Source organism: Lissotriton helveticus, chromosome 7 (genome assembly GCF_964261635.1).
Source record: "Lissotriton helveticus chromosome 7, aLisHel1.1, whole genome shotgun sequence".
NCBI classification, from domain to species: domain Eukaryota; kingdom Metazoa; phylum Chordata; class Amphibia; order Caudata; family Salamandridae; genus Lissotriton; species Lissotriton helveticus.
In genome coordinates, this window is record NC_136068.1 from 279,512,817 (window position 1) to 279,656,995 (window position 144,179).

Below are 144,179 nucleotides of genomic sequence, written 5' to 3' on the forward strand. Positions count from 1 at the left end.
TAGTATTCGTCATTCTTCAAACTAATCATAATGTTCTGAAAATATGCTTTCTCCAGTTTGCAGCCATGGGGCCCTGCATTCATGTACATCCAAACATCGCATAGCAGGGCCTGTGTGTGCAGTTTACTGCTACTTTGACTTGGCATTTAAAACTACTTGTCAAGCTTTAAGCAACCCTTTTATTATACATAAGTAGTGGTGGGCAGTGAACTCCACTCCGCCAGTGGAGTTTACAGAGTTTTGTCATTTCTGCTTGCATTCGTACTTTGGCGAACAGGATCGCAATGTTCAGCTGTCACTTTGGACGTGACCTACAAAAATGTAATGCGGGTGGATGGCGTCAGCATTTCAAGTAGGTTCTTTACTAGACCAGCAGGAAATCAACTTGCAATCCAGAGTTGATATTTTACCTGAATGTGTATTTTTTGTTTTGGCACAAAATACCCTTTTTTTCGAACAGGAAGTATTGGACTTGGCCCTCTCTGTACGGTCACCCCAAAACATTTTACCTTCACCTCTTTTCTGAATTTTGTTTCAGTTGGTGTTAAGACTGCTTACCAGTGCTAAAATGCTTGTGCCCTTTCCCTGAAACATGGTACAATTGGCCTACACCTGATCGGCTCAGTTAATTTACTTTTAAGTTCCTAGTAAAGGGCTACAACGTGTACCCAGGGCCTGCAAATTAAATGTTACTAGTGGGCGAAGTGCATTCATCGTGCCACCCACTAAAGACAAGTACCACTTTAAAACATGTCTGATGCCTTCCATTGCAGCCTGTTGTACAGTTTAAACTGACTTTTTGACCTGGCAAAAGCCTACCTCTCCCATAGGATAACATTGGATTACCTTATTTCATTTAATAACCTATGATATTTTTATTAGGAAGGAACAGGTAGGAATGTCTTGTTTGGTCTCAAATTAATTGTAATTTAAAATTCTCTTTAAGGGTAAAGCCAGTTTTTAAGTAACAATTCTGAAAATGCAATTTTTAGAGAGTTGGCATTTTTTGTCCTAACCATTTGGTGCCTGCAGCCTGTGTCCTGAGTCACATGACTGTGAATAATTTGGCAATTGACCTTTGTGTATTCCTCCCAGACAGAGAGACAAAGACGGACTCGTGTTGGCAGGCTCGGCCATCCTGCCTTGATGGTTGGGGTGGAGCTGTTCCCTGCCCCACTTCCATTTCAAAGGGCTGCCTGCAGCACACTCACTAAGCAACTTGACACCAGTCTACTGTCAGCCCAGACTACCTGGAGCATTGGCTTTCAAGAACCTGACAACGGAGTTAGCCAGGATGTCACACTCACTTCAAAGGCTGGCACCAGGTATAAATATTGGACCTCCTGAACCATCTCTTCAGTACACTCCTGGACCTGTGGTAGATTCAAATGGACTGCCTATTGCTCTACTGCCAGAAGGATGGTCCTGCAGCCCTGCTGACTGAAGGTGGACTGGACCTGCTTCCTACACCCAGGACCACTGGAGCGACTCCAAGGTTTAGTTTATTGGAATCCTGTGTGAGCTACAGAGACATAACAAGCTCCAGAGACCTTGAACCGTGCACCTGGCCTCTGCTGGAGTAAGTACTGCCCCTCCAAGTGGTTCTCAACCAGTCCTGGACCCTTGGTTGTGGTGCTGAAGGTACTGCTCCTGACTAACCCTAAAAGTAGGGACTTGGAAAAATGTTCACAAAAAATGGGCATGAGAACCGACAGGAGTCCACGACCTACCCGCCTGCCAGTCTGCCCACTACGGATTGTCAGAGAGTCTGTCTCTGTGTTAGATCCTGATAAATTCTTCTCTTCAGCAGCAAAATCTGTATAGTCATTCAGAGCAACGTTATCTGAACTTGTGAAGCCTTCTCAGCTACAGCCTGCAGCCTCGTCCCACTGGACATTTCCCACTTCCTAAAATTTGACAAAGTCTAAATGCAGAAATCTTCACTGCAACTCCATCCTGCAGCTCCCTGACAACAATGCCTAACCCTCATACTCCTCTGGCTGCCTTGCCCAGATAAACTTTACCTTCTCAGGAACTTTTCTTTGAAAATTCCTCTAAGTTCGAAGGTAAGCCGATACCGGGTCCAATCACCATGTGTAGCTGAACCACGCTCCAGCGATGTCAACCTCAATGTTTGACTTTGTTGCCGTCTTCTGGGGCCAAATACCCATGATTGGAGTTTTGATATTTTAGTCGCTATCTTACACTTAAAACTGTAAAATTGCATAACTCCAGTTCTACTGCTTGGAATCCAGACTGGAAAAAGTGCTATAAAGTCCGGGAAGCTACTGTGCATACAGTAGCAACTTCCTCTTCCTGCCTTGAGTCTTCACCCTGTTCTATGTCCAGCCCTTGATCACTTTGGATTTGGATTTTGAAGGGAAATCATCACACTCTTATTGTCTGCAATCCCTGCTGTATCCACAATGTTCAATGTAGCACTTTGCAAAATGTGTGTTGGTTTAGGGAGGGCATGCCCTAGCATTTTATGTCCCTTTTTTTTTTTTTGTATCTTTGCTGGTGGGTAGCCTAGAGTTTGGGTTGGGTTGGGGGGGTAGGATTTACCTTTTTAAGGGTAAATGCCTGCACATTATTTTATTTTTAGTAGAGGCAAAGGGTTAAGCATACTTCTTCATTTTCTTGAGTGGATTTGTCGAATGCTTTACTGATTTGTTTACCATTTTAATGTGATGTTGTTGTACCCTTTGGGGCCTAGACTGCCCTGCACTAGGTCTTTGGCATATTTGTGATATATTTTTCACATTTGTACTGCTGCTGTGCTATGTTTTAGGGTGTGTGTGTGTGTGAGAGAGAGAGACCAACCTCAGGGGGTAAGCAACTGTTTAGAAAATTAAATAATGTAAGGCAATACCTTTTTTTTCATTTTCACTCCCACACTTTGGACTGATGCTGGTGGTTTTCTACTCTGAAACTGTCATAAGTTAACTTACTTATAAGTCTCCAGTATATTCCTGCTTGGCTCCTTGCATCTACGCGACACTTTGAGGCGGCACCATCGATCGGCCCCTGGTTATCCGTTTTATTCAGTGCCTCATACAACACACACTCGTATTGATTATATCTTTGCCACTGCTGCGTAGTGTCGCTAAGTGGAGCTGGCAGATGTGCAACCTCGCACTCTATCTGACCATTCCCCACTCATTTTGCACCTGAATGTCCCGCATTCGGCTGGGTGGGAGCGGAGGTGGTCCTTTCCAGCCTCGGCTCGCCTAGACGTGGTGTTCCATTCCGAAGCTCAGGAGGCCATTACAGAATATTTCAACCCAAACACTGGTTCAGTGGCTCACTACTCCATTCTCTGGGACGCCTTTAAGAGGTTCATATGGGGTCTTGTCATCTCCTAACAGGCGGGGGTGCTATGCGCAGTGTGCAGTAGCCTTGCTAAAGTAGAGGCTGAGTTGGCCCAGCTAGACGACTCGTGCCCTGACCCACAAATAGATGTCAAGCGCAATGCACTTCTGTTGGACTTTAATGAGCATGCGGACAGGGAGGCGTCCCAGCTTGGCAAAGGTGACCGCCCCGGCCGGACGCTGGCTCGCCTGGTGAGCCCCCCGAAAGGGGCTGGGCATATCACATCCATTACACATTTGGACAGGACATGTGCCACATCTGACTCGGATATTGTGGCGGAGCTGGTGGCTTATTATCGTTCCATACATTCCACCATGCTTTCTGATACTTTTACACAGCATCTGTCCTACCTAGAGGAAGTGGCCATGGTCTAGCTCATGGAAGGCCAGGCTGAGTTTTTGGCGCACCCCTTCACTGTTGAGGAAATGTCACTGGCCATTGATGAACTCTCTGGTTCCAAAGCACCGGGCTTTGATGGTCTCACTGGAGTGTTCTATAAAGCCTACAAGGAAAGCCTGGCACCTCAACTCTTGGAAGTCTTAGCTGAGGCATGGGATTTGGGCGTTCTCCCTCATACTATGCGTGAAGCAGCCATCTCTCTTCTGCTAAAATTGGGTAAAGATCCCACGCATTGTTCATCATACCGTCCTATATCCCTCATCAACTTTGATATTAAAATTCTTGCCAAAACGCTCTCCTCGTGCCTTTCTTTATTAATGAATCAAATCCTGTCTCCTGTGCAATCTGGTTTTATACCTCACCAGTTCACCGCGCTCAATCTCCGCACGGTATTCTGGGTCATTAACCGCATCGAACCCACAGCGCCAGCTGCAGTTGTGCTATTAGGCAGCGGAGAAGGCCTTTGATTCTCTTGAGTGGCTCTTCCTTTTGGCGTCGCTCTAAGAGCTTGTCCTCCCTGCTAACTTTATAGCCCTGATTGCCCTTTTATACTCCCCTATGGCCCATCTCCGGCTGAATAGTTCCTTATCCCCTCCCATCCACATCAGCCGTGGCACGCGTCAGGGGTGCCCCTTGTCCCCGCTCCTATTTATTATAGCGCTGGACCCTTTGGTCCATCATCTTCAAGAAAAACACCTGTTCCACAGCCTGCAATTCCCTGTGGGCCCACTCTTAATGTCCCTCTATGCAGATGATATTCTGCTTTTCGTCCGCCATCCCCAAACCAATCTGCAACCGTTATTTTACGAAATCGAGCGGTTTGGCTCAATGTCGAGTCTTAAGAATAATTAGGGGAAGTCAATGCTATTCCCTATCACGGACACGGCGACGGATGAGGTGGAGTACCCCTTACAGGTAGCTCGGGAGACCACCAAGTATCTTGGGGTGCAGCTTCACAGGGACAAATGCCAGGTTATACAACTAAATTAGGGACCTGCTATTGATCATCTTACTTGCTCCGACTCCTTTGGTGTCATTGCTCCCAAAGGGAATCCCCTTGATGCACAAGACATTCAATCTTTGGCCACTACATACTGGGCCTGGCGAATTGAATCGGCTATATGGGTCTGATCCCCTTTATTCACCCTTTGCCAGAGCTTGACCTGTTGGGACTGGTTCATCGTATTAAATTGTGTTATAGGCGCTATGCAGCGATAGCGTTACTACTGGCAAAACGTGAGATTGCTGTTTTATGTGGGGCTAGGGCTAACCTGACTAGGTCTGCCTGGCTTTGAAGTCTGGTGTACTGTAGGGTGCAATCTGAAATCTATGCTACACTCCAACCCCCAACCTCCAGGCCCCGGAACCTTTGGTGTGTCTACTGTACACACTTGCAACATACACTTCTCACGGCACATGCCGCTCCCTTATCACCAGTCTCCTCGAATGCCGAAAAGACTATAGCCAGGCTCCTCTGCTAATATTTTTTAGACACTTGCTTCCCCCCTATACATACCTGTTGCCTGCTGAACTGCCACAGCACATTTATCCTAGATACAGCCCCTGACCCCATGTCGATGCCTTTCGCAATTCAAGTACTGGAACCCAAATGTCTATTCATTATTTCATCAATTCACTGGCTTTTCTGTTGTATGCATATGTGTCTTATTGTTTTGGTGAGTTTATGATGTATTTGTCCTTTTATGTTTTATTGAGGTTTTGTATTGCATTGATCTTTGGAGATTTTGAATTGTATGCCATTGACTGTCATTCCTTTTACTTTTATGTGTTTTGGTGTCTATGTATTGTTCGGTTCTAATTCCTCAATAAAAACCTTAACATTTTTTTAAGTCTCCAGTATATGGTACCAGAGGTACCCAGGGCCTGTAAGTTAAAGTGTACTCATTGTGCCACTACAAATGTGACAAAGCATAACTCCCAGCCCACTATTTCCAACTGGCAGAGCGGTTTTTAAATTACAATCTCTGCTTTGCAATTCAAACCAATGGCAAAGCCAAGACCTTCCTTATTAAAATGTGTGTCACCCCTAAGGCAGGCCTATTGAGCTCCAGAGCCAGGGTGCATTACATTAAAAAGAAGGACACATGTTTTATCAACTTAACATGTCCTGAGTAACAACGCCACATTGATGTTTTTACTGTGGCAAGGCTTGTAGCCCCATTGGTGAGTATGAGGTTACACACTGACAACTCAACACTGCTCTCTTCTGAATGGCATTATTAAATATTATAATTCAAAGCATCAAAATGATTATTGCATTAAACATGGCTTGTTGCTTAAGTCGAATTTAATGTTACAAATACACAAATGGCAACTTTAGAAATTTGCCTCTTTTTTGACCCAAAGTTCACAGTGGTTGTTTGCAGTTTCAAACAGGCTTTTGTCCTGGAGACATTTTTCTGTCCTCCACAAGAGAGGTGTGAATGACTCTCAGAGGGAGGAACAAAGGATCTGCTGAAAGTAGAAGTATGACTTGTTCCTGGCATGAAGGCCAGATTAGGTGTGAGCCCAAAATCTGAGCTTTGAAGGGGAAGCTGCCTATGAATGACAAAAGGTCATCACACTAAATAGGAGCTACTCTTTTGTTTTAGTCGACAGGCTAGCATCTCAGTTAGAGATGGATAAGCCATAGTCAAACCGTTTTTTCAGAGGGCGTGTAGCCCCCTGCTACCCACACCTCTGCGTTGGGCTAGGGGGCTTTACACGCCAAGAGAAGAGTTATGTCATGTTGGGAGTGGGCAGAATGGTGCATTCTGTGCTAGCTGGTTTTCACTTATTGAAGGAAGTCATCATTAGACAAGAGGGGACCTGGACGCCCAGTGGCCAGTTAGTCATCTCATGTCCGAGGCTTGTAGTGGGCTTAAAAGTAGCATCCCTGGCACTCATACTTCACATCACATCTGGACTGGGTCAGCACCAAACAAGGGCTGCCCTGTGGTTCCCAGGACCAAGCAAAGAGAGGCTGTATTAAAGGCTGGACTGCACCTTATGCATCTTGGGCTAACAATGAAACAATGATGCCTGAGGTGTCCTGCTTGAGGAACAGTCAGGCCAAGTTCTAGAACAGAGAAGTTGACTCCAAGAGTTGAATGCTACCTTCCTGCTACAGCCGGAAGGCCATAAAAGCTCAGAAACCTGCTCCTCTGCAAGCCAAGCACCAAGAAGTCTGACTGTTGCTAAATGCTGAGGTGCAGCCAGGGAGACCAAGTCCAGACCCTCAAAAGTTGCACCCATGCATGCTGAACCCCAGAGAGTTGTCTCTATTCCAAGGAGGGTCATCAGAGTGCAGTTTGGGTCACTCAGCATGTAAGTTACCAGTAAACCAGTGGCAACCGGTTTTGTGCTAAACTTCAACTGGATATCATAGGATCTGAAGCCTCATATCCAAAATCGCCCCTCTGTATTCATGACTGAGGGTTGACCACGGGAAGTCCCTGGACACCGGCTCAACATCCACAGCATCCTTGAGCATCTTCAGCATCCTGCATACCTTGGCGTCTATGACAGTTCGCTAGGTAACAGTTAAACTGGAACCTGACAGAGTTGTGTCCCACAAGACAGCCCTTACAGATGTTTTCAAGTTACTTGTTGTGGCTAACCCTAAACTGTGAGTAGCTGTAGATTTGATTGATTAATTGCATTACATTGAAAAGCTGTGAGTTATTGTTTCTTTACAAGTTTATATCTGCACAACCCTCTGTTGGATTTCTGTCATTGGCAACCTACTTTTTTCAATTGGTGTCAGATTTTTATTGCATTTTGTTTTCATTCAACTGTTTTGATACTTCACAGTACTTTATACTTTTTCCTTTCATAAAGTCAGACTTGTCCATGTCACAGCTACCCAGGACTGAGCTAAGGTTTTTCAAACAAACCTAATCAGATCTGATATGGAATTGTGTCATTAATATACAGTGAATTTGCACAGCTACACCATAACATAAACCACTGTCCTCACCTATATTATTAGCATATTAGTAAAGTATATACAAATCAAAAAACAAAATGTAAAACTGAAACTTTTAAAACTGTCACTGTGAGGGAATTTACAAAAATCATGTTGGTATTCTTACCTCTATTCCTGGGAGCAGCACAACAGCAAACATCAGTATTGAAAACTGATGGCTTCAACTGAAACACAATTTTGTGTAGCTTTATTGTCAACAAAATATAAATTACATGTATTGATTAATTGACTCGTAGATGTCAACCACCCCATTTGCAGAAGGTATGACCTGAAGGGACTTCCAAACCCTAATAATAGATTATTTACCGGCTGAGATCAGGAATTACAAACCCGTCCTTTCAAAGGCTAACACTTTCCCTCCTTTTGCATATGTTGAAGTGGGAATAGGATAGGTGAGCCCTCCAAAGTCAAACACTTTCCTTACTGTTGCTCAGACTGGTGTGGGAAAAGTAAATTTTACCCCTTGAAAGAACTACACTTTACCTACTGTTTCTTACGTTGAAGTGGGAACAGTAAACCTGTCCCCTCCAAAGTCCAACACTTTCTCTACTTTTGAATATGTTGGAGTGGTGATAGTAATTTGGCCCCCTGATGTTCAATAGTTTCACAGTAATTTGTTTTATTAATTAATTGTTTTAATTTAGTGATTTTGTTCCATATTTTTAAAGTATTTTAATATACAGTGTGTATAATTATAATTCATTTTTAGTATTTTTTACTTATGTTTTAATATTAATTTCATATTTTAATGTTTTGCTTTTTTGGGGATTTATTTAAATTATATTACTTTATTTTATATTGATAAGTTATATATGTATTTATATCAATTTTATATTCTAAGCATATTTTTTTAAAACGTGTAATATTATTTTGAAGCTTATATATGGTTTGAAGTTAATACAGTCTGTAATAGTTAGAAGTCATTATTCTCACCTATTTTCTGCCAATATTGTGGTCTTCTATATATATTGTTGATATTTTCTACTTCATGTTCCAGGTGTGTAAAGTCAATATTTCTGTTCTCAATATTTTTTCACAATATTGTTTTTGTCGATATTTACGCCTGCCAATCTGTTAATAGGTCTGTTATACTCCTAACCATTTACCAGTTGAGAAAACAAACAATATCATTTCAGCTCTTAGCATAAACACGTTGAGTGTGGTATATGCATAAACACTTTGATTTAATTTTATGAAAAACCAAGTTGACTGTATTTTGTGGCCGTGATACGTAAAGAAGCTCATATTGCTTTACTAAAAGTCACTCACTTTTGACACAAGAACTTGGGGGCATATTTACAAGGTGATTGCACCACAGGAACATCACTTTTACTGACGTTCCTGTGACACAATGTCCTACTCCATATTTACAAAGTGAAGTTAAGCCACTTTTTTGGGCTTGACGCCGCTTTGTAAATATGGTACTCTTTCATGCAGTTGTCTGGCGTGCAATGGGTGTTGCTGTGGGTGCTCCACTGCAAAACCCATTGCTTTTTGATACTGCCCCAGATTTACAAGTATCTGTAAATAAATCTGGGACAGTGCCAAAAACTAATGTCATGCAATAGCAGGCATTCAAAATGGCGCGACAAGAAGAAATAATTGTATTTATTTATTTATTTTGCTTTTTCTATATGTGCTGCATTCTGCAGCACCCATAGAAAGAGCAAAACACCATTAATGATTGTTTATGTGCAGGAAGGTATCCCTTCCTGCACATAAACAATCATAAAATAATGACGACTTGCTACTTCTATGTGTGCAGAACGCAGCACACATAGAAGTAGCAAATAGCCATTTCTAAATTGTTTATGTTCAGGAAGGGGCACCTTCCTACACATAAACTATAATTCACTACAATGCAGGTACCTTTGCACTATGGCACAAGGGTGTCTGTGTGGGCGCTAGGATGTAACTTTTAGCACCAGTGCTAGAGAAAAAACAGGAGTGCGCTGCAAAATTTGCCAGAGCTCCGCACTCCTTCATTTCCTTGCAAAAATTCCTCTTGGTTCTCACATCACCTGCATTAAAATGCTGAAATGACGATATTAGAATTAAGGTGTCTCTGCCGTTCTACAGTTGCAGCAATTGAGGTATCCAGCTCTAGGAAAACAAAATTCTTCTTCTTCTTCTTCTTCTTCTTCTTCTTATTATTATTATTATATTATTATTATTATTAATAGTATTATTAATATTAATATTGCTATGGTGAATTAGTAGAACTGTGGTTCGACTTTTAATAATGGAACAACACAAGTAGGTCCCCTAAGCTTTCAGACTTTTCTCACGTTCCTACAAACATGTAGAGAGACCAGGTGTAAGCCATTTGAATTAAATATTCAGAACTTCAAACAGATTGCAAAATAAGTTTTATTGAAACTAAAAACCAATACGAATGGCACTTGCTGCAAGCTGTATAAGACACATCAGTTAAGACTATGCAAGTTTATGTAAAGATATACTGAAAAAAAATTGAGGCAACACGTTCATTTTAAAAGCAACTATAAATGAAAGGTAAATGTTTACATACGCAACAACAGTGGGTTGGCAATGAGCGGATGATGATATGCTGCAATTTGAGTCTTCCATTTAATTCTTTATTGCATTTGCAATAGAGTGTCGACATGCTGAAACTTACATTTTCCCAAGAGCTACCTATTTGGCTGGTATAACAGTATATATGGGCTGAATGATGTCTATTGCTTTCCTACCAATTATTATTTTCTTAGTTACTTTTGCAGTTACAGGAATAGGACAGACAGGAAAGGTACATTTTCTGGTTGCCCTTCATGCATGTCCTCTTGGACTACTCCAAACGGCATCTCCCCAGTGACAATTGGCTAGTGAACATTGAAATCATGACTAGAAATTGATCACAGCAAAAACGAATAGCAAATGTGTATAGCACATTCATGAAATATCATAAAATGTGTGCATTCTGCGTTACTGAATGAGATGCTGTAGGTATCATGAATTCTGAGCCACATCAACATTCTGGAATCCCTTGACTTTCGAAAATTGATCACACACCAGGTTGGCCAGCAGTTGCCGGGTTCCCTTTGTGAATGGAGTGATTTCTACAGGAATCTTCATCATCTCATGTGGCTTCATATCTTTTACCCTGTGTTCAAGGAAGACAAACCAAAAGTATATTGATGAGACTGTATCTTAGTAAATGACTCTCTATTGTGGTGTAGTAGGTGGATATAACAGAGTGGAAATAGTTTGGTAGGAATAAGTTGTGGTCAAGTTCAAGTGATCAATCGCAGATGTTCATAATTTTATGTTTTAAAATACACAATTAAAACTCACACCTCCCAACTCATTGAGGAACCAGACACATTCCCATAGAAGAGAAGGCTCCAGGAAGAGTACCTGAATGGTAAAGCACCATTAAAATAAAAACAAATCAAAACAAAAACAGAATGATGACAACAAAAACCTAATCAAGGAGACAATTTTATGTGATATATGCACACTTCCATGCAGCGCCAAGGCCACAGCAAAAAACAGAAACACCCCCAGTCCTCATTTACACCATGTAATGATTTCTAGATGTCACCCGAGGACCAGCCACTACTACCAACTCAGTGGTTAATTTGTAAAAAAAAATAAGTGCCGGGGCTCTGGTCAGGAAGCAGCTTGCACTAGACCATTTTTCCTATTAGCACGGTCTTAAACAGAACTAACTACTAACCATTAAAGTGGGGAGAGAATGTAGCGTAATGGCCAAAACTGCCAACTTTGGAGCTGGGTAACCAGGTTTGAGTCTCAGCATCGGTTCAACATCCTGTGACTCTGGGCAAATCACTTCATCTCCCCGTGCCTACCATAAATGTCTCCTTCGCTGGTGCTCATGAAAAGGGCCGATGTTGATGATTAAGTGTTGGTGCTGAGCACCGGAAACCACCGGCTCAAATTAAGCACTGTACCAACTACCTCTGCTGTGTAGAGCATGGAATCCATACAGAGTACAACATAACAAGCATGGCAGCGTGCTTTACATACACCTTGTACTTTCTCCGAGTATAGGATGGTACAATGAGGTTAAATTTCAATGGTGTTGCACTTACATGTAGGTTCTAATGAACAAGCTAGTGCAGGATTTGGGTAGTTTGGGGTTATGTGGGGCTGTTTGTGAATTCCAGGGCGCAAGTCTTTCTGAAACCTACACACACAGAGAATACAGAATACACCACAAATGTGCATTGTGAACAAGTAAAAAAACAAATTGTCCAGTGGAGATGCAAAAGGAAAAAATACTTTTTTTCAGCCATAAAAATTTGTAAGTCGGTTGTTGAATAGCATGTATTGAAGCACAACTTCGGATATGAAATTTTAACTAACAGTCAAAAAGGCAAAAATAGCAAGCTTAAGGCAATCCAGAAACAGTTTGGTTATTATTAAAGTGTGCTATTTACACCTCCGCATTGCAGGCAGAGATTCTGGTTTTAAGGTGGCATTGGAAATTAGTGAAAAATATATTTAAATTATTTTCATTTTGATAGTGTGTACTTTTAAAAGATAATATACTGACAATTACTTTTCATGATAGAAGTAGAATTGTTCCCTCGCGCATACATTTCTTATCCGTTTTAATGAATTCTGTTGTAGAAGGCAAACTTTTCCAACTAGGCTACCATAAAGCATGCAACAAATTCTTAAAAAACGTGGCCATTGAGACAATGTACAAACCATTCAACAAAGGAATCCAAAGAAAGCTATAAAATCATCTAAAAAACACTCTGTAAATGCCTCATGTTGCATTACTGAGAGCAATTTAAGAAATACCACTTTTAAAACACATTTCAGAGGAGGCCAGTCATAAAGAGACAAGAAAGGAGTTTCGTATTTGAGAGGCTAATAAAAGGACTTCTCCTGACAACTCAATGTGTCAGTTAGGTAAGGTAGAAACCTCACAACCCAAGTCTTACAAACTCGGTAGCCTCACAACCCAAGTCTTACAAACTCAGTAGCCACATTTATATTGGTCTCGGGATTTGACGGAGAGCAAGCGTAAGGCTCTTAAATAGTAGCGATCCTATCAGAACTTTTAGTCACACTAGCTAGGTGAGGGGCAGAATCCTTTGATAGAAAATTTGGGGGAACAGTGTGCTCTTAGAGAGGACATGAAACATTTCTTCTGTTCACATTGAAGAAAAACAAGGCGTGTACAACCTGTCAGAGAGAAGGAGAAATTGGCCTATTTTAGTAGTAATAACTTATGTGGGCGCTTCAGGAAAGTTGAAAGTCCAGGACAAAGGCTATCACCTTATGTTAAGGCCGTACTTTTAGAGCGCACGGCTACCCAAAGGGGTGTCCCGGCGCTTTGGCAAAGAGACCTGAAACCTGCAAACACAGAGGCAGCAGCACCACAGTCGCAGTGATTACGCGGAAAAGAGCATGGTCTTCAGCTCTTTTCTAAAAGCCAGGAGACTCTCGGCTTTGCGTAGGGAGAGAGGGAGCTAGTTCCAACAGCGAGCTGCCACAAATTGAAAGGACCGTTCTCCCATCCGGACACGTTTGGCCGTGGGCACCTCCAATTTAGCCAAATCGGCAGATCGCAACACCCTCCGCGGCACATAGAAAGCGATCCGCTTTCTAATGTAATTAGGACCGATAGAGTGAAGGGCTTTGAAGGCCAGCATAAGAATTTTAAACCTGATTCTTTTAGAAATAGGCAACCAATGCAACCTATTCAGAAGCATTTGGGTGCTGGCTCTCCAAGGCAGGCCAAAGATGGCTCTGGCTGCCGAATTTTGGACAATTTGCAGTCTGGCTAGGAAATACCTAGGCAGACCCGCAAAAAGCGCATTAGCGTAATCTAACCTAGATCCCACTAGCGCCTGGACTACTGTCTTCCAGTATTGTAGGGAGAGCAAAGGAAGAAACTTCCTCAACATCTTGAGGATGCCAAAACATTTCCCGGATATCCCCATAATGTGGGGGCGGAAGGAGAGATCATCATCAAACACCACTCCCAGATTTTTCACTTGGGAAGATGATTTCTCAGGGGGGAACATATCCTGGGGCCACCAGGACTTCCAGCCCGGGTCAGGGGCACAGCCAAAGAAAAGCAGCTCAGACTTATCCGAGTTGCATTTCAGGCTGTGCCGCTGAAACCACGCAAAGACTGCACTCAGACAGTCTTTAATCCTGTCGCCGTCAAAAGCCTCTTCTTTGCTGCATGTGAACAGAAGCTGGGTGTCATCAGCGTATGAGATGACCCGGGCCCCATAAGCCTCCGCTACCACCGCCAGAGGGGCCATATAGATATTAAATATGGTGGGGCTCAGAATGGACCCTTGTGGAACCCCAACCTCTAGCGATGGCATTTCAGCGGAGAACGGAGGAGCCCAGATCACCTGTCGGCGGCCCGATAAAAAGGATTGAAACCAATCCAACACCGTCCCCCGCAAACCGATCTCCCTGAGTCTTAAAAGGAGACCCGCATGAGGGACGGTGTCGAAAGCCGCCGACAAGTCCAACAAGACTAACATAGCCTTACCCCCTAGATCGAGCGTCTCCCTGATGGCGTTGGTCACCTCCACGAGGGCCGTCTCCGTGCTATAGTTCGCACGGAAACCAGATTGAGAGTCATGGAGAATGTTGTTATTCTCAATAAAGGTGGTAAGTGTGTGTTGAACATGCTTCTCAACCACCTTCGCCAGAGCAGGGAGGAGGGAGATCGGTCTATAGTTAGCCAGCAGCAAAGGATCTAACTGAGGCTTTTTGATCAGCGGCAGAATAAGGGCGTGTTTCCAATCCCGAGGCACCACTCCGGAGCTCAGAGACAAATTAAGCAGGGGGTTCAGCAAGCTGTTTACTGCCGGAGCCACCCTGCCCAGACACCTTGCTGGACATACGTCCAGGGGTGAGCCGGATTGAAGCCGGGACAGTAGCTCCAGGGATGTTGCACAAGACAGCCGCGGGAAAACCGATAGTGTGGGCTCAAGTTCTGCCTCTAAGGATGGTACCTGCCCGTTGTCGGCGAGAACATCAGCTGCCCCTAAGGAGTCCACCGGAGGAAAGGAATCCTGAATAGTTTTAATCTTTGTGACAAAAAAGTCAGCAAGCTGTCTAATCCACCCTTCAGTGTGAGAGTGTGAGATAGCTCCTACAGCAGGATCCACAAACTCCTTGACAATTCTAAAGAGTTCCCTACTCGTATTATCCGCTCGGTCTATCCTATGCTCAAGGTATTCCTTTTTGGCTTCAGCAATATTTTTATGGTAATGTTTTATGGCATCACGATACTTTATTTTCTCCACTGGATCGTATTTGCGACGCCAGAGTCGTTCCGCTTTTTTGCAATCTCGGCGCATTATACGTAGAGTGGAAGTAAACCAAGGAGCAGAATCGTGACAGGGAGCGGTTCTCGCTAGCTTCACTGGGGCTAGCTCCACGAATCTAGTTTGCAGCCATTCCTGAACCAAACTCAGATCGGTATCTAAGTTCCCTGTCAGTTTGCATGGCTGTTGACAGAGAACAGCCGATAGCATATCTGCTGTCACTAAATGAAATGCTCTGGATTGACGAGTCACCTCCTTCTGTGTTCTTTGCCTGGGCCTAGTCACATGTGAAATAACAAACTTTATTAAAAAATGGTCAGACCAAAGGACTGGAAGCAACGAAGACACTTCAATCGGTGCCGTAGAAAAAATTAAATCTAGCGTGTGTCCTTTGACGTGGGTAGGGCTATCAATAAAAGGGGCAAGCCCCAGCAATGCAGTTATATCCCGCAGCTTTGACGCATTAGCGTCGGATACAGAGTCCATATGTAAGTTTAGGTCACCCAACAACATACAATGTGCAGAACGCATGCAGGGTACAGAGAGAGCTGCCTGCAAGTCTTCAATAAAAGTACCAATCGGACCAGGTGGTCTATATACAAGAATCCCTGTGCACGTCTGAGAAGACGAGAGACTGAGTGTAAAGCCTAACGCTTCACATCCTGCGATGTTCTCGACAGGAAAAGAGGAACAACCCAAGGCCTTGTCCACTATCAAGGCTACTCCTCCTCCTCTACCCCCTATCCTGTCTTTCCTTAGGATAGTATAATTAGACGGCAGGGCACAGGCAACATCTGGTTCGGAGCCTGCCCCCAACCATGTCTCAGTTAGGAATAGACATGATATATCGGAGTCTGCAAGCAGACTCCAGATATCCGTCGAATGACAAGCCAGGGACCTGGTGTTCAAAAGAGCACAATGATAGTTCTGGGTGGGCGGTGGCCGAACAGGAGTTGGCGAAGCCATAGGGCGCCAACCACAAGCGGGACATCCTTTCCCCAGAAGACGCCCTCCGGGGAATAAACATTTACAACCCAAGGGGAGAGCGCGCATAGATGTCAGCACATCCGCGCTATAAGACAACACCCCAGATGGTCGTGAGCAGCACATACCTTGAGCCAAGATAAGCCCCTGCTGTAAATGAGTCGTAGCCCAGAGTCCCGCCTCGCCCGCCTCCGACACGCTGACGAGCGCAGACGGGCAGGACTCTGGCACGACTCAGGTGCAGGGAGGGCGTGACCGCTGCGCGTCACCGCTGCGCTCTACAGGCGAGCTTTAAATAGCGTCGTCTCGGCGTCCCAGGTGACCTGGACGCTCCAAGATGGCGCTCGCGCTTCTATCCTTAGCCAAGATGGCGCTGACAACCACAACCTCCCAGTAACCCGGACCCGCCAAACAGCGGTGATGTTTCCTCAAATTACAGTGCAGGTAAGGGGCAGCCCACAGTTAAGACCAGGGGAGAAGGCAAAATTAAAATTTAAAGTAAATCCAAAAACGCGGATTATAAAAGTTGCACTTAAGCAGACACGCGCGTGACCAGCGCGACCAGCAGCAAGGCGCCGATGTAATTCTCGGCGTTAGGAGACTCCTTAGTGGGGGGAGTTAAGTCCTCAAAACACCTCCACAGGAACCTTCGCCCATCTCTTTCTTTGGTGAGTCTTAAACATCATTATTGCCAGAAATTCTTGAGGCCCCATTATTTCCTCCTTATTCCATGCATAAGCTACGCCAGTGAATACTATGGGCACTAGGGGGGCTAAGATGGGGACGCGGAAAATGCCAGATGGGGACAAGTAAATGGCACCTTAATCCTCACATGCTGGCATCATGCTTGATTCATTTCTGGCTAGAGTGGTAGGAGATATTGCAAAAGTAATTGGCTTGGTGAAGAGATCTTTGTAACAAGGTGTTTCTTCTCTTTGATCACTGTATGTCTCTAACTTTGAAGCCGCCAGTGACCCATCCAAAGTGTTTGCACTATCTACTGATCAGTCTGAAAGTACGGTCAAAGGCAGTTTCGATTATTGCCAAGTTCCACAAGAGCTCCCTAAGGCTTCTAATCCATCACTGGAAGGAGGCCCATCTGCCAAAAGGAAATTCCATATAAGGACTATTGGATGCTCCAAGGATGGGGCTACTGATAAAGAAAAGTAAAACCTAAAGCGAAAGTGGCTAAAGGAACTGTGGACCACCGTGCCTCATCTTTGCTACCTAGCTGTGCTTGTTTTGGTAATCCTGCAATGCAATATCGGGCCAACTGTTTTAAAAACTAATCTCATTCAAGCCAGTATCCCCCCTTAGCAAAAAAAATTGTGAGCCTAGAATCGCCTGTCTGAAAACTCTCCAGTGCAACCTCCAGATGTAAAACTGTGGCAGAGTCATCGACTAATTATAGCACAGCTGCCCCAGTCCTCACAATTCGAGGGAGCCTTAAAGACAATCAGCTTGCATGTACGTGATGGAAGCTCTGGGTCTACTCTGTCAACTGCCAAAAATGTTATTAATCAAAGCAGTGAAAATATGGATCATAGTGCAAGTAATATGCCACGTAGCTCATGTACTACGATTGCCAATGCCACATGCCTTACTCTCCCTCCCAAATGTAGTCCATATGTTGTGGTCCTGGCCAATAAAAAACGTCTGCTCCTAGCCAAGGTGGAAACTCAAATTAACCTGAAAAAGTTACATCTGCCATTGACTGAAAAAAAATGGACTTTGAATATTCAGAGTATAACAAGAGCTTGTTTGTCTGAAAGGTGGTTCACTCGGTCCCTCATACAAGCAAGTGACTGGGGTCTGGGTGGTTAATAACTTTAGGAACCCGGCTCTTGCTGAGCACCTAATTGTAATGTACTCACATCATGCAAATGGCTTCCTTAGGAACAACTGTATAACTGCTCTACAAATAGGTTAGTTTTATCATCACTTAGCTGAGTTTTGAACAGTGAGGAGTGGATTATCTTCCAGGCAGGGGGTCTCTGAGGTCAGAGCGCTGACTCCATATCTAACTACATCTAATAGATTCAGTGTCCTATCTGGTATGGAGGAACTGGATTGACTTGGGTCTGACGAAATGGAAATGGGGGTGGGGTTGAGGCTAATATTGGCCATGACTCGCCAGACAGAGAGTAACACTCTGTTGTCGTGGGTCCATCTCCTGTGCCTCAGAAGTCCATAGTTTCTTGGAATATGCTGGATTGAACTCTAAACTGGTAGATCCAAATTGGCTCAGCTTTAGTAACAAATATAACGTTGTAATTCTGCAGGAAACTTGGGCAACAGGGGAGTTTACCTGGGTTGGGTATGAATCCTTTATTGTCCCAGCTATCTGTTCTGTTTTAGGGAAATCGCGGCAGGGCTGGAGATCATGGTACAGATGACCAAGCTACTTGCGATTACTCCCCCCTAATATGTAACGATTCGGGGATTCAGATTCCTGTCAAGGGATTTGGCTACTTATGTAGCTGGGTGTGGGGGGTGGAACACCAGTGGTTATAGTGACCATTTGACACCGTTTCCCACCCCATCCTTCTGCGTCGTCTGGAGGAAGCGGGCGTTACCGGCCTTGCTCTCCAGTGGTTCCGTTCCTTCCTTGCCAACCGTTCCTTCAGTGTGGCCGTCCCGCCATACCAGTCCAAACTCCATCCTTTGGCTCTGGGGGTTCCCCAGGGCTCCTCGCTGAGCCCCACGTTATTCAATCTATACGTGAGACCGCTGGCTGAGGTAGTCAGGCAGTGGGGTATGACCATGGTGTCATACGCCGATGACACCCAGCTAGCGGTCACGATCAGCGGGGATGCGGATGCGGATGCCCCCAGATTCCAACAAGGACTTCGGGCGGTCGCAGGCTGGATGACGTCCAACTGTCTCCAGGTGAACGCTAGTAAGACCGAGGTTATGATCTTTGGCAAACAAACGGAACTCTGGGGAGACAGGTGGTGGCCAACGGATCTGGGCCCCACGCCAACCCCGGTCTCTGAGCTAAAAAACTTAGGGGTTTGGCTGGATCCAACTCTTGCCTTCGTCTGTCATACCAAACGCACAGCGGCCTGTTGTTTCGGCATCCTGCGTGGACTTCGTCCCGTGCTTAAGTTCTTTGATGCCACCACTAGGCAACTCGTGATCCAAGCTACAGTGATCTCCAGGCTGGATTACGCCAGTTCCCTTTTTGTGGGCCTGAATCAAGCGGAAATTAGCCGCCTTCAGCGCATTCAGAATGCCGCAGCGAGAGCGGTGGTGGGATTACCTAGATTTTGCTCCACTACTAACACCCTGCGTTCGCTGCACTGGCTTCCGATTGCACAAAGGATTTGGTTTAAGGCCCTCTGTGTTGCCTACAAGATCCTCACGGGATCTTCGGCTACAATCCTTTCCAAGCTCTTGTCTCGATATGTCCCGGTTCGGTCTTTAAGATCTTCAGACCTAGAACTTGCGGTCGTCCCCCGCTTTAAGCGTAGCAGGGCTGGTGGACGCTCTTTTCAAGTCCGCGCTGCAGTGCTATGGAATGCCCTTCCCCCGGCGATTCGCGCCCTTAGGGACCTGTTTTCTTTTCGCCGAGCTGTCAAATACTTTTTGTTCCCTTAGTACTCTGTCTCTTCCGTTTTGTGTTGTTTAGTTGTGTTGTGCTGCTACCTTGTCGGGCGCCGGGACGCTCCTTCGCTGGAGCATCTGTGCGCTTAATAAATACGCATAACATAACATAACAACATAACATAACCTTTAGAAGTGTTTTCAAACTACCCAGCAGGACATCAATCTGCCTTGTTGAAAGAAACTGTCAATTTGGCCAGTAAGTATAAGGGCCCTAGACTATGATGGAGGGGTGTAGATATCTCATCTTTATTAGCTGATGTCGTAAAAGCAAACCTGGGATTGATTATAGACCACCTGCAAACTGAATGTCACACACCACTGAAGGTAATCACCTCCTTCGAAACTTTAAACAATTATATTAAATCCCTTCTTACAACCATGACAAAACATACAGAAACCATGAATCCAGGATAGTTTGACAAGGATTGCAGGTATGCCAATAAAAACCTTAGGTATGCATTAAAGTTCAGGCCCAGAGATCAGAATGCTATAATTGAATCAAGACATTATTATAAGCTTGCCATAAAAAAGCGCAAGATGGTCCTCAAGGAGGAAGCATGGAATGAACTACTAGGCTTCTGTAAAGTGGACCCTCAACATTTTTGGGCTATTGTTAATGATCAGTGGCACTAACAAGTGTGATTGTATGGGCTCAACTATTAGTGACTAGAGCTGGGTTGAGTATATTTATTACTTTGAGGAACATTTTCCCCCAGAGTCTGGTGAGCCAGCTATTTCCTTCCCTCTAACCATTAGGTTTGAGCAAGATGTAATAAAAGCTATCCCCTCTAGTCCTTCAAATAAAGCTCCAGGACCAGATGGGTTTCCCATGGACCTATTTAAAGAAAACATCAACAAGTGGGCCTCTATCTTTCCTGGCACTTTGAATACTGCAGCATCCTGTCTGATTCCAGCTTCCTGGCTGCAGGCCATTATATAACCAATCTTCTAAAATGGTATCAGCCAGGGTCCCCACTGCAATAGGCCACTTTTGCTTCTGGACACTGTTAAGATTGCAGTTTGGGTGATCCTACATAGGATATAGGATTGGGTTAAGCAGAACTGGATTCTTAATAGGGCCCAATATGGATTCAGGGAAGGCTTGAGGGCATAGGAACAGTATGTTAACCTCAGTTTAATAGTGGGTAAACATACAATTGCCATTAAATGCCCGCTATACCTTGCCTTCATGGACCTGAGCAGTGCAATTGATAGAGTCAACCATTCAAAGTTATGGACTATTCTCCAACAGATCAGTATGCCACAGGATTTGGTGGATTTTCTGTGTGCACTCCACTGTGAGGTCTTGGCAAAGGTGAGGTTTGGCATACCTGGGGAATGCACTTCTCTTTTTCCCCTCAGGCGAGATGTTCGTCAAGTGCACGTTCTGGCACCGATTTTAATTTGATTGTAAATTAACAATCTAATCACTTTTCTTGTCACCATCTGTAATGATTTACCCAGGATAAATTGTAACCTATTGGTGGCCCTTTTATATGCTGATGATGTGGTTCTGCTCTCCCGCTCACCAAATGGCCTATGTGCCCTGGCTGATAAATTCATATCCTTTATGGCTAATTTGGATTTAGACACAAATATTGCAAAGTTGCATATTATGGAATGCAGGCTGCAGCGCAGTAAGGTCAGACCCAAATCCATTAAGGAGAGTAACATCACTAAGGTTGGGGAATTTTCCTATCTGGGAGTGACCTTTGATTAACTGTGTTTTGCCCTGTTTATCTGATCGCTGTTCACATTTTAATCGTGCAGTTGGGGCCCTGTTTAATGTATCCAACAAGGTGGGAAGTAAACCAATAGCATCCCTATTAGAAATGTATATACTAAAACGCTTACCTGTTCTTACTTATGGTGAGGGCATCGGGGGGTTTACAGATAGGAGTAGCCTTCAGAGGGGAGAAAACCGCAGTCAGTCCCCAGCATTTCAACATAAAGAATTAGGACTGGCCTATGTGACTGATTTGGTGGGTCTTTCCCTTCTTCTCCTTTGGATCCCTATATGGAGTAACCCTGAGCCACCTTTAAATCAGTAAGTAATTTAGGATCGCCTGTTTTATGATTATGGTCTAAGAATCCCCTGGCTGAAATATATGCAGAATACAGTGGCTACAATGGGTAGACCAGAGCTATTTGTTAAGACATGTGATATCATAAAGGGGTATTGGCAACAATAAAGATCTGTTCATGAGCAGGGTACTGTCCAACAGGGAAGGTAGAGAGGTCATGAGGCCTACTACAGGACTTTTAAATGGTCTGCAAACAACCAAATGCATTGAGCCATATCTCACATGTAATAATAATGTAAGAGAAAGGGCACTGTTGATGAAATTCCGACTAGGGAATATATAAGGTGCTACCTGAGTCACCCTCTTGGCCAATTTGACCTTACATCCATGCTGCTCTGCCCTTGTGATGAATCATCTCCCAGATTCTGAATCATTTCATATTATTCTGTAAATTGTATGAAAGACCTGGCGAAAAATGTTATTGCCAATTCTTAAAAAACAAAGTTTTTGCCAATATAGGCCTGCCCTCTATTTTCTTCGAATGCTCCCTAATCCTGATGTTTGTTATTCAACTGGAGCTTTTCTTAAAAAAGTACTTTATTGGCTGAATTTTATTGTATTCTTTAATATAATCTATTGCTCACCTTTGGATGTATTTTGATAACTGATTTTATTCTGTGTACTTTTATATTTGCTTGCTCTTTTATAATGATATATTTGTAATCAAATAAAGATATTTATTCAATCATTCATTCACTGAAAGGTCCAAATATGTGTCGTCCTGTGTGCATGTGGGACAGAATGAGGGCTAATGCCCAAGAGTTGGGGCAGACATTAAAAGTCAAGTGGTTCAGAGTCATCATGGGCCATTCCTTTTAACAAGAATGAGTAGGAGTTTATCTAGGTATACATGAGAAGTTAAGGCATAAGGGATTGAAGTGGGAGATTGAGGCGGTCTGTAAGAGAACCATATTCAAATATTCAAATAGTGAGAAGAAGGAGAAGACAGGCAGAGTAGAGTTCATATGTGGGACAAGTTTGTTAATTACTGTGGGTGAAATTATCAAAACCAACCTAGCTACTGTGTTTGTCCAGTGCAAGAGAGTTTGGGAAAGTGGCCTTGTTGGCTATCTTTTTTTTTTGGGATACTTGTAAAGCGCACTGTTACTCTACCCGAGTGTCCTGGCACTGTAGACCGCTGGGGAACCCGTCCTGGTTTTCCCTGTGAGATGGTTCCTTTCTGGGTATCTCCAGGGTAAAACCAGGCATCCCCGGCGTCTGTGGGGGGCCGTTGTAGAGATGAGGCAAGCTTAATGCCCAGAGTTACCGAGTGTGTTCCCTGGTTAGAGTAGGCACTGAGGCGAGAATTATCGAGTCCATTGACCCTGGTCCAAGACCCTGCCGTGTCGGGAATTGAACCCTGGTCCCGGGCCGTTCTCTGCTTACAGGTCTGCCGCCTCTAACCAGTGAGCCACACCTCATCTTTTTCTGATGAGCAAACATTTGGGATATAATACAATGTTTGAATGTATCTGGACACGAACAAGTTATAAATGGTTGACTGTAGATTAACTAGATTCTGCACTCAAGCTTGTAGATGAAAGTGAAACTTCTGTGATAGAGGGTTATGAGAATATACCCTGTGAATGTTTATTTCAGCACTGCAATTGGAAGGGCAGCTCATTGAAATAGAGAACAGTCTTGAGGATGATAAACTGTGAAATGCTTTGGTGCCGGATTTAAGCAAAGTTGTGTCTCTATGGAGAGCCATTTCTAGGAAAAAGAATACATTAAATTGATCCCAACTCTGATGACTCCATTGACTTTTTGAGAACCTTGCACAAAAATCTAGCTGGGTGGCGATTTCTGATAATTTGTAACTAAGAGCAAAAACTAAGCTTAATCCTATAAAATGTAAAATTAATGCCCAACTATCAACCGGCCTTGCAGCTTCTACTTGTTCCACACCATGGTAAGCAAACACACAGATATTCTTTATATATAATTGTGAAGGTGCATTGTTATCACTATTGAGTTCCAAGTGCATTTCTTATAGTCTGCTCAGCATTCCTTTCTGCCTCCCAGCAATAAACTCCCTAAATGGAGGTTTTATTGTTGAAAAGGAAAAGAAAAATGTGTTAGGCATAGAGAGTTTTTCTCCTGCAAAGTAAGGGACACTTTTACATTTTCCTTCCCGGGAATATCATGCTTCTTATGGTGACAATACCCCGAATGAAGGTAGGGCAGGCTATTGGCACTGTGACCTGATGGCCCTGTGGCAGTCGCCAGGTTAAGGGTTTCTGAGAGCAGGACGCAGCTATGACTCTGCTTTCCGAAACCCAGTGGCTCCAACACCTCTAAATTTGGTAGGTGAATCATAAATTTGTCACAGCAGAATCACCACCAATCTGTAGCGGATATCCCCCCATGCCAAAATGTTAATTATTGCCCCAATTCTCCAATGGTTGTGTTTCTTCCACTCACTTTATCATAAGTTGCTCTTTCAAGAGGCCACTTCCCTCCAACAGCAATGAACAGTTCTTCCGCACCTCAGAAAGAGGGTTCTGGAAGACGACCTCTACCTTGAATGTCTGTTTAATTACAATTTTTTCTGGTACCTGAAGGGTGAGAGAGATAGAAAAGGTAAAATTACACGTAGGAGTGGTATGCGCCACATTATCAGATGCAAGAGCCATACAACAGTATAATTCAAATGGAACACTTTGTGCCTATTTGGGCCATTCACTTCTACATTTCTTGTGATACTTTCTCAACAAAGTTTGATTACAAGATGTAGCCCAGTCCCCAAGTGTGCTGCTTTTCTGCAAAATGCCCCTTTTGAATTTTGACATGAGTGATCCATCTACATTTACCTCTAAACCATCATATCCCTCATGTATTATCATGTAAATTTGCATATATCAGTTTTCCAACTCTGTCTCTTACTCACTGTTGGATGTATGATGTTACAACACAAACTATTACAACGGATATCTTTGCCACATGGTTTTTACAATGCAACCTCCATTACAGCTCATGCCATTACAACGCATTTTGTATTGACTGTGTTGTACGGGCATTGCCTTGCAATGCCTGTGTTGTAATGGATGTTTCACCTCACTGTTATATTCATATTTCTACGAACGCATATTATATTTCATATTGCTGATTGAAGTAGTTGTTGAGACCAATCAAGCACTGTGCTGTTTTATGCCGTAAACAGTAGAAGGTAAAAGTAGAACAGTCAGTGCAAAAATGCACAAATGATCATGAGCTGACAGGCCACATACAATTATACTGGTTATAACTGGAATTAACTAACCATCGAAGGATGAAAGGATTTATAACATTTTCTGTTGAACAGGAATAGGAGATGTCTGAAAGACGCCTTTGCAAGAGCCAAGGACTACCACAAGCAAACTTTGAGATCCAAGTTTAGGAAAACATAACAGGGACATTTGAAGGTTAAGATTATGATATGTTAAAATTTGTTATAGAGTGCACGTACACCGATTGGTTTCTTGGCGCTGTTCTAGGAAATGCTGAAGCCCTCATTGATTTAGTCCTATGGCTGAGTGAATAACCATGTCTTGAGAAGCTTAGATACCTATGTAAGGACAGACATCGCAGAAACTATCACAGGCTAAGCCTAAAGCTTAGAGAAACGAGGGACTGTTACTCGAAGCAAGTTATCACACTTTGAAAAAGGACATGCCATAATTTAATGTGAACCATCTACTCACATATATAGTAAAGTGGTTTTCTGATGGTCGTGATGACTCTAGAAATCTAAATCTACACAAAACTCTGTCCAGTGCAGTCTTTCAATATAGTAATTGTGAAGTAGTGCTAGTTTTTTGAACCAGTGACTCCTGGAAAAGACTGGATTTCGTTAAACATGCCAGGAGACAAAAAACAGGCAGTCCACCAATGTTTTCTGTAAGTCTCAAAGTTAGTATTAATGGAAAGGGGCACGTCCATCTCAAAGTCAAGTGAGTGGCTGTTGGCCTAGATCAAATAAATGATCATGTGATGGGTGTGAGCCACTCAAGCATCTGTCATTCAAAAGGGTCACAAAGAAAGCATTGACTTATTCGGATGCCTGAGCCCCAGCATAATTCTAACGGATGTATGACAGTACAACGCGTGCTTTTACAACCCGTACCGTTACGACGCAGGTTTTGCAACGCAAGTCGTTACAACGACTTGCGTTGGGGGGCGCTGGATAGTGAATAGTTTAATTTACTATTCCAACTCCAGTCCCCGTGGATAGTAGGGAAGGTGTTGGATAGTAAATTAAACTATTACTTATCCTAGAGCGCCCTCTAGCGAAGGTCGTTGTAATGACTTTCGTTGTTAAACCTGAGTCGTAACGGTACTTCATTGTAAAAGTTCCGTTGTAAAGGACGTTCCCCATTCTAACACACTGTGCAAAGACTCGGAAATAACTGCACCCTTCTGAACCAATAAAAGTGCCCTAGAGGAGGCAAAATGAACCAGTAAAACACACAACAAATTCCTAGAGCAATCTTCACCATAGGGAAGATTGTGGGGAAACAAGACTGTTTATCCTACATGATACACTAATGTCTTTTCTGCTTGGTCAGCACAGATATTTCACCTTTGTATGGGCTCTGTATTTGTTGGTATTAGGACTCTGTGCGTGGTTACACTGCTATTCAGTACAACAGAGTATATGCTCTGACCCTAAAACTGTACTGTAAAATTGTTTTCACCTGAATCGTTTATTAAACTTTCAAGTAAGGCCATTGTAAATTGTTGTAGAATTGGCACCTAAGGAGTGGAAGCTAATTGCCATATGTGGGCTACTTTACTTAAATAATTGCTTCAGGAAGCACAGTTTAGAAGCACTGCAGTAACATGAAAAGAAAAAAGTACTTGTGCCATGTAGAAAAAACCTTTTCTGTACATTAGCTACCCCACTTCTGAATAATGCCTTTTAGACCCTTATGTTGGGTGCTTAATGTATAAACATGTGGTATATTACATATTGGGAAAAGTATGCACTCATAGAAAACACATTTCCAAAGGCTGTGTCTCATTGTGTAAAGAAATTTGCATTTTCCATCAAAAGGCCTGGCAATAAATAAAAACATTAATGTGTATCTCTGTGCTGTAAAATTCTATAACATTTGATTAAAAGTTATTTTTCACTTAGTTTCCGAAATCTAAAACTAAAACTATCCTCTGATTGAATATAACTTTTCTAGCAATATTTCAAGTGGACAATTTTTAGGACATCACATTTTTGTCAGATGCTTCCTAATTCACAATTCATGCCCTGGAAAGTTGGCCACATTCAAAAAGTTGTGACATTGATTATACTCACAATCATTCTCTACCTGGTGATTTTCTCCTGGCAAGTGAAGGACCAAATCATTCTCTAGCAAACAAAACTATAAGGAGGGTCTAAGTGAAAGGTTTTCACTGTTGGAAAAATAGTTTCTAGTACAGAAAAAGGAACAAGGTTAGCAACCGTATTTTGCTAATGGAAACATAGAAAACACAAAAAGCTTTCCAGAAGTACTCCTGGGAATACTGCACCCATCTTAACTTCCAAACTGCACAAGTGGAAACCTTGTTAACTTCCAAAACATTTGGAAATATAATCAAAATGTAGGAGGAAACCTAGAGGAGGATATTTCAATCTTTCCGAGACTCTGGAGCATGAATTTTCAATTTATATTATGGGTGCTTACGTCGGGACAGTAGGTAGAACTTTAAGTCTCACAATTTATGCTCACACTATGTATCCTTTAACTCCAAACAGTCGCCTGGTTGGGTACGAACATCATTTGCGTGGTACTTCCCCAGAAGTTTTTTGCCTTCACTCCCTATTTTTGCTGATCCCATTTTTGTTGACCAAAGGAATCCTGCTAATCAGTGGAAAAGGTTTTGTGCTCTCCCTTTCAAACATGGTAAGATTGTCATACAAAATACTTGAGAACTGAAACCTATAGCCCCATTTGTCCTTTCCCAGTTGGAAAGCAGCTGAGTAAGGTCAAAACGTCTTAGTGACAGCAGAAACTACAAGAAATTGAGCAAAGACCCAACAACACAGAGGATAGAAGCGATCATAGCATACATGGTAAAGGAAGTAGAAGAGAATAAATGGATCACAAAGCATAAGGCAGAATTTATGATGGAGCTTAACCCAGTAGTTCCATATTTTTACATCATATCAAAGATACATAGAGGGGAAACTTCACATCCAGGCTGCTCTATAGTGGCAGGCATAGGATCAGCATTAGAACCACTATTAAAGTTTGTGGACTCTTTCTTGGGACCACTGGGGAAGAGGATGCCATCATATGTTCAAGATACCAAGGACATGTTGAACATATTGAGCAACATGCAGTTCAAACCCAGCAAGCAATTGCTGATGACATTGGACATCAAAGGGGAGCATCCTTTACGACGCGGATGTTACCCCGCACTACCATTACGACGCGTCTCTTACAACGCAAGTCGTAACCACGACTTGCGCTGGAGGGCGCTCAAGGACAAGGACAAGGAATAGTTAATTTACTATTCCAACACCTTCCCTACTATCCATGGGGACTGGTGTCGGAATAGTAAATGAAACTATTCCAAAGTCCGCACCCTACAGCGCAAGTCGTGGTAACGACTTGCGTTGTAAAACACGCGTGGTAACGGTACGCGTGGTAATAGCCCGCGTCGTACCGTCATACATCCGACATCAAAGCCCTCTACATAAGCATACCACAAGAGGAGTCATTGAGAGTCCTCAAAAACCTACTATCTGAGTTGGAATGGGCATCCATAACACCTAAAGAGTTTTAACAGCCCTTACTAGAAATTACTTCAGGTTTAAAGATGATTTCTACCTGCAGACCCATGGTACGTCAATGGACAGTACCTTTGCCCGAAGCCAGGCATGCCTATTTGTACACTCCTTCGAAGAAGAACACATCTACAGTGATTTTAACCCATACATGGACAATATAACTCTATGGAAATTATATATTGATGATATATTTGTGATATGGTCAGGTACAGAGGAGGAAGCAAATCAGTTTACACAATGGATCAATGAGATTGAAATTCACTATGTCAATCAGCAAAGTGAAGATTCAATTCATGGCCCTCATGATACGGCCGAAAAACAGTACCTTGAAAAGTGAGTTCTACTATGAGCCCATGGATTGTAACAACTTACTGCAATATGAGAGCAACCACCCAAAAGCCACTAACAGAGAAGTTAGTGGACAAAAACTATCCTAAGAAGGTGATCCCTAAGGCTTGCTAAAGGGTATCGAATACTCCTAGGGATGCCTTATTAGATTAGATAGATTAGATTAAAAGCTTATAAAGCTTATGGTTACCCCAACAGAGTGTCCCCGCGCTAAAACATCACTGTCTGAAAGAAAAAAAACAGGCACAATCCAAGACAGAAAAGTTAGCACCACTCCCCCAAAGGAGACTGAAAGAAACATTGTTTGAGTTTTCTATGGAACAGCACTTCTGAAGGCTGTATCCTCAGCTCTAGCAGCAGTTGATTCCAGGCTTTAGCTGCTAAAAAACTGAAGGATCAGCCTCCTAAGCATGCCTTTTGAATTTTTGGCACTGTCCCTTAGCCGTGCCCTCAGATCTAAGATACCGGATAGGTCTATGAGGAGTGAATAAGCGCTACAGATAGCTAGGTCCTTTCTCATTTAGAATCCTAAGGCAGAAACACAGAGCTTTAAAAATTACTCTGTAATGCACTGGAAGCCAATGCAGCTCCCTCAGGGCTGCTCCCACTGGGGTTAGCCTTAGGATGGTCAGTAGCAGCCGGGCAGCAGCATTCTGGGGTAAACAGCGTTTACAATGATTATTTTTCTCCGTGGTGAATCACAACGCAGTCGTTATCACGACCGCGTTGTGAAAAATTACTGTAACATTTACTGGACATAACAAGAACACTGACATTAATACTAGCGGTGGACTACCATCCATCCCAACTAATAATATACTTTCTCACACCTAAATGTTGACTTTGGACCTTATTTAGTGTCTGGCAGAGGAAATGCTTCATCACATACTTGGCAGATGTCTTGCAGACTGTATAACAAGTGCATTACAGACTATAGCGCGTGTAATATGGAGACAAGATATCCATCATGTTGTGCCAGACATCTCATCTGCCAAACTCTAAATAAGGCCCTGATTTTGGGAACTTTTGTTGATAGTATGCTGAGTTTGGTAGATAATAAACTGTCTATCACAGCCAGCCCATGGAAATCAGGACACTTCTGGTGGCTTTACCTTTTTAACTCATGTCGCCCTAGCATTTACTCATTGTTGCAAGAAGCACAGCACCTTTAGACTGCTTAATCAGCAAAATGTGCTATATACATTTTTATACTCAATCATGACTCATACAAACATCTGCCACCAAATGTGCACTCCATTCAAATGACAGTTGATAGAAATTACCAGACTGAATTGTTTTTGGGTCCAGTCCTTTGAAAACTGAGTCTCAGCCCGTTCAAATCATAGTGTTAAGGTGGATGCATTAAAACCATGGAGTAATAGAACACTGCTTTGTGCTGTTAATCACTATTCACAAACAGGGCATGGATTGTTGTACAGTTTTGCTCTTGGTCACACGCATTGAAAAACATTTGACTGAAATCAAAGGTATCGTGATGACTTTCTGCTCTTAGTGATGTTTCTGTTAATTACTCAAGTTATGACAATATTTCTTCTTATTGTGTGAACTACAGACAGGTTATTTACTTCTCGACATGGTCCTGTTTTCAGGTTTTAGTTTCCACTCTTTGTGAAGCTGATGGACTTTTCATATATTATATGATATGTATGTAGGTCAGCTGTAGGATGGTGTTTACCAAATCATTGGACTACTGGTACTGTTGAGAAGCTCAAATGTGGAAACAATGGTGGTTAGGTTTCCAAATGGAGGACTCCATTAGGAGGGTGGGACATCTGTTCCTTTCCTTATATTTAGTAAGTATAGATGACATAGGCTCTTTTGAACATCGGGCTAACTATCACATCAAACACTTGCCTCTCTTTCTACTGAGCACAATTAGATTTACCAAAGAAATGTGTTGCAAACCCCTGTTCCTGTATATCCATTGTTGCCTGTTGCCCATTATTTGCACAGAGCAGCACGTGCATATCATTTGATATTTGTCAAATGCATGGCCTTATCTAATTGTACATGTGTGTTGGTATTTAGAAGCCCTGTTCTTGATGAATTGATGAAAAGTGGAGTGGTGTGGCTCACTGGTTAGAGGCGGCAGACCCGTAAGCAGAGAACGGCCCGGGACCAGGGTTAAATTCCCGACGCGGCAGGGTCGTGGACCAGGGTAAAAACGGACTCGATAATTCTCACCTCGGTGCCTACTCTAACCAGGGAACACACTCGGTAACTCTGGGCATTAAGCTTGCCTCATCTCTACAACGGCCCCCCACAGACGCCGGGGATGCCTGGTTTCACCTTGGAGATACCCAGAAAGGGACCATCTCACAGGGAAAACCAGGACGGGTTCCCCAGCGGTCTTCAGCGCCAGGATACTCCATGGAGTCGCAGTGCGCTTTACAAGTACACCCACATTTACATTTACATTTACATGAATTCTTGGCCACTGTTCTCATTGTGCATAATATATAGCCTTGAGCATGACTTTCCAGATATGCAGAATTTACTGTTAGTTTTGGGGCATGGAGGACATGTGGCCACTAGGTGGGATTATGAACCTATCACTGTCTTCCCGTAGGAATGCCCAGATTTCCTATGATTTATGTATTTGCACAGTCTACCTGTGGATATCGATTTGTGATGTCAGTTTCAGAGGGAATGTACATGATTGAAGGTTTTGTTGAAAAATGTTGGAGCAGAAACAATGGTCGTTCCATTTTTTGTGGGAGTGAAGAAGCAGATTCTCAAAATGTGGAAATCAAGAGGGATTCCAATGGTTCAATGTTGTCCAGTTGATTTGATGCTTTTATACAAATATGAACAAATGCAGAGCAGATAAGGGCCAAGGAGTATGCTTTTTGTGTGTATCGGTGTTGTTTTTGATGTCCCTGATTGTATATGCTTTCTATGTAGATCTTTCTATATAGATATAGTTGTATATGCACTTACATTGTTGCCAGCAAGTCTAGTATGATCTATTTATCTGTGTGAAAATATGGTAGGTTGGTTATTCTGATTCTATGACTGAACATATGATTCACACTTTTAGATTGTATCTAAGTCTAATGAAATGTATTAAAAACTAATGTTTTTGGAGATGTCTTGAAGTTAGCTGATAAAGTGGTGTGGCGTTTTTGCATTTCCTGAGAGAATAAATATGCAGTGGCGGGTGTTGGGAGGTGTGTTTGATTGTGAAAAAAAACATTCACTTCCTGATCGCCGTGTCTCTCCACCATTTCTCCCGTGACGTGCCTCCTCCGCTCGTCTTCCAGGAAGGACCCAGGCTCCCCTGAGCTAATCACATAAGCGGCGATTGGTCCGAGCGTTGTTGTTCAGCGCACAGATGGGAAATGGGAGCCTGGGTGGTTCTCCACCAAGGCTGTTAGGCAGCCTGAGTGGAGAACATGCAAAGGGCTCCTGACGTATTGGCCGGCCCGAACAGGGCTGGCCAAAGCTTCATGCACACTTTACAGTGCAGCAACCACTCCGCCTCCCTGATGTCAGGGGAGCCAACCCCCGCCTCGCCCTAACCAGACACTACTAAAAATAAAATGAGAATAACTTCTGCTATTATCATTTTATTTTTTATATTCACTGCTCGTGAGCTCGTGAGCAGTGGGGCGAGACTCTTCCCCTTAGAGGAGAAGCCACTCCTGTAAATATGGAGTTAGCTAGAGCCAATAAACAACGGCTTGCTTCTCATGCTTTTCATATATCAGAAAATGTCCTTACCTTTATAGTAATGGGTGGGCTGGTGAGAACAACGTCCTTCTCCACAAGCAGTTTTTTACCCTGCTCATCCTCACACAGAGCTGAGACCTTAATCATGTTGTCTTCAGTCAAGGCGTTTTCATACTGACAGTAGGAGATCTTCAGTGGGATCTGTTTCTCTGAAAATGCAGAAGACACAGCATGGTGAAAAAACATAAGGAACTATGGGAAATTATCTTTCTCTGGAGTTTAGTGATTAAAAACTAAAGTTCTGGATTGCATTCCAAATGACATGGCATGTTTGATATCTATTAAGATTCGTTTGTTTTTTTATGGATCTTTATTTATTTGGTAGTTTATATGGCATATGTTAAGCTTGCGGGTATCAAGTGCTTTACATCAAAAACTTTCCAAAGTAACGTATACAATATCATATGCAACCCAAAATACCAGGATAAGACAATACAGACAAAAATTGGCAACAATGAAACCAAACTGCAAGGTCAATAATTGAAGGTGCAAACAGAGGCTAGTTGGAGTAGAAAACAAATTCTATCCTGTACTCAGTACATAGGTAGGCAGACCGGAGCACTAGAAGGAAATCAGGTGAACAGCCAAACAATTCCAATCTCTGTCTACAGGTAATCTAGAGAGAGGAAGGCAGAAAATTATAACCTGCCCAGCAGCATTGCTTGTGTGGATCCCGGACTACAGATTATGTCCTGAAATGTGCATATAAACAGTTCATGAGATCCAGGGATATTGCTGGCTCACGTTACTATGCAAGAAATATCTTACCTTCACATGCACCATACATAAAACTGAAATTGCCTTCCTAGACCTTACCATCAAACATGAAGAAGGTAAACTCTACACAAGCCTTTTTAGAAAGCCCACAGAGAGGAACACTCTCTTAGCTTACAATAGTAGCCACCCTAGGGCCCTAAGTGCTGGTCTACCATGTGGCCAATTTCTGCACCTCTGCAGAAATTGTATCCATAAGCAGGATTATTTCAGATAGGCCTTCATTTTACGAGACAAACTGGTGGAAAGGGGCTATCCCAAAAGAATAGTGAAGAATTCCCTCAAACGTGTATGGTACTGCTCAAGAGAGGAACTTCTAACTCCTCAAAAAAAGACCCCTCTTGATAAAATGATTTGTGTAACTACATTCTGCACCCACACAAATAGAATTCAAAACATATTTTTTTTAAAATGGCACTTAATTGAGAGACTAGACTCCTCTCTGCAAACCCACATGTTTGCCTTTCAGCGTGGGAAAAATATCAAAGACCAGTTAGTCCATTCCTCCATTCAATGCCCTAATACCACTAGAAGAAGAACTCTTGAAACAATCTTGGGTCTACTCCAATGAAAAGGTCACTTCTGTTGTGGTAATTGTATTGCATGTACTTTTTCCTTTGACACAAAGTTCATTGAACATGGATTTCTCAAAAATTAACTTAAGTTTGTTTCTAATTGCAATTCACGCAATGTAGCATATTGCATTAGTGACTTGCCCTAAACATAGCAATCCATCAAGACCAGGGACTGCCAACAACGGAGCAGAATACGTTGTGCAGTGCCCAATGCACCCATGGTGGCACATTTCACAGGAAAAAAACCCATACTGCAGTAGATCCCAAATGGCAAGTGATTGATGTGGCACTTGCGACATTACCCATATTCTGCAAATCATTGTGTGAAAATGGATGGAACTTTGCAACTCCATTGATCAGGGATTTCATACCTCAGAGGAATGGCACAGTTTTGTAACAACTTTTTGCCATTAATATTTTGGTTATTTTGAACTTTCCTTCAAGAAAGCGACCACATATGCACTATCATTGTAAATACCAACTCTTTTCAACTATTTGATTTTTACTCATTGATTTTGTTGCCACTATAAATGTATATTCCTTTTCTTATCCTTCCCTCTTTATATGCTTCTCCATGAACTTTCCACACTGACTTTCCCTATTAGTGTACACTAACATTATGAGGCCTACCCCAATTCAATATCCAATCCTGCAGACTCCCCACAGTGAAAAGGTCACAAACATGTTGGATTTGAAGGGCAAAACTAATTTCCTTACTGGTGCACATTGTAATTATAAGTAGTGGATGTGCACTGTACTCTCCTAATTGAGGGAGAGATGTGATTGAGCCCACCTACAACTGGGCCCAGACTCGTTGATTTGTGGAATATTCTAACATTGTCTATCTTTTTAGTGGGCATGCATTCATCTAAATAAATACTTAAATAAACTTGAGATGTAAAAGATGCACTGAGACCTAAATTATCATTCTACAATCACAAATACAAATTGGACATCTAATATGAGCAGTTTCAATAACTTAGGGCCTAAAACACTAAGAGATATGTCACAAACAGTGAGCACAACCTGTACAACAACCTTTTGCTTACTGGCTCTGATTTTACGATTGGGCCTATTTATTAGAGGGCTGCAGGTGGTGACACGAAGTCATCATCGTTTATTGGTGCTTAATAAAAATGTATCTTACAGCATGGTTCAGCATTAATTATATGAGTGCACACATCATTTTACACTTAGATTTAGTGAAACAAGTGATTTACGTATTTTTTATTTAGCTATAGTTGGGATATGCATCTTAACATTGACATGGTTGGGCCCTGGTGCACAACTCCATTTCGAAGTAAACATTGTATTATTACTTGGTATTCATAGCTTACTTTTAGTTTCAGGCACCAGAGTCACAGTGTTAAAATGTATTCACTGTTACTTGCTGTGTGAACCCCTAGACTACCGTGGTCTTGCTCACCGCCCCCCAACTCCCAGTTGTCCAGCTACCCAGTTTAAGCCCCAGTCCCACTGCTAAGTATCATTAGAATTTTATTTTCAAATGTTTCGCTGTATTATTGAAAACTCATTTTTAACAATAGCAACACTACCTAAAATTGTGTGTTACGCTCATGCCTTTAAATTGTGCATTCCGTGTTCTCTTCTTCTACTCCTGTAATTGTAAACTTGTATGTGCTGTAACAGGCTGTGATTGTACTTAGTTTTTCTACCCTATTGTTTTGCCTTTTACCGGTTCACTCCAGTTCTCACCCCTCTGTGCCGTATTTCCCCCTGCCCTCCCTATAAGGCCCACCCATCTACCAGGGTTACTTAAATGAGGCTGCATTGCAGCTCAGTTGAGAAGCGCTAGACCACCTTTGTCTTCCTCACTGCTTCCCCACTTGCAGGTCTCATAGCGTAAAGGTGGCGTCCCAGTCCTCTATCTACTCTTTGCCCAGTTTGAGCCATGGTCCCCCTGCTAAGTATCGTTACATTTGTCTTTTCAATTGTATTACTGAAAAAGCATTTTTATCAATAGCACAATTGCCTGAAATTGCATGTGACTCTGTGGCCTGACCCTTAATTGTGCATTGAGTGTTCTTTCTAACTGCTCCTGTAATTGTAAACTTTTATGTTCTGTAAAAGCCTGTTATTGTACTTCGTTTTTCTCCTCTATTGTTATTGCCTTTTTTTGCATTTATCTGATTCACTCCGGTTCCCGCCCCTCTGTGCCATTTTTTCCCTTGCCCTCCCTCTTGTTGGACAGTCCCTCCCACCTCCCAGGGCTACTTGATGGAGGCCGCAGCACGGCTCCATTGAGAAGCCAATAACCACCTTAGTCTTGCTCGCCGCTCCTCAGTTTGCGGGTCATGTAGCACAGAGGCACCGTACCGGTCTTCCAGCTACCCTTTATCTAGTTCAATCCCCAGTCCTCCTGCGAAGTATCGTTACAATTTTCAACTGTATTACTGAAAAAGCATTTTTAACAATGGCACAACTGCTAGAAAATGTGTGTTACCCGACAGTTAATTGTGCATTGCGTGTTTTCTCCTACTGCTCCTGTAATTGTAAACTTTTATATGTTGTAAGGCTATGATTGTACTTTGTTTTTCTGCCCTATTGTTTTTTACTTCTTTACAAGGTTCACTCCAGTTCTCGCCCCTCTGTGCTGTATTTTCCTGCTGCCGTCCCTCTTCCCTGACAGCCACTCCCACCTGCCAAGGCTACTTAATGGAGGCTGCAGCACAGCTCCATTGAGAAGCCCTACACCACTTGGTCTTGATCTCCGCTCCCTGTGACTCTGCTGCCTGACCGTTAATTGTATATTGCGTGTTTTCTCCTACTGCTCCTGTATTTATAAACTTTTATGTGCTGCAACAGGCTATGATTGTACTTTGTTTTTCTCCTTTATTGTTTTTTACTTTGTTTCCCTTTACCCGGTTGTGGCATCCTGCTGATGCAGCTTGTTGCCAGGTTGCCACATGCATTAGAATGCTCTGTACAGGTTCTGACATTGTTTGGTTTAGAGTATGTAGGCAGTTAAACCTGGACCTTTCTACTGGTGACAGCTATCCTGTGGATGGGATCCTATTCTTCAATAAATACTTATTTTACCTTCAACTTACCCTTGAACTTCTTTACATTGGCGACAGGACGGGATTGATGAAGAAAGGATCTCAACAAGGATATCTCCTTTTACTTTATTTTGAAAATTGACAAAAAGGTACTGTCATCTTATTACTTTTATTACCTTTAAACTTTCAAACTAATATCTCCAAGCTTTTGACAGAATCAGCCTTGCCTGAATTAAGGAACTACTTTCATGACAGCTTGTATATATTTTTTTTATATATCCTTTAAACCACTTTTTATTAAACGAATTTAATACTCTATGTGGTACGCTTGGATATTATGTCTAGCTTCTGTTGACAGCGCTGCTTTCAAGGACATACATTTTGGGCTGATTGTTCATCTGTGGAGCTCTGCGCCATCCTTGCTCGGGAAAAGCGCTTTACATTTACTACCTCGTGACAATTTGTTTTGGCTGATTAAGCAGTGTCTCTGGACGCGGCGCTCGCTTGCTCATATTTGAAGTCTTAAGCGGTCTTAAACTGGCAGTGTATAACGAGAAGTAAACAACACAGCCTAAGCATCGGCATTTTTTGAAAACCTCCCCGCATCTTCTGCTCGAGCGCCACAACGTTCTTCCTGACCTGAGCGCCACAACGTTCCTCCTGACAGACGGCCAAATTCAGAGAATGCTCAGCCCACAAGTGAATTCTGGGTAATTGTCATCACGCAGGAGCGTCATGACATAATCACGATGACGTGGCAGCCATTTTATTTTCACAGGAGCACATTCGGAACAATTTTCATCTTCGTTTGGCAGATTCTTTATTTTTTTTTTCCTTCTTGTTGTCAATTTCGCTCCGAAGTGGAAGCGTTCTCTATTTGTGCAGAGTATCGGCAGGATGAACTGAGTATTGCAGAACAAGAGGTATCGAACTGTGCAATTTGTTTTGAGTTTTGAACAAAAGGAAAAGACACTGAGACTATTTTTCTGTTTAATTGAATGAAAGAAAACTTTATTTAAATCTCTGCACAACTACTACTCTCTAAAGGTTTTCATGGTCATATATATTATCACTAGTGTTGAAGATACAGTGGTCATACATTATTACTGGTCTAGAAAGGGATGTCTATTATTACATTGTTTGACATAACTTTTCCTTGCATTTATTAGTGTAAATAATGACATTGATACATTTTATGTAAAGTTGATATAGGTTATATATTTCAAGTGAAATGCAGAACGTAACAGCGCCTCCGTTCTTCTTGCAATCTCCTGGGGATCCTCCCATTAGATGGAAAAAATAGCGCAAGGTCTTTGAGAGGTATGCAAAAGTTTGTGGAGCCAACTTAAGTGCAGAAAGAAAAATGGCTTTATTGCTGCACTGTTTGGGATCAGAGGGTCAGGAGGTGTTTGATCACCTTCCTGAACTACAGGAACGGAATTTAAATGGGTATGAAATTTGCATAGTTATGCTTGATAAACATTACCTCCCACAAGTATCTACTATTTTAGAGAGATATCCCTTTGGTCGCAGAATACAACTTGAAGAAGAAAGTATAGAGAATTATATAACTGCACTAAGGAAGTTAGCATCATCTTGCAAATTTGCAGCCTCTATTGACGAAAGAATAAGGGACCAGTTCATGCTGGGATGTAGCATTGAACGTGTTAGGGAAGAATTATGGCAGAAAGATGAGCCTGATTTAGATGATGTAATTACCATAGCAAAGAGGATTGAGCATTCTATTAAGTGTGTAGAAGTTATAAAAAAGAATGGTGAAAGTAAAGACAAAAGTACTGTTAATCTTGTTAAAACTTCGAATGCAGTAAAAGAGAATACTAGCCAGAGAAGTGGTATGAGAGATGTTACCAATAACAAACTTCTCAATGATAAACCAGGTAGAAAATTTGATTTTGCACAAGTGAAATGCTTTAGATGTGGCAAAATGGGACATTTTGCGAACGACAGGCAGTGCCCTGGGTGGAAAGCCACTTGTAGCAAGTGCAAAAGGAAGGGACATTTCTCTGTCGCTTGCAAGGGGAGGGAGTACAAAGGCAAGGTTAGTGAAATGTATTATGATTTTGATGAGACAAGTGAATGTGATGAAAATTTTGATTGTGGTCAAATTTTAGTTCAAGTGATTTTTGGTCCTCAAACAAAGAACTGTCCTACTGATGAAATGTTGGTTAATGGTCATTCCATTAGGGTATTATTTGATTCAGGTGCCAAAATCACCATTGTGGCAAAGGAATTTTATCTCAAGAATCTACGGGGAAAATTGAAATGTTTCACCCTGACATAAGACCATTTGTATACGGTAGGAAACCAAAAGAGCTTTTAGGGTACTTTCTAGGAAACATTAATTACAAGGGAAGGCTTACCAGCTCGAAAGTCTATATTTCACAGAAAGGAGATAACATCTTGAGTTGGTTTGATCAAAAAGATTTGGGGGTAATGCTAGATCCCAATTCCTCTCCCCCTTCATATTGAAGGATCTTCCCATTGTTAATACCAATGCCGTCAGTGTAAATCAAAACTGTGATGAGTCTTTTTCTGATAAATTGAAAAAGGATTTTCCTAATGTTTTTAATGAAAAGTTGGGTTGTTTAAAAAACTATAATCACCACATTAAGTTGAAGGAGAATGCCATACCTATTTGTTGTAAGGTACGTAGTGTTCCTATTGCTGTTAGAGATCAAGTTAAAGCAGAGTTGGAAAAATTGGTCAAGGAGGGCATCATAGAGGAGGTAGAAGCAACTCAATGGGTTGCTCCGATTGTAGCCGCTAAAAAATCGGACGGCTCTCTTCGTTTGTGCATAGATCTCAGGGAGTTGAATAAGAGCGTGGTGGTAGATCACTACCCATTACCTAAAATTGCGGACATGTTAATGCTACTAAAGGGAGCAAAAGTTTTTAGCACTGTGGATTTGAGATCCGCATATCACCAGATAAGACTTGATGAGGACTCTAAGGATCTAACGGCGTTTGTAACGCCGTTTGGCACATTTCGTTTTGTGAGACTTCCGTTTGGGCTGGTGTCAGCTGCTTCAGTCTTTCAAAGAGCTCTGGAAGGTGTCTTAAAAGGTTTAAAAGGTGTGAGGGTATATCAGGATGATATTCTTATTTTTGGAAGTTGTGATGAGGAACATGATCATAGACTTGTTGATGTTTTGAAACGTTTGAGTGAATCTGGTCTAACAGTAAAGATGGAAAAATGAAAATTTAAAAAAAACTCTATAGATCACCTTGGTCACACTATCTCGAAAGGTGGTATTTCACCGAAAGCTAGCTTAATCAGTACCATGATGAAGATGTCTTCTCCAAAGAACAAGGAGGAATTGGTTAGCTTTGTAGGTATGGCGGAGTACTATAGTAAGTTTATAAATGGTTTTGCGTCTTTGTGCGTTAGTATGAGGTTATTGTTGAAGAAAGGATGTGAGTTTGTGTGGAGTGATGAGTGTAAAAAGGAGTTCATCTTTCTAAAAGAAAAATTTAACAATGCCCCTAAATTGAACAGTTTCGATCCTGAGAGAAGATCTATTTTGATAACAGATGCAAGCTTAAAAGGGTTGGGGCAGTTTTAACACAGGTAATTGAAGGACAGGAGGTGGTCATCTTGTTTTTATCAAGAAGTTTAAGGGGCCCAGAGTTGAGGTATTCCGTAGTGGAACGTGAAGCGTTAGCAGTTTACTGGGCTGTAAGGAAATTTAAAAACTTCCTATGGGGAAGTACTTTTGAAGTGAGAACTGATCTCAAACCGTTATGTGAGATTTTGAAAACCAAAGGGATTGATGCAGTGTCTAGTAGAATCACAAAATGGGTTGTAGGACTACAAGATTATAATTTTGAGGTCAAGTACCTTCCAGGTGTTGAGAATAAAGTAGCAGATGTCTTATCTCGCCATGTTTCTGAAGAAGAGTTAGATCTGGAGGATGATTGGGAAGGTGAAGATGAGATGGTATGTGCAGTAGGTGAAAGTGTCATTGATAAGTGTAAGTGGTTGGAAGCTTTACAGGAAGATTTGAGTCTTATGGAAATTTTGAGGTTGATCAAGGTTGGCTGGAAGGTCAAGCCAAAAAATGATGACATGTTAGAGAAGTTTTGGCATGTTAAAGACCAACTGTCTGAACATGAAGGCTTGCTTGTCAGAGGCACTAGGTTAGTTCCTCCAATGTCTATTAGGAGTGAGCTTATTTTACTGGCTCATAGTGGACATATGGGCATTTCAAAGACAAAGGAGAATTTGAGGATGTCGTACTGGTGGCCTAGCAAGGATTTGGAGGTGGAGAGGAAAATTAGAGATTGCATGGAGTGTGCTTTGAGTGAGAAGGTAGCGAAACCCAAATTCCAGCCCATGGTTATCAGAACACTTCCAGACAAGCCATGGGAAGAAGTTGGTTTGGACATTCTTGGGCCTATATACTCAGCAGGGTCTGAATGGTATGTTCTAGTTTTAATAGATTTCTTTTCCAGATGGCCAGAGATTGCCATCACTCGTGGCATAGAGTCTAAGCATGTGATAGTGTTTTTAGAATTTTTTTTGCTAGGGAGGGTATTCCTAACATCATTTTAACAGACAATGGGAGTCAACTTGTGTCTAGGGAGATGGAATCATTTTTGTCTAAACATGGTATAAAGCATAAAAAATCTTCTTTGTACCACCCAGAGACGAATGGCACTGTGGAGAGGTTTAACCGTGTGCTCAAAGCGACAATTAGAATGTCTAAATCTGCAGGTTCAGATTGGAGATCAGATGTTTTTAAAAAGGTGAAGCTTTACAGGTTATCACCACATGCCACAATGAACTTCTTTACACCGGTTCACTTTGTTTCTTGCCCCTCTGTGCAGCATTTTCCCCGTTGCCCTCTCACCTACAGGACAGCCCCTTCTGCCTCCTAGGGCTACTTAATGAAGTGTGCGGCGCAGCTGCACAGTGGGAACGCAACCGGAGTGCCAAAGTCAAGCCCGACTGCACCCATCCATGCCTTGACCACGCCCAGTGACAGGAACCCTGTCCCAACTCACTCCCACAGGTACACAGCCACAAATCTCCGTGCCCTGGTCCACATTCACAGCAACAACTACTGCCTCGCATCACCACGCTCCACAACAAGGCCCTTCACCTGCTTCCACTGCCGCTTCACCAACACCCCTCCTCTGACCACTACCTCACTGAACAATGCTGCGCCAACACCAGTTGCCCAAACTCCACCATATCAACTCAAATGCCTCCTAATCAATGCCAGATCTCTCTGCAAACAAGCCATTGAAATCTGGGACAGTAGTTTGTTTCCTTCCAGATGAATGCTTAGTTGGGTGTTGATGGCCTTCTCCAGGACTTTGGCAGGGAACGGGAGTAGACAACATCCTAACTTAAGACAAAATCCTAACCTAAGACAAAATCCTAACTTAGGACAAATCCTAACTTAAGACAAAATCCTAATTTAAAACTACTAAATGCCTTTTGTGAATACCAAAAGTAGTAAGTTTAGGATTTTGTCTTAAGTTAGTTCTGTGAATTAGGGCCAACATCTGCGGAGTACCCCAGGGAGCATCCCTCAGCCCTACCCTCTTAAACATCTACATGACACCTCTCGCAGACATCGTCCGATCGCACAACACCAACATCCTCTCCTACACCATTGACACTCAGCTCGTCCTCTCACTCTCAGCGAAGCCCACCATGGCTATGTCCAACTTCCACAACTGCATGAAGAATGTTGCAAAATAGATGAAAGACAACTGCTTGAAACTCAACACCGACAAAACAGAAGTTCTGATCTTCGGCAGACACACCACTCTCTGAAATGATTCCTGGTGGCCAGAGGAGCTCAGACGTACCCCCATGGTGAGAAATATCACACCCACAACATTTAGCATCATACTGGAAAGCAAACTCTCCATTAAACATCAGGTCAGCACCATTGCCACAGCCTGCTTCAACACAATCTAATCTAACAATGGCTACCTGTCAGCACAAGGAAGACTGTGATGCAGGCCCTTGTCACCAGCTGTCTTCACTACGGCAGCGCACTCTATGCGGGCACCTCCACCAAACTCAGGCAAAGACTCCAGACTATTTAGAACGTAGCAGCCAGACTCATCCTCAACCTACCCAGAAGGATACACGTCACCCGGCACCTAAAAAAACACCACAGGCTCCCCATCCAGAAGAGATGCCAATCCAAGCTCCTGACCCATGCCTACAAAGCCCTCCACAGTTAAAAGACCAGACTATATGAACCATGGCTTGACCTTCTACCAACCCACCAGAAACCTCTGCTCCAAACACCTTGCCCTCACTCAGACACTACGTATCCACCACAGCGACTCCGGAGGATGATCCTTCTATCACCTCGCCACCAAAGCTTGTAACACCCTTACCCTCCACCTCTGCAATTCACCCTCATTGAACCAATTCAGGAAGGGACTCAAGACACTGCTCTTCAACTGATACCTGCAACAGAGCACATGGATACCCCCTGGGGTGTTTAACCGCGCTATACATATACTGCTTCGTTGAGGCTTGATTGATTACCTTGCTGTATGAAGGTCATGTGTGCTACAGATTAATTGGCTGAACAGTGATTTTCAGAACCTGCACATTATGGGAGGCAGAGGTCCTTTGCTAGATATCATGAAGGCACCATAATGTAAGAATCTGGTGTTATATGTTGGTTCTTAGTCTGTGGGAACCTGGGGAATGTATCTCATGGATGTAATTACATGTTTTAACGGTCTGAAACTGAGTTTAGTTAGTCAGCACTTGCCCCAATCAACCTTTGCAGGAGGACATTCTCTCTATTTCTCTTGAGGCAAAATGACTCATATTTCTGCTCATAGATTTAACTTTTAGAACAAGTACATTTCCCCTATCTGAGTTCAACTTTGATTTGGTACTTTTGGTGATGTTAGGAGACACCAGCTACTTCAAAACTTTCCAACTTTTCCTCTCAATATCCCATATTGGCAGATGGAAGTGCAAATCTACAACGATGCTGACGATATGCAGCTAGTCTTCGCCATCAATGAATCTACAGATTCTCAGAAATTTCTCAAAAAATCCAAGCTGTTCGTCATAAATTGATGAACAATAATTAACTAAAACTCAATGCCGAAAAAACTGAAATCATTATCCCCAACAATAAAGTTCAGCATTTGATTTGATTTGATTTGATTTGATTTGTGGATTTATAAAGCGCAACGAATGCCCATGGGCGTCTTGCGCTGAGGTCAGAGTACGTGACCGAGCTGCTCAACATAAGCAAAACATTGGTCGCCAGCCCACTGGCCCATCGAGTTAGGCCCACCTCCTGCACTAAAAAACTCGATAAAAGCCTAGGCACACACATTGACTCAGACCTAAAAATGAACACGCAGATTGGAGCAGTCACCGCCGCTTGCTTCTTCCAACTGTGGAAACGGAGGAAAATCGGGTGATTTTTCAGCAGAGAGGCATGTATAAATTGTCATCTCCTTGATTCTGTCAATAATTGATTATGCTAACTCTATTTTTTTTTTTAAACACATTTTATTGGGTTTTATTCACACAGCCAATAAAAGCAAGTACATTACCCGCACTATCTAAGTCCCTCTAAGAAACCCCCCCAGATAGCATGTACAGGAAGAGGATCAGGAAAAAACTAGTGCAAGTCCATGAGTCGCAATAAAATGACTCTCAATGAATCCCCGATCATAAACCCTATAAAGTCCCCATCCTCCCACCCTCCTCCCCAGATCCCCCATCATCGATATCCAGACTCGGCTTCAGTTATGATAAATTGTGTGCACATGAGCTGACAAAGGTTGCTCAATGTAGTGTGCCTGTCATGTCTCGGGGATGATAATCTCTAGGGCTGCTACTCTGCCGTGTCATCACGCGTGCTATGGTCCCGCAGTGATTGTACTAAAGCGTCCCATGCCTCAGCTGCTTCTAACGCCTTATCCTTACCCTGTTGCCGCGCATTTTGAAATCTCAGCACACTTTCACCATTGACCACTTAAGAAACTCGTGTCCCCACCGGACGCTGCTAGGGCCTATCGCTGCCTTCCAGTGCCGTGTGATTTCTCGCTTAGCTATTATGAGCCCCATATCTATAAACTTGCTTGTGATCTTATTCCTGGGGGTATGGGGAAACCAGTGTAGTACACCCACAGCCATATCAAACACTAAGTCTCTTTCAGTTATCGCATTAAGAGTGTCTCCCACCTCCTTCCAATAGAGCGCCAGGTTGGGGCATGTCCAGAGCATATGGTCTAACTCCACTCCTATCCTCAGACATCGAGGGCATGCTGCCGTATCTACATGGAAGTATTTTTGGATTTTGCCTGGTGTTAAATATGCCCGGTGGAGTATGTATAAGTGTACCAGTTGGAATCTGGCGTTGCGCGTGTTTTTCCAAGCTCTCCGCAATAACTGTGCCCACACTGTCTCGGGGATGTCTTTGCCTATGTCAGTTTCCCACCGTTGCTTTAGCATCTCCAGCGGTGGTAGCCCCTCATTAATCATTCTGGAGTAGAGGCACGTGACCGCCTTGAAGGTCCCCGCCGCCATCATAACGTATTGGCAGGCCTTTGACGTCCTTGGCTCCATCAGACCCTCCTTCCAATGCCTCTGCATTGCTCGCTTCAGTGCTGCATGTAGCAGGAATCCTCCGCCTTGTAACTCAAACCGTTCTTGAAGTGTCGGATATGGCAGTAATGCTCTGTCTTCAAATAAGTCTCCCAGGACCTGGATCCCCACCTCTTCCCACCCTTGGAGCGGTGACCAATCACCCCCGTGTGGTAGGGCCGTTAGCATTCCCAGTGGGATTTATGGGGCGTATGGATGGAGTACTTTTGCTCTGGGCTGTGATCGGTTCCAGCACAGCCTGATCGTCTTTTCCTCCTGGGTGAGCACTCGAAGGTCCAATTTCTGCTGGAGCGCTATGAAGGAGAGGACATGGCGAGGTATACCCATGCCCTGCTTGTGTTCCGGTCCCCGGAATTCACGCGCTATCTCCTGTGTGTATATCTGCAGTTGGGCCGCTAGATAGTATAATTCAAAATCGGGGACCGCCAGTCCCCCCTCCAGTTTAGGTCGTAATAAGGTGGTCAGCGCCACCCTTCGCCCCCCCGCCCCCCAAAGAATAGAGATTATCATGGACTTCAGGAGGCGGAAGGTTGCTGCAGGTATCCACACTGGCAGTGTCCTGAAATAATAAAGGAGCCTCGGGAGCGCCACCATTTTTAGCAAAGCTATGCGGCCTGCCACTGATAGTGGGAGAGTGGCCCAAAAGGACATACTGCCCTTCAGCGCCCTCAAGGTACGGTTGATATTGCCTTCCAGTAAATCAGTTGTCGCGTGATATATGTGCACGCCCAAGTATTTCAGGCATCTGGGCTCCCATCTGACTGCTCGGACTGTGCGTGGTTGGATCTCCCCCTGGCGTACAGGAAACAAGCACGTTTTGGACCAATTCACCCTCAGGCCGGATACCTCTCCGAAGTGCGTTAGGAGAGTCTCAGCACTCGACAGGGCCTCGTCAGCGTCTTCGAGAAAAAGTAGAGGTCATCGGCATACAGCGAGATATATTGTTGCCCAGTCCAGCTACGTAATCCCCAAAAGTGATGACCCGACCGAATTGCCATCTCAAGAGGTTCCACCGCCAGAGCGAACAGCAAAGGAGACAGCGAGCACCCCTGTCTTGTGCCATGCTCCACTGAATATTGCGGCGATATCAGCGTGCCCGTTCTTACTCTGTATATATAAAACAACAATTCCTAACAGGTATCAATTTAAGGAAATTGAATGATGTATGCAGTCAGCATTACATAAACAGGAAAACAAGGAGGCTCATATGGTTTAAAAGCTTGTTATTCACCAATTCAGAGGGGCGTGTTTCACATGGAAATACAGTTAGGCAGCACTGTACAGAGGAAATCATGTGACAACCCGAAGGCACTTGGTGAGTAGTGACATATACAATCGGTGAAAGGTGAAGATGCAAGTGCAGAACGTGAACAGCGTGAACGGCGCAAAGTGAAAAAACATTTATACAGTGATGGCTCCGCTGGATTAAGTTATAGTCACTTAAATCATGGTATCAAACAATTTTACAAGAGCCAAAAACGTTAAATGCGCCATAAAGTTGCGCTGTGATGTCGACGGCGTTTCGATCCCCGTGAGACGGGATCGTCTTCAGGGCAGGGTTGTCGGGTTCAGGCAGTGTTGTGTACGCATAGTCAATCGCGTGGTTCCTTGGTCCCTGGGCGGAGGTGCTCCAACCCACAGAGAGCCTCCCGAGCGTACAGAGCCCTTGTTGCCTCCGGCCGCCTCGCTAAATTCAGGCACTGCCTCTCCTAACCTGCCATCGGCTGCGCCACACCATTTACAGACTGTTTATCCGCTGCCTCCGCCCACGGTTAGCATCGATAGGGGCCTGTACGATGCTGTGTCTCCACTCTCCCTCCCTGGTTTCAGTAATGGTATCACCAGCGCTTCCCGCATAGAGTGTGGTAACCGACCCGCTTGCTTCACTTCTTTGTAGACCTCAAGCAGTCTAGGTGCCAGCAGGTCAGTGTATTTCCCATAAAATTCCATAGGTAGCCCGTCCAGGCCCGGAGTTTTGTTACGTGCCATACGCTTGATGGCACGGCGTATTTCCTTGAGCTCGATATCTTTGCCTAGGTCTTTCGCTTGGTCGTTATCCAGTTCAGGGAAGCAAAGCCCCCCAGGAAGCTAGCTATCGCTGAAGCTCCATCCGTTATCATCCGTTTGTATAGGGTTTCATAGTATTCCGTGAAGCACTGTCGGATCTCTGGTTGGGTGTAGACTTCCGACCCGTCTGTCGTGCGCATTGACACTATTGGGGAACCTCTCTTCATGGGGTTGGCAAACAAGCCAGCAGGGTCCCGGCTTTATCGCCCTCCGCATGGGTCCTGGCTGTATACACCTTTTAGTCAAAGCTGCGTAAGCACTCTGTTTCCACTGCCACCGCTTCCCTCGCCTCACTGACCTTTTCCTGCAGTTCGGGGTGACCAGGCCGTAATATTTCTGCTTCGCGGAGTGTCTTCTCAGCCTTGTCTAGGTCTCCCAATAGGACCTTCCTCACCCCCACATGTTTCCCTATGCAAAGCCCCTTCATTACTACCTTAAAGGAATCCCACTCCATGGCTCTTGTCTCGGTGGGCGTGCCGGCGTTGTCCTCAAAGTATTGAGTGATCCTGTCCTCCAGCGCAGCGTGAAAGAGAGGGTCCTCCAGCGTTTTGGGGCGCAGTCTCCAAGTGGGATGCATGAGGCGCTAGGAGACCACTGCAGGGCTATTAACAAAGGATTGTGGTCAGAGATCGTCCCCGATAAATATTCAGTCTTTAGGATCGCTGGGAGCAGTACAGGGGAGTATAAGACCGCATCCAGCCGCACATGGAGTTCATGCATGCCTGAGAAATAGGAGTAATCTCGGTCTTGGGGATGTTGCGCGCGCCAGGCATCTATAAGTCCCCACCGAGTTTGCCACTCCATTCTGCCCCTAGCCACACGATGTGTCGGGGAGTCCGCCAGGGGGGGTGTGATCTGTCCAGGGAAACATCTAGGACCGAGTTAAAGTCACCTCCCAGTTTTATCGGCGCCACAAGAAATTGCGCCAAGGACCCTGATAGCTCTGCCAAGAATGCCATCTGATCAACATTCAGTGCATAGACGCTGCAAAAGGCAATGTCCTTGCCCCATAGTTTCCCTGCTATAGCCACAAACCTTCCCTCCGGGTCTATGATCTGCCTGGTGAGCTGAAAAGGAACTCCCACCCTGACCCAAATTAAAGCACCCCTCGCGAACGCTGAGTATGTGGTGTTAAATACTTGGCCCCTCCATCTACGCTGTAATGCTGTCCCCTCTGTCTGTGTCAAGTGTGTTTCTTGGAGAAGGGCGACCTGCACTCCCCTTCGTGTCAGATAGGCGTGTACTTTATGACGACGTGACATGGTATGTAGCCTCCTCACATTCCAGGTTACACATTTCACATTAGCCATTTCGCCCATTGTCCCACATTGTCCTGTGCAGTCCACCTTTGCCGCCCCCCCGGAGCTGCGAGTATGGTGATTCTGTAACATCAATGATGAGCCCTCCCTCTAACAACCCACAACATCCCCTACCCCCCCCCCCCAGAACAGGTCCTAGCAAAATCCATTTAGTTCCCGTCCAAACATCCCAAAGTAGCAACATTGTAACTAAACCCTACAGTAGTCACTGTGGGCATGCCTTAAGGGCTGTAAGGGAGGGCTGGACGCCAACGGGCAGCCACCCAAACTGCAGGGTCTATTCCGCTTGACCGAGCCATACATATGGAAGCATTGCAATGCCCCCCGACAAATAAACAATCTCACCCTTCCCACAACATTACACAAGGAAAGTCCCAACAAAGTCCGCATATCGAACTCATACAGCTCACCGGGCGCCTCTAGCCTTCGTCCAGCATTCCCTCAGCCGTCGCTGAAGTGACCACAGGCAAGGGCGTACTGTCCGTCTCCGAACTCTCTGAGTCCAAATGTTTGTCCCCTTTGGTCGACCCCGCCTCGTCCTGCAACGGGGATCCCCGTGGGCCCGTCAGGGCATCCATCGCCTCCAAGACCCCCTGCCGTTCCGCCGCCGTCTCCAATAGTGATGGCCTCCTTAGACCTCTTCGCTGATTGCGAAGGCGCCGCGATATCCGCTGTGGCAGTCCCGTTGATTCCAGCCTCGGTCGTGGGACAAGGACATCTTTGACGGATTTGTACAGTTCGAGCCAGGCGCAGGCGTCATCTGGCGTGTCGAAAAACCTAGTGGTATCGTCTACAATCACACGTAGCCGAGCTGGGAAGAGTAAGGAATACTGAAGCCCCTCCGCTCTCAACTCTCGTTTGATAGCCAGGAAAGAGGTCCGACGGTGTTGCGTTTCATAGGTATAATCCGGGAAAATGTTGACCTTGCTGTTTTCTACCTGATACGGACCGTTAGCTCGAGCATTCTAGAGCAGCAGATCCCTGTCCCGGTAGTGTAGTAGTCTAGCTACCACTGGACGTGGGGGGCGACCCTGCTGTGGTGGCTTGGCCGGTACTCTATGCGCCCGTTCCAGGTTGCAGAAAGATGACAGTCCTTCCGGCGCCACCACCATTTGAAGCCACTCTTCTAGGTAGTGTACTTTGTCACGCCCCTCCACTTTCTCCGGCAGGCCCACAATCCGGATGTTGTTCCGGCGGTTACGCCCTTCTGCCTCCTCAGCTCTTCGCTCCAGCGCGTCTATACGATCCAGCACGTCAGTCATTGTGGATTTGAGTTCTTTTTGCGACGGTTCCAGAGTTTGGAGTGAGGTCTCCACTAGCTTGACCCTGTCCGATAGTTTGCCATGATCGGCCCTCAGAAGTCCCAGTCCCATAGCCACCTGCGCGATGTCCTGCTGAAACGCCGTGCGGGTATCAGCTATCGCAGTTAGGATTTTGTCGAGTTGCTGATGCAGTTAGGGGTCTCCTGAGTGGCCGGGGTCAGTATGACCCCCTTTGTCCGACGTCTCGGTGTCTGAGGTGGGCGGCGCACCACTTTTGTTTCCTTTAGGTTTACCCATGCCCGCGCCGTGCCGTCCACCACCCCTGCAGTGAATAAGGAAATGTCGCCCAGGTCCCGGGCACTCCGCGCGATCAGCTCACTTGGGTCCGTAGATCAGCTACCGTTCCAAGCACTGTCTGCTCACACTCGTCCCCAGAAGCAGTGGTGCAAAGCGTCTTCAGGAGGTGGCAGTCAAAATCCCACGCCCTCTGGCCGCAGTTCCAGCAATACAGGGCAAAACCACGCCCCAGCAGCCCAGCCGGCCCGAGCAATGACCTAGGGTAGCGCAGTGCAATGGACAGGCCAGCTCCGCACAACGGGGCACCAGTCGGCCAGCCTTGGGTGCAGCCCCCAACCCTGGCTGGTTCCTCCATGGGTCAGGTTGTGTGCGCCCCCCTGAGGCAGCCCAACAATTAGCGGTCCCTCGCCGCAATTGCCGACAGAGACCCACCCCGCCGTGTCGCGAGGCATTCTCGCTCCTAGGGGATCCAGGAGGGGGTTAATTGCAGCGTGCTCGGAGGGATGGCGGCAATGGGCCTCTGTCTGGGCGGCCCATGCAAGGAAAGTCAGATCTCAGTGCCCACCAGCAGAGATCCACCGTAGCCTTATTGTGTGTGCCCTCCCAGTGTGCCTCTCCACTGAAGCGAGCGTGTCGGGGCCTCCGGTGTGTCCGTCGCCACTATGCTGCACCAATTGGGGTCCACGAGGCGTCGCGTGGGACCTCACTCCATGTGCCCAGGTGATGTCAGTGGCCTCTCTCTGAGGCCCCACTGCATGTTCATGCCTCCGTACCTCGTGTGGTCCCTCTGTGTCCCTGCTTGTGGGCTCGCCCACCGTGGCCCGCCATGCAGATGCCGCCGCCACTAAGCTCCGCTCCGGTGCGTGGCCTTCACTGTGCAGCGCCGCGACCTCTGCAGAAAGTCCCAGCAGGAATGCTGCTCACGGTCCTGTCCCCGAGCTCCAGGCGCCGTACCTGCACTTGGCAGCAAAATCCTCACCACATGGCTCACCGGGGGCGTAGACGGCAGCCGCTCCCGTGCGTTACTTTGCCCCCCGGGCGCGGTCCCCCAGCAAGGCCTGGCAGTTCGGTGATATTTTCGGGGGGGGTCCCTTAAGGCCTCCTGCGGCTATCCGCAGCTCCGTCCCTTCGTCAGCCGTTTCCGGGCCCCAGCCGGAGCCCCTATCCGCCAGTCGCAGTGCCAGAATGGAACCCGGGGTGAGGAGGAGGGGGGTCCAATGTGTTCCAGCTCTCGTCAAGCGCCTTCGCTCCACTCCTCAGCACGTCAAATGAAGCTGGCACTAAGGAAGGAATCCTTCTCTGATGATATCCGTGCTCCGCACGGAGAGAGACACCGACCTCCGCTCAGTAGTGGTCCGGATGCGAGGGGTCCAGCCGCACTGCTCACCGGGCTGTCTCGCTCCACGTCCCTCATGGGCCTGCCGCGACGAGGTCGTCAGTCCCGTTCTCCAGTTTTACGGGTGCCGTGTTCTGCTCAATCTGCGCCTCTCCGCACCTGCTCCTTCTCCCGGTCTCAAAAACGAAACACTTCAGGCAGCGTCAGGTGTCCCGCAGCTGCAGGCCGTCCGGGTGTTATTTCTCCCCCATGGCCGCCATCTTAGTTTCGGCCCCCGGAACCCCCCGGGCGCCGCGCCGGCGGTCAGTTCTAGGCTTGTGGGGATAGTCGAGTACCGCCTTGTAGCTCCGCCGTGGGGGAGCCCCTTCCCCTGAGTGCCAAAGCGGGGAGGGGGGTCGCCAGATTCGATTCAACAGGATAAATGAAGGCTCGATCTCCGAGCCCAGCGTCTAGGCGGCCTCCACCATCGGCGCTCAAGCCACGCACCTTGGTTATGCTAACTCTATATACCTAGGTCATCAGCGCAATCAGATACATCGTCTGCAGCTAATACAAAATCAGGCAGCCTGAATTATATATCAACAAGTCGACCACCATGAAGGAAATCCTCCCCCTGTCCTGGTCTGATCATTCCATGCTATCCTTCTCTTTCAAACTTCTCGGTAAATCCGCGAAGTCTAGATCCACCCCCCTCACCACCAACAGAGCCTGGAGACTAATCAATGACTCCAATTTTCAAAATCACTTTCTTGAGATAGATGTCACATTGCAGGATGATTCCTCCGTCTGTAATAACCTCACTTTGCTAGAAACTAGAATCCGCCAAACGTTAGACAAACTAGCACCCCTGCGGGAACTAAAAAAAACCAACTACCAGGGAAAAATGGTACACCCCTCTCCTTAAAAGCCTCAAAAAGGAATGCCATGAAAATCACAACTCCGCAAAAGAACTGTTCAAAATTGTAAAGGAGCTTAGTAATCCATCCAGCACCTCACAAACCCTCACCCCCTCAACTGAGGCCTGCGAACGTATTAGTACCTTCTTTGTCGAGAAGATTAATAAAATTTACTCTACCTTTACCCCCTCACATTCCCCCTTCTTGCCCGACAACCCCGACAAAAATTCGCCAGTATCAGACAAAGATGATGTCCATCCAGACACAGGCAATCTCCCACATCTAACCAATTTTCAACCACTCTCCGAAAATGAGGTATTATCGGTTCTAAAGACAATCAAGTCAGGCTCTCCTGCAGACCCATGTCCTCATTTCGTGTTTTCTGAAATTGCTCCGACACTCTGCCCTTTCATCACCAAACTTTTTAACCAGTCCCTCACCACTGCGTCTTTTCCAGATACTTGGAAGCACGCATCTGTAACCCCCCTCCTGAAGAAAGCCGGATCCGACATCCTCAACCCGGAGAATTACAGGCCAATTTCCCAGCTACCTTACCTCTCCAAGGCTTTGGAGAAAATGGTTAACATACAACTATCCAAATACCTGGAAGACAATTCACTTCTGGACCCCACCCAGACCGGCTTTAGAGCCAACAATAGCACCGAGGCAACGTTGCTGGCAGTGTCGGACAGTGTCAGATGCATCACAGACCAAGGGGGATCTGTGGCTCTGATACTGCTAGACCTGTCAGCGGCGTTTGACACGGTATCACACGACTGCCTAATAAACATCCTCTTGAGCAAAGGAGTGCAATCTACAGCGTTAAGATGGATTAAATCATTCCTTAGCAATCGCACCCAAGCTGTGCGCATGGGCCAATTTCACTCAAAACCCTGTCCCATCGGCTGTGGGGTCCCACAAGGGGCCTCACTAAGCCCCACTCTCTTTAATGTCTACGTTTCATCTCTGGCCGACATTGGAAGAAAGTGGGGCATCGGCATATGTTCCTATCCCGATGACACTCAGCTGATGGTGACAATGGATGAAGGGTCGGAAACAACTAAGAAAAAACTACACAGTTGTCTCTCCGAAATGGCAGAATGGATGCGCAACCACTGCCTAAAACTAAATGCCGGAAAATCGGAGATACTACTGTTCGGAGGAGCCAAACTCTCATGGAACGACACGTGGTGGCCACCGTCTCTGGGATTAGCCCCCGTCCCGAAACAGTACGCCAGAAACCTTGGCATAATGATGGATGACGCCCTGTCCATGAAAGACCACATACGCATACTCTGGGGCAAAGGTTTTGCAATTCTCAAACTCTTGGCAAAATTTTCTCCTGGATACCTTTGGACTGTCGACGCACAATCACCCAGGCCCTCCTGGTTAGCCGCCTAGATTACGGCAATGCCCTGTTCGAAGGGATGAACGAGCAACTGTTCTCCCGCCTACAGATCCTACAAAACCAGGCGGCTAAATTGGTCTGTAACAAAGGCAAGCGAGATTCGGCCTCTGCATGCCTAAAGAAGCTTCACTGGCTACCAATGCGTCAGAGGGCTACCTTTAAACTACTTTGCCACGCGCACAGAGCCCTTCACAAAACGGGCCCCACCATCCTTCAAGGGAAAATCGAATTCTATATCCCCAACAGGAATCTAAGATCCAACAACTCTGCTCTGGCAAAATCGAAGCGCATTTATAAAACAAGGACTGGTGGACGCGCCTTCTCATACTTGGTGGCTAAAAGATGGAATGAGTTACCTGTGGACCTCAGACACACCACCAACTACCTCCAATTCCGCCAAAAATTAAAAACTCACCTCTTTCAAAAAAACTAACCCCCCAGCACAGTTTCAGTAGTCTTCTTTTTTATAGCGCCGTGATATCCCATGGGATGAGTGTCGCGCTCTACAAATACCAGAAATAATAATAAATAATAATAACAAGGTAGACGATGTCACATCAAGCCTCTGCTAAAAGAGTTGCGCTGGCTTCCAGTGGCGCAATGCTCCAAGTTTAAAGCAGGCTGTATTCTTTTTAAAGCCTTGCACGGGACTGGCCCTGAGTACATCTCATCAAAAATCCATAAGTACATCCCCCACCATACTTTAAGATCAATGCACATGAACTACTTAGAGGTCCCAGATTTTAGACGGAAAAGAACAGGAGGCTCTGACTTCTCAATATTAGGAACCAAATTCTGGAACGCTCTTCCGCCCCTATTGAGATTCGAGTCACACCTCTTTCACTTTAGGAGGATGTTGAAGACCTGGCTCTTTACCCAAACTTACAGCTAGACCTGGACCATCCTTACCGGTAACTCCTTTTGGAAAGTAACTCCTCCAGTGCCAAGAAACCTGCTGGTGAATGAGCGCTATAAGAATTCCTATTAACATAACATAACAATATTAGCTTAGCGTTAGTGAGTTTCCCTAATGGGATCTGAATTTTAGTTCATGCTGCATTTGCTGTCTTTAATAACATGTGCTGGCATGTGCTTATTTAAATTGCCTGGATTACATTCATATGTGCTGTATTCAGGTGACTACCGATTTATCTTTAACTGATTTAAATGGAGATTGTAACTTTACAAATTTCTTAATAAACCTTTATGGTTTGCAAAATTACCTTTCTCATTTGCTCCTGTGGGGAAAATTGTGCTTCACAGTCATTTCTATATTGCTTAAAGTAAGATTTTATCCTCAGTTTGAAATAAAGGTCCATCCCAGTGGACATAGCAGAGATTCAAGTTTGCTCCAGGTTTGCATGTGCAAATGCAATCTTCCCTCTCACGCAATCACAGGTGAGCAATGATGAAACAGGACTTCCTACACAAGTTGTCCAAACTAAGAGACATCTTGGAGCAGAAAATCCAACCTTGCAGCAGATGCGAATTATCTTTGACTTAGGTCAAGCCTTTCAAAGTGGAAAATATTTGTGCACTTTCACCACAGGTGAAAATTATGACATTGCGCAACTTTGTGAGTGAGGCTAAAAATGTGCTCCCTGCCTACTCTTCACAGGAAATAATGCTTTGAAGTGTGATCAATGGGCATAGCAGGGTAAGTTTTGTGTGTCTCTGTGGAGTAGTTCTAATAAGGTTTTTCGACAGGAATTCTACTAAATCACATATGCAAATCTGTAGCCAATCTCCCACCATAACCTGGCTAGGGGTATTTCTTGCACAACTAATAAACGACAAAAACAATTGGTAGAATAATATACATAAAAACACACATTATTATTCCAAAAAGGAGACCTAAATCCAATCATTAATTTGGAAAATAATAAGTGCAGTGGGCCCAATATTTTTCTTAGGTTCCTGCCACTGGCCCCATTGAATAGTTGCATACTACGGGTCTGATTGGTACTCCATCACAAACATGATACCTAATACAATCCACCTTATTACTAGTGCATTAGGATGTACTGCACCTGTGATGAGGCAGACAGATGTCACGTTTGTGACAGAGTATCCCATCTGCCAAACCTAAACCACACACTAAGTCTGCCAGGTTTTAATTCCACCTAATGCCTCCTTCGTCCACAATCCTACCCTTCTTTACTCTTTATTTCACAATGGCCGGACCGTTCAGCCTCTATTTACCCCTTCTTTATAACTTTGCCACTGATTTGCTATCTTTCTTTTCTTCTTCCTCCTCCGTTTTCTTTGTTTCTCTCTCTTACTCAAGGTCAAACTCTGATGATGAATAATTAGTCTCTGCCCACAAAAATGAACACGGTGCCCACTCATGCAACCACTGACACAAATTAAACAATGTAGCCAATCAATCCAAGACTGTTAAGAGTCCTCACCTAGTGACTTTTATATGCTAATTTTACAAACAATGAGGCAAAAGTAATTTGTAGGCTAAAATATTCTCATAATGGATAGGAGTGGGTGATAAATTCCGCTCTGCCAGCGGGGTTCACAGAGTTTTGCCCACTCTCTGTTACGCTTGTAACACTGAGCTGTGGCAAAATTCTGCCAACCGCCACATTGCAAAGTTTTTTCTTTTGTGTGGGTCTCCAACTGTAAGTTGGCAAGTGTGAGCGAGAATTGACATCCCCTGGCATGATTCTCGGGCGCTAGTACGGCACTCAGTGAGATTTTCTTAATGCAAGTGGCCGTGGAGGGTCACGGGCAGTCATGACCGTTCGTGATGAGAAAAGTGCACCTCGAGTAGAAAATCTACTCAAGCAGCAGCAAAGTAGCAGGGCCCTCTGGCACACCACGTGGGGCTGTTCTTGCTGATTTTTCAATGTGGAGGAAGCTCCTGTGCTAAAAATCAGTGTGACATGGCAATTCTGTCCACTTGCAGAACTCCATGGAATCACGCAGAGTTTTCATGGAACTCTGTGGAAATCCACAGAGTGAAACTCTGCGAGTTCCACCCACCTCTAATAACAGATAATGTGTTTGCACCTTCGGGAATGTGGTACTATATAATCATAAATCCATAGCATGATTAGTCCATAAATCCACAGTGTATTCTTCACTAAAGGAACCTCAAATAGATTTCTCTAACTACTAGCCTCCATGTCTATTTTCCTTCTGTCTCATAATGAATTTTGATGAAAAATAGAATAGGAGCTTGTAGGGTCACATGGTAATAACACTGGGAGCAGTAGTAAGAACCTAACATTACCTTAAGGTGGTATTTTTGGTGGTGCTACATAAAAGGGGTGGATACACTTGAAAGTTTCTAGACTGTGCTCCTGATGTTCAGACCATGCAGTACAGAGCTGTGATTTCGGGAGCCAATTTTACAGACATTCTGAATATCTCTGTTAGAAACGGGACCCTGGCCGGCCAAGACTCGCGTCGAGGTCAGTCAGGGATCATCATTTCTAAGGTCAGGGCTAGGGAGTCACACACCAAGATAACCCCCGCTCACCCTCTAGGTAACGTGGCGCGAGCAGCAAGGCTAATCTCAGAGGCGATGTGTAAAGCGTTTGCGCGCGCACCCCAGCGACAACAATCAAAGGCCCACCACAAAGGAAACTCCACACAAGGTTATATCAAAAATAGCCTTTGTATTATAATAATAAAAACACATTAGATAACACACACACTTTACAATGTGCCAACAGGCACGGGCAAGATTTACAAGGGATTATGTACAGGACAGGGCCACCTGGACCACTGTCAGGGGTATGCACTTGTTAGAAATAATACTTGTAGGTATAACACTTTAGCACATAAACATACAATGACTGTAACACAGAAATAGTAAATGTAGCATACAACCAGTAACTACTGGTAAAGAGAAAATACCTCCTACGCCACCCTAGTCTCTGTAGGGAAATCACGCAGGGAGCTAGGACCTATGGAAGGAAAACCTATCACCTACTACGCCACCCTAGTCTCTGTAGGGAAATCACGCAGGGAGCTAGGACCTTATCATCAGGACCTATGGAAGGAAAACCTATCACCTCCTACGCCACCCTAGTCTCTGTAGGGAAATCACGCAGGGGGAAGGAAACCTAAAATAATCACCTAGGCAAGTAACATTTAGCAAAGGCAATCAAACATCAACATTCCTCTAAGCAGGTTACTTTTAGCAAAGGGAAATAAAAGAACAAGGCATTACCTAAGCAGGTCACTTTTAGCAAAGGTAATGACACAACCAATCCTCTAAGCAGGTCACTTTTAGCAAAGGGGATAAACACATAAAGAATTACCTAAGCAGGTCACTTTTAGCAAAGGTAATAATAAACAAGAATTGCACATGTAACATTAAGACACATTCAGAGGTGCAGGTTAGAACTTTTGCGCAAGAATCATATAGCAAAGAAATCACAATGCGCAGGGTGCATGTAGCACAACACTCAAAATGTCCCTCAGGCCAACTGGCCTCGAAAGGGGCGGAATGCCCTGAGTCTCAGTGTCAGGGGGTCTGCGCAGGCAGCACAGACACAAAAGCCTAAACGTAGCAACTGTCCACTAAGTGCTGGACAGTTGTAAATATGCACTGGGCAAACGTTGGAGCCGCGTGGGCTCAAGAACACAGGTGGGGAGACACAGCGTGGGAGCCTCGGGGCTACAACCAACTCACTGCCTGTGTCCCCCTAGAGCCTCTGTGGCTCGCAAAGCAAATGTGCACATTAGAGCTCCAGCGCTCTTAAAATAATCAATAATGCCCCAGAGCCTCTCTCAGGGCTCTAAATCACGATGGGGGCAAGGAGCCTCGCTGGGCTCTACATGAACAAAGGGGGCCCAGGAGCCTTGCAGGCTCGCCAACACAAATGGGGGCGTTGGAGTCCCTCACGGGGGACTCGGGATCAATCAGAATGCCCCACAGAGCCTTGGGCTCGAAGAAATGCCCCCAGGAGCCTCGGGGCTCCTCAAAGAAATGCAGCAGCGTTGGAGCGGCCCGCTGCCAATCGGGGCCGCTCGACGAACAAAGGACCCTGTCCCCGCACTCACCGGTATCTCGCTGGTGCTGCGGGGGCAGGAACACTGCCGGCACTCCTCCTCTGCAGCGCGGGGCTCCTCTTCCTCGGAGCCTCGCTGGCGGCGCCTCTCTCCTCGCTGCCTGGCTGCGGAGGCGGGACTTCCGGTCGGCCTCTCAGGGGCCGCGCTGCGATTGGCCGGTCGGCCAGGACACTTCCGGGTCGTCGCGGGCAGCGCGGCGGCCCGTTCCAGGTAGGCAGGCGGGCTCCCAGTACCCGAGGAGTGGGCTCCCTCGAGGTATTTACAATATCCAAAAACGGGGCAATGCCGGGTGGGCACCGGCTTCCAAATCAAAATATAAAGCGAGGTAGGCACTCGCTATGCCTGACAAAGCGCGCCAAAGCGCTATAATCAAAATAAAGCGCACCCAGCGCTTAGGGGGAAAATAAAGCGCTCTTCAGCGCTAGGAGTAAAACGAAGCGCTCCCAGCGCTGGGGACAAGGGAGAGCGCTCCCCCAGCACAGCAAAGCTCCAGCAAGGTCTGGAGGCAGACAGGGGGGCAAGGCAGGGCCAGAGCCAGCACACTGGGTCTCCAGGCAGGGAGACAAGCCAAGTGGCGGTCCTCTTGGCCCCAGCAGCAGCAGCAGCCCCCTCTGGCAAGGATCCACAAGTAGAACAATTTCTGTGGGGACACAGCCCCATATTTATACAGAGAAATCCTTTGTTAGGAGGTGCAGGGTGGGGGGAAACCAGTTGCAGCTGGCTTGGGAGTACCCTTGATGGCCCAACCACCCCTTTCATTCACTGGGGAGGCTAGGGTCATTAGACAAACCACAGGGGGGCGGAGCCAGCATTGTGTGGGGAAAACCCAGCCCATCCAGGACACAGATCTACTCCTCCCACACATCACTCAGGCTGATCTCACACTCACCACCGGGCAGACCCATCCAGACTTCCTGGAGCCTGGCATGCCAGCCAGCTCCAGCCAATCACGCTCCACTATCCTCACTGCACACATACATCAATGTCCAGAAGTAGCACTTCCCTTCTAGACACACACAAGCCGCACATACCATTGCGCAGCATTCGCTCTCACGAGTTCATACATACTAAACTCGAGCCTGCACTCCCCACACATCAGGAACTACCAGGGCACACACATTCCCCATGCATTCCTATGGGAGGGCAGGCCAGCCATACTACACGCACGCACTTTCACTCTGGGACACAGGGAAAAAGTGCGCCAAGACCCAAAAATCACTACACAGGGTCACAAATAAAGGCAAAAAGATTAGGGGTGAACCTGCCCTAAGGCCCAAGTCTAACACGACCCCCTTCCAGCCAAAACGCAGGGCAGACCGATCACCACCGTGATGGGCTTCCCTGCTTGGGGCGATAAAACAAGGACGCGGGCCCACAACTGCAGGGACACCCTCCTGTTTTACGCCACGGTGAACCCCTAGGGTTCCTTCTAAAACTACTGTAGGGACTAACTGGGGTACCCCACTGATACTCTCCAGCTGCCCTCGGCCAGGACCAGGCCCTAGGCCACCCAGGTACCACTGGATCCTGCCTACTCATAAAGTGGGGGGTAGTAACCCCTGGCACATAATAGCCATTCTCCACCCTTCCTGTCTGCAAGACAGGGCTAGACTGCCACTGGTTCTCCAGCCTAGGGTCTACAACCTCAGGCGGACCAGGAGTCTCAGGGAAGGCTCTCCTCCCCTTACCTCTTCTCCTAGGGTTCCTCCTCCTCCTGCGAGGGGTTCCCTCTAAACAACATTCTCCCAACCTAGGGTTTAACCCCTCAGGTGGTACCGGGGTCAGAGGTGGGCTCTCCCACCCTCTGCACCCCCTTCCAGAGTCCTGCTCCCTCCCAACCGGGGCGGTACCTCTGGAGAAAGAACTGGTTAGGACACTGATTACAGTAGTCCCACCCTTCAGGTCAGGCTGATCCTGAACCTGGCCATCCAACCTCTGGTCTAAAACCTTCGGTGGAACCAATGCCTGGCACTCCAGGACTTCTGGGGATTCACACAACATCCCCAAATCACTCCTTTCACTGGACTTCTGTACTCTCCCTCCTGGAGCGGTACTGCCAGCTTCTAGGACCATAGAAGCTCCGCTTACAGATGCTCCAGGTTCTCTACACACTAGGAGATCTCCCTCAAGTGAACTAACAGGCAAGTCTAGGTTCCTTTCCTGGTGTTCCCTAAAGAAACCATCCAGGCTCTGTGACAGGGCTTCGGGCGTCTGGGGACTCTCGGTCACACACTCACTCCCGCTCCACTGAGACAGGCAGTCAGCCCCTACACCCTTCTCACTAACCAAGGACCTAGCTGGGCTACTCTCACCCTCCTCCACCACACTGGGCTGGAAGACACCTGACCCACTATTGTTGGAATCACTCACTAGTGACTCAAAAGAACCTCTCGCACTGTCCCAGCGTTCTGCTTCCTCTGCAAGGTCCCAAGGACAAAAACACTTCAACTTCAGCAGGTGCTGGCGCAACTCTGGACAAACAACACTGAGCAACTGCTCTTTGAGGAACATATTCACCACACCGTCCACCTCATTGTCCGAGTTAGCCGTCAGCCAACCCCACATTGCATCCGAACAGTCATCCACAAAATACCCCCACTTCTGGTGAGATGGTTTCTTAAGGTTCCTAAACCTCAACCTATTCTCCTCCTCTGGGGAAACAGGAACCATACTCGGGGAACTGGGAGTGGGACTGTCTACACTGACATTTAAAAAGCTGCCACCACTGGACTCCACCCTCCCTGGGGAATCCAGACAATTACAACTGTGCGCAGGGAAGAGTCTATCCTCTAGGGCTGCTCTCTCACGGATGATGGCCCTTCTCTCCACCTCTATCCTCTCCTGCGCTAAGAGTCTTTCGATCTCTAGCTGCGCCATAGCCTGGGCATGCTCTAACATGAGCTGTTCCATCGCTAACTGATGCTCCCTTTCTTTCTCCCTATCTTCCCACTCTTCTGGGGACAGGACAAGGGATGGGGCGCTGGTACTGACACTGGGCCTAGCAAGGGACTCCCTATCTATGGGGTCCTCACTATCTGCTGGGGCCCAACCACTGTCATCATCCAACTCACATTCTTCATCAGAATCTTCAGGGCTCCCCACAGACTCACCACCCTCATGGCATGTGGCCTGGTCCTTTTCCTCGCTGCGCTCAAGATCCCTTTGATCCTTATACCATTGGATCAGGTGGTTCCTAAGTTGGTTCTCAGTATCTGACTCATCCACCCCTATGTCTCTCTCTCTACAGAACCTTTCCAACTCCTGCATACTGTACCAAACTAGATCACTGAGATCAAAAACAGGCTCCATTTTGGCAGACGTTCTAGAGACGAGATCACACAGGGAACCTGGGGGTCTGAGCTAAACAGGAGTATACAATCAACAAAATTCAGCAAGATTCCTATCTCAGAACTTGCACTCCACTGTCCAGCGTAACACACACTCATTCACACACAACCCTCCCCTCGGACTGGTAAGGCAGTTTCTACCACCCCTGATTATCTCAACCTGACCACTAGCGACACAGGTACCAAACTCTGGGAGCAGGGCGGGGAACAAGGTACTGGACAAAATACAAATGACACCTTTCAGGAGAAGCAAAACTGAACTTCCCTAAAAAACAATAATCCCAAAAATGTGGTTATCTAAAATTGCAGAGTTTTGAAGTGTGGCCTGTCGCCACTGTGGTACAACGCAAACGCAAGTCCAATCCGCACCGCTAGCCACCAATGTTAGAAACGGGACCCTGGCCGGCCAAGACTCGCGTCGAGGTCAGTCAGGGATCATCATTTCTAAGGTCAGGGCTAGGGAGTCACACACCAAGATAACCCCCGCTCACCCTCTAGGTAACGTGGCGCGAGCAGCAAGGCTAATCTCAGAGGCGATGTGTAAAGCGTTTGCGCGCGCACCCCAGCGACAACAACCAAAGGCCCACCACAAAGGAAACTCCACACAAGGTTATATCAAAAATAGCCTTTGTATTATAATAATAAAAACACATTAGATAACACACACACTTTACAATGTGCCAACAGGCACGGGCAAGATTTACAAGGGATTATGTACAGGACAGGGCCACCTGGACCACTGTCAGGGGTATGCACTTGTTAGAAATAATACTTGTAGGTATAACACTTTAGCACATAAACATACAATGACTGTAACACAGAAATAGTAAATGTAGCATACAACCAGTAACTACTGGTAAAGAGAAAATACCTCCTACGCCACCCTAGTCTCTGTAGGGAAATCACGCAGGGAGCTAGGACCTATGGAAGGAAAACCTATCACCTACTACGCCACCCTAGTCTCTGTAGGGAAATCACGCAGGGAGCTAGGACCTTATCATCAGGACCTATGGAAGGAAAACCTATCACCTCCTACGCCACCCTAGTCTCTGTAGGGAAATCACGCAGGGGGAAGGAAACCTAAAATAATCACCTAGGCAAGTAACATTTAGCAAAGGCAATCAAACATCAACATTCCTCTAAGCAGGTTACTTTTAGCAAAGGGAAATAAAAGAACAAGGCATTACCTAAGCAGGTCACTTTTAGCAAAGGTAATGACACAACCAATCCTCTAAGCAGGTCACTTTTAGCAAAGGGGATAAACACATAAAGAATTACCTAAGCAGGTCACTTTTAGCAAAGGTAATAATAAACAAGAATTGCACATGTAACATTAAGACACATTCAGAGGTGCAGGTTAGAACTTTTGCGCAAGAATCATATAGCAAAGAAATCACAATGCGCAGGGTGCATGTAGCACAACACTCAAAATGTCCCTCAGGCCAACTGGCCTCGAAAGGGGCGGAATGCCCTGAGTCTCAGTGTCAGGGGGTCTGCGCAGGCAGCACAGACACAAAAGCCTAAACGTAGCAACTGTCCACTAAGTGCTGGACAGTTGTAAATATGCACTGGGCAAACGTTGGAGCCGCGTGGGCTCAAGAACACAGGTGGGGAGACACAGCGTGGGAGCCTCGGGGCTACAACCAACTCACTGCCTGTGTCCCCCTAGAGCCTCTGTGGCTCGCAAAGCAAATGTGCACATTAGAGCTCCAGCGCTCTTAAAATAATCAATAATGCCCCAGAGCCTCTCTCAGGGCTCTAAATCACGATGGGGGCAAGGAGCCTCGCTGGGCTCTACATGAACAAAGGGGGCCCAGGAGCCTTGCAGGCTCGCCAACACAAATGGGGGCGTTGGAGTCCCTCACGGGGGACTCGGGATCAATCAGAATGCCCCACAGAGCCTTGGGCTCGAAGAAATGCCCCCAGGAGCCTCGGGGCTCCTCAAAGAAATGCAGCAGCGTTGGAGCGGCCCGCTGCCAATCGGGGCCGCTCGACGAACAAAGGACCCTGTCCCCGCACTCACCGGTATCTCGCTGGTGCTGCGGGGGCAGGAACACTGCCGGCACTCCTCCTCTGCAGCGCGGGGCTCCTCTTCCTCGGAGCCTCGCTGGCGGCGCCTCTCTCCTCGCTGCCTGGCTGCGGAGGCGGGACTTCCGGTCGGCCTCTCAGGGGCCGCGCTGCGATTGGCCGGTCGGCCAGGACACTTCCGGGTCGTCGCGGGCAGCGCGGCGGCCCGTTCCAGGTAGGCAGGCGGGCTCCCAGTACCCGAGGAGTGGGCTCCCTCGAGGTATTTACAATATCCAAAAACGGGGCAATGCCGGGTGGGCACCGGCTTCCAAATCAAAATATAAAGCGAGGTAGGCACTCGCTATGCCTGACAAAGCGCGCCAAAGCGCTATAATCAAAATAAAGCGCACCCAGCGCTTAGGGGGAAAATAAAGCGCTCTTCAGCGCTAGGAGTAAAACGAAGCGCTCCCAGCGCTGGGGACAAGGGAGAGCGCTCCCCCAGCACAGCAAAGCTCCAGCAAGGTCTGGAGGCAGACAGGGGGGCAAGGCAGGGCCAGAGCCAGCACACTGGGTCTCCAGGCAGGGAGACAAGCCAAGTGGCGGTCCTCTTGGCCCCAGCAGCAGCAGCAGCCCCCTCTGGCAAGGATCCACAAGTAGAACAATTTCTGTGGGGACACAGCCCCATATTTATACAGAGAAATCCTTTGTTAGGAGGTGCAGGGTGGGGGGAAACCAGTTGCAGCTGGCTTGGGAGTACCCTTGATGGCCCAACCACCCCTTTCATTCACTGGGGAGGCTAGGGTCATTAGACAAACCACAGGGGGGCGGAGCCAGCATTGTGTGGGGAAAACCCAGCCCATCCAGGACACAGATCTACTCCTCCCACACATCACTCAGGCTGATCTCACACTCACCACCGGGCAGACCCATCCAGACTTCCTGGAGCCTGGCATGCCAGCCAGCTCCAGCCAATCACGCTCCACTATCCTCACTGCACACATACATCAATGTCCAGAAGTAGCACTTCCCTTCTAGACACACACAAGCCGCACATACCATTGCGCAGCATTCGCTCTCACGAGTTCATACATACTAAACTCGAGCCTGCACTCCCCACACATCAGGAACTACCAGGGCACACACATTCCCCATGCATTCCTATGGGAGGGCAGGCCAGCCATACTACACGCACGCACTTTCACTCTGGGACACAGGGAAAAAGTGCGCCAAGACCCAAAAATCACTACACAGGGTCACAAATAAAGGCAAAAAGATTAGGGGTGAACCTGCCCTAAGGCCCAAGTCTAACAATCTCTAAAGTGAAACACACATCTAAGTAAAAGCACATGCATAGTTAGTCATGGGAGACATTTGGAAATTGCTTTCTCTAATGTTGACTGCATATAGGGAATTTCGAAAAATGATTAAGAGGGCAGTAAGTCATGCATCTTTAAGGCTCATTACAATCGCTCAGTGCTTAATCACAATGAAGTGCACGTGTTTCTCTGAATACAATTGCTACATTGAGCTTAGATGAAGAATAATAGATTACGGTTTACCTTTGATCGGAGGCAGATGTCGAAGTTGGTGAAAAGCAGGGTGTAATCTTTGACTAATGTTTAACTACAAGGCCACCCCGAATGTACTCCTCTATGAGGTTTTCCCCTAGTTTAGCTTAGGGACCTCCTAAACACACGTTGATGAAGCATTCCTCTACTTAGCAGGAAGGAAGATATATACAAATGAGTATTGTATGTGTATGCCTGCTGTATGTGTATAATGCTTGCAAAGTAATATAAGGAATAGGGGTCCTTTGTCATGATGAAAGCCACAGAACCTGTATGGGACCATTGGTTGAAACATGTCAACCTACTAGATGCAGGAGTAATTATGACTCCTAGACATGCTTCAGCCTTTAATCAACTTGTTTGCCTCATAACAGAATAAACAGAACAGAATAAAGGTAGTTCCTGATGAAAGGTTCCTGGGATGTTTAGCTCATATTCCCACCTAACCCTCATCCATATGTGCTTCATGTGAACCCACAGGTGAGCTGGCCCTGTTCTGGGGAGCAAGGATGGCCGATGATGAAGTATGATGCTCAGGCGATGTGTGAGGCCATACCTTCGAATTTTCAGAATTAATTCACAAAGAATAAGAGGAGTGTTGATATATTGTGGTTGTATATTAAATACATAATCTGTCAAGGTCTAAAAGGTCTTCCAGAATAAGGAAAATATCCTAATGTTGCCCATCCTATGTCTCATTTGCCTAGTTGTGTTGTGTATTATAAGAGAGAGAATGCAAATATAGAACAGCCCACTTTTTCCTCTCGTTCATCCGACCTCCACTAGAGAGGGTGTCATAATAGAGTGTAACTTGGCAACCTGCCAAAAATAGATCCATGCGTAAATTGTTGTCGCTCTATAAAGTCGTAACATATCTGGGGTGCTCAGTGACACCTAAAGGTCAGTGCTTAAAATGAAAAAAGGCCTAATTCACCAGACCTTTTTCCAGTCCTTTTAACTATCTTACTATTAGATCCCCACAAACGTTGCCTTTATAAAGACCAATCAATGTTACCGTTGATCATCTCTAGGCAGTTGAAATTATTTGAGGTTTTTATCTGCCACATTCTTTATATGAACACATCTTGCTCTAGTGGTCTTTTCATCTTTGCTCTACTGGAGTGTAACTTTGATAGATTGAGTCAACAAGAGACATGTGTGTTCTGCGACTGGATAGTCTCTGACCATACCTTCATTAGGTGAGAGTTGGAGAATGACTGAGTGCTTGATGATCGTCGCCCCAGGAGTACGGGTGTATGTTATCGCATAGGCGCAGATCTTCACATTGACAGTCTTGTTTTCAGAGGTTGGGTTCTTGATTGCTATGGCTACATTGATATCTTGACCAACTTGTGCTGATTCAGAAAGCTGGAACTCGCCAGAAAACTGCTCCTCGGATTCTTGATCATCAGAATCATCACTAAATTCATCGATGAGTTCATCGCTCAGCCACTCCTCGGGGGTCAAGCTCTCTGCAAACACTCCTGTTTTAAACAGCTTTCTGGATGCCTTTTTGAACACATATCTTTCCTTGTCTGAACCTGGCAGAAAGAAATTAGGGAGAAGGCATTAGTTTTTTTTTCTGTATAGTGCACAATGCTCTGATGAAACAGGAGATACAATTCAAAACCAGAAGGCTCACTCTGCTATCTTGACCACTATCCTCTAACTAGTTATCATCAGCACATCAGCCACTACACTTTGAAGCTGCCTTGTATTATGAGATTCAATGTTTGAACTTTTAGGAACAGGTGTCTTCCTTTGGAATTGGCACAGGCTATATAATGAAGAAATATTTTGTGTGCTCTAATGTTTGTAATGATTATATCTGTAACACAATTGAAATATTATTGTTTTTAAATTACCTATGTGTTTTAAACATTTTATGGTATTACATCAAAGTAATTCTAAATACTTGGATGATAACGCATTAAGAGGAGTAGTGTCTATGAGTGTCTATGAGTGTTAGTTAGGGGAGGGAAAGTATGTGCCTTTGCACCTATGCATATCTGATTGCATTTGCCTCTGGGAGTTGATTGTTTGTGCCGTTGCCCATGTGGATACAGCGCAGGACTGGGTTAAAGCAGCAGTGGAAAATTTTTGATACCAGCTCGAAAATGTACAGAGGGAATGCAGAAAGTCAGACTGACCTTCTTCAGGAGGATTTGGAGGTAAATTATCAATGTGTCTGCAAGAAAATTGTGTTCACTCCTCATGGCTGGTTGAGCTGGATATCCGATTTCCCATTCATCCACCCTTAATAGTAGCCTTCATGCTGTCCTGTTGTCTCATATGGGGAGTCAAGAACTGTATGGGGGTGTGTACATGTATGATTCTGAAGGGGTGTAGAACTTGATATATTAGTTAATCGTTTGTGCAAAACTCCTGAAATATGCTATTTAAATATGTTCTTAACCACCATTGTGTTTATTTCGATGTAGCACATTTGTACAATTCAGCAGGTGTCAACATTTACATATTCTCCAATAGCATTATAAATATTGCATGCAACATAAATATAACTACTCAGGATGTCTAATGTTTTGCTAATAAATGTCATTAATGCCTATATTCCTACATTTTGTAACAAGCAAGAGAGAGGTTGGTAGACCTGCAAGCCTTAGAGTGGTCTTCCACAAAACATTTTGCATTCACCCCTTCTGTTTTTGCTGGCCTTAGAACTTATCTCAATTTACCACTGCTAACCAGTGCTAAAGTGCATGTGCACACTACTTAAAACATTGTAACATTGGCTTGTTCTCAATTGGCATATTTAATTTACTCATATGTCCCTAGTAAATTGGTATTACATGTATCCAGGCCCAGTAAATTAAATGATATTAGTCGATCTGCACTACTTATTGTGCGATCTACATAAGTAGTCCTTCAAACATGTCTCAGGCTGGCTTTTCAGTCTGTCTGTGCAGTTTTAAGCTGCCTTGTGACTGCCTGGAAAAATAAACTTTTGTCAGGCCCAAACCTTCCTTATCAATGCATACAAATCACCCCTCGTGTGGGCCCTGGACAGCCCAGAGGGTAAGGTGCAGTGTATTTAAAAAGCTGGACATGTACATTCAAGCTCTACATGTGCTGGTAGTGAAAACCTCTTGTAAGGTTTTTTGCAGCACCCCCTCCCATACTTTCCCCCCAATTTGGACTACCTGCTGATGGTTTTTTGATGCTGAGAGTGCCCTGAGGCCTTCTAACCAGATCTCAGTGCCAGTGTTCTAACCCTTTACAAAGGTTTGTAAAAACAGACTCACTTATAAGTCCCTAGTATATGGTATATTGAGGGCATGTAAGGCAGAGTGTCCTCCCAGGGCTACAGCACTGATTGTGCCACCCTGTGTTTGACAAATTATGTAAAATGGCTCCCAGCTTGCCACTACAGATTGAAAGGTCAGTTCGACTATGCCATTACAACTAATGGCAAAATCATCACTTATCTTAACAATGTATGTAGGTTTTCTCTAAGGAAGGCCTAAAGAGCCCTGAGGCAGGGAGCTGTATAATATTAAGTATGACATGTAAGCTTATAAGTTTCTTAGCAGAGAAACCCCTAAAGTTGTTGTTTTACCGGGGAAAAGTTAGTAGCCCCATTGGCTAAAACAGGGTTACCGTCTTGCAGTTGAGCCTGGATAACTTCTGAATGGGATTGTGGCATTAAACCTGACCTGATTTCCTGGTCGAATATAATGTCACTATTAAAGTAAAGCAACTTTTAGAAAGCTGCCACTCTGTGACTTAGAGGGTCCAGTTGCCTCACAGGGGCTCTGGCCCACAGAAAGCTTTCTGCCCATCTGCGGTGTACTGTGAACAACTCCTAGGCTTATAAACAGCAGTACCCTGCTGCGGGAAGATGTGGCACTCCCCCCTTGCAGGATGACACCTAGAGTGTTAGCCCAAAAGGTGAGATTCAAAGGTGAAAATGGCAATAATACTCCTGAGGGGCTGCCCTTTGTTCAGGTAGGCAGGCTTGACACAGGGTCAGCTTTAATAAAATTAGAAAGCCAAACAGCACAGCCAAAACTTGCCCCTAGGTCAGCTGGATCAGTGAGTGTGATCAGAGTCCAGATTGGCCGCCCAAGAAGGATGCTAGCCTCCAATGAAGGTTTTCATAGGGACCGCTGTGCACGGAGATCGGTACCCGGCCCCTGCAGGCCTTTTATGGTCTGGAAGAGGACCTTGAGGGACCCTGAACCCTGTGGCCAAAGTTGCACTGCACTACTCGTGGGCAGAGGAATCACCACAAAGGCAATGCGTTGACTTCACAGCAACCATACCATTTTTCAGCATCTTTTCATCCTATATCCTCACCATCAGGACCACTACATCAAACTTTAAATAGACCAATGTTTGTTTGTGGTTAAAATAAACAGTGATAAATCCTTCAAAAATCTGTACCTCCAGAACTTTGCTGTGTATTTTGCTCATTGAGAACTATAAAAATTCATATATTATAATCTATTTTTATAAACTGGCGTTGCTTTACATTTGTGTGGTTTGGCTTTCTAATTTCATGGTTAGGTACTGTTAAATGCTTTACACTAGGTTCCTTTGTGCAAGCCTTTCTACTTGAAGTCATAGCTATCCAGGATTGAGTTTAAGGTTATTCATACGGGCCAGAATGGACCCAGGACAGTCTTTGCGAGTGTATTCCACAGTAAGACTGCACAGCCATACCACATAATACACCCAAATCCTCACAACTCTTTAATTCCTTTTTCACTACTGCAAGGCCTACCTCAAATGTCCAACGGCCAACTACACCCAGTCATGTGATTCCCGGAACAGGCTGCAGGAGCCAAGTAATTGGGACAGGAAAATATAAAATATCTAAAAGTGGCAATTTCAAAATTGTAACTTATAAACGTGATTTTACCATTAAAGAGAATTTTAGATTACATTTGGTCAGACACTAAACATGAAGCCATTACAAGCTCCCAATCAAAATGTGTGCTTATTACATGGAATAAGTCAACCAAATGCTATCATATGGGAGAGGTAGCCCTCACAGTAGTGGAAATCACATTGAGTTTTTCACTAGGAGGACATGCCAAACTTAAAAGTAAATGTCCAACCTTTTAGTTACACTGTACCCTGCCCTATGTGTCCAAACTGGGTTGCATAGTGAAAAAAGAATGAGGTAATAAGCCCAGATATTTAGACTGGGGGAGAGTGGTTGAAAAGTTTCAGCACTCCGTCCATCATCTTGTTATCTTTGCTATGGGCTATATAGGGCTTATCTTGGGGCGACATATAAATATAATAAAATGGGAGTTTATGGCTTAGCAACGGGTTTATTTTGCCAAATAAATAGCCAGTTTAAAATTGCATTCAGGCTGCAATGGCACACCTGGGACATGTTTTAAGGTGCTTCTTAAGTGGTTTGCACAATATGTCTTGCAGGCCCATTAGTAGGTTTTAATTTACAGGCTCTGGATATATCGTATGCAACTTTACTAGGGCTTATAAGTAAATTAAATATGGCAACCAGGTCTAAGCCAATTTACCATGTTTTGGCAAGTGAGCACAAACACATTAGCACTGGCTAGCAGTGGTAAGAATGTTCTAAGTCCAGCAAAAACATAGTTAGCAAAACAAAAGGGTGAAGGTAAAATATTTGGCAAGAGACCACCCTAAGGCTGAAAGGAAGGCTCAGAAATAAGATAAAATTACAAACAGGTAAAAAGTGAATAATGGGAATGATATTGACCTCTGGGTTCTGAGGGAGATTAAAGAGAACTTAGCTTTTTCTCTCATTGTATAGTTGATGTTATTTATAACCCCTCAGTGAAAAATATCTCCATTATTAAGTGTATCCTTCTATAACTCAAAATATTGCCCAGCAGAATCTTCTTGTTTGTGCTTTCCTCTGTAAAGGACAATGTTACTCTGCAGGTGCAGTAACTTTCTTTAAGCATTCCTCTTTCATACATGGGATCACCCTTTGCATATGGGTTTGTGCGGGCAATGATCATGAGTTATAACCGAGTGATAAGTGCCTGCACAATTCAATGCTTAATTTGTCTTGGTGGTTGAGTGTGATGTGCACCATCACGCATTTTACCGGGACCAAGACACATTTTTCCTCATAAGTTTTCCACCTAAAGCAGGAGAGAGAAAGAAATGGGGGAAAGAAACATAGCAAACAGTAACAGGAAGAAAGTATGGATGAAGCAGAATCTGCAAGAGTGAGCTAAAGCTTCAGAAAGTGTATGGTGATTGAAGAAAGAGGCATGAGATGGCACCAAAACTAGGCAGTTGTAGCCTTTGTATACCCTTGCATTGTTCATTGCCAGTGGCGAGATCTTAAGAAGAACTTTGTCCCTTTGCAATTGTATTACTTTTTTTGAAGTTAAGCGCTAACCTGCATGACAATTTCTTAATGAACATAAGTTCTAACAAACATCGTCAAAGGAAGTTCGGGCCTATAGATTCTGCCAATGCCTTCTGGCTTTGTTTGTGGTACCTCATTGGCAAGATGCTGCGCAGCAGAGTGAAAATAAGGAAGCAAAAAAAAAAGTTTGATGAGGCAGCTGCATCAGCCACTTCATTTTGTAGGTGGCACATGCACGATGACGTGTGCACGTGTATGAATCACTATGCATGTGCACCTATAAAATGAAGTGGGGTTCATTTTTTATTTTACTGATCTGAGATCGATGGGTAAATTTTAAAAAAAATAGCATGAAAGAGCCGTTTTAAGGGGGATGGGCTGCAGCAGTTTGCTCCTTGGTCCTTCTCACCCTCCCAAAAAAAGACAGTGGACATGGGGGCAATGGAAGATCAGGTGGGGGGGTAGCGAGAACATGAGGTACAGCAAGATAGTGGTGGGAGTTGAAGCACATGAGTATGTAAGCAACACGAAAATGCTAGGGAGGCAGGGACAGGGCCGGACTGGCCGTAGCGGGCACAGGGTGTTCCCCAGTGGGCCGCCTTGGTGGGGGACAGTTTTGGACCCCTGTGAGGCCTGTTTTTGCTACTGGGGGCCGGATTTAATATTGGTCCACTGTAACAAAATCTGCTGAAACCAGCCCTGGCAAACAGCCTCCCCCCAGGGTGGGCCGTGCTGCCTGCAAGGGCTGGTTTCTGTTCCCAATCCAGCTGTGCGCAGGGAGTTTGTTGCAGAGAAATAAAAGAGAGAGCACTGGGAATTGGGTGTTCGGCAGGGGGAGAAACAGAAAAGGGAGAGTGCTGGAGCACACATTAACTCTCAAAGGATGCTTTAGAAAAAAAGAGAAAAGTGGTTGCCTGAAAGGGAACTGTGGAAGTTTGGAAGTCAATCTGAGAGATTGTCGAGGCAGAATTCCAAGGCAGGGACAAACCCAAGATGGACAAGGAAACCCATTAAATCATTGCCGCTTCGCCACAAGGACTCTGCCGGTATTTTTTTGGACTTTGTTGGGGGCAAAAGAAGAGCGTTCCAGAAGGACTTAAGGTCCCAGGAGCCCGGGTGTTGCCGCCATCTGTGCCTGAGGCGCGCCCACAACCCGCCCACAGCCGCTATTTAACTTCTCACGGCACAAGGACTCTGCCGGTATTTTTTGGGAACTTTGTTGGGGGCAAAAGAAGAGCATTCCAGAAAGACTCAAGGTCCCAGGAGACCGGGTGTTGCCGCCATCTGTGCCTGAGGCCCGCCCACAACCCGCCCACAGCCGCTATTTAACTTCTCGCGGCACGTGCTGCGCGGTTGCTGCTTCGCCACAAGGACTCTGCCGGTATTTTTTGAGACTTTGTTGGGGTCAAAAGAAGAGCGTTCCAGAAGGACTCAAGGTCCCAGGAGCCCAGGTGTTGCCGCCATCTGTGCCTGAGGCCCACCCACAACCCGCCCTCAGCCGCTATTTAACTTCTCGCGGCACCCGCTGCGCGGGACGCACGCAGGTGCGCGCCGGGAGAAGCCCGGGACAAGGGCGGGACCGTCTGCGGCCGTCCGAGCCCGGAGGAGGCTGGACTGGGCCATCCCCTTTGGTTTATATCGAACAAGGTACTGGTTACGTTAAACTTTGCTGTTTAATTTCCAGAGGTACTGTTAATTGTTAAGGCGACTGGTGCTGTTTTCAGTACTTTAATTGGAACTTTGTTTTTGGCCAACAATGAGCAAAAGGAAAGGTGCCGCCGGGACATTCGATGATTTTCTAATCAGAGCAGAAACAGTACTTTGCCACGAGATTAAAATGACACAGAGAAGGCTATCACTCGATCCGTCCAATCTCCCCGCATATAGGCAATCTACTGTACTGTCACCTGTTGTTATTATACACGAGAACAATAGTAGATGTTTGCAAACCTCTCCTACTATTTCAAATCATTGTGCGATATAAACATCACAAACCGAAGAGGGGCAATTAAGCGCAAACGAACCAGGGACTGCTGGAATATTTTCAAGACTAAGACCACAAAAACAAGTAGAAGCACTGAAAGGGAAAACAAAGGAGAAAAAACTGGAGACAAGAAAGGGAAGTCTGGGTCATCTGCAAAAATTAACAAAGGGGACTCAAATGTACAAACACATGAGGAGGGTTTATGTAGAACAATTGGGGAACAAACAGACATTGATCATTGTTAAAGCCAAAGAAGGTTAAATGTGATGGAGGAAGGGGAAGATTGTACTGTTGTGGACATTTTTAAAAATGCACTAGATTTGATTCAGACCAAAATAGATGAAAGTTTAAATACAAAAATGACGGCATTAGATAGTAAAATCGATCAGTTGAATCTCACCATAGCCAAACTGTCTACTGTAGTTGAAGAAGGCAACAGAATAATTGAAGGGGGGGCCTGCCTACTATTAGAGTTGAGGGCAGCAAACAAGGAGATTGTGAAAGCCAAAGATGTGGTACAAGGCCCTAAACAATCATGCCCCGTTTCTGTAAATCATACCAGGACAGGGATCAGACCAGAAGGGTCAGGGGACAGTGTGCCCCTGAGTAACCTTCCCCTTTTATTTGACAATAGAATACATCACGTGGGGAACGATAGTGTAAGGGCGGTTGTTCATAGCCCAAAGGGGACTGACTTGATACCCAATCCTGATATTCTGAGCCTACCACCAGCTGCATGTCCCTATATATTAGTATTAACAGGTATACCTGCCCTAAGGAGAGAACAGAGGGAAACTTGGGACAATCTTAAGAACAAAGTAGTTGAATGGCTCTCGAAATATAAAAGGTTTAATCCTTACATGTCGAGCGAAATCTTGATGGTGAGAAGGGTAGGGTGGGTGGGTGATTCACCAAAAGACATACCAGGTGACTGTATTGTTGTAAATTTTAGACACCCCCATACTGTCAGTAAGCTACTGAAAGCATACGAGGAGATGCCAACTCAAAACACTAGCATCCACGCCCTACCACTAGGGTATTTCTACAAACCAGTTGTAAAAAGACCAATTTATAATCCAGATATTTTCACATTCCCTGTAGCCTTGAATAGCTTCCAAGAGCTAGTTTCTTTGGAGGCAGTGGATTGACCACAAATTATAAATATTATGGTTTCAGAAATACAGGAGGTTCCCGTAGAGTGTGATTCAGAGGGGCATCATACTCATTACGAAGTACCGGTGGTGGGAACAGAGCAACAGGCCCGTGAAATTTCACCATGTACTCCTATAGTAAGAGTAACATGTGAAAGCTCACCGGTAAGGGCAGTTAACGGTACTGAAAACTTGATAAGAAATGTATCTTCTAGTGTAATAGGCCACAATCACAATACGGATCTAAAACTGATATCCTGGAACATAGCCGGGTTCAGCAGAAATGTCAGTGACCCGAGTGGAGTAATTATATTAACACGAGTGACATCTGTATTCTCCAGGAGACATGGGCTATTAAAACCATACATAGGGTAGAGTATAACACTTTTCAAAAAGCTGCTGTTCCTTCCGTGAGAGAAAGGCCGTCTGGTGGCCTTATAATTTGGGTGAAAGTGACTCTTAATATTAATGTCATCCAATTATATATTGACTCTCAAGATGTCCTAGGGATCAAAATTGTTACCATAGACAAATGGGTTGTACATGTATATATTATTTATAGTAGCCCATGCCCTTCATACAGGGAGTCACCACAAATAGAAAAATTGGACTCACTTTTAAACGCGCTAGATCCTGGAACAAGTATAATACTGGGTGGTGACTTTAACTGCAATTACGAACCAATTACAAGGTTTGGAAATCTATTAGATTATGAAGACAGGGCCAATAAGATACCAGCAATGAGTAGTAGTGGGACAGTCCCAGGAACCACCCTAGCTTTCCAAATTATGAGGGTATTGGTTGGCAATGGTTTGAGGGCATGCAATAGTCGTTTACTATCGGACAGCCCAAAGGCCCCCACTTTTTTCAGAAACAAGTGCCAGAGTAAAATTGATTATTTTATCCTGTCATTAGATATCTGTCCGTTTGCTGTAGACATAGAGATTAGACCCAGAACAGAAAGTGACCATCGTCCACTTGAGCTTCTCCTACACAGCAGTATAGCGCATAGCGCATAGCGAGACTGAGAGAAATACTCACACTAGCTCAGACGACATTATAGTCAGCAATAATCGTTGCTCAGTTAAATGGGCGTACATGCTGAGGCATGACGATTTGTTGCCAAATATTTACAATATTTTTGCCACAACATTCGGTCTATATGATGCCTCCAAAGACGGGGAAAAATCAATCCTAGAATTACATAGTGGGTTTTTTAAAGAACTTATTCCAGTGGTTACAAAAAAAACAAAAAAAATTGGTGGAGATGGTAATTCACAGAATGTAGGGAAATCCTGGTATAACAAGGAATGTCGTAGTGCAAAGGCCGATTTAGTTCACGCAATAAAAAGCAAAAATATGTTGGTAGTTAAAGAGGCCAGGACTAAATATAGAATAATCCAAAGAAAGGCGAAAGCATCTTGGGATGAGGAGATCTGGTCCAGCATGTTAATCGCAGCTAAAAACCATGACCAAATGTTGTTCTGGAAAATAGTGGCTAAAGTTAACAAAAAAGAAAAAGGATCCAGGGAAGTCTTTCTTGATGAGACTTCTTGGATCGATCATTTTACCAAGCTATATGACGCTCCTGAGGAGGAACAGGTTCCTATTGAGGCTGATACACTGTTGATTTCAAGCATGGACGGTTTAGTTTTTGATCTACAGGAAACCGAAATAGCTATTAATTCGGTCAAAAATGGGAAGGCCCCTGGACAAGACAAAATTCCAGGTGATTTATACAAGCACGAGACTAGTATCTGGGGCCCTTATATTAATTGCTTATGTAACGTTGTAGCGGCAGGCGCAGATCTCCCGGAGGCATGGAGGGGAGCGGAAATCATTACAATTTTTAAAAAGGGCGATAGGAATGATCCCGCAAACTATCACCCCATCAGTTTAATAGATATCTTACAAAAGATTTATGCAAGGCATATTTTAAATCGCATAAATATTTGGATGGAGGAAAAAGCGGTGCTTACAAAGTACCAAGCAGGGTTTAGAGCCAAAATAAGTACTATTGACCAGGTCCTAAGGTTTTGTTGCCTGTGCTGGAAATATGTTACCCTGAGAAAGGGTCACCTTTATGTAGCTTTCATAGACCTCCAGGCTGCGTTTGATCTAATTCCTCGCAAACTGTTATGGGAGACCCTTAGAGATTTAGGGCTACCAGACAATCTTTTAGAGCAGATCATAAAGCTACATGACAATAACTATGCAAAGGTTAGGTGGGGCCCAGGAGGAGAACTGACAGGACAAATACCGATAAAGAGGGGGGTTCGTCAAGAATGTGTGTTGGCCCCCACATTGTTCTCCTTGTTCGTCAACGATATTCCCTTTAGTATGGAGGATTGTAGTAATGATTCTCCTAAATTGGGGGGCGAGAGGGTCCCAGCCCTCCTTTTCGCTGACGATACCATACTCATATCTCAAACACCTAGAGGCCTACTGAACCTATTAAACACATTTGAGGTATATTGCAGCAATAAAGGCCTTGAGATCAATGCCAAGAAAACAAAATACATGGCCATAAACCCCCATAAAAGTTTTAAGGATAATTTGACTCTAAATGGTTAAAAAATCGACCATGTACAACATTTTAGCTATCTGGGTGTTTCCTTGGATTCTAATTTGCTATGGAAATGCCAGATAGAAAAAAGTAAAGTAAAATTCACGCAAAACTTGCTACCCATTATGAAAAGACATGGAAATAGTCTAAACAAAGCAGTTTCGCCAGCTCTGGAGATTTTTAAGTTTAAAGCACAGGCAGCTGCATTATATGGAGCTGAATTATGGGGACCCATGTGCAAAAAATCTTTCGAAACTGATGAAAAAAATTTATTTAGAGCTTTATTGAGAGTACCGATCAGTGGGAAACATCCTTTACAACGCAACTTTTACCACGCAGTGCCTTTACGATGCAACTTTTACAACGCAAACCATTACAACGCATTGCGCTGGGGGGCGCTCTAGGATAGGGAGTAGATTTAATTTACTATCCAACACCTTCCCTAAAATCCACGGGGACTGGAGTTGGAATAGTAAATTAAACTATTCACTATCCAACACCCCTAAACACTATGCGTTGTAAAGGCATGCATTGTAAAAACCGCGTTGTAAAGGCATGCATTGTAAAAGCATGCATTGTATGTCATACATCTCCGATCAGTACACCGTTACTAGCGCTCATCTAAGATCTTAACTTGAAACGTACTGACTACCATGGAATTTTGAGACCTCTGATGCTCTGGGTCAGAATCTGGTCCACCCCTGAGTTGTCAAACTATAAGGACGGTCTGAAAGAAATAATGGATTTGAATTGTAGTAATACAATTTCATGGTTCAAACACGTTAGATCTTGGTTAACAAAAATTGGGTTAGCACATTTTTGGGCCGATCCATCCACATTATCCTCAACCTCGAAGAAAATTTTTAAATTATCATTCTGAGCCCATTTAAATCATAACACATTGATTGGAAGAGTGTACCGATCAATAACAAATAGTTTCCTCACGTTTAAAGATACGGCATACTATGAATGCTTTCTAGATGAGGTAGAACCACCGTTAGCCAAGACACTTTATATGAACTATTGATGTGGCATTTTGCGGATAAATGCATGTGTAGCAAGGTGGTCTAACAATAACAGCAGAGACCAATGCACTCTATGCCAAGGTGAAGCTAAGGAGGATGAATTTCATATTTTGTTTTTTGCCCGGCTTATGTGGCACCTAGAAAAAGATGGATCAAACCCCTTTGCCAAAATATAGGTGTAAGATGTTGTAAAGAGGCAGGTAGAATCTTAAAAACGGATACCAGCCAGGTTATTGTTTTTGGCATCAGCAGATTTTTGTTAGCCACGAATTTTATTAGAGTTAAATTGGGTTTAAAATTCTAGTATAAATTTCTTGTTTTAAAAACCGCAAGCTGCTCCATGTTTTATGGTTATAACAAATTGGTAGACCTATTCACTTATTTAACCAATTCCATTATTAAATGTTGGATTGTTGAGGTCTTACTGGCAAATTCTTATATACTTTTACTCGTATATATGCCTTTTTACATTTTTAACTATTTATAGAAGTTTTATATGTAATGATGATCGCCCCCGAAATTGTCTCCCCGAATCTCTGTTAATTGTAACATACCTCGCTTGCCATTGTTCAATCGTGCAAATTATGTTACTACATCGAGTTAATATGAATACGTATGCGTTTTTTAATGTATCTTTTACGGTAAAATGTACCGAAATAAAGATTTTTGAACTTGAACATGAACATTAAGGGCCAGATGTAGGTAGGGTTTTACCGGTCGGTAACGGCCGAATTCGGCCGTTACCGACCGGTATTTGGCATTTGATATGTAGGGGCAGGTAAACAGGGAAAATCGGTAATTTTACCGATTCGGTAAATATACCGGTCGGTATATTTACCGACCGGTATATTTACCGAATCGGTAAAATTGATATGTAGGTGGGACTCTTCTGAGTCCCACAAGGCCTACAAAATCGGTATTTTACCATCAAATTGTATTTGATGTTAAAATACCGATTCAGGTGTGCATGCACATGTGTGCATGCACACCTGTGCCATATGACAGGCAGACCTGCCCTTAGGGCAGGTATGCCTGCCATATGGCCCCCAAACCTTTTGTGGGGGTGCTAGAGGGTGTCAAAGTGACACCCCCTGCACCCTTGTCAAAATCGGTATTTACCGAATCGGTAAATACCGACCGGTAATGCCCCATTCATTCCTATGGGCTTCAAAGCCCATAGGAATGAATGGAGCATTACCGGTCGGTATTTACCGAATCGGTAAATACCGATTCTTAACGATTCGGTAACTGGAACATCTGGATGTTCCTACATACCCCCACTTCTTATTTACCGATTCTTAATTACCGAATCGGTAAAATTCGGTAATTAAGAATCGGTAAATAAGTTTTACCTACATCTGTCCCTAAATCATTTTTTTAAAACTTTGTATTATTGATTTTAGTTCATTTCACACCAAAAATGGACCACATTCCTCCCTTTGTAACACTATGGTATGCGACATTACAAGTTGTTAGAGTCCTTTCTGTGTTCTACTGATACACTTCATTCAGATTCAACAGTACTAATGAAGGATTAAACTACAACCTACGGTGGTAGCTGGGAATTTACCACAGTGGGAACCAATAAAAGGAAGACGAGAAAAAACAAAAGGAAGCAAAAGACGCAACAGAAGCAAAAATAACTGCTATAGCCCAACACACATTGGCATAGTCCATATACTGATTACACAAGTAGCACATCTCTACCACCCCCACACTTCCATTCCCTCATGCAATAGTCTTGACATTAGTAAGCCATCATAATGGGAAATACAGTGCACTCCTCCCTTTTAAAGATTAATTAGGCAATCAACAAAGGTCATGGAAGAGGTGTGGTGCAGCGGCCAGGGTGCCTGACTCCGGTCCACGGGGTTCATGGTTCGATCACCAGCAGCAGGTTAGCCCAGCACCATGTGATGCTGGGCAATAGCTCATTTAATCTTCCCGACAGCCCCCAGTGCTGGGACACCTCTCCGGAGGTAGCTGTGTGCTTTACAAAAGCTGGTATATAGCCCAATCCTACTCCTGCACTGAGGTTGTATTGAGCTGTTATGTTTGTACTGGTTGATTCAATGCCCATTGGATTCCCCATGTTGGACTCATGTTCTGATTTGTTGCCTTTGCCTCAAATTGTGAAGCGCTCTGATATCCTTCGGGATCATGTTCGCGCTATATAAATAAATACATAAATAAATTATATATATATATATATATATATATATATATATATATATATATATATATATATATATATATATTACCTACTGGCGGTCGCCAGTAGGTATATATAGTTAGGATTTTTTCTCTATGGGTTTTTTGAAAATTCTATGTCTAATAACTTTGGCGTTTGTGGACGGAATTGGCTGAAATTTTCAGGAAAATGGCACATTTTGTTTCTGAGCAGCCCTTGAAAATTTGGGGGGGGTTCGTCCAGTGGGGGCCGAGAAAAAAGGGGGGTCCCAAAACGTGTTTTTAACATTGAGTTTTCCATAGGGCGGTTGGCCTCACTTTTAGCCCGAACGGCTGAATGGATTTGCACGAAACTTGGCAAAATTGTAGGGACTGGTAGCCCGATGTGCCTTTTGTAGGTCTCAATATATGTGCTCCAGTGGATTTTGAGAAATTAACGTTTAAAAAAAGATATATATCTGTAACAGCGGACCGGGCAGCGCTCTGGTTCGCGGACTTTTCGCGCAACGGAGCTTTGTGAAGCGAAGCTGATTGGTTCTCCGGCGTCTGTCAACATTCCAAACAGTCCGTAGCGGCCGCCATCTTGTCTCTCGGTAGGATCGAGAGACAAGAGGAGGCCGAAGCGAAGGGGCAAATGACCATAAGGGGGCATAGTACATTGTCGCTCACCCCCTAGGTTTGATGTGGAGGTTTTAAAAGGGCCCCGCGGGGCAAAAAAAAATAAAAATAATAATAATCGAACAGCTGAATGGATTTGCACGAAACTTGGCAAAATTGTAGGGACTGGTAGCCCGATGTGCCTTTGCTAGATCTCAATATATGTGCTCCAGTGGATTTTGAGAAATTAACGTTCAAAAAAAGGTATATATCTGTAACAGCGCACCGCTTCGCGTACTTTTCGCGTTACGGAGCTTTGCGAAGCGAAGCTGATTGGCTCTCCGGTGTCTGTAAACATTCCAAACAGTCCGTAGCGGCCGCCATCTTGTCTCTCGGTAGGATCGAACAGCTGAATGGATTTGCACGAAACTTGGCAAAATTGTAGGGACTGGTAGCCCGATGTGCCTTTGCTAGGTCTCAATATATGTGCTTCAGTGCATTTTGAGAAATTAACGTTCAGAAACAAGATATATATCTGTAACAGCGCTCCGCTTCGCGGAGATAAAATTATATGTGTATTACCTAGCTGTTGCTAACACCAGTTAGCGACGGCTAGTAGAAGATAGCGACCATCTTGGGCCCCACTTTGCATGTGAGTGATATTTATCACTAATGACATGCAAAGTGGGCATGCCAAGATGTTAGCGACTGGAAACAGTCGCTAACATCGCTATCTCCTATTATCAACTTTTGGAAATATTCGAGATAAGGGCGAATATCTCTAAAAGCTACCACCTGCCCTGAGCAGTTCTTAGCCATGTTATCCAATGGGAGGTGGATAACATGGCTAAGAGCATTAGCTCGGTAATGCATGAATATCGCTGAGTTTTCAGCGATATTAATGCATTGCGGTCGTTTTTTATCGTATTTCCGATAAACCTTGATAATAGCAAGGTTTATCTGCGATAATTTCTGACGGTAAAAAAATCGTTGCTAAGCATCGTTAGGGATAAATATCGCTTAACTTTGGTAATATGCCCCAACGTCTGTTAACGTTCGATTCGAAGGAAATCAGGAAGTGTTGAAAAACATTGTCTGCGCCATCTTGTCTTTTTTCAAATGCCACACTTTTGTCGTGCACGGCAGCCATTTTAGATGCCTTGACCAGACCCACTCTGTGCACGCTGTCGATCCTTAGCATGGCTCCCCACCCTCGCAAACATCTCCCCCAGGCAGTGGTCACCCCCGCTCTCTGTCTTATGCATGGGTAATAAACCTCCCCCATCTGCGCTGCTGTTCCCTGAGAATCACACCCTGTGCCCGCCCGACACCTCCCTTTCGCCCTATTCACTACCGCACCCTCTGACACTCCTTTTCCTCTGTGTCCGATTGTCCAGGCTGGTCCTAGGGTATCAGCTAGCCCTGCAGATGTAGTTTATGGCCACAGCTGTAAAGAATCACCCCTCTTCAAAGGAGTTATAGTAGATCAAGGCCCACACTCGATGAGATTCGTCACAGCAGAAGCGTTGCTATTATCTGAAAACCATCCTGTATTGTGATTGGGGAGGGGACCGAGCCTGAAGCGGAAGATTCCAGGGATGACTGTTTGTACATCAAAGTTTTTACAATTATGTGTCACATTAAAAATATATAGCACTCCGACAAAGTAGTAAGATTATAAAACTTTAATAATTTATAAATATATACAAGAAAACAAAAATAGTAATAACATATAAACATTTTTAGGGAAAAACAACGAAGTAGCGGTCGGCTGTGCGAATAGTCCCAACGCAGCACAACGTCCAGATTTCCGGCGTGGGGCGTCGCGGGGGGTGGGTCATCAGTAGCAAACTGTTGTGCGAATAGTTCCAAGGCAGCAGAACGCGTTGAAATCTAGATGACACGAAAGTGATGTCTAGTAAGTTGCCACCCAGCAAATAACGGCATGGGGCGTCGCGGGGTTGGGTCATCAGTAGCAAACTGTTGCGCGAATAGTTCCAAGGCAGCAGAACGATGGCACCAAGGTGATGTCCAGTAAGTTGCCGCACTGGTTTTGGTATCCTACAATGCTGCTCCGAATAACGGCGTGGAGCGCCCCGGGGGAGGCGGCGTGAACGGGCCTCTCCAGGTGGAGTGTCATCTGTTGTAGTGGGGCGCCCCTTTACCGTTTCAGTTGCCATTCCGTCCGTTTTTGGTCCACTGTGTCAAAAGCCGCAATTCAGCTGAGTTGCGCCCACTCTTGCGGTGCAGCGATAGGCGGCTGTCACAGGACTCTCAAAATGGCGGCAGGCTGTTTCCTTTTTGGGCCTGGTCCACTGAAATGGCCCTGGGACACCTTGGAAATCGGACGCTTGTCTGCTAGGTCTTGGACCTCATTCTCGAAAGCGTCCCCTCCGCCTTGAGAATTCATCAAAAGTTTTGGGGGCTCCGACTCCTGCAGGCTTCTGGTGGGGAGCGGCTGCCATGATTGCTCGCGGAATGACCACGACTGAGCTACGAGATGGTGGTGCTTTCATGCTGACGCCAGCTTCAGTCTGAAACATCCAGAAACAAGGTGGGGCTTTCATCGTTTGGGGAAAAGAAATAGTTTTCATCCTATGAAAAGTGTTGTTTTTAGGTCACATGATCAAGCCTTCCATCATTAGGAAACCAAAAGTAAAATGAACCAATGAAAAGTTTTATAAACAAGTCACATGACCTGTTATGCGGCATAGGGTGTAAAATTAGGAGAAAATACGTTGGCACGTGAGGCGGCGTCAGTAGCGGACCGATGTGCGAATAGGCCGAAGGCAACACAACGCGCCAAGATCTGGATGGCACCGAGGTGGTGTCCAGCAAGTTGCAGCACTGGTGTGGCCATCCTACAATGCTGAAAGTCGGCGTGGGGCGCCCCGTTGGCCTGTGAGTTTGCGTCAGTAGCGGACCGATGTGCGAATAGGCCGAAGGCAGCACAACGCGCCAAGATCCGGATGGCACCGAGGTGGTGTCTAGTAAGTTGTCGCACTGGTGTGGCCATCCAACAATGCTGAAAGTCGGCGTGGGGCGCCCCGTTGGCCTGTGAGTTTGCGTCAGTAGCGGACCGATGTGCGAATAGGCCGAAGGCAGCACAACGCGCCAAGATCCGGATGGCACCGAGGTGGTGTCTAGTAAGTTGCCGCACTGGTGTGGCCATCCTACAATGCTGAAAGTCGGCGTGGGGTGCCCCGTTGGCCTGTGAGTTTGCGTCAGTAGCGGACCGATGTGCGAATAGGTCGAAGGCAGCACAACGCGCCAAGATCCGGATGGCACCGAGGTGGTGTCTAGTAAGTTGTCGCACTTCTGTGGCCATCCTACAATGTTGAAAGTCGGCGTGGGGCGCCCCGTTGGCCTGTGAGATGGCGTCAGTAGCGGACCGATGTGCGAATGGGGCCAAAGGCAGCGCAACAATATTTTCTGATTTGAAGACACCACAAGGCGCTGAGATGCCAAGATCCGGATGGCACCGAGGTGGTGTCTAGCAAGTTGTGGCACTGGTGTGGCCATCGTACAATGGTAAAAGTCGGCGTGGGGCGCCCTGTTGGCCTGTGAGATGGTGTCAGTAGCGGACTGATGTGTGAATGGGGCCAAAGGCAGCGCAACAATATTTTCTACTATATTTTCGGAGTAGAAGACACCACAAGGCGCTGAGATGCCAAGATCCGGATGGCACCGAGGTGATGTGTAAGTTGCGGACGGATGTGCGAATGGGGCCAAAGGCAGCTCAACAATATTTTCTGAAGAGAATACACCACAAGGCGCTGAGATGCCAAGATCCGGATGGCACCGAGGTGATGTCTAAGTTGCGGACCGATGTGCGAATGGGGCCAAAGGTAGCGTAACAAGATTTTCTGTATGGAAGATACCACTAGGCGTTGAGATGCCAAGATTCGGATGGCACCGAGGTGATGTCTAGGAAGTTGTGCCACTGGTGTGGCCATCGTACAATGGTAAAAGTCGGCGTGGGGCGCCCTATTGGCCTGTGAGATGGTGTCAGTAGCGGACTGATGTGCGAATGGGGCCAAAGGCAGCGCAACAATATTTTCTGACTGACACCACAAGGCGCTGAGATGCCAAGATCCGGATGGCATCGAGGTGATGTCTAAGTTGCGGACTGATGTGCGAATGGGGCCAAAGGCAGCGTAACAATATTTTCTGTATGGAAGATACCACTAGGCGTTGAGATGCCAAGATTCGGATGGCACCGAGGTGATGTCTAGCAAGTTGGTGTGGTCATCCTACAATGCTGAAACTCGGCGTGGGTCACCCCATTAGCCTGTGAGATGGCGTCAGTAGCGGACCGATGTGCGAATAGGCCGAAGACAGCACAACGCGCCAAGATCCGGATGTCACCGTGGTGGTTTCATAGTTGAGAGGCACTTCATTTGCAGTGGGGCGCCGAGATCCGGATGGCACCGAGGTGATGTCTAGCAAGTTGCTGTACTTGTGTGGTCATCCTACAATGCTGAAACTCGGCGTGGGTCGCCCCATTAGCCTGTGAGATAGCTGTTCTTTGGATTTGGGCCTGGTCCACTAAAATGGCCCTGGGACACCTAAGAACTCGAACGCTCGATTTTTTTTTCCTTTCCTGTACATGCAAAAAAAGGTAAATGCCCGGTATGTTACACGCTTCATCTGCCACGATGAACTCTCCAGAGGAACCGAAAAAATATATAGTTGTGGTAACTATACCATGCATCGTCATATGGAGAGGTGGCACCAATTAATTATAGTGCTGCATAAAAGAGAGATTTGGAGGAGAACCCCTGACCTGCTAGTACATTCATCAAAGAAGTGGCACTGAGAGCTTCAGAGGCAAGGGAAACGGTCCCAAATATTTAGAAGAACTTTGGAAAGATTAAAATGACATGTTTAGATTGTGGTAAATTAATTTCATGCGGGCAGATGAGTGTTACTCTAATAAATACAGCATATGAACATCATCATAGTCGATGGTTGGTAGAGACATTTTGACTATATCCTGGACCTGCCCGTCCTCGCTCAAAATGGCGCCGGAATAAATGGGACTTGTAACTCCTTGTTGTGTACTGGTTGCAGAACCTTGAAATCACGAGATACGTATGCAGTTTTGAAGCACATGGCGGGCGGGGACGAGAATTGATTGAATATTTCGACATCCCTATTGATATTAAGTTCTGATGTGTTATTGATTACTGTACTGTTGAAAATTCGAATTAACGTCACCCATGGTACTTGCCCGCAAATGTATATCTAGATAATTTTATTGTAACTGGCCCTGTCGTATTTTAATTATAAAATGTACGTCCACCGATTCCGTAACTGTTAGACACCTTAGTTTTTGCAACCTAATGGCCCGCCCGTTACGTTCCTCTACAGTGTAAATGTCTATTCATCATATACGATTACAGTTTGCTCCGTGGCAGGCCCACGTGGTTATAGGCTCGTATTTGTATAATGAAATTTTCACAATAAAGGTTTTTAAAAGAAAACATGGTAGTAGTGTATACATTGGTAAAGTTTTTAATAATAGTCACTGTTTTAGAATCATTAAAAGGCAAGTGAAATAAAGCAGACCAATTACATGAAGGGTAAAAGGTATAATACGAAGGAACGCAGTAAAGATAAATGGTCAAGGGCTGTTGTGTTTTCTATTCCTGCAACATAAAGTGATCGATAAGAATCTCATATTCAGGCGTATCGGCGACTAAGACAGCAGGTCGACCCTCTTTTGCTCAACGGCTCCGTCATGGGACGAAGAAACGCTCTTTTTCTCGAAAAAAGAATATATTTTACTTGCAGGACAGTTGTAAAATTTCCGGGAAAGTACATTAGCCTGGAACATTATAACATATTTAAGAGAAAATAATGTTCGGAAGTAATTAAAAGCGTAATTTTTAGGTGATATGACCAAGGCTTTCATCATTAGAATAAGAAAAGTAAAATGAACCAATGAAAAGTTTTATTAACAAGTCACATGACTTGTTATGCTTACGTTACGCGCTGCGCGCCCCGGATGACTTCCGGATGCGCTAACGCGGCGCGTCATATGACGCATTACGCGACAACGCAGGTCCAGAATATAGTCAAAATGTCTCCACCAACCAGCGGTCGAAACACAACCCCTTTCAGCAGGCTAAATAGTTCTGTTAAATGACAACAGAAAGGACAGGCAACAAGAACCATCAGTCAAAGAGGGGAGGGCTAGTTCTTCTCTACCGGGTTACATTGGGGCGCTACCGGAACTGATCGAATTGGTAGTCTACAGTGTTTCTGGATGTTTCAGACCGAAGCTGGGGTTAGCATGAGAGCAGCACCATTTCGTAGCTCCGTTGTGGCCATTCCGCAACCAATCATGGCAGTAGCTCTTTATCGTTATTTTGGGCGGGGTGGGTGGCGGAGCCGAGCTGTTTTGCAGCCATCATTGTGTGGAGTTCAGTTCATCTCACTAGTTTTGTATTTGTCATGAGGGGTTGTTCCTAATGTTTCTATTTTAGCGAGGTCAAAAAGAGATCCCATTAGTGGCCTACTGATTTTGCTCGATTCCTTTTCTTTTTTTTTACACGATTTTTCGTTATCTGCAAAGACTAAACAGAGTATTGCGACTCTGTGTTTGTTTGTAAATAGAGAATGAACCAAAGAGAACTAATTCTAAAACAGTAAATACTTGGATAACAATCAATCAAATGGAGAGAGAAGCAGGCACGACGGATTACAACGGGGGCAAAGGCCTGCGTTAACTACCTTTCACTATCTGCAAAGAGAGAGTACTCCTAATAGAAATGAGGGGGGGGGGGCACCATTCAAAGCAGATCAGTGTGCATAAACACGAAAATGTTTTCACTTACCACGTACTTGACATTCGACAGCTTATGATATTTGCTATTAAAAAACCATTGAAATTCACTGAAAAAACCATAGGTTATAGACCATATATAGTTAGGAATTAGCATTTACAAAACCTTGAAAATTCACTGAAAAAACCATAGGTTATACACCATATATAGTTAGGAATTAGCATTTAAAAAACCTTATTTTACTCACACAAAACCATTGAAATTCCATATATAGTTAGTTGCACTAACTATATATCGCGCACCCGCAATCCACTGCTGATGATGTCACATATTACATCATTCATGACATGGTCAGTGACATCACTGATGACATCACTGATGACAACATCCAGTGATTATGTGTTTCTGTAAAGTTTAAATATGTTTTACATATTGAAGAATGAGTGGATGTATAAGTGTCTGAATGAAGGTTTTAGTAGGTGCGTGATTGACTGTATGAGTGAGTGATTAAATGCGTCTTACTGAATGCACGGGTTAGTGACTAAACTGTCTGAAAGTGTGCATCAGTATGTCTGTTGTTGTGCAAGCTGCTGCATGTGTTGATCAGTAGCTATATAAGTAGCTATATGGGTTATTGATTGGTTGCACAAGTATTTGTATGGGAGACTGAGTGTGTGTATGGCTGGCTGGGAGGTGTGTGACTCTGTGCAGATCAATGTGTACTTGTATCAGTGATTCTATAAGAGAGTAAGTATGTGTTAGTATATGTTTCAAAAATGTAAGGTGTTCTGTGTTTAACTGTATAGATGAGAAAATGGAAGTGTGATTGATTCTTTTCAGGACTGACTAGGTGTGTGAGTAACTCCATGGATGGAGTGTGAGTGTCTGTATAGGTGTATGAGTGCATATGATAGTGTTGTAAAGATGAGTGATTGTATGTATGAATGATTGTATGAGTGAATGTGTGTGTAGACATAGGAATCAGTGAGTGCGTATGTAGTAACTAGTATTGGTGTGTCAATGGTTTCAAAAATTATACTCTGTATTTAACACTGGGTGTAACGGAGGTTATATTAGAGTGTGAGGAGATGCATTGTATTATCACATGAATGATATCATCAGTGATGTGATCATTGATGTCAAGTGAGATGTCATCAGTGATGTCATTTGAGATGTCATCAGTGATGTCATCAGTGATGTCACTGACCATGTCATGAATGATGTAATATGTGACATCATCAGCAGTGGATTGCGGGTGCGCGATATATAGTTAGTGCAACTAACTATATATGGAATTTCAATGGTTTTGTGTGAGTAAAATAAGGTTTTTTAAATGCTAATTCCTAACTATATATGGTGTATAACCTATGGTTTTTTCAGTGAATATATATATATATATATAATTTAAACAGCAGGGCTTTCAAACTAGTCCAACAGTGCATTCCAAAAAGCATGGGAAAGCCAATGAATAAAGATCAAACGAATGAGAATAAATCCAACCAATGATAGGCAATGGAAGGACTTTAAGTGCCCATAAGTTCTTGGTAAGTCTATAATGGCTGTTTTGTCACATACAGCTTGTGTGTATTGGTAGGCACAACTTAGAAAGCGCATAAATAGCCCTTGTGATTGTTTTAGCCAATTAACATAACGTGTATTTTGTAAAGTGCATGATCACCCAAGGGTATCTTGGCGCTGAAGAACAGATGTTTATTGTTACCCATCTTAATGGCACTCATTTTATCAACCTCAGAAGGACAAACGGCTGAGTGGACACGCTGGGATTTGAGATTATGACCATGAGGTTGAACACAATGTGTTAGTCCAATAAGCAACCAGACTCGACTGCTGTGTTTTCAGATTGGTAGCAATCGACCAATTGCAGCTCCTTTTTACCCCATCTTGCATATTTGGCTAAATAAACATCCCTCTTCGCCTTTGCACAGATCTTCTACACATAGAGCAACATACTAAAGTCGATAATAGCCTACTGGGATGTTTTGATTCTTACGTAATGTAGAATTGTCACATTATTTGCACATCTCACATTGTATAAGACCCTTATTTAACACTTGCTAGATTCATTGCTATCATGGTTGACCAAGTATCAAAGCAGCCAGCAATAAAGTAACATGACACTCATACTTCATTCAGGCCAACAAGGACAGCAAAATGCTGTAAGGGGCAATAAAATGTATGAGCAGAGCCTTAGGAAAGGTGACCTGAGGAGGCTCATCAAAGCCCGTCTAGTGATTTATTTTACTACCCAAATAGCGGTCATTGGGCATTTTCCTTGATTGCACAAGGCGCCACGGCACCCTTTCTACGTCGCTGGGTATTGTTGTGTTGTGTGGGGCATAGGGGAGTACCCTGTGATCGGGATCCCTACGCTCAGGGGGCACCTGGGACCTATAGGCCTGACACGTGGCCTAGTATTATAAAGTAAGCACACAGACACTGGGTTATTGCTTGTGGCTCTGCACACCGTCGCCAACTGGCGTACGTGCGTACGTGGGCCCTTTTTATTACCTAGGTCACGTGGCGCATCCTGCGCCCCGTGCGTAAATAGACTAGAACACAACATTCCTCACCAAGCTCAAAAAGAAACAAAATGAAAACACTGCAAACAAGATACATGTGGAAAATACCATAGGCAGTCACTTTTAGTCTCTTGGACTCATTCCACGGTCTCATTCAAGAAATTCAAACCACCTGGATAGTGAAACAGTGTTACGTGAAATGATCGCGGAGGCGGCAGGATGGCTCTGGGTTTCTTCTTAGTCGTTATTGGGACGCCCCTCTGCTTGGAGTGACACCAGACCCTGCCAGGAGCATGGAGTCACGGTCGCATACTTCTGGGCTGCTTCCGTTCGGCTCCACGTTGATGTTCTCCGATTCCCCAGGAGGTGAGTTATCCCCACTGGCTAAGTCTGTAGATCCATCTTCCGGAGGGCACTCTGTCGGGATTGGAGATCCGATTTCCACCGGACTTGCAGATGCCCTGCTCTCGGGCCTCTCGGGCGAGGAGGCAGCCAGTGTCTCTGGATGAAACAATTTGAAATGCGACACGTTGCGAGTCACAGTCTCTCGGCCTCTAATCGCGATGACACGAGTCCCTTTCACATTCACCACGGTCCAGGGCTGTGTCTCATATGTCAATCGGAATTTTCCGCTGGTGATTCGATTCTTTAGTAGCACGAGGTCTCCCCGGGTGATTTAGGAGTTTCTGGCCCTTCGGCGCTTGCTGGTGCGGGCATAGGCTTCCTGCCGCCGGGCTTCAATCCGGCTTTCATTGGAAGACTCTGGTCTCCAGTGCGGGTGGTGAGGAATGGAATCTGCAACCACTCGCCCCATGAGCACATGTCCAGGAGCGACCCCGGTGGTTGTATGAGGGGTCTGTCGGTAGCTCCTCAGGAATGTAAAGATCGCCAGTTCTACGGACTGTTCCTTGTCATGAGCTATTCGAATCACCTTGTTGAGAGTTCGCATAACGCGCTCCACCTCCCCATTGGCTTGTGGCCACCGGGGGGTTATTCTGCGATGCTTGATTCCAAGGATCCGGAGATAGTTGGCTAATTCTTGTCCCTGGAATGGAGGACCGTTGTCGGTCCGTATCTCTCTCATCAACCCATAGGCTGCTATGATCTTTTCTAGTTTGGGGATGACCTCCGTGGCACTGGTGGTGGGTATCACCTCCACTTCTGGGTACTTGGAGTGGTCATTGATGACCACCATGGTGTGCCGCCCATCCGGAAGGCTTCCAAAGTCCAGACTGACGCACTGCCACGGACGTTGAGGTCGAGGCTCGGCGATGACAGGGGCTTCCCTCGGCGTGTCCCCAGTGACCTGACAGGCAGTACACGATCTCACTGTGTCCTCTACGAGAGTGTCCATGAGTGGAAACCACACCTTGGTTCTTAATCTGGATTTTGTTTTAACCATTCCTTGGTGGCCAACATGGGCCAGTTGTACTGCTTGGGCCGTCAAAGCTGACGGTATTACCAGTCTGTGACCTCTCAACAGACACCCAGTGTCATCTTCATTGAGTTCCTCCCTCACATGATGTAGGCTTTCCATGATGCGTTGAGCCACAGGCGTTAGTCTTTTCCATTCTTCTTTGGCTTTGTGCCAATTACCACTGTGCATAGCCTTCATGGCTCTTTGTAGGCAGTCGTCTCTTCTTGTGGCTTCAGCGATATTCTCCACAGACATGGGCATTGGGCATGACCGGGCCATGACGCATCTCACATATGCTTCAGTGTCAGCTGCGTCCTCTCTTTCTTCTCGGGTGGCTGCTCTTGGGTGTCGGGACAGATAATCCGCGGGATTCCTGGACCCAGGCTGGTACTCTACTCGGCAGTTGTAGTCTTGAAGTTGGAGCATCCACTTCTCAATGCGAAGTGGGCGTTTGGTGGAAGTTCCGGAGAATAGCGCGACCAGGGGCTTATGATCGGTAGCCACCACGAACGGCTTTCCGTAGACATATAGGTGGAAATGTCGACATCCCCAATGAATGGCGATCGCCTCCTTCTCGATTTGAGAATATCGTTGTTCAGTCTCTGTGAGGGACCGGCTGGCAAAAGCCACTGGAGCCCAGTCCTCGTCCGCTCTCTGCCTTTGCATTAAGACGGCCCCTAGTCCTACCGGACCAGCATCCACGGCCACGAGTGTCAATTTCCGGGGGTCAAAGAATGCAAGTGTGGTGGCATCAGACAGAGCTCCATTGATTTCCTGAAACGCTTTGGCCTGCTCTGGACCCAACCTCCAGGGCATGTTGTCTTTTGTGAGTTCTCTCAGTGGCAGCGTCAGATTGGCGAGGTCGCGGATAAACATTCCACAGTAGTTTACCATGCCCAGAAAGCTTCTGACTTCAGTAACTGTAGTGGGAGGAGCAGCTTCCTTAATGTCCTTCACCTTGTCGGGATCCGGGTTGACTCCGTCCGCGGAGAAGGTGTACCCAAAGAATCGCAATTTTCGTTTCAGGAATTCGCACTTCTCACGATGCAACGTGAGGCCAGATTCTCTGAGTTTCCGAAACACCAGCGCTAAACGAGTGTTGTGCTCCTGGATGGTTCTAGCGTGTACCATAATGTCATCGCTGACATTGATTACCCCAGGTATGTCGGTTATTAGTTCTTGTATGACGTTCTGGAATACTTCTGCCGCACTGGGCACACCAAAACTAAGGCGGGTGTACCTCCGGAGGCCCACATGCGTCGAGAAGGTTGTGATGTTGCGTGACTCTTCGTCGAGCACCAGCTGATGATATCCAGAGCGCAGGTCAAGCTTGGAGAACCAGCTGGCCCATGCCATTTCTCCAATTAGATCGTCAATGGTGGGCGTTATGTGGCGCTCTCTTTTTATGGCGGCGTTGGGGAGTCGTATGTCCACACAAATCCTTACTGCTCCTGGTTGCTTTGGTTTGCGTGTGACCACGATGGGTGAGACCCACGGAGTAGGTCCTGTGACCTTTTCTATGATCCCGGCTGCCTCCAACTTCTTGAGTTCTTCCTCCACTTGAGGCCGGAGGTGGAATGCAATGCGGCGGTGTCTCAAGGCTACCGGCTGAATGATGTGGTCGATGTGGAGATGTACCTTATTCCCCGTGAACTTTCCAATGCCCTTGAAGATGTCGGAGAACTCAGTAATTAGTTGCTGAACCGACTCCTGGTGAACTCCAAGAGCAAACATGACCACTCCCATATCTTCTGCCGCCCTGCACCCAAGTAGCAAGCCTTGCCCATCTTCCGACACAAAGACGTTAGTGGTGATGGATTGGTCTCCATGCGATATAGTTGTCTTGAACTTCCCACGAATTCTGAGCGGGGTGTCTTGGCCATAGGCAAATACAACAATGGGTGACGGAGATAGCTTCGGGGGTGGGTCCAATGTCTGATATAGAGCAGCGGCCATGAGATTGATGGTCGCTCCTGTGTCTACTACGGCCATGAGTTCTTGTTTGCCCACTCCAATGTTGCACTGAGGTAATCGCCTAGTTCGGCGGATCGCGGTGCCAATCATGTGTACTTTGTGCACAGTTCTTTCCTCCTCCTCCTCGTCATCATCCATGTCGCTTGGACTGGGATCGCCTTCTGGCACAGCGTTTACCACCTGTCGGGGTCTGCGGAATTTCTTGGACCGACACACTTTCTCGAAATGATTAAATCGGCCACATCCTGAGCACCGCTTTCCTTTGGCGGGGCAGTCAGCTGCCTGGTGTGGTGGCCCACCGCAGTATCCGCAGGTCTTCCTTGGCGTCCCCGCAGCAGCTCCTGTGCTTTTCCTATTCCACTTTGCTGGGGTTTTCACAGTCACTTTGTTGACCGGTTCTGCCTTCAGTGGCGCTTGGAGCGCAGCTTCCATGTGGGCCGCACGGGCTTTCGATAATTCTTTGGTCCTGCCCAAGGTAAGGATGTCCGCAAGAGGCTTTCCGGGTTCCTCCTGAATGCGTTCTCGGAGCTTGGCGGATGCACATCCTTGTATGATTTGTCCCCGTATCTCTTCTGTGACGTCTGCGAACCCGCAGGTTGATGCCAGGTTCTTTAGTCGTGCATGATACGTGTCTAGGGACTCTTCCGGTAGTTGTCTTGCTTGCCGGAAAATAAACCTCTCATAGTCCTGATTAGCCATGGGCTCGAAGTATGCATTCAGGGCATTTATGAGTGAGTGGTGGTTTTTGGGTGTGGCTTCCACCAGAGTTTTAGCAATGTTGTGGACATCCTTTCCCCCTAGGTGTAGAACCATGGCTCTCTTCTGGTCCTTGTGGACCTTGGTGGCTTCGAAGAAGATTAGCAGTCGATCCACCCAGTCCTTCCACTTTAGAGCCAATGACGACGGTGACCCTTCTATCACGAATGGCTCTATTGGGGGTATGGTGGCCATACTTGTGGTGGTGAGGAGCTGTGCAGCGTACAGAACCTGTTCGCGTGACTCCGCGGACCAAAGTGATGTTTGGAGGTGTCAGTGCTTAGTGATGCTTGCAGGCAGGGGAGCCTGTTGGGCTTGACGCGTCGTGAAGCGCTTCAGTGATTGCTCTACGAGTGTTCCCTGGTGCTGTTGATGCACTTGTCTCAAGTTCAAGTTCAGGAATTTGCATAGCGCACTACTCACCCAGAGGGTCTCAAGGCGCTTGAGGGAGGGTGGGTGCATTACTTATCGAAAAGCCAGGTTTTTAGTTGCTTTCTGAAGGAGAGGTGGTTCTGTGTAAGTCGGAGGTGAGTGGGGAGGGAATTCCAGGTTTTGGCCGCTAGGTAGGAGAAGGATCTTCCTCCCATGGTGGATCTGTGGATGCGCGGAATTGCGGCGAGGGCTTGATTGGATGATCGTAGTTGGCGGGTGGGTGTGTAGAAGGACAGTCGTGTGTTGAGGCATTCGGGTCCTAGGTCGTAGATTGCCTTGTGTGCGTGGGTGAGGAGACGGAACGTTATTCTCTTGTTGACGGGGAGCCAGTGGAGATCCTTCAGGTGACCGTAAATGTGAGCATGACGGGGAATGTCCAGTATGAGTCTGGCTGAGGCGTTTTGGATGCGTTGGAGTTTTTTCTGTAGTTTGGCTGTGGTCCCGGCGTAAAGGGTATTTCCATAATCCAATCGGCTGGTGACCAGTGCGTGGGTGACTGTCTTTCTTGTTTCGGTGGGGATCCAGCGGAAGATTTTTTTGAGCATGCGTAGGATGTTGAAGCATGAAGATGAGACGGCGTTGACTTGTCTGGTCATCGAGAGGGAGGAGTCTAGGATGAAGCCCAGGTTACGTGCATGATCTCTAGGTATGGGTGCTGTACCCAGGGCCGGTGGCCACCATGAGTCCTCCCAGGCAGAGGGGGATGATCCTAAGATGAGGACTTCCGTTTTGTCCGAGTTAAGTTTTAAACGGCTGTTCTTCATCCATTCGGCTACTTCTTTCATTCCTTCGTGTAGATTGGTTTTGGCGGTGTTTGGGTCTTTGGTGAGGGAGAGGATCAGCTGGGTGTCATCTGCGTAGGAGATGATGTTGAGGTTGTGTTGGCGCGCGATGGATGCAAGGGGACTCATGTATACGTTGAAGAGGGTGGGGCTGAGTGAAGATCCTTGTGGAACACCACAGATAACTTCGGCGGCCTCTGATTTGAATGGGGGGAGGTGGACTCTCTGGGTTCTTCCGGCGAGGAACGAGATGATCCAATCCAAAGCTTTTCCTTGTATTCCGACGTTGTTGAGGCGTTGTATGAGTGTGCTATGGCATACTGTGTCGAAGGCGGCGGAGAGGTCGAGTAGGATGAGGGCAACTGTTTCTCCGTTGTCCAGTAGCATTCGGATGTCGTCTGTAGCTGCGATGAGGGCGGTTTCGGTGCTGTGTTTGGCTCGAAAGCCGGACTGTGAGGGATCGAGGGAGTTGTTGGATTCGAGGAAGGCGGCGAGTTGTCTATTGACGGCTTTCTCGATGACTTTGGCCGGGAATGGGAGGAGGGATATGGGGCGGTAGTTTTTAAGTTCAGAGGGGTCTGCTGTGGGTTTCTTCAGGAGGGCGCTGACTTCGGCATGTTTCCAGCTTTCTGGGAAGGTAGCAGAGTTGAAGGAGCAGTTGATGACATCACGGAGATGGGGTGCGATGATGGAGTCTGCTTTGTTGAAGATGTGGTGGGGACATGGGTCGGTTGGCGAGCCAGAGTGGATGGAATTCATTAGGCGGATGGTGTCTTCAGTGGTGATTGGGTTCCAGGCGCTGAGGGTGTTAGGGGGCGGTTTGGGTTCAGAGGGGGGTGGAGAGGATTGTTCGTTGGAACTGTTTTCGAAGCTGTTATGTATGTCGGCAATTTTGTTGTAGAAGAAGGAGGATAACGAATCGCAGAGGTCTTGGGAGGGAGTGATGTCGTTTGAGGCTGCGGTGGGGTTGGTGAATTCTTTGACGATGTTGAATAGTTCCTTGCTGTTATGGGCGTTGTTGTCGAGACGATTCTTGAATGCTGATTTCTTAGTGGATCGAATCAGTTGGTGGTGTTTGCGGGTGGCTGTCTTTAAGGTGGTCATGTTGTCGGAGGTTGGGTTTTTTCTCCATGTTTTCTCGAGAGTACGGCAAATCTTCTTGGATTTCTTAAGGTCATCGTTGAACCAGGGGGCCTTTTTGCTGTCTTGTTTGGTGTGGTGGTTTTTCAAGGGTGCAATTCGTCAGCGCTGTGAGTGATCCATTGTGTGAATTTGATGGCAGCTTGGTTTGGGTCCGATGAGAGGGCGGGTGGGTTTTGGTTGAGCGATGTGAGGAGTTGGTCGGTGGTGATTTTGTTCCATTTTCTTCGGGGGATAGGTTGTGGGGGGTTGTGGTTCAAGCTGGTTTTGTAGCTGAAGTGAACACAACTGTGGTCCGTCCAATGGAGAGCTGTGGTGCGATCGAAGGAGATGTGTTTGTTGGAGGTAAAGATTGGGTCGAGCGTGTGTCCGGCAACATGAGTGGGGGTGTCAACAAGTTGTTTAAGACCGAGATTGGCCAGGTTGTCAAGAAGGGTGGTGGTGTTGCAGTCGTTATTCTTTTCCAGGTGGAAGTTGAGGTCTCCTAGTAGAATGTAGTTTTCGGAGGCGAGGGCATGTGGGCTGATGAAGTCAGTGATGTCTTCGCTGAATTGTTTACGGGTTCCTGGAGGCCTGTAGATGAGGGTGCCTCTGAGTGTGGTCCTGGGGTCGGTGTGGATCTGGAAGTGGAGGTGTTCTGCGGTTGAAAGGTTATCGTCGGAGCTGGTCGTGATTTTGATGGTGTTCTTATGGACGATGGCGATGCCTCCTCCTGTTTGGATGGTGCGGTCTTTTCGGATGATCTTGTAATTGTCCGGGATGGCTATGGCGATGTCGGGTGTTGATGAGGCGTTCATCCATGTTTCAGTAAGGATGGCGACGTCCGGTGATGTGGTATCGAGTAGATCCCAGAGTTCGGTGGCGTGTCTGTGGACCGAGCGGGTGTTGAGCAGGATGCACTTCAGGTGGTTGGAGTCGGAGCTGATTTTGGGGTTAGTGGTAATGGTAAGGGTCTTGATGCTGGTAAATTTGCAGGAGCGGCAGGCGAAAGGGCCGTGGGTACGTTTCGGGGCAGCTTCGTAGCATTGAGGTGTGCGTCCGGGGTTGAGGGCTAGGATGGTGGCGGCGTCATACCTAATGATGGAGGAGTGGATTTTGCGGGGGCCAGGGGGTCTGGCACTGGGCGCGGTCCAAGGGCGGACGCGCGTAGACGGGCTTACCTTTGGCGCACCTTTGGCGCGCATGGGGCGCGACCGCTGCGCGTGAACGCTGCACGTTGAAGCATCTGTCATATATGGATAGTGGCGGGGGAGGGGCGAGGTGGGGTCAGCTGGGAGGCGGGAGCGGGGTGGAGACAGGGTCTGGGAGGCAGAACAACCAAATGGTGGCAGCAGGAAGCGAAGGCAAAAACAACACAAGCAGGGCTTTGCTAAAGTACACAATGCACAATGCTAGCTTTGCAGTCAGCGCCACGAGCTATTTGATTACAGTATGCAGAGTGGGCAGCCAGGAGTAGTGAAGCGCTATGATCTCAGCCGAGTACAATCACCAATTTAAATCACAAGCAGAGTCAGCGCTATGAGCAATTTAATCCCAGTATGCAGAGTGGGCAGCCAGGAGCAGTGAAGCGCTACGATCTCAGCCGAGTACAAACACCAATTTAAATCACAAGCAGAGTCAGCGCTACGATACCAATGCCAGGGGAGCGACCGCTTCTGAGCCAGCCAGGACGGTCACAGTGCAGAGTTAGGCGGGTCCTTCCTGTAGTATCCGTGGGAGGTGGGGTCAGCTGGGAGGCGGGAGCGGGGTGGAGACAGGGTCTGGGAGGCAGAACAACCAAATGGTGGCAGCAGGAAGCGAAGGCAAAAACAACACAAGCAGGGCTTTGCTAAAGTACACAATGCACAATGCTAGCTTTGCAGTCAGCGCCACGAGCTATTTGATTACAGTATGCAGAGTGGGCAGTCAGGAGTAGTGAAGCGCTACGATCTCAGCCGAGTACAATCACCAATTTAAATCACAAGCAGAGTCAGCGCTATAAGCAATTTAATCCCAGTATGCAGAGTGGGCAGCCAGGAGCAGTGAAGCGCTACGATCTCAGCCGGATACAAACACCAATTTAAATCACAAGCAGAGTCAGCGCTACGATACCAATGCCAGGGGAGCGACCGCTTCTCAGCCAGCCAGGACGGTCTCCCCCCCCACGGGGACAGTTCAGCCCCCTCAGTAGCACAGAGCATTGTCTCCCTCTTCGGGCAGGGCCTCGCTAGAGCGCACGTGGCGCGGAGTATCGCGCCTCGAACACGCGGAGGTAGAGGGGGCGTGGCCGCAGTAGTGCGGAGTGCCCTTCCCCCGTCGGCACCAACAGCGTGCTTCACGCACCGGCAGCAGCCCAAGTGCGGCACTGCTCGGGGTCTCTGTCGCCGACCGGGAGGCAGCTGGGGCCCGCAGCAATCAAAGCGGCACACAGGGGCCGGCCCGTGAGGCACAGTGCGGCAGAGCGTTGAATACGCACAGCATGCGCACATGCAGAGCGCAGCGGCTCACCTGAGCACAGTAGATGGAGTGCCCCAAGCCGGTATCCTCTGACGTGTGGCTGCACTGCAAGCGGAGCGTGGGGCACGAGCGCCGCGAGCGGGTGACAGGGCCCGCGACCGCCCCAGCACATCGGGCGCGATGCACACACACAGCGAGGGTACGCCCACCCTCGTCGCCAGCTGTGGTGTTGTGTGGGGCGTAGGGGAGTACCCTGTGATCGGGATCCCTACGCTCAGGGGGCACCTGGGACCTCTAGGCCTGACAAGTGGCCTACTATTATAAAGTAAGCACACGGACACTGGGTTATTGCTTGTGGCTCTGCACACCGTCGCCAACTGGCGTACGTGCGTACGTGGGCCCTTTTTATTACCTAGGTCACGTGGTGCTACGCGGGACGCATCCTGCGCCCCGTGCGTAAATAGACTAGAACACAACAGGTATGAGAGGTGTTTACCCTACCTTCCGGATATTTATAGTTGTTCGTGACGTCCATACGGCTAGTACTGCCAACAGCTTTTGTGCTGATGTATTTTCCAATGGAGCTGCTGTTACTTTTTACTCTCCACTTTGTTTCGTCTTTCAAAATAAGCCACGTGGTTCGGTCTGCGTTCACTTCCGCAAACACAAAAGGTGCGTCATAGCCGAGGTCGATGTCTCCTTCTTTAATGGCTTTCACTGAGGTGGGACCGCACTGATATTTACCTGGAGGAGACAAGAAAGGACAGTAAATGTCCATGATCCACATTGGTTGACAAGTCACGTTATATTTTAAAATCATGGCACATAAAAATCACATGAAGCATTACATTTCATCGGTGGTGCATCTTTGATTGAATCACAAAACATTTCCAAGGCATAGGAATCGCAGTAAGTGAAAGTACATTTCAACGACCCTCACTCCATGGGAGAAAACCCCATGGTGAGAGGGGTCATTGCTCCCCCCCCAAATAATATCCCACTTTGGCTTTTCATTTTTATTTAAATGAAAAAAACGAATTGAAAGTGTGCCATACAGCTCTGTCATGTTGCCATGATGGCAGTTCCTACCAATACAATCGATATCCGCTTTTGGTTGAATTTATTTCCCCACCTCATTCCCTTTAATTATGTATTTTTTCTAAATCGGAGTCTCGGACCTGCCCCTTTGCGAATGTGACGATACAACTGTTAATTACACTTTACATGTCACTATGTTTTTCCCAATAGGGCTTTGCGGTGGAGCGGCTGACCAGTGGGAGGCCTGTTACCCCCGTCGGGTTTTGGGGCCCGGCAGGGGGGGGGAGGAGAGGCAGAGCCAGCACCGTAAGTGGGCTGGGCCCCTTTAAGGATGCTGTCAGGTTGGGCTAGCTTTGGGCTGGCTTGGGCTTCCTTGAGCTGGGTGGGGGTTAATAGTTTAATACCAGAAATTTTGTGTCCCTTGTCACTATTTTGGTGGCAAGTGACAAAGCAGCCGGGAGGACCATTAGCGAGCATTTTTCCCCACCCTCCCACCCTAATTCTTCACATGGCTTGTTGTTTTGCGTTGGTGGGTTTTCCTGGGGTTTTTCTGGTGTGGAGGGGAATGTGGTGAGGGGTTTTCTTGGGAGCTGGTGCATCAAGGGGGTTGTGCTGTAAGGGTTCTCGTGTCGCTGGAACAGGTGCTGGTGTGTTGGTCGACAAGGGGTGTTTTCCTAGTCCATGGGGGAGGTCAGGGTAGGAAAGCCTGGGGTGTGTTTACAGGAGGGGGGAGAAATACAGGCAACAAGTTATTTAGTCAGGTAGTCAGGCACTGTGCAGTTGGTTTATTGTGGTTATGTTGTTCTTGGGGGAACCATTTTAGGGGTGGGGTGGGGGGCTGTTAGGCAGTTCATATTTAGTGAGGTCTAGTTTTGTACGGCACAGGCCAAGGGTTTTGTGTTTGTAAGGTGCACCTGCTTCCAATAAAGCGGCCTTTGTCACACATTATACTGTGTCTGTGGTCGATGCTGTCTCCCCCCCCCTCCCGATGGGCCTCAAAATATAATAATCTCCGGCATAATTCCTATTTCCAATCCTAAAACCAATAAATTTTAACCAAGTCAGGCCTGCTCTGTTGTTTTTACTGTTCTTAAACTCTACTTCTGTTTGCTTTTATCTTGTGCGTTTTTTGATCGGGGTTTTAAAACAAGAAAGACTAAGGGGCATATTATCAAGGAGGTTTATCTCCGCTTTTTTGGCTTTAAAAGCCAAGAAAGCGGAGATAAAATTATCTCCCTATTACCAAGCTGTCGCTAACACCAGTTAGCGACAGCTAATAGGAGATAGCGACCATCTTGGGCCCCGCTTTGCATGTCAGTGATATTTATCACTAATGACATGCAAAGTGGGCGTGCCAAGATGTTAGCGACTGGAAACAGTCGCTAACATCGCTATCTCCTATTACCAACTTTTGGAGATATTCGCGCTAAGCGCAAATATCTCCAAAAGCTAACACCTGCCCTGAGCAGTTCTTAGCCATGTTAACCAATGGGAGGTGGATAACATGGCTAAGAGCATTTGCTCGATAATGCATGAATATCGCTGACTTTTCAGCGATATTCATGCATTGCGGCCGTTTTTTATCGCATTTGCGATAAACCTTGCTAATAGCAAGGTTTATCTGCGATAAAAATCGCCGATGTGCGGCGATAATTTTTGTCTCTAAACAAGTTAGAGACAAAAATTATCTCTATTGGTTGGTAATATGCCCCTAAGATTTTGATTACCGTATGCTAACTTGAACTAAAAAAGGAAATTAAGGGGTATATTATCAACAACTAGCGATAATTTTTGTCTCTAACTTGTTTAGAGACAAAAATTATCGCCGCACATCGGCGATTTTTATCGCAGATAAACCTTGCTATTAGCAAGGTTTATCGCAAATGCGATAAAAAACGCCCGCAATGCATGAATATCGCTGAAAAGTCCGCGATATTCATGCATTATCGAGCAAATGCTCTTAGCCATGTTATCCACCTCCCATTGGATAACATGGCTAAGAACTGCTCAGGGCAGGTGTTAGCTTTTGGAGATATTCGCCCTTAGCGCAAATATCTCCAAAAGTTGGTAATAGGAGATAGCGATGTTAGCGACTGTTTCCAGTCGCTAACATCTTGGCACGCCCACTTTGCATATCATTAGTGATAAATATCACTGACATGCAAAGTGGGGCCCAAGATGGTCGCTATCTCCTATTAGCTGTCGCTAACTGGTGTTAGCGACAGCTTGGTAATAGGGAGATAATTTTATCTCCGCTTTCTTGGCTTTTAAAGCCAAAAAAGCGGAGATAAAACCCCTTGATAATATACCCCTAAATGCTGAAGAACCATTTTTATATGAATTTTTCATAATATGTTATTCCCCTCGATTAAAATTGAAGAAAGGGCTCTTAGTTGAAGTCATTGGCGATATTTTAAATAATGATTGTTAATGATTTAAAATCTGTATGATTATAATGTTGTGGTATGTGCTTTTATGATTTTTTTGCAAAAATCGAAAAAAGCTGTATTGATGATGATGATATCTGATGGGGGAGCGGGCATCTCTAAATTTGGAGTGCGGGTATATATCAGGTAGACGGAGCAAAAAACCTTGGGGCATATTACCAACAACTAGCGATAATTTTTGTCTCTAACTTGTTTAGAGACAAAAATTATCGCCGCACATCGGCGATTTTTATCGCAGATGAACCTTGCTATTAGCAAGGTTTATCGCAAATGCGATAAAAAACGGCCGCAATGCATGAATATCGCTGAAAAGTCAGCGATATTCATGCATTTTCGAGCAAATGCTCTTAGCCATGTTATCCACCTCCCATTGGATAACATGGTGAAGAACTGCTCAGGGCAGGTGTTAGCTTTTGGAGATATTCGCGCTTAGCGCGAATATCTCCAAAAGTTGGTAATAGGAGATAGCGATGTTAGCGACTGTTTCCAGTCGCTAACATCTTGGCACGCCCACTTTGCATGTCATTAGTGATAAATATCACTGACATGCAAAGCGGGGCCCAAGATGGTCGCTATATCCTATTAGCTGTCACTAACTGGTGTTAGCGACAGCTTGGTAATAGGGAGGTAATTTTATCTCCGCTTTCTTGGCTTTTAAAGCCAAAAAAGCGGAGATAAACCCCCTTGATAATATGCCCCTAAATAAGTTAGAGACAAAAATTATCTCTATTGGTTGGTAATATGCCCCCTAGTGAGTGCGGTGGCTTCTGATCTCACTCTCCAAACTTGGAAGGAGACATTTTTGCCAGGCATTAATATCACACGCCTGGGAGGAGGAGCTACGCGCACATCCAGGATGGCCGCGTAGGCACAAGGCTCCCGAGTCCCTCGCTGCCCTCCGCATATATCCTGAACGATATCCTGATTTTGACTACGGGTTCTTGCAGATGTACCTCAGCCGATACCTAAGCTGTTTTCAAAATTTCATTTGAACTTCGGGAACCGCAGATACGCCGACCGGAGTTTTGGAGGCCCGCCCCACGGCGACACCGGGAGTTGGCACATCAAGACACCGGGGAGTAATTGAACAACAGCGGCCTGAGGGGTTTCCCCTGTTGCCCTGAGTTGACTTTCGGTTTCGTTTTTGAGCCGCTGCCTTCTCCGACTGCGTGATTGCCTCGCTCCTCCATCGGGGTCCAGCCTAACTCTGCTTCCTGACTATGCACCACCTGTTCTGAGGGTCCGGGTGTTGGGCCGAGCTGCTCCTTCTGCCCTTTCGGCCCACTTTCGTTATTTGCGGTGGTCGGTGGGTGAGCAGCCATTTTCACCAGGTCTCGCGGGCCCCCTCGGGGCTCACCATTCAACATGACCACCAGGCCTGACAACGAGAAGCGGAAGACTAAAATGCCTCTACGCGGGGATCCGATTCAAACTAACGTCATGGATCACTATACCCAACCCAAGGGGTCCCCCGGTGTTGCCAGTCGAGCTTCTGAGGGCCCCACTGACGATCCACCTACGATGGCCGAATTGACCTTGCAGGACGTTATGGGCGCCATTGCCAACATGCAGACTTCCATTGGTCAGCAATATGAGGCTCTCGCTCTCAAAATAGACACTGTGGCAGTTGATGTTACTTTGATCAGAGCTGATTTGTCGAAGACCAATGAAAGGGTCAAGTCTCTGGACCTGAAGACTTCTAGCCTCACGACCGATGTCTCTGATCTGCAGGCGGAAGTTGGACGTTTGCGCTCCTCTAACGATCTCATGGTCCATCGCCTTGAGGATTTTGAAAATAGGGCCCGGCGCAACAACATACGCCTTGTCGGGGTTCCTGAGTCCTCTGGTGCCTCGGCAACTGATCTGCTCATGGAGGACATCGTCTTGAATCATCTGGCCCCCACGGGCCTGAGTAAATTCTTTGCTGTGGAGCATGCCCATCGAGTGCCGGGCGGAAAACCGAAGTCGGGCGCCACGCCAAGACCTATCATCGCCAGGATCTTCAATTTTAGGGACAGAGATACTATCCTTCAGGCCTCGAGAGTAAGTGGCCCCGTCAAATTTGAGAATACGACGGTGAGTTTCTACCCGGACTTCACTCAGCTTGTTCAGAGACAAAGGATGGAATTTCAGGGAGTGAAACGAAGGCTGAGAGACTTGGGCCTGAAATACGCAATGCTTTTTCCAACCAGGCTGCGTGTCGAATATGGAGACCGGACTTTCTTCTTTGATCGTCCTGACGGAGTCAGTGACTGGCTGGATACCCTCCCCAAACAGACTGACTCGACCGGGCATCCGGGTGGAGCCGAGGGCGGCGTATCGGAACGAGAGTGACATTATGTTTCCTGATTTCTGAACATTTACGTACTATTCAGCTGGGTTTGATGTTTCTCCTATTACTGTGTCCTATTGCTATGTACCCGAGGGTGGCGGGGGAGTGGGACTCTTTCCTCCTCAGGGGTTTCTTTTCGTAGACTAGTTTAATAATGGGGCGACAGGCACACTGCCAGTTGGGGTGGCTTTTGAGTCTAACGCAGGGGTGCAGGGTGGGGGGTGTTGTAACGGGTTCTCGTTGGGGGGTGGTGGGGGGTTCTTGAGTGTTTGTGTTTTTTTTTCAAGGCACCGTATCGTATTTCTGCTTGATTGGATCATTGTGTTCGTTGTGGGGTGGGCTCTGCACATCTTTTTGGGATGGGGGTTAGTGGGTTGAAACTGATGTGTTGGAATGTCAATGGGTTGGGAGACAGGATAAAACGGGGTGTAGTGTTGCAGCTTCTGCGGCGCCTCTCCCCCGATATTGTGTTGTTGCAGGAAACGCATCTGGTTGGGAACACGTGCCATGCCATGAATCGGAGAGGGTATCGTCTGGTGGCACATTCTGGCTTCACCTCTGGTTCTAGGGGTGTGGGTTGCCTCGTCAGATCCTCCCTCCCCTTGGCTATTGATGCTGTGCTTCTTGATGATAGGGGGCGCTATGCCGCTATCACTGGTAGGTGGGAGGGGCGGACGGTCTCATTTGTCACTGTCTATGTTCCACCGGGTCTACAGACCTCGACTTTTGCTGATCTTGGGCGTGTAGTGCTGGGATTCCCTGAAGGTATTTTGGTGATAGGCGGAGACTTCAATTCGGTAGTCTCCGGTGACGTAGATCGCTACCCCCCCAGGGACCTCCCCAAGTCGCAATCCTGGCTACGTGGGTTCCTGGAGACACTTGGTCTGGTGGACTGTTGCAGGTTGTTGCACCCGAATCAGGCGCAATACACCTTTCACTCTGGAGCCCATGGCAGTATGTCCAGACTCGACTATATTCTGTTGCCGGCGGCGCTGTACTCCTCCGTTGGGGAGGTGAGGCACCTCGCCCGGGGCATATCCGACCACTCCCCAGTCTGGCTTAGCATGGATACCACCATGAGTAATGAGGGACGGGTCGCATCTATCAACCCCTTGTTTCTTCGCAATCCCAAGACCCGTTCCGAACTGGTGAAATCCCTTGATCATTATTTTGTAGAAAAGTGGGATCTGTGTCATCTTCTGTATCGTTGTGGGAGGCGTTTAAGACTGTGATACGTGGGCCGGCCCTATATTTGATCGCCACCGCCAAGAAAAGTAAGCATGAAGAGGTGGTCCGTCTGGAGGCGGAGATAACCGCACTGGAGAGTGACTTGGAGCGCGGTGTGTCCCGTGCCAAACTTCATTCCCTCAGCCTCAAACAATTAGATTATAAGACCCTGGTTACTGATGCTGCGAAGGTCATGGGCAGGGAACAGCAGGGCAGACTGTATGATGTCGGGGACAAGGCGGGTAAATTGATTCCGTGGCTGGACAAGAAGGAGAGGGCGAGTCGTGTGGTCCCTGTGATTGAGAACCTTGATGGTGTGTACGTGACTGACCCGGTTGCGATTGTTGAATGCTTTGGGGAACACTTCCGAACCGTGTATGCTCCGGTCTCTGACAGACCGGAGGCTGACTCTCATTTGTTGTTTCGCGATATTATTTTGCCCTGCCTGTCTGCGGCTGATAGAGACCTGATGGACGCGGTGCTGTCGGCTGATGAGGTGGCTACTGCCATTCGTTCAATTAGCTCTGGTACGGCCCTGGGCCCTAATGGTCTGCCCATTGAACTGTATAAACTGTGCCCGGACACACTGGCTCCATATCTCCGTGATATGTTTCTAGAGTCCCGTTACTCTGGCTCCCTTACACGTGACCAGCGTCTTGCTACTATCGTAGTGATCCACAAGGAAGGGAAGCCACGGGATCGCTGTTCTTCTTATAGACCGATCTCGCTTCTAAACGCTGAACCAAAAATTCTGGCTAAGGTATTAGCTAACCGCCTCACGAATGTTATCAGCGACCTGGTCCATCCGGATCATTCCGGTTTTATCCCGCACCGCAATACGGCGCTTAACCTGCGGCGCTTGCACGGTGTACTCGCGAGGGTGGCGTCGCTCCATGAGCCGGCCATCTTGGCTTCTTTGGATGCCACGATGGCCTTTGATACTCTTGAGTGGCCTTATCTCTGGGCCGCTCTTGTGAAATTCGGATTCGGCCCGGGTTCATCGGCTGGGTGAAACATTTGTATGCGGAGCCCCTGGCGCAGGTGGTTGTGAATGGTCGGGTCTCAGCGTGTTTTGTTCTCGGGAGGGGCTCGCGACAGGGCTGCCCGTTGTCACCACTGCTTTTCGCTCTTGCCCTTGAGCCGCTGGCTGCCTGGTTGCACTGGGAGCCCTCGCTTAAGGGGATCCGGTTGTCCCCGGACTTTGAGGATCGCGTCTCGCTTTATGCGGATGATATTTTATTGTACCTTACGTCCCCTCGAAAATCTCTCAATGTATTGTTCGATGTGCTTACTTCGTTTGGGAAAAATTCGGGCCTTGTTATCAACTGGGCTAAATCCTGTGTATACGTGCTCTCGGGCGGTCCTCTGCCTCGCGGATGCCCCATTCGGATCTCTGTGACGGGCTTTAAATACCTGGGGATCTTTATAACTTTAGACCCTGCGGCCCGCTACGCGCATAATCTGCTCCCCCCCTTCAACGATTGAGACTCGACGTTGAGCGCTGGCGCGGGTTGCCGCTTTCCCCGCTCAGGCGCGCTGCCCTTTTTAAAATGATGGCCCTGCCGAGGTTTTTGTACGCGCTGCAAAATACGTTCGATATTATTCCGGCGAGCTACTTTAGGGAGGTTGAAAGCCTGCAGAGACGGTTAATTTGGGATGGACGTTCGCGTATTTCCCTCGCTAAACTCACTCTTCCCTAGTATGATGGGGGTATAGCGTTGCCGGATATTAGGCGTTACTATTGGGCCTCGCAACTGAGTGCGATCAATCACGCGACATACGCGCCTGCTCCTAACCCGGCGTTTGAGATGGATAAGTATTTGATACCGGGCGGGGACTACAGGAGGGCACTCTACTCCAAGGCGGCGGGCAAGGATTTATCTGGACCTACCAAGGGTGCTGTCCGAGTGTGGCATGCGGCGAATGCGTCTGTCGGTTGGGAGGGTCGATTGACTCGTGCGACCCCCTTGTATGCTTCTGAAAGGTTGGGATGTCTCTGTAAGACGAAAGGGTTTGAAAAATGGGATATGATTGGTATTAGCTGCGTGGGCAATCTTTGGGTCAAGGGCAAAGTCAAGACCTTTGCGGTACTACAGTCAGAATATGAGTTGAGTGACATGGAATTCTTCCGATACACACAGATTCACCATGCCTTGAGTTCGGTTCTCCCTGCAGGTACTGTCATCCCCGAGTCCTCCCCCCTTGAAGATAGGCTCCTTGACGGCCACGTCCCCGATAGTACCATTTCCCTGATATATATAAGAAGTTGATCAACACCCGAGTGGATCTGTTAGTGCGTCTTAGGGAGGTCTGGACCGGCGATGGTTTGGAGCTGGACGATGAGGATTGGCAGGCTGCATTATCCTCGCCTAAGGAAGTCGCGATCCCTGCCCATCTCCGTTTCGTTCAGCTCAAGATCTTACATCGTGTATATATCACTGGTCCGCACTTGATTCGCATGGGTTACTCCTCGGACGGGTTATGTAAGCGTGGTTGTGGGATGCTTGGTACTTTCCTCCACATACTTTGGGAGTGTCCATAGGTGGTGCGGTTCTGGACAAATGTGCATACTGTGATGGGTAGAGTCACGGGGGTGGTGCTGCATCCCGAAGCTAGGCGGTGCCTATTGAATGTGTGGGAGCCGAATGATTATAATGTGGCCCAGACGCAGTGGGCGACCTTGGGGAATATGATTGCCAAAAGAGATGTAGCGCAGTTGTGGGGTTCCCAGCGCCCGCCCACGGTATCGGTGTGGAAGGAGAATATGGACTGGTGTATGTTCAGAGAGAAGACTGTGTATGTGGCGCGGGGCACACCCAGAAAATGGAATAGTATCTGGGGCCAATGGAACGCGTACCGTGGAAATTTATGTGCGCCTCCGTTTGTGGACAACCCCGAAGTCCCTCTGTCCCCCTGATCCGGCATTCCATGTCTTGTGTGTTTTTTGTTATCCTTCGATTTGTTTCCCCACTGGCCCTCTCCCCACAATATGTATTATTGATCTGTTGTGTAATATCGTGCCTAGGTGTCCTCCTATGTGAACACAAGTCCATGTACACTGTTTTATTTTGCCTTGTACTTTGTTTCTTTTTCTTTCAATAAAATGTTTTAAATTTTTTTTTTTTTTTAAATATCACACGCCTGAAAGAAACAAAAAAAAGTCCAAGTGTAAGAAGCTGATTAGCCAGGTGAGTAATGTAGCAGTGTAGACATTAGTCAGTGTTAGAAACTGGGGGGATATTCTCAACAAATGGCGATAACTATCACTAACCCCAGTTAGCAGCAGTTTTTTTTATCGCAGAGTATCACAGAAAACTATCACCTTGTTAGCGACGTATTCACAACATGTCCCTACATGGGATGTATGACGTTATAACGCATACTATTACTCCGCATACCATTACAACGCGACTTTTACTCCGCATACCGTTACAACGCATAGCGCCTTGGGGCGCTGGATAGTGGTAAGTATAATTTTCTATTCCAACACCAGTCCCCGTGGACACTAGGGAAGGTGTTGGATAGAAAATTAAACTTATTCCCTATCCTACAGCGCCCCCCAGCGCAATGCGTTGTAATGGTATGCGGAGTAAAAGTCGCGTTGTAATGGTAGTGCGGAGTAAAAAATGCGTTGTAACAGGTGTATACCCACTACATGGCGATAGCTACAGGGATCAGCAGCAAAAACTGCCGCTGACATTAGCATGATAGCGACATGAATTCCTGCGTTAGCCGGTGAAAACCAATGAAAGGCCCGTTAGCGATAAAAAAACGCATGTTAGTCAGCCTAACATGTGCTTTTTTATTTCAATAGAAAATATGCCCCCCAAAAAAGTGAAAAACAGAAGGGAGCAGCCAGGGCCAAGTGCAGCACAGATCAACAACCACCTCAAGCCACCTAACATCCAGGCTGACCAGGATGAGAGCCTGGATGCCTCGCTGGACCTGCGGCTGTAGCCTGGATGCCTTGCTGGACCTGCACCTGGAGCCTGGATGCCTCGCTGGACCTGCGTCTGTTGCCCGGATGCCTCGCTGGACCTGCGTCTGGAGCCCGGATGCCGAGCTGGACTTGCGCCTGGAGCTTGGATGCCTCGCTGGACCTGCGTCTGTAACCCAGATGTCTCGCTGGACCTGCGTCTAGAGCCTTGATGCCTTGCTGGACCTGGGTCTGGGGCCTGGATGCCTCGCTGGACCTGCATCTGGAGCCCAGATGCCTCGCTGGTTCTGCACCTGGAGCCTGGATGTCTCGCTGGGCCTGAGTCTGCAGCCTGGAGTGGAATGTGGAGGAGCTGTGGAGTCGATGAGCCATGGCGGTAGACATTGAGGCGCAACGATCTGCCGTACCTGGTGGTGAAGTCTGGCAGGTCACATGGAGACACATTGCTGACCTGTGTGAGAAGACCGCCTTGAGACCCTTGAAGCAGTTAATGGTAGAGGCACTCCTGCACACCAACCTAGTGAGGTCCGCATCGCGTACTACGATCCACCACTACACCGCGGTGCACGGAGGGGATTACCAACTGTGTGTGCCGTCTCCCTGCATCACATGGCAGATGATGTTGGGCTGGCCAAATGCTGTCGAGAGTGAGGCCCTTATGCTATGCCAAACTTGTGTGGCGCGAGCGATGCAACTCCACGCCTAAGGGGGCCCTGCTGCATCAATTGCATAATGAGGTCCACAGCGGACCAGGCTGCAACTGCTGTACCCAGCCCAGTGATATAAGACCTAGCTGAGGCTCCTGTTGGCTGAGTCACATATTTGGGGAGAGTGCAGTGGATAGCGCCACGGTGTCAATGTCCAGGTAAGGAGAAGGTGGGACTTGTAGCACAGGAGGGCCAGGACGCGAGTCTCTCAAGCCTAACACACGTAGATGACGCACCCCCAGTGGCGGCTCTTTTGCTATGGTGGAAGAGCATTGCCCCACTGCCTCAAGCAGTGCAGAAGAGAATCACTCATCACATGATGATAACTCAATCAATCAAAGAAACAGGCGGATCTCAAGGCACTGAGGGATGTGGGGCAGCAGGGGCGGCAGCCACTGGAAGCGCAGGCTCAGAGAAGCCAACAAAACAGATTCAAAAGGGAAAAACAAAGGTTATCATGCTATGTATCTTCAGGGGGCGGGAGGGTGGGTAGGACGGCTCCAAACACGGAGCAATGCATGGGTGGATTGGCATTCCCACTTAAGTGCGCAATGACTGTTTGGTCGGCCCACTCAGGCTGCCCAAACCAGTCATGCCACTTTCCTGTTTGCAATGCAGGCTGCATTATAGCCTGCATGGAGAACATGCCCACCCTTCCGGCCCCTGGCTGCATGACTTGTCAAGTTGCCAATTACCAATCCCACTGCCGCATCGTAGCGTTGTGATTGACTCAGGGGAGTGATCCTGGCTGCCTACTTCCTTTTCCTGGAAGCAGACGCAGGAGAGCAGTGGCTATGTAAACACGGGGTCCGGCTTCGAGGTAAGACTTCCCTCATTATAATTTTTACAACACCCGCTCACACACACATCCCGGCGTACATGCCCCATCCAGTGTTCTTTCCGGCGTTTACCACCTCCCAGCTGTCCAGCCCCCCCCAGCACTTCTCAAGGGTGGCCGCTGTGCACCCATGCACAGCAGGTATACCACTTGTGTGCCAAAGGAACATATGTAGTTGGAAAGCACGCCGTCACAATTGCATTCCATTCCAATACATACTAATACTAGGCACATTGCCATAGTAGAGTAGGTGTTGCATAGCAGAGATATAAAGAGCACTATTCCAACTTCAGTGAGTGCAACCCAAAGCTAACCTTTGCACCACAAACCCAACCATGAACACTGGAATTCCTTTTTGACCCCCAAAACACACCCAAAAATCATATTTCACCCCTAAACACAACCCCATTTTTCATATTGCACCACTAATCACACCCCATTTTTCATAATTTTACCCCAAACACCACCCATTTTTCATATTTTACGTCTGGAACCCATACCCACCGAAACACTTTATGTTACCCAATTACTGACCTCACACTGCGTTGTCATCAAATGCGATGTAAAGGCACCTGAGTTGTCAGAGTTGCTTTGTTAACCATGTACTGCCTGCATTGTAATGGTTGTCTCCCGTGCCAAAGGCAACCCATAGGCTACACTGTTTGCGTTTGTCTGCCCCTGGACCGCGCTCAGCACCAAGGAGCATTCCTCTTGGACACTCCACTGCTACAACGCCATCACCCTCCTCGCCATCAACCTTGGACGCCACCTCGCCTGCCAGGTCCAACCTCTGCTCCGGACTGGACATCACCATTGCCATCTCTGACGGCTGCAGTTTCACCCGCAAGGAGCACCCTGACCATGAAGGAGGAGGCCTTACCATCACCTACAGAAGCACATTCTGACTGACCACGCACTCTAATGGCCTAAGGGTGACCATGGACCACCTCAAATCCCAGATCCGGACAAAGTCCAAGCCCATCCTCTGTGGCTCCCTCATGTGCAGGGCCCCCGGGCCATGGCGCCCCATTCTCCAATACCATTGTAAACCTCATTGCACCCCGGGGTCTCCCATCCACCTACGACATCCTACTTGGTGAACTCAAGTCTCACCTGGACAACCCAAGTGACCAGGACACCACTCCTTCCTGGGGAAGGTCCCCTACATCAGACGCAAGCAGCAAGTCCCCACAACAAGCCACATAGCATGACACACGGTTGAGCATGTCAACTCCGCCAGCGGGAACTTCTACTGCAGCCACGACCCAGACTCTCCTGGACCAACCATCATTGGTAGCGTCACGTCTTCACCTTGCCCACCCAATGCCACCGCCATCATCTCACCCCCTTGCAGCTGGATCAAGGCCACCGAAGAACGTCTCGACAACTCCCTCTGTACCAACACTCCACCAATGCTGCCAAACGATGATACAGCAGTGTGCAACTGCCACCGATGGATCTCCAACAACGCCGACATTCGGGCACCCTCGCATGAACGGCACTGTGTCAGTACCTTCTGCCTGTCTGATGGCAGGCAGGAGGGTGACTCAGTGCCACAGGGATAGGCTGGCCCCATACATTGATGGAGTCGCGGCATGGTTGTGACGCAACTGCAGTAATGTGTGACTTTAGCACAGACAGATACGTCAGGATTCCTGATGTATCTGTCATTACTTGCATCATGGAGAACTATCCAGTGAATACAGCGCATCCAAGCATTGTGAGAAGTGTTGCAACGCTGTCTTGTCACAGCACTGCAACACTTTTCATGACTGGGCCCAGGAATGCGCACTATTTTATTGATGCTGCGCATTCCTGTGCAGTAGTTTTATTACAGGTCAGCACTGCTACATTGCTTGCTGCGCTGTCGAGCCCCAGAACCTGCTGAGATGTGGCCCCAAGTGTTATCCCCATTTTTAAGACCAGCTATTTTCTGGTCTTAAGTTCCAGCAACTAACAGGCCTTAGCTGTTGTTTTAGATTACATCGCTGGTCCGGGCGATCGTTGAGAATATCGTTGTTAGATCTGGGGGTCACTGGTTGGCAGAAGTAGGTACCAATGTCCAAATAGGGACCCTTGCTTCTAGTCAGGGTAAGGGGGATACACTCTTTGGATAACCCCTGTTCACCCCCTTGGTAGCTTGACACGAGCAGACAGGCTTATCAAAGGCAATGTTTAAAGTATTTGTACCAACACTCATAGTAAATGTAAATGTGCTGGACTTGTAAAGCGCACAGCTGCCCGTGAGTGTCCCGGCGCTTGCTTAGGGAACCCGTCCTGGTATTCCCCTGTGAGAAACCACGGCAGGGTGTACACAAGGTGAAATCCAGGCATCCCGCCGCGAGGGGCCGTAGTGGAGATTAAGCAAGCTATTGCCCAGAGTCGCAGAGTGTGACCCCGTGAGTTGAGTAGGCACCAGAGCGAGAATTGTCGAGTCCGTGGAATTTTGAGCCCGAGACCCGCCGAGGCGGGGAATCGAACCCTGGTCCACGGTGGATCTCAGCTTCCGGGTCTGCCGCCTCTAACCACTGAGCCACGCTTCTCCACACAGTAAAAACACCACAAATGGACTCCACACCAGTTTAGAAAAACTACACAAGACCAAAATGACAAAAATCCAAAATACACTGTTCCAAAATAAGTCTTTAAAAAGAGTTTAAGGGTTTGCACCAAAATAATCCACAGTTGCATCACTTTTAGCCCAAAGTACCTGTTGATGTGACAAAAGTTCCAAGCGGCAGTTGCAGGGTCAGAAAACAAGCGATGCGTCACTCCTGAGACCCTGGGGAGGCGATGCGACAACCCCGCTGAATGCAGCGGGCGGGTTGCGTCGAATCCGGTCTGTATGGGGAGCGATGCGATACCTTGTATGGATTCCGGTTTGCAGGTTCACCAGTAGGAAGCTTCTCGCACAGGCACGATGTGACGATCTTTGGGGCGGCGATGATTTTCGGTGCAGCGGCGATGCGTGGCGCAGTGTTGATCCTCTTCTGTTGCAGCCCCTCGATGCGTTGGCGCTGGACTCTGTGACGATGTTCGCAGCGAAGGGATGTGGTCCGCAGGCAAGCAATGTGACGGATCTCACAGTGACGACAGGCTCTGCGACGATATTCGCTGCGACAGTAATCCTCCCACACCGGGGCAATGCGCTCCGCAAGCGAGCAACACGTCGGGTCTTGCAGTGGCAACAGGCACTGTGATGATCTTCGCGGTGACTGTGAATTTTCTCGCACTGTCGACGATGCGCTCCGCAAGCAATCGATGCGTGCAAAATTGTAGATCTTCTTCTCTTCTTCTTTTCCAGCTCCCCAAACACCAGGAAACAACCTCGGTCTCCTCATGACGAGGAACATGGCGGCAGCCACGTGAAAGGCCGCGGACGCACCTCTCCATGGCTCCTGATGACGGTGGGGATATGAAGCTCGGATGACCCTGCATCGAAGACCCTGAACCATGAACTCCTCATACTATGAGTATCTAACTTACAGTACCATGTGATTTTTTTGTACTTGCTATTATTGTTTCTGCAGTCAGCCCGGTGTAGCTTCTCAGCGTCTCAGCGTCTTAACGTCTAAGCGTCCAGCGGGCTGTATGCGGGTGGTGCCAGCAAGCTACACTGGCGTTTGTCTTGGCTTCAGTTCCGGCGCGTGTCGAGATCGGGCTGGAGGTGGAAAGTCGCCGCCAGTGAGTGGAGGCGAAGTGGGCCCCTTTTTTGGTCATTGTGCAGTGCAGGAGGAAGAACATATAGACCTCAGAACATATTATATTTGGAACAGGTAGGAGGAGAGGTTAAGGGATTGCCTGGAACCTCAGGGGAAAACCGCCAAGACTATGAGCCTGTAGAAGGGAGGTCACTTCCGGACTTCCTCTGGAAGGGTAATAATCTCCCGCACTCGGGTCTATACTTACATTCAGAGTCACATTTTAAAGCTGCCCCGGTAACGGAGGTAAAGGACATTTATTGTAAAGTCTTGCCGGACTGTATGGAGAAGGGGGTTGAATTGCAAGAGGGAACTTCTCCCCCCCAACTAACAAGGTGTTCACTGTGGGCTAGGTGGCCCATTTTGCCTTTAATAACTTGATTATTCATTCGAGCCTACCACAGCGAATATCTCCCCCAGTGGCTGAAGTAAAACTCTCGGCAAAACAGTCTAAACAGGTGGGGGTACTTACCTAGCAACTACCCCAGCTAAACCTAAGGCCCAGAGAGGTAAGGGCAAAGTCATGACAAAAAAACACCTTTACCAAATCTAAAATAACCCCGTCACTGAAAACTTTCTATCAAGTCATGTCTTCATCTACTACTAAAGTATTGCCTTCACTCCCTTCACCCCCTGAAGTGGAAGGGAACCTGGAAAGCATGTCTGAGTCAAATCTGCAACCTATTGGGGCTCCAGTAGTTTCTTTAAAATCCGTGCCCACTCTTACGACCTCAAGAGTGAAGAGTCCAGGGACTAACCAGGTTAAGCAAAAGCAAATAAAGAAGTCATATTGCCCAGGAAAGTTATAGAGAATTGGTACAGATAGAGGAAAAACTTGAGGAGGCAAGACGAGATCTACAGTCCTATCTGGATCAGAAATGTAAGGCTTAGTGGAAGGCTCGCAATATGGAATCCTTCGAATATGGGGAGAGAGCAGGGGCCTTATTGGCATGGAAAGCAAGGATAGATAGGGCAAAAAACACCATCAGTCAACTTATAATTGATAATGCGGGAACTAAATCTAGTGAGCCTGCAGTTATGCAGAACTGCCTTTTGTCGCCTTTCGTGAATCTTTACAAGGAGGATATTGATCCCCCACAAGATGCAATAAGATCATGGCTGATGGATAAAACTATTCCTGTCCTTACAGATACAACTAGAGATCTCTTAGATTCACCTATTTCTATGGAGGAGAGTAAGAAGCAAATAAAGAAGGCAAAAACTAAGAAGGCTGCGGGCCTTGATGCCCTTCCAAGTGAAATCTATAAAGTCTTGCTGGATGAACTTTTGCCTGTACTCCACACTTTATTTAATATGGTATATAGCCTTCCAGGGAAGATCCCTAGCTCATGGAAGGAGGCCACGATAGTGCTGATACTGAAGCCTGGGAAGGATCCCCTGTTGCCTGACTCTTACCGCCCAATCTCCCTGCTGAACGCTGATTATAAGATCTTTATGGGCATTTTGGCAGGGAGATTGGGTAAACTAGCACCAAGCCTGATTAACACCGACCAGAAGGGCTTTATGCCCGGAAGAGTCATTCAGGAGCAACTCCAACTGTTAATTGGTAACATCGATCTAGCTGAAAATAGGGGGGACCCCTTGGCAGTAGTGGCACTAGATGTCGCTAAGGCCTTCGACCGGGTCTGTTGGGAATCTCTATGGGCGGTGTTGGAGGGCATGGGCATGGGTCTGACTTTTGTCCAGACTTTAAAGAACTGTTACCATGGAGCATCGGCAAAGATCTTACTAAACGGCTCCCTGACCCCTAGGTTTGAAATCTTCTTGTTCAATATTTATATTGAGCCCCTGGTTCAGGTAATCAGGCAGGATAATATCATAAGCACTTTTATGACAGGAAACTACCAATGTAAAATTGCTTTGTATGCAGATGATGCAAATCCTGATATCTCTATTCCGTATTTAGAAAATCTGTTGTTGGAGTTTGGCGCGATTTTGGAGTATTTGGCCAACTCAGATAAAACCGCGATTATGTGCAAAGAGTTCAGGTATTCAGGAATTAAAATAGTAAAGGATTTAAATAAAATACCTTTGATCAATTGGAGAAAAATCGAAAAAGATATAGACTTTCTCTTTGCCAGGGGGAAACACCTCCCTTTATCGATCTATGGGAGGGTCAACCTGGTGAAGATGTCGGTATTACCTAAACTGACCTTCCTTTTTAGTGCAATCCCTCTTACTTTCCCACAGGATAGCATTAATAAGATACAGGGGAAGATAGGCAGCTTTATTTGGGGTCAGAAAAGTGCCAGGCTATACTGGAAGAAACTAAGAAGGAAGCTGCTGAAAGGTGCCTGGCACTCCCAGATATAAATTTATACCTAACAGCTTTCCAATTTAAGGGCACAAGGATGCTTCTCTCCATTCCGGTGGAAACTTTTTGGGGCAGACTTTTAGGGGAACTTGTATTAGCAGAGGGTGGCAATGGGCAGGCTGGGTTCTTATATAAGTTTGGGGCCCCCAGATTTTTCAAGTGGGTACGCCTCAAGATTTTAAAAGCTGCCTTACAGATATGGTACAAATTAAGGCGTATCTGGGGTATTGGTTATTTTTCCCCTTTCGCACCAATCTGGGATTCAGCGGGGACTCCTGTCTGTTTGGGCGATAGATTAGCAATCCCGATTAGAAGAGCGGGTTTGGAGAGGTGGTTCGATCTGTTGGATTCAGATGGGGTTCTCCCTTGTGAGATACTGTTAGATAAGATTGGTTCTGCATTTTCAAGGTTTAAGTACCTTCAGCTAAGGTCATGGTTTGAGGGGGAGGCTTGAGAAACAGAAGGGAACTGGGAGCTTGAGCAGCTATTTCAAAATGCCGATCCGGGGAAAAAAGAGGTACCATTCTGGTACACAAGCCTATTAGATGCAGTAGACAATGAGATCTCCCCACAGTCAGCAGTATGGAACTCCACCCCACTTATTCAAGATATTGAAAACCTTTTTGAATTATCTATCAAGTTAATGTATAAATACATTAAGCCTGCCAACTTAAAGAAAAATATTTTTTTTTGTACTAAACAGGCTCTATTATACCCCGGCTAAAATCGCCAAATTTGTACCTCCCACTACTTCAGTTCAAGCTTGCCCGAGGTTTTCTATTGATAAGGTGAACGATATCAATATGTTTTTTGAATGTGCAGAATTAGTCGGATTCTGGAAAGAGGTGGGGGACACCTTGGCAGATATTCTTCAAGCATGTGTAGGGGTGGATCTTTGCCTGGTGTTTTCTGGCCTAAAAAACTATGCTACCAGGTCACTTTCACAGCCCTAGATGGGCCTGCTTCTCTATCTTGTGATCTTGGCTAGAAGAGAGATCTGCATCAGATGGATGGACCCTGTCCCCCTTACTAGAGAAAGTTGGGTTAAAGCCGCCCTACGTATGGCAAATTTAGATCAAGAGGAATTGCCTGTTAACATTTGGTCCCCCTTGCTCACTTGGGGGTGTCATCTGCACATGATAAGCAGTTAAGACCCTATAATCGGTGTGTTTGTTCAATGATTACACCAGTCCTCTGGATAAAGAGGAAGGCCATGGTTGGCTAGACAAAAGCAGTGAGTTTAGAGGCTCCCAGTTAAGTACAACTTGACTTGTTAAAACTTGTAGAGTCTGTGGTGAGATGAGGACAAGAAAAAAACGCAGGAAACAACCTCCAGAGGCCCCACAAATGGATCAAGCACTCTAGGCAGGTCAGAACTGACATAGCAGAGTTCAGGGGGGAAGCTGGGGGTGAAGTCCCTGTGTTCCTGGGACTTCCTAATAGGATGCCAGCTCACCTCAGGCCCTTGGAGATCTCTTCAAGCAGGGGACACAGCAAAGTCCTTCCCCTCTCCTTGGCAGTATAGCAACTGCAGGTCAGCCCACAAACACACAGCAGGTCAGTACTTCCTCTTCAGGCGTAGCTAGAGCTTGTGGCGCCCGGGGCTATCCCTCAGATTGCCTCCCATGGCATCCGCAGACCTGTTATTGTGTGAGCTTAAGTCTCGGACTCGAATTTTGAATCTCATCTCACTGTCAAATTTTGGGTACAAATATTTCTCACTTTTGCCGCCTGGGTCCGGCCCGCCTCCAGTGATAGTCGTGCTGCAGTGGCGGCCGCTCACGAGAGGCGAGCCCGCTGTGTGGTAATGGAGCGCGTGACTCATCACTCATCACTGCTGCGCTTCTTTTCAACGAGGGCTGGCCAAACAAGTTATGCCCAGGGCCGTCATTGGTAGCGCTTTTGCGCGCTACAAAATTGACGGCCCTGGGACTGGACCCACAAGCAACCACAAACGGAGTACGTAGCGCATGCTGTGCTGCAGGCAGCATTTACAAGCAGATGCGCTTGCCTTGCTCTTTACATGGGGGCCGCGCTGCACTGGGGGCGGCCTTTATCATTTATTTGAGGACACTGACTGCATTCACTGACAGTGAGTGTCCCCAAATAAATTATAAAGGCCCATAGCTGCCAAGGTTTCAGATTGCTTATGTGTGACATTTTCGTAATTTGAGTGTAATTATGAGTGACATTCAACAACTACGAGTGACACTTTCTCACAAGCAAAAATCAAACAATTAAGATGAGGAAAACATATATATATATATATATATATATATATATATATATATATATTCACTGAAAAAACCATAGGTTATAGACCATATATAGTTAGGAATTAGCATTTACAAAACCTTGAAAATTCACTGAAAAAACCATAGGTTATAGACCATATATCGTTAGGAATTAGCATTTAAAAAACCTTATTTTACTCACACAAAACCATTGAAATTCCATATATAGTTAGTTGCACTAACTATATATCGCGCACCCGCAATCCACTGCTGATGATGTCACATATTACATCATTCATGACATGGTCAGTGACATCACTGATGACATCACTGATGACATCTCAAATGACATCACTGATGACATCACTGATGACATCATCCATTGACTGTGTGTTTCTGTAAAGTTTAAATATGTTTTACATATTGAAGAATGAGTAGATGTATAAGTGTCTGGATGAAGGATTTAGGTGCGTGACTGACTGTATGAGTGAGTGATTAAATGTGTCTCACTGAGTGCATGGGTTAGTGACTAAACTGTCTTAATTTGTGCATCATTATGTCTGTTGTTCTGTAAACTGCTGCATGTGTTGATCAGTAGCTATATGAGTAACTATATGGGTTATTGATTGATTGTCCAAGTATTTGTATGGGAGACTGAGTGTGTGTGTGGCTGGCTGGGAGATGTGTGACTCTGTGCAGATCAATGTGTACTTGTATCAATGATTGTATAAGAGAGTAAGTATGTGTTAGTATATGTTTGAAAATGTAAGGTACTCTATGTTTAAATGGAAAATGGAAAAAATAGAAAATGGAAGTGTGATTGATTCTTTACAGGACTGACTAGGTGTGTGAGTAACTCCATGGATGAGTGGCAGAGTGTGAGTGTCTGTATAGGTGTATGAGTGCATATGATAGTGTTGTAAAGATGAGTGATTGTATGTATGAATGATTGTATGGGTGAATGAGTGAATGTGTGTGTAGACGTAGGAATCAGTGAGTGCGTATGTAGTAACTAGTATTGGTGTGTCAATGGTTTCAAAAATTATACTCTGTATTTAACACTGGGTGTAACAGAGGTTATATTAAAGTGTGAGGAGATGCATTGTATTGTCACATGAATGATATCATCAGTGATGTGGTCATTGATGTCAAATGAGATGTCATCAGTGATGTCATCAGTGATGTCATTTGAGATGTCATCAGTGATGTCACTGACCATGTCATGAATGATGTAATATGTGACATCATCAGCAGTGGATTGCGGGTGCGCGATATATAGTTAGTGCAACTAACTATATATGGAATTTCAATGGTTTTGTGTGAGTAAAATAAGGTTTTTTAAATGCTAATTCCTAACGATATATGGTCTATAACCTATGGTTTTTTCAGTGAATTTTCAAGGTTTTGTAAATGCTAATTCCTAACTATATATGGTCTATAACCTATGGTTTTTTCAGTGAATTTCAATGGTTTTTTAATAGCAAATATCATAAGCTGTCGAATGTCAAGTACGTGGTAAGTAAAAACATTTTCGTGTTTATGCACACTGATCTGCTTTGAATGCTGCCCCCCCCCCTCATTTCTATTAGGAGTACTCTCTCTTTGCAGATAGTGAAGGGTAGTTAACGCAGGCCTTTGCCCCCGTTGTAATCCGTCGTGCCTGCTTCTCTCTCCATTTGATTGATTGTTCTCTTTGGTTCATTCTCTATTTACAAACAAGCACAGAGTCGCAATACTCTGTTTAGTCTTTGCAGATAGCGAAAAATCGTGTAAAAAAACAAAAGGAATCGAGCAAAATCAGTAGGCCACTAATGGGATCTCTTTTTGACCTCGCTAAAATAGAAACATTAAGAACAACCCCTCATGACAAATACGAAACTAGTGAGATGAACTGAACTCCACACCATGATGGCTGCAATACAGCTCGGCTCCGCCACCCACCCCGCCCAAAATAACGATAAAGAGCGGCTGCCATGATTGCTCGCGGAATGGCCACGACGGAGCTACGAAATGGTGGTGCTCTCATGCTAACGCCAGCTTCAGTCTGAAACATCCAGAAACACTGTAGACTACCAATTCGATCAGTTCCGGTAGCGCCCCAATGTAACCCGGTAGAGAAGAACTAGCCCTCCCCTCTTTGACTGATGGTTCTTGTTGCCTGTCCCTTCTGTTGTCATTTAACAGAACTATTTAGCCTGCTGAAAGGGGTTGTGTTCCGACCGCTGGTTGGTGGAGACATTTTGACTATATTCTGGACCTGCGTTGTCGCGTAATGCGTCATATGACGCGCCGCGTTAGCGCATCCGGAAGTCATCCGGGGCGCGACGCGCAGCGCGTAACGTAAGCATAACAGGTCATGTGACTTGTTAATAAAACTTTTCATTGGTTCATTTTACTTTTCTTATTTTAATGATGAAAGGCTTGGTCATATGACCTAAAAATTACGCTTTTTATTACTTCCGAACATTATTTTTTCTTAAATATATGTTAGAATGTTCCAGGCTAATGTACTTTCCCGGAAAATTTACAACTGTCCTGCAAGTAAAATATATTCTTTTTTCGAGAAAAAGGGCGTTTCTTCGTCCCATGACGGAGCCGTTGAGCAAAAGAGGGTCGACCTGCTGTCTTAGTCGCCGATACGCCTGAATATGAGATTCTTATCGATCACTTTATGTTGCAGGAGTAGAAAACACAACAGCCCTTGACCATTTATCTTTATTGCGTTCCTGCGTATTATACCTTTTACCCTTCATGTAATTGGTCTGCTTTATTTCACTTGCCTTTTAATGATTCTAAAACAGTGACTATTATTAAAAACTTTACCAATGTATATACTACTACCATGTTTTCTTTTAAAAACCTTTATTGTGAAAATTTCATTATACAAATACGAGCCTATAACCACGTGGGCCGGCCACGGAGCAAACTGTAATCGTATATGATGAGTAGACATTTACACTGTAGAGGAACGTAACGGGCGGGCCATTAGGTTGCAAGAACTAAGGTGTCTAACAGTTGCGGAATCGGTGGACGTACATTTTATAATTAAAATACGACAGGGCCAGTTACAATAAAATTATCTAGATATACATTTGCGGGCAAGGACCATGCGCGACGTTAATTCGAACTTTCAATAGTACAGTAATCAATAACACATCAGAACTTAATATCAATAGGGATGTCGAAATACTCAATCAATTCTCGTCCCCGCCCGCCATGTGCTTCAAAACTGCATACGTATCTCGTGATTTCAAGGTTCTGCAACCAGTACACAACAAGGAGTTACGAGTCCCATTTATTCCGGCGCCATTTTGGGCGAGGACGGGCAGGTCCAGGATATAGTCAAAATGTCTGTACCAACCATCGACTATGATGATGTTCATATGCTGTATTTATAGAGTAACACTCATCTGTCCACATGAAATTAATTTGCCACAATCTAAACATGTCATTTTAATCTTTCCAAAGTTCTTCTAAATATTTGGGACCGTTTCCCTTGCCTCTGATGCTGTCAGTGCCACTTCTTTGATGAATGTACTGGCAGGTCGGGGGTTCTCCTCCAAATCTCTCTTTTATGCAGCACTATAATTAATTGGTGCCACCTTTCCATATGACGATGCATGGTATAGTTACCATAACTATATATTTTTTCGGTTCCTCTGGAGAGTACATCGTGGCAGATGAAGCGTATAACGTACCGGGCATTTACCTTTTTTTGCATGTAGAGGAAAGGAAAAAAAAATCGAGCGTCCGAGTTCTAAGGTGTCCCAGGGCCATTTTAGTGGACCAGGCCCAAATCCAAAGAACAGGCCGCCATTTTGAGAGTCCTGTTGCAGCCGCCTGTCGCTGTAGCATCAAGAGCGGCCAAAACTCAGCTGAATGGCAACTGAAACGGTAAAGGGGCGCCCCACTACAGCAGACGAGCCTCCACCTAGGAAGGCCCGTTCACGCCGCCTCCCCCCCCCTTCGGGCACCCCACGCCGTTATTCGGAGCAGTATTGTAGGATGGCCACACCAGTGCAGCAACTTGCTAGACACCACCTCGGTGGTAACCGAATCTCAGCGCCTTGTGGTGTCTTCTATTCAGAAAACATTGTTGTGCTGCCTTCGACCTATTCGCCGCAAGTGCGCACGCAACTCAGCTGCATAGCTTGCTAGACACCACCTCGGTGCTAACCGAATCTCAGCGCCTTGTGGTGTCTTCTATTCCAAAAATATTGTTGCGCTGCCTTTGGCCCCATTCGCACATCGGTCCGCTACTGCCGCCATCTCACAGGCCAACGGGGCGCCCCACGCCGACTTTCAGCATTGTAGGATAGCCACACCAGTGCACCTTACTAGACACCACCTCGGTGCCATCCGGATCTTGGAATCTCAGCGCCTTGTGGTGTCTTCTATTCAGAAAATATTGTTGCGCTGCCTTTGGCCCCATTCGCACATCGGTCCACTACTGACGCCATCTCACAGGCTAATGGGGCGCCCCACGCCGAGTTTCAGCATTGTAGGATGGCCACACCAGTACAGCAACTTGCTAGACATCACCTCGGTGCCATCCGGATCTTGGCAACTCAGCGCCTTGTGGTGTCTTCTAGTCAGAAAATATTGTTGCGCTGCCTTTGGCCCCATTCGCACATCGGTCCGCTACTGACACCATCTCACAGGCCAACAGGGCGCCCCACGCCGACTTTCAGCATTGTAGGATAGCCACACCAGTGCACCTTACTAGACACCACCTCGGTGCCATCCGGATCTTGGAATCTCAGCGCCTTGTGGTGTCTTCTATTCAGAAAATATTGTTGCGCTGCCTTTGGCCCCATTCGCACATCGGTCCGCTACTGACGCCATCTCACAGGCTAATGGGGCGCCCCACGCCGAGTTTCAGCATTGTAGGATGGCCACACCAGTACAGCAACTTGCTAGACATCACCTCGGTGCCATCCGGATCTTGGCATCTCAGCGCCTTGTGGTGTCTTCTAGTCAGAAAATATTGTTGCGCTGCCTTTGGCCCCATTCGCACATCGGTCCGCTACTGACACCATCTCACAGGCCAACAGGGCGCCCCACGCCGACTTTTACCATTGTAGGATGGCCACACCAGTGCCACAACTTGCTAGACACCACCTCGGTGCCATCCGGATCTTGGCATCTCAGCGCCTTGTGGTGTCTTCTATTACGAAAATATTGTTGTGCTGCCTTTGGCCCCATTCGCACATCGGTCCGCTACTGACGCCATCTCACAGGCCAACGGGGCGCCCCACGCCGACTTTCAACATTGTAGGATGGCCACACCAGTGCGGCAACTTACTAGACACCACCTCGGTGCCATCCGGATCTTGGCGCGTTGTGCTGCCTTCGGCCTATTCGCACATCGGTCCGCTACTGACGCGAACTCAGAGGCCAACGGGGCGCCCCACGCCGACTTTCAGCATTGTAGGATGGCCACACCAGTGCTGCAACTTGCTGGACACCACCTCGGTGCCATCCGGATCTTGGCGCGTTGTGTTGCCTTCGGCCTATTCGCACATCGGTCCGCTACTGACGCCGCCTCACGTGCCAACGGATTTTCTACGCTTTTTATACCCTATGCCGCATAACAGGTCATGTGACTTGTTTATAAAACTTTTCATTGGTTCATTTTACTTTTGGTTTCCTAATGATGGAAGGCTTGATCATATGACCTAAAAATAACACTTTTCATTGGATGAAAACTTTTTTTTTTTCCCAAACGATGAAAGCCCCACCTTGTTTCTGGATGTTTCACACTGAAGCTGGCGTCACCATGAAAGCACCACCATCTCGTGGCTCCGTCGTGGTTATTCCGCGAGCAATCATGGCAGCCGCTCCCCACCAGAAGCCTGCAGGAGTCGGGGGCCCCCAAAACTTTTGTTGAATCCTCAAGGCGGAGGGGACGCTTTCGAGAATGGGGTCCAAGACCTAGCAGACAAGCGTCCGATTTGCAAGGTGTCCCAGGGCCATTTCAGTGGACCAGGCCCAAAAAGAAAAGAGCCTGCCGCCATTTTGAGAGTCCTGTGGCAGCCGCCTATCGCTGCACCGCAAGAGTGGGCGCAACTCAGCTGAATTGCGGCTTTTGACACAGTGGACCAAAAGCGGACGGAATGGCAACTGAAACGGTAAAGGGGCGCCCCACTACAACAGACGAGACTCCACCTGGAGAGGCCCGTTCACGCCGCCTCCCCCCCCCCCCGGGGCGCCCCACGCCGTTCTTCGGAGCAGCATTGTAGGATACCAAAACCAGTGCGGCAACTTACTGGACATCACCTTGGTGCCATCGTTCTGCTGCCTTGGAACTATTCGCACAACAGTTTGCTACTGATGACCCACCCCCCGCGACGCCCCACGCCGGATGCCGAAATCAGTGCGGCACCCAGGCAACATCACCTGGGTGCCGTCCAGAAATCTGGACGTTGTGCTGCGTTGGGACTATTCGCACAGCCGACCGCTACTTCGTTGTTTTTCCCTAAAAATGTTTATATGTTTTTACTGTTTTTGTTTTGTTGTATATATTTATAAGTTATTAAAGTTTTATAATCTTACTACTGTGTTGGAGTGCTATATATTTTTAATGTGACACATAATTGTAAAAACTTTGATGTACAAAGAGTCATCCCTGGAATCTTCCGCTTCAGGCTCGGTCCCCTCCCCAATCACAATACAGGATGGTTTTCAGATAGTAGGAACGCGTGTGCTGTGACGGATCTCATCGAGTGTGGGCCTTGATCTACTATAACTCCTTTGAAGAGGGGTGATTCTTTACAGCTGGGGCCATAAACTACATCTGCAGGGCTAGCTGATAGCCTAGGACCGGCCTGGACAATTGGACACAGAGGAAAAGGAGTGTCAGAGGGTGCGGTAGTGAATAGGGTGAAAGGGAGGTGTCGGGCGGGCACAGGGTGTGATTCTCAGGGAAGAGCAGCGCAGATGGGGGGAGGTTTATTACCCATGCATAAGACAGAGAACGAGGGTGACCAGTGCCTGGGGGAGATGCTTGCGAGGGTGGGGAGCCATGCTAAGGATCGACAGCGTGCAGAGAGTGGGTCTGGTCAAGTCATCTAAAATGGCTGCCGTGCACAACAAAAGTGTGGCATTTGAAAAAAGGCAAGATGGCGCAGACAATGTTTTTCAACACTTCCTGATTTCCTTCGAATCGAACGTTAACAGACGTTGGGGCATATTACCAAAGTTAAGCGATATTTATCCCTAACGATGCTTAGCAACGAATTTTTTACCGCTAAGCATCGTCAGAAATTATCGCAGATAAACCTTGCTATTATCAAGGTTTATCGCAAATGCCATAAAAAACGACCGCAATGCATTAATATCGCTGAAAACTCACCGATATTCATGCATTACCAAGCTAATGCTCTTAGCATGTTATCCACCTCCCATTGGATAACATGGCTAAGAACTGCTCAGGGCAGGTGGTAGCTTTTGGAGATATTCGCGCTTAGAGCGAATATCTCCAAAAGTTGGTAATAGGAGATAGCGATGTTAGCGACTGTTTCCAGTCGCTAACATCTTGGCATGCCCACTTTGCATGTCATTAGTGATAAATATCACTGACATGCAAAGTGGGGCCCAAGATGGTCACTATCTCCTACTAGCGGTCGCTAACTGGTGTTAGCAACAGCTAGGTAATACAGAGATAATTTTATCTCCGCGAAGCGGAGCGCTGTTACAGATATATATCTTTTTTTGAACGTTAATTTCTCAAAATCCACTGAAGCACATATATTGAGACCTAGCAAAGGCACATCGAGCTACCAGTCCCTACAATTTTGCCAAGTTTCGTGCAAATCCATTCAGCCGTTCGATTATTATTATTATTATTTTTTTTTGCCCCGCGGGGCCCTTTTAAAACCTCCACATCAAACCTAGGGGGTCAGGGAGGATCTACTATGCCCCCTTATGGTCATTTGCCCCTTCGCTTTGGCCTCCTCTTGTCTCTCGATCCTACCGAGAGACAAGATGGCGGCCGCTACGGACTGTTTGGAATGTTTACAGACGCCGGAGAACCAATCAGCTTCACAAAGCTCCGTTACGCGAAAAGTACGCGAAGCGGAGCGCTGTTACAGACATATATCTTTTTTTGAACGTTAATTTCTCAAAATCCACTGGAGCACATATATTGAGACCTAGCAAAGGCACATCGGGCTACCAGTCCCTACAATTTTGCCAAGTTTCGTGCAAATCCATTCAGCCGTTCGATTATTATTATATTTTTTTTTTTTGCCCCGCGGGGCCCTTTTAAAACCTCAACATCAAACCTAGAGGGTCAGGGAGGATCTACTATGCCCCCTTATGGTCATTTGCCCCTTCGCTTTGGCCTCCTCTTGTCTCTCGATCCTACCGAGAGACAAGATGGCGGCTGCTACGGACTGTTTGGAATGTTTACAGACGCCGGAGAACCAATCAGCTTCGCTTCACAAAGCTCCGTAACGCGTAAAGTCCGCGAACCGGAGCGCTGCCTGGTCCGCTGTTACAGATATATATCTTTTTTTGAACGTTAATTTCTCAAAATCCACTGGAGCACATATATTGAGACCTAGCAAAGGCACATCGGGCTATCAGTCCCTACAATTTTGCCAAGTTTCGTGCAAATCCATTCAGCCGTTCGGGCTAAAAGTGAGGCCAACCGCCCTATGGAAAACTCAATGTTAAAAACACGTTTTGGGACCCCCCTTTTTTCTCGGCCCCCCCTTGACGAACCCCGCCCAAATTCAGGGGCTGCTCAGAAACAAAATGTTCCATTTTCCTGAAAATTTCAGCCAATTCCGTCCACAAACGCCAAAGTTATTAGACATAGAATTTTCAAAAATCCCATAGAGAAAAAATCCTAACTATATATACCTACTGGCGACTGCCAGTAGGTAATATATACATATATATTCCAAGAAAAATGTTCGATAACCACGCTCTCAGATATCAAAACATCTCGCACTGGATCAGGTCCAAGGGTGTTTATTGCACCTACAACATGTTTCGGCTTTGGCAAGATTTGATCACGTAGGTAAGCTCATGTGCATAACGTGAAAATAAAGTTTTTCAGGCACGTAAATGACATAAAGAGAGGAAAAAAACAATCTGTCATAATGGCCGCCATCTTAACAAAGTAAATTTCATTCATTTACAAGTGCGAACAACAGATTGTATTCATATGTCATGATCAAATCAAGTCACCGGGGCAACGGGAATACATAAATTAAACAAAATACCCGATTAATCAAATGCACAAGTCATATTTCACCAAATGCATTCGTAATGACAGCGATGTAGACCCACTCGACAATGGGGAAAGGTATCTAAATTAATGCCACAATTCAAAATTTACAGAAAGAAATAGCACATGTCTAGTATGATACTCCAAATTTCAGATGTCCCAACGTTGCAGCTGATTAATGCATACATGTCGAAAGGTCATTCAAAATCGCACCGAGTGCAATAACCCGGTCAGATCCCTTCAGTTGCAAATACGATCATTTATACAATACATCTGGGACACGAGTATCGACCACGGCTAATGAGGAGGAACAGTCACTCCTATCTAGTGGAACAGAATCAGATGTATCAAACATCTCTGTTGAAGAAGTGAGACAAACAGACAAAATATCCTGAAAGGCCAATTTTTTAGACGAATATCGTCATCTGCGCCGGAGCAGACGGACGAACAAGGAGACTCCGGCACCAGCAATGAGAGGACAAAGGGTACGAGGCCGTGGGAGAGGTCGAGGAAACGAAGGAACCGCGGAATGAGGCTCTTCCAGAGGTGGCAAGGGGCAACGTGGGAAACATGAGAACCCGCTCCAGAAGAGGACAATGATGGATAGCTCCACGGTAAATGAAACTGTTGTCAATTTGTCCACAAGAACTATTAGTGACACTGAGAAAGCCACACTGAGCTTAGGCCTTTGGTTTTGTCCTTCCATGTCTTTTAACTATAGTGTGTCCAGAATTGATCTTTTCAAGTTTATCCGCAAGCTGAAGCTAAAAAAATGGCATAAGTTGAAAAGACTGGGGGGTCCCATCATGTCTAAACCAGGTACCAGTAATCTGTCAGACAATTTTACGATTGGAGAGGTAGATTCTCTGATAAATATTTTACAATTTGAACAGGAGAGTACTAACAACAACATACAGGCAGATGGGGAGTCTGTTACCATCAGCAACACCCAGGCCCTACACGATGCCGCACTTACAACCGATAGCAGTGCCACCTCTGGTTTTAGACCCAAATCCATCTTTACCCCCATTATGTCACACGATGCAATAGACACATTCCATGAATGCATGAGCAAGGATTTCTGTCAATACAGATGCAAGAAAAGAAAATACACCTACAATGTCAATAAACTCACGATAATGCAAAGAAACTCCCTCAAATCCCTTATGGAGGATGACGGTGTGGTCATCCGGCGTGCAGACAAGGGAGGTAATATCGTGATATTAGACAGGGACATGTATGTGGTGGAGGCCCAGACCCAGCTATGTGACCCCAAATTTTACATCGAAACCACATACGAGTTGTACAATAACAGCATTACCACATTATGGGATAAACTCACCGGATGGAAGGACAAGGGTATCCTTGAATGGGAGGAATACAGATTCCTGAAAAACGACCATCCTGTTTTGCCGGTACTGTATCTCCTACCCAAAATACATAAGAGCAGAGACAACCCACCGGTAGACCCATCGTGTCTTCCAGAGGTAGTGTTTCCGAGCATGTGTCTAAGTATGTGGACCACTACCTGCGTGTCTGGGTCAGTAGCTTGCCCAGCTATATTAAGGACACCAGAGATTTCCTTATCAAACTACAGGATCTTCACTGGGATGAGGATTGTTTTCTCATAACCACGGAGGTCCAAGCATTGTATACCATTATAGACCATCGTCAGGGCCTTGAAGCATGTGAGCACTTTTTAGACGCTCGCCCACTCCGCTTTAGAGAACACAGTAAGATGCTGTTAGAAATGGTGGATTTCTGCCTTCTTAATAACTTTTTCCTTTTTGACGGAACCCTCTATAGACAACAAACTGGGACTGCGATGGGTTCATGTTTTGCTCCCAGTTTTTTATGGGGTACTGGGAGCAAAACATCTTCACGGACCCAAAGATTTCAGAGTATGTAGGCCACATTGCCACCTGGTGGCGCTACATAGATGACTTATTCATGGTATGGAGAGGTTCAGAGGAGAAAGCACGGTGCTTTATTGATCTTCTGAATACTAATACCAATAACATTTTCCTCTCCAGTAACATCAGTAAGACAACAGCAGAATATCTCGATGTCAGGATTGACATCAAGGACAACAAGATAGAGACATCTCTTTTTAGGAAAGCTACGGTGGGCAACAGTGTTCTCCATGCCCTCAGCAGCCACCCTGAAACACTCAAATGGAGCATTCCATTCGGTGAGCTGCTGAGGGGCAGGAGGAATTGTAACACTGACATCGGTTACCAACGTGAGAGCAATCTCATGCTGGAACGTTTCAAGGACCGGGGCTATCCGGCATGGGTGTTGAAAAAGGCTAAACAAAGAGCAGATGCTATACATAGAAGTACCACCCTAGAGGATAAGCACGTAGAAGACACCAGCAATGACCAGGAACAAACACAACTCATCTTAACATTCAATACTGAGTCCCAACAAATACACAAGATCGTGAGAAAAAATTGGGATATCTTCAAATGTGACAATGTCATAGGAAATTATATGCCAACGAGACCGAGCATCACTTACCGCAGGGGCAGAAACATTGGCGACATGGTTGTACGGAGTGACATCACCAGCTATCCCTCCAACCAGGGTCTAGGTCTTAAGGGCTTTTTCCCTTGCGGGCATTGTAAAGCTTGCCGCAACAGCACTCACATAAGATCAGTTGAGCACAATGGGGTAAAGAAGGAAATCAACCAATTTCTCACGCGTAGTACTACATTTGTCGTGTATGTGGTGAAATGTCCTTGTGGTTCCTGGTATATCGGTAGTACCACAGCACATGCCAAAAAACCGATATGGGAACACTACCGAGCTATAGTGCACAATGATGAAAAATACCCGGTGCCTAGACATTTGCGGGATAACCACTACTCTGTCCCTTCCCAGCTCAGTATCTTTATTCTAGAACAGATAGAAAGAAATCCCAGGGGGGGAAATAGGGTTCTTAGACTGTGACAGAAAGAATCCAAATACAACATCAATTTCCAGACCAAGGACCCTGGGGGACTGAATCATGATGAAGAGTTGCCAATTTATCTCAAAGACAACGGAAGGGTCTCTCCATCTCTTAGGATATCTCCCCCTCTCTCCCTCTCTTTGTCCCTCCATGCCTAGTACAGTTTATTGTTTTTTATTTCTTACTATACAGTGGTTTTAAAGATTAATATTATTTCGTTTTGCATTTTCCACAGGAGCAGGGTGAGAGAAAACGGGGCTCGACACTGCACTTTTTCAAGGCCAATCACGTCTTCTCACCAGTATAGTCACCTCATTGAGCACACCCGCCTGGGTTTTTGTTGACAGGCACTTTGACATTGGGAGAATAATTTGGGCAGACAAGTAAGAACAAGTACTATTTGCAGTAATTCATTGAACGGTATTTTACCTAGTGACTGTTTTTTAGTGCTTGTTAGCTTCCAGCAGTGACCTGTACCACAGGTTTTACTTGCAGTTTACTTATTCTGGGATCTGACCGGGTTATTGCACTCGGTGCGATTTTGAATGACCTTTCGACATGTATGAATTAATCAGCTGCAACGTTGGGACATCTGAAATTTGAAGTATCATACTAGACATGTGCTATTTCTTTTTGTAAATTTTGAATTGTGGCATTAATTTAGATACCTTTCCCCAATTGTCGAGTGGGTCTACATCGCTGTCATTACAAATGCATTTGGGGTAATATGACTTGTGCATTTGATTAATCGGGTATTTTGTTTAATTTATGTATTCCCGTTGCCCCGGTGACTTGATTTGATCATAACATATGAATACAATCTGTTGTTCGCAATTGTAAATGAATGAAATTTACTTTGTTAAGATGGTGGCCATTATGACAGATTGTTTTTGTCCTCTCTTTATGTTGTTTACGTGCCTGAAAAACTTTATTTTCACGTTGTGCACATGAGCTTACCTACGTGATCAAGGCTTGCCAAAGCCGAAACATGTTGTAGGTGCAATAAACACCCTTGGACCTGATCCAGTGCGAGATGTTTTGATTTCTGAGAGCGTGGTTATCGAACATTTTTCTTGGAATTGAAAGTTCGGCTTGCTCGGCCGGAGTACACGCCACCTCCCACGGGGCCACGAGCGGTTTGGATGGAGCAACGTTGGCAATTGGATTTTCAATCGACTGCTACCGGCCCGGCAAAAGGACGTTTACTCTGTACACACGGACAACTTGTATCACCTATTTGATTAAGGAGGTAAGAGCGCGAGTGAGGGTCACGAAGTGTTCGTCCTTTGGGGAGAGAGGAGGGGGGTCGTTAGTGTTTGGCGGTTCTGTCCTTCGCTCTCTCCGGGGTTAACAGCACTCTGACCGTCCTCACTCCCGGTCGCTCTTTACACGCATGATCCACCATCTCAGTGTTCCCTAATCTTAAACAGTCTCATATTTTCGGCAAACACGGGGTGACCAGACGCAGGCGGCTAGACATTTTAGACACATTGCGTGTCCATCACAGAGTAACAGTGGATGTAAGGCACAACAGTACATACTTGAGTGTTGATTGCATCAGCACGACGGCACGGATGATCAACGGGCCAAAAGTAGAACGTATTATTGAGTGTGCTTTCATCCCCCATCTGCAGGAGGAACCTCACATTTGGTTGAGGGGGAATTAATTCACTCGCCAGGATCAAAACACTATCTCCAAGGGGAATATAGCATGGAGGAGGAGGAAGAGAGACGAGCGGCTGCACAAATACTTTTTGCACAAAGAAAGAAAGGCACAGTTGCTCTGCAAGAAAGTAAAACGGATTTACCACAAACTATCAAAGAAAAGCTCAACAAATTAGAGAAATTAAAGAGGGGAGAAATCTCTAAATGGTGGGAGGCCATCTCCCTACAAAATTATATTGACCAAAAAATGGTGCCCAGGAGACTGAGAATCTTTACCACCCCAACGTACGATACACCTAATCTGGCCATGCTGACTGAATGGTCGGAGAACTCAGCAGTAAGCTCTAGACGGATGTTGGAGATATTTGTAAAGTATGCTTGGATTGACAGGGAATTATTGTTAAAGCAAATAGACGAACTTATGGAGGAAATCAAAAAACAACCAGATGCCGATGTTGTTGATAAGTTGGGCATAGATATGAAAGACCGCCTCAAGCAATATGAGGAAGACATCAAAGCATGGAAAGAAAGAAAACTTGACAGAGACTATAATGACTATGAAAGTGGCAGGATTCTAACCTTCAGTCGCAAATACGATCATTTATACAATACATCTGGGACACAAGTGTCGACCACGGCTAATGAGGAGGAACAGTCACTCCTATCTAGTGGAACAGAATCAGATGTATCAAACATCTCTGTTGAAGAAGTGAGACAAACAGACAAAATATCCTGAAAGGCCAATTTTTTAGACGAATATCGTCATCTGTGCCGGAGCAGACGGACGAACAAGGAGACTCCGGCACCAGCAATGAGAGGACAAAGGGGACGAGGCCGTGGGAGAGGTCGAGGAAACGAAGGAACCGCGGAAAGAGGCTCTTCCAGAGGTGGCAAAGGCGGCAGTGCAAGGGGCAACGTGGGAAACATGAGAACCCGCTCCAGAAGAGGACAATGATGGATAGCTCCACGGTAAATGAAACTGTTGTCAATTTGTCCACAAGAACTATTAGTGACACTGAGAAAGCCACACTGAGCTTAGGCCTTTCGTTTTGTCCTTCCATGTCTTTTAACTATAGTGAGTTCAGAATTGATCTTTTCAAGTTTATCCGCAAGCTGAAGCTAAAACAAATGGCATAAGTTGAAAAGACTGGGGGGTCCCATCAAGTCTAAACCAGGTACCAGTAATCTGTCAGACAATTTTACGATTGGAGAGGTAGATTCTCTGATACATATTTTACAATTAGAACAGGAGAGTACTAACAACAACATACAGGCAGATGGGCAGTCTGTTACCATCAGCAACACCCAGACCCTACATGATGCCGCACTTACAACCGATAGCAGGCCCGCCTCTGGTTTTAGACCCAAATCCATCTTTACCCCCATTATGCCACATGATGCAATAGACACATTCCATGAATGCATGAGCAAGGATTTCTGTCAATACAGACGCAAGAAAAGAAAATACACCTACAATGTCAATAATCTCACGATAATGCAAAGAAACTCCCTCAAATCCCTTATGGAGGATGATGGTGTGGTCATCCGGCCTGCAGACAAGGGAGGTAATATTGTGATATTAGACAGGGACATGTATGTGGTGGAGGCCCAGAGACAGCTAGGTGACCCCAAATTTTACATCAAAACCACATACGAGTTGTACAATAACAGCATTATCACATTATGGGATAAACTCACCGGGTGGAAGGACAAGGGTATCCTTGAATGGGAGGAATACAGATATCTGAAAAATGACCATCCTGTTTTGCCGGTACTGTATCTCCTACCCAAAATACATAAGAGCAGAGACAACCCACCCGGTAGACCCATTGTGTCTTCCAGAGGTAGTGTTTCAGAGCATGTGTCTAAGTATGTGGACCACTACCTGTGTGACTGGGTCAGTAGCTTGCCCAGCTATATTAAGGACACCAAAGGTTTCCTTATCAAACTACAGGATCTTCACTGGGATGAGGATTGTTTTACACACACGAAGGGGGTGGATAGAGTAGACCACACAAGCAAAACACAAAAACTTAAACATAAAAAATCCAAACGAAGCCAGAAATCCACCATTTCTAACAGCATCTTACTGTGTTCTCTAAAGCAGAGTGGGCGAGCGTCTAAAAAGTAGTCACATGTTTCAAGCCCTGACGATGGTCTATAATGGTATACAATGCTTGGACATCCATGGTTATGAGAAAACAATCCTCATATTCAACACAGAAAAGGGGGTGAGGGTCCCGTAAGTTTAGACTCTACCACCCCTGACCCCCATGAATCACAGATGTACACACACGAACGGGGTGGATAGAGTAGACCACACAAGCAAAACACAAAAACTTAAACATAACAAATCCCAAACGAGGCAAATCGCTCTGTTTGGAAAAACTGCCCTCACTCACATACCGAGGTATGTGACATGCTTCATCATTGGGCCTGCTTACAATACGCCCTGGTGTACCCACACAGGACGGAGCATATATAGTTTTAGTCACTGGGTGTTTGCACGGCTTTCACCGCAATTTATGTTATGTGTAGTCCTATGTTGAATTTTTCTAGCTGCACGTCTTGTTAAGTGGAATTTATTATTTTTCCCCCTCCCTTATGCTCCATCCTGTGTGGGTACACCAGGGCGTATTGTAAGCAGGCCCAATGATGAAGCATGTGAGTGAGGGCAGTTTTCCAAACAGAGCGATTTGCCTCGTTTGGATTTGTTATGTTTAAGTTTTTGTGTTTTGCTTGTGTGGTCTACTCTATCCACCCCGTTCGTGTGTGTACATCTGTGATTCATGGGGGTCAGGGGTGGTAGAGTCTAAACTTACAGGACCCTCACCCCCTTTTCTGTGTTGAATATGAGGATTGTTTTCTCATAACCATGGATGTCCAAGCATTGTATACCATTATAGACCATTGTCAGGGCCTTGAAACATGTGACTACTTTTTAGACGCTCGCCCACTCTGCTTTAGAGAACACAGTAAGATGCTGTTAGAAATGGTGGATTTCTGGCTTCTTAATAACTTTTTCCTTTTTGACGGCACCCTCTATAGACAACAAACTGGGACTGCGATGGGTTCATGTTTTGCTCCCAGTTTCGCGAACCTTTTTATGGGGTACTGGGAGCAAAACATCTTCGTGGACCCAAAAATTTCAGAGTATGTAGGCCACATTGCCAACTGGTGGCACGACATAGATGACTTATTCATGGTATGGAGAGGTTCAGAGGAGAAAGCACGGTGCTTTATTGATCTTCTGAATACTAACACCAATAACATTTTCCTCTCCAGTAACATCAGTAAGACAACAGCAGAATACCTCGATGTCAGGATTGACATCAAGGACAACAAGATAGAGACATCTCTTTTTAGGAAAGCTACAGTGTTCTCCATGCCCTCAGCAGCCACCCTGAAACACTCAAATGGAGCATTCCATTCGGTGAGCTGCTGAGAGCCAGGAGGAATTGGAACACTGACATCGGTTACCAAAGTGAGAGCAATCTCATGCTGGAACGTTTCAAAGACCGGGGCTATCCGGCATGGGTGTTGAAAAAGGCTAAACAAAGAGCAGATGCTATACATATAAGTACCACCCTAGAGTATAAGCACGTAGAAGACAGCAGCAATTACCAGGAACAAACACGACTCATCTTATTCAATACTGAGTCCCAACAAATACACAAGATCGTGAGAAAAAATGGGGATATCCTCAAATGTGACAATGTCATTGGAAATGATATGCCAATGAGACCGAGCATCACTTACCGCAGGGGCAGAAACATTGGCGACATGGTTATACGGAGTGACATCACCAGCTATCCCTCCAACCAGGGTCTAGGTCTTAAGGGCTTTTTCCCTTGCGGGCATTGTAAAGCTTGCCGCAACAGCACTCACATAAGATCAGTTGAGCACAATGGGGTAAAGAAGGAAATCAACCAATTTCTCACGTGTAGTACTACCTTTGTCGTGTATGTGGTGAAATGTCCTTGTGGTTCCTGGTATATCGGTAGTACCACAGCACATGCCAAAAAACAGATATTGGAACACTACCGAGCTATAGTCCACAATGATGAAAAATACCCGGTGGCTAGATATTTTTGGGACAACCACTACTCTGACCCTTCCCTTTTTCCAGACCAAGGACCCTGGGGGGCTGAATCATGATGAAGAGTTGGCAATTCATCTCAAAGACAACTGAAGGGTCTCTCCATCTCGTAGGATATCTCCCCCTCTCTACCTCTCTTTGTCCCTCCATGCCTTGTACAGTTTATTGTTTTTAATGATTACTATACAGTGGTTTTAAAGTTTAATATTATTTCGTTTTGCATTTTCCGCAGGAGCACGGTGAGAGATAAAGGGGCTCGACACTGCACTTTTTCACGGCCAATCTCGTCTTCTCACCAGTATAGTCACCTCATTGAGCACACCCGCCTGGGTTTTTGTTGACAGGCACTTTGACATTGGGAGAATAATTTGGGCAGACAAGTAAGAACAAGTACTATTTGCAGTAATTCATTGAACGGTATTTTACCTAGTGACTGATTTTTAGTGCTTGTTAGCTTCCAGCAGTGACCTGTACCACAGGTTTTACTTGCAGTTTACTTATTCTGGGATCTGACCGGGTTATTGCACTCGGTGCAATTTTGAATTACCTTTCGACATGTATGCATTAATCAGTTGCAACGTTGGGACATCTGAATTTTGGAGTATCATACTAGACATGGGCTTTTTCTTTCCGTAAATTTTGAATTGTGGAATTGATTTAGATACCTTTCCCCATTGTCGAGTGGGTCTACATCGCTGTCATTACGAATACATTTGGTGTAATATGACTTGTGCATTTGATTAATCGGGTATTTTGTTTAATTTATGTATTCCCGTTGCCCCGGTGAGTTGATTTGATCATGACATATGAATACAATCTGTTGTTCGCACTTGTAAATGAATGAAATTTACTTTGTTAAGATGGCGACCATTATGACAGATTGTTTTTGTCCTCTCTTTATGATGAAGCTTTTCTAAAGTCAAGTAAAATCAGCCATGTCTCACTGCTGAACCCAGAACAGAAGGGAGCGAGCAATGGGAAGGAAGCAATTAGATTCATTTCCACATTCCATTCGAAATCATGGAAAGTCCCAAAAAGTTTTAACAAACACTGGAAGGTTCTCAGAACTGAACGAACTCTGATGGAAGTCTTGGGTGACATGCCAACTATAACATATCGCAGAGCAGTCACACTTAGGAATAAGGTCAGCCGGAATGAGGCTAGTACAATCAAACCCAAAACCAACGACATCCAAGGTTTCTTTACAGGTATGAAATGTAAAGCGTGCAGACACAGTACTAATGCGAAGAAGGTACATTACCCAATAGAAGATAAAGATAAGAATATTGGGAAACATCTAACATGCCTGTCAGAATACTGTGTGTACATTTTGAGTTGTCCCTGCTCCGAGAAATATGTAGGGAGCACAATGTTCCCTGCCAAAACAAGAGTTCTACAACACATAAGGGCAATTCAAAATAAAGATCAAACTTCGCCTGTTGCCCGTCATTTTGAGGAATACCACAGTAGCAACCATAACCTCCTGAAATGTTTCGTAATAGACAAATTACCTCCCATGAAGAGAGGGGGTGATAAGATTTGCAAATTGCGACAATTAGAAAATAGGTATATTGTAGACCTTGACACTCAGATCCCTGGGGGCCTTAATTCTGAGGAGGAAATGGTATGGCACCTTGGTGAATGATTTCAGATGCACGGCTGGATAGCCGTGTGATTAATTTTATTCCAAAGGTCCATGCTTTCAGAAGGCACACAACAGCTTTCTCATTCCTCAGTGATGCGGTGTTACGATTGTCAGCCCTACGCGTTTCGAGGCCATCCGCCTCTCATCAGGGGCTTGTTACTCTGTTCTGGCGTGTCTGATATTTCTCTGATGCACGCATTTAATTAGTCAACGTTAGTACGTCACATGTTTCTATGCATGCTGGGCTTTGTATTCCTTTAGAGAAAATAGTTGTTTGCCCATGGTGGGCTCGTCGCGCCAAACATCATTATGAGCTGTTTAGTTTTTCACTTGTGCACTGGGATATTTTCCTGTAGTAGTTGAGAATTGCTGCTGCCATTCGGTCGGGCTAAGTTCCCATCTCGGCCCCTGTAATTGAACAGACGGTGCTCCAAAACAACTATTTTCTCTATAGGACTACAAAGCCCAGCATGCATAGAAACATGTGACGTACTAACGCTGACTAATTAAATGCGTGCATCAGAGAAATATCAGAAACGCCAGAACAGAGTAACAAGCCCCTGATGAGAGGCGGATGGCCTAGAAACGCGTAGGGCTGACGATCGTAACACCGCATCACTGAGGAATGAGAAAGCTGTTGTGTGCCTTCTGAAAGCATGGACCTTTGGAATAAAGGCAATGTGAAACTCACTGCTGACAGCTGCTCTGCTCAGAGCTGCTCACAGACAGTGCTATGCTCTAGTCCGTAGGCAGTCGATACACCTCAGTGCTCTGACGTGGGCAGAAAAGGGCAAATGCTCTCAGCAGCAGAAATAACTTACATTGCAGTGTGCACAGTGGGTGTCTTTTAAAAAGCATCGCTCACCATAATGAAACCAGTGCAGTCGAGTACTTCATTTTGTCTATGTCTTCCTGGGGCTCGGCAGCCACAGGACTTGTAAAAAAACATACCTGATCCATCCAGTCAGGAGTTAGTTACGCAAAATCCCTTGAAAGAGCCAGCCAGGTTGTGGAAGCATGATTACATTGAAAGGAGCCTGCCCCGACAATGAACGAGTATTTAGATCTTAACATTTACAGGCTGTGATTTAGAAAATAAAAGCGGAGAATTAGAATACATTGCTCTGCTGAATGCCATCACGCCCGGCGTTTTGCGGCCTGTGTAATACTTGTGATTGCGTCCACAAAAGGCCTTTACTTAATTGCCACACTCACCAGTATTAAATTACAGATAAAAGTAAGCAGAGCAATGTATTCTAATTCTCCACTTTTATTTTCTAAATCACAGCCGGTAAATGTTAAATTCCTCTGTATTGACATTTAGCAAAAAAAACGTCCGACACGTGGTGCAGTCTACCCAGTCCATGTTCAGTTATCGCAAATTAAAGTAAATGCAAAAGTACATTTTTTTGTCACCCACGTTCCCTAATTGAGATGCGAGTCATCCAGGCTGTTGAGTGAGTCCCGAGCATGGGGCTGTTTCCTGACGGACTGTCCTGGCTGCCGGCTGGTGCCCCGCAGGTCACTGACTCCTTCCTGTGTCCCTCGGCTGTGGCAAGACTTGGATTTGCCAGGGTGCAGCAGCTGACAGCACACTTCGCCCGGGCCAGGCTGGCTAGGGGCCGATGCGAGCTGCAGCAGGAAGCAACGAGAGCTATGAATGGTTTGAGGACGGCGTGGCAAATTCAGCAACCAGCCGTCTGCAACAAACTGAACTCCCCGCTCAAATAACAGACAGGATATGCGACGACGGTCCACGTGGTGCTGGCACGTACTTAATAGCACACAAACTGACGGGGCCCGTTAGGCTGCCGCCTCTAAAATAGTGCCGCCTGGGGCGGACCGCCCCCCCCCCAGCTACACCAGTGCTTTCAACATTTCTCCTTGGCAAAGGTTCCTTCTTGATTCCAGGATAATCTAAAGTTCTGGGCTTTTGGGTCCTGTAGTTATACCCAGAAAGTCTTTGATTTCTTTGTGCAGGAGGGCTCTGAGCCCAGTCCAAACCAGTTCTGGGTGCTTCCTGCCAGTGGACACCTTCTTCCTTAGAGAGAGAGAGGGGCAGGGTTGTAAGCCACCAAGCAGGAGGTTAAGCCAGCATTGTGTAAGGCAGGCACATCCCTATTCAGGCCCAAGTGCTATCCCCTCCCACCAGTCTAGATGCAGATGGAGTTTTTCAGCCTAGTGCTGACTCACCCAGCCTCCCAGAGCAACCCCAGCCCCTGTCACTCACAAACCAGACAGTCAATTTACACACAGGCAGAGGCACACGGAAAGGTCAGACAAGAAAACAGACACTTTCTTGAAGTGCTGTTTCCAAACACAGAATTTAAAATCCATCCTTCCTAAAAGATGGGTTATTAAATTCTGAGTTCAGGGATACCAGACTTTAATTTTCTATCTTGCTCCTATGGAAAGATATTCAGGTAAACATTATACACAGCATTCCCCATTCTAGCCTGTGGCTAGAATGCAAGATAGCCTTTCAATAGTGAAAAACTAAATTGGCAGTATTTCACTATGAGAGCATGTCACCCACACTAGTACATGCTCTACCATTCACATACACTGCACCCTGCCCAGGGGGTATCTTGGGCCTTCAAGAGATGGGTCCAACGTTTACAGAAAGGGTTAGGCCTGGCCAGTGGGGACACTGGCCCGGTCAGTATGGTAGTTCACAGACTGCACACACACACACTGCGATGGCAGGCCTGAGACACCATTTTAGGGCTACTCATGTGGGGGGCACAATCAGTGCTTCAGGCCCACTAGTAACATTTGAATCACGAGCCCTGGCACACTCAGTGCACTTTACTAGGGACCTACTGATGAAACAAATCTGCCAATCATGGATAACCAATCATAATAGCAATTTATACAGAAAGCGTATGCACTTCAGCACTGATCAGCAGTGGTATAGTGCCCAGATTACTATTGCCAACAACCACAGGTCAGGAAAAACAAGGGAGGAAGAAGCAAAAAGTTTGGGGATAACTGCAAAAAGGTCAATTTCCAACAATCGTGAAGTGGGGTTAGCATGCGTTTTAACACGGGAACGCCTACATTGCATATGATTAGCATTATTTGTCACTAACATCGTTGGCGATGTGAATAGCGCCCGCTATCGCCAGAAAGCTGTCGCTAACGGCTGTTTGCGACAGCTTGAGAATAGGGCTATAAAAATATTGCCACATTAGTGGCAGAAAAGTGCTGCTAACAAGGCAATACCTGCTTGAGAATATGCCCCTGGGTCTCTATTTGGCAGAGGTATGCACCCTGTCCAAGTAGGGACCACAATCCTAGTGAGGGGAGGCTAGATACAAACTAAAAGATAACCTGTGCTTAACCTCTGGTAGGCTGACACAGAGCAATCAGTCTTATCTGTAGAGGCAATGTGTAAATGTAAGGTATCTGTGCAGCACAACGCACAGTAACACAATGAAAACGTTTCAAAAAGACTAAGGGGGATATGTACAATGAAGTGGCGGAGTGTGTCGGTAGCCTCCTGGGCTTAACAACACTCTC

At 46.1% G+C, this 144,179-nt stretch overlaps 1 protein-coding gene across 1 annotated transcript; it reads right to left on the reverse strand.

Annotated features, from left to right (window-relative positions):
• Positions 1 to 10,147: 10,147 nt before the first annotated feature.
• LOC144769042 (protein-glutamine gamma-glutamyltransferase E-like) lies at positions 10,148 to 114,264 on the reverse strand. Its single transcript, XM_078653037.1, has 6 exons — positions 114,132 to 114,264; positions 100,763 to 101,005; positions 67,331 to 67,681; positions 32,590 to 32,747; positions 24,153 to 24,286; positions 10,148 to 10,880 (listed from the first exon to the last, which is right to left on the reverse strand). Exons 1-6 carry the CDS (start codon positions 114,262 to 114,264, stop codon positions 10,727 to 10,729), a joined length of 1,173 nt encoding a protein of 390 aa, XP_078509163.1. The 3' UTR covers positions 10,148 to 10,726.
• Between the last annotated feature and the right edge of the window lie 29,915 nt (positions 114,265 to 144,179).

Bases quoted from the DNA above. Each gene is read 5' to 3' on its own strand.
- LOC144769042 (XM_078653037.1), bottom strand. From the start codon at position 114,264: ATGTCGGCGTTGTTGGAGATCCATCGGTGGCAGTTGCACACTGCTGTA. The intron at 101,006-114,131 runs GTGAGATGATGG...TGTCTCCTCCAG, and splicing joins CTTGATCCAGCTGCAAGGGG to GTAAATATCAGTGCGGTCCC. The intron at 67,682-100,762 runs GTAGGGTAAACA...TCTTTCTGCCAG, and splicing joins CAACTATAAATATCCGGAAG to GTTCAGACAAGGAAAGATAT.